General features: G+C 49.0%; 1 protein-coding gene across 1 annotated transcript; it reads left to right on the top strand.

Moving 5' to 3' along the window:
• The first annotated feature begins 23,743 nt into the window (after positions 1-23,743).
• On the top strand, positions 23,744-89,987 carry LOC139278153 (probable G-protein coupled receptor 139). Its single transcript, XM_070896809.1, has 5 exons — positions 23,744-23,813; positions 77,800-78,039; positions 81,557-82,395; positions 84,030-84,065; positions 89,844-89,987. The coding sequence occupies exons 1-5, from the start codon at positions 23,744-23,746 to the stop codon at positions 89,985-89,987; spliced, it is 1,329 nt and encodes a 442-aa protein (XP_070752910.1).
• Positions 89,988-144,179: the final 54,192 nt, after the last annotated feature.

Genomic DNA, 144,179 nt, shown 5'->3' on the forward strand with positions numbered 1-144,179 from the left:
CTACTGAATTATGAACCTAACATTTATCATAAGCCTCCCTTTCTGTTTCATTTTAATCTCTACATTTTTAGTCATCCAGAGAGTTCTAGCTTTGGATGCTCTTCCTATTCCCCTCATGGGAATGTGTTGAGTCTGTACCCAAACTCTCTCTGAACTGAAGGCTTCATTTACAGCTTTCTCTGACAATTTCTGATTCCAAACCACCTGGGCCAGATCCCTTTTCAACTCCCTGAAATTAGCCCTCCTCCAGTCGAGTATTTTCACATTTGATTTATCCTTGTCCTTTTCCATAACCCGCCCTGCTGTATGGCTCAGAGACGTGGACATCTCAAAACACTGGAGGAATACCACCAACGATGTCCCCGCAAGATTCTGCAAATCCTCTGGGAGGACAGATGCACCAACGTTAGTATCCTCGACCAGGCCAACATCCCCAGCATCGAAGCACTGACCACACTCGACCAGCTCTGCTGGGTGGGCCACGTTATTCGCAAGCTTGACACAAGACTCACAAAGCAAACGCTCTACTCAGAACTCCTACACGGAAAGTGAGCCCCCAAGTGGGTAGAGGAAACATCTTAAGCCTCCCTGATAAAGTACAACATCCCCACCGTCACCTGGGAGTCCCTGGCCAAAGACCGCCCTAAGTGGAGGAAGTGCATCCGGGAGGGCGCTGAGCACCTCGAGTCTCGTCGCCATGAGCATGCAGAAAACAATTGCAGGCAGCGGAAGGAGTGTGCGGCAAACCAGGCCTCCTACCCACCCTTTCGTTCAACCACTGTCTGTCCCACCTGTGACAGAGACTGTAATTCCCGTATTGTACTGTTCAGTCACCTGAGAACTCACTTTTAGAGTGGAAGCAAGTCTTCCTCGATTTTAAGGACTGGCTATGATGATGATGGTTTCCTGTGATGTCATGCTTTATTTTCTTTCACCTCACAGCTCAGTTTGAGCTGCTCTGTGCGAACTGTTTTGACCTCCAGCTTCTCTCCCACTCTCGCGCTGTTTGGACCTCCTAATTCACGGTTGTAATGTGCAACAATGTAAATTTGGAGCTCCAGAAACTGGCAGAATGATGAGAGAGCTTGGGAGAAATGGAAATTACAAGCTCCCCACATGGGGGAATGAGGAAAGAGTGCTGAATCGAAAAGAATTAGGAGCTCGAGGAACACGGGAACTGGGAGCTCCAGAAATCGGGGCAATTTATAGCACTGCATACGGTGGAGTAAGAATCCCCAGAAACAAAGCAATGAGAACTCCAGAAGCATGGGGAATTAGGAGACAGCACCAGAAATAGGGGAGTTAGGAGCTTTATAAACAAGGAAATTCGAAACTCCAGAAACAGGTAAATTATGAGTCCTCAAATAGGGAGAATTTCATCATCATCAAAGGCTGTCCCTCGAAATCGAGGAAGATTTGTTTCAACTCTAAAAATGAGTTCTCAAGTATTGTACAGTACAATACGGGAATTACAGTCCCTGTCACAGGTGGGGCAGGGAGTCATTGGAGCAAATGGTGGGTGGGGAGTCTGGTTTGTCGCACGCTACTTCTGCTGCCTGCGTTTGTTTTCTGCATGCTCTCAGAAATGAGATTCGAGGTGCTCAGCGCCCTCCTGGATGCTCTTCATCCACTTAGGACAGTCTTTGGCCAGAGATTCCCTGGTGTCGGTGGGGAAGTTGCACTTTAACAAGGAGGCTTTCAAGGTGTCCTTGAAATGTTTCCTCTGCCCACCTGGGGATTCGTTTGCCGTGTAGGAGTTCCGAGGCGAGCACTTGCTTGAGGAGTTTTGTGCCAGGCATGCGAACAATGTGTCCGCCCAATGGAGCTGGTCACGTGTGGTCAGTGCTTCGATGCTGGGGATGTTGGCCTGATCGAGGACGCTAACGTTGGTGCGTCTATCCTCCCAGTGGATTTGCAGGACCGTTAGTGAATTTTCTGCAGCAGCTTAAGGTGACTACTGTATATGGTCCACTTCTCAGAAGCATACAGGAGGGCGGGTATTACTACAGCCCTTTAGGCAATGAGCTTGGTGCCAGATTTGAGGGCCTGATCTTCGAACACTCTCTTCCTCAAGCGCCCAAAAGCTGCACTGGCGCACTGGAGTCAGTGTTGAACTTCGTTGTCGATGTCTGCCCTTGCTGATAATAGGTTCCCGAGGTATGAAAAGTGGTCCAAGTTGTCAGGGTCGCGCTCTGGATCTTGATGACTGGGGGGCAAAGCTGTGTGGCGGGATTAGGTTGGAGGAGGACCTTTGTCTTATGGATAATTTAGAGAGGGCACCATAAACAGGGGAATTAGGTCTCCAGAAAGAAGGGAATTAATAGCACTAGAAACAGAATGGTTAGGAACAACAGATATATGGTAACTTGGAGTTCCTGAAACAGGGTGAATTTGGAGAGGGCACCAGAATCAGGGGAATTACGAGGGAGCTCCAGAATCAGGAGAATTTGGACAGAGCCCCAGAAACAGCGGAATTAGGAGAGAGATCTCGAAACGGGAATTAAGAGCTCCAGAAACAGGGGAATTGGATCTTCAGAAACAGGGTGAATAAGTAGATTGCATCAGAAGCAGGGGAATTAATAGCGAATTCCAGAAACAGGGGAATTCTGAGAGGGCACCATGAATAGCTGAATTAGGGGAAATTGATGAGGAAGAGGAAAGACATGGACTGCAGGAGGATATCAATCTACTGGTCATGTGGGCAGAGCTGTGGCAACTGGAGTTTAATTCAGAAAAGTAAGATGCACTGCACTTGGGGAGGGCTAATAAGGAAAGGGTATACACGTTAAGCTTAGGCCATTTATAAGTGCAGATGAACAAAGCGACATTGGAGTGCTTGTCCACAGAACTCTTTTGGGAGGAAACTAAAACATTAATCCTTAAATCGTGTCCCCCCGATCTGGGGGGCAAACCAAACATTTCCAAGGCCCTTTTTTTGTGTTTTTTTTTGTGTTTTTGTTTTTTTAAAAGTTTTTTTGGGCACTAAAATCATATATTTTTCCTCCGTGCCCCATATAAAAGTGGAGGGGGACACTAAAAATACCGGCAATTAAAACAAATTAAACTTTAAAACATAAAATCAAATTAAAATTTGGTTGCCGGGCGTGATGATGCACTCCAGTCCCTCCGATGCCCACCTCTCACGAAAGGCCGCGAGCGTACCGGTGGACACTGCATGCTCCATCTCCAAGGACACCCTGGCGTGGATGTACGCGCGGAAGAGAGGCAGGCAGTCAGGCTGAACGACCCCCTCGACCGCCCGCTGCCTGGACCTGCTCATGGCACCCTTGGCTGTGCCCAGGAGCAGTCCTACGAGGAGGCCCTCGGACCTACCCGCGCCCCTCCGCACAGGGTGCCCAAAGATCAGGAGTGTGGGACTGAAGTGCAGCCAGAATTTCAGGAGCAGCCCCTTTAAATAATATAACATGGGCTGCAACCTCGTGCATTCAATAAAAACATGGAACACGGACTCTTCCAGACCGCAGAAATTGCAGGTTGCCTGGGAGCCCGTGAACCGGCTTAAAAATTTATTGCACAGCTCTGCTCCGTGTACCACCCTCCAGGCCAAGTCCCCTATAAATAGTGGGAGGACTCCCGCGTAGAGTGCCCTCCATCGGGGACCCCCGCCTCCTCCGGACGGCAAGATGGTACGCCATGGCGTGTCTGGATGGCAGGCGAGGATGGAAAAGTTGAGAGCGTGCAGTAGCAGCTCAGGAAACCCCTCCCCGCGGAACTGAAAGGCACGGAGGGGATTTCCTCAAGGCGGCTCAAGTTGTGAGGTGCCGGCTCCCGAGGGAGGTTCCGGGGTTTTGGCACCGATGAGGAATTCCGTCCGGACGGGGGTCATTTCGGATGGGATTTCCCCATGTGCTTGAGTCTCCTCGACACACCCAACGGAGTCGGGGCCCAGAGCTGTTTTTAGCGACTCGATGGCATCAGCCGCGCGGCGGACGTTGGCCGAATTTAGGTGCCACGCCAGCGTGTCTGGCGCTATCCAGCCCGCTCCTCCGCCATCGAGCAGGTCCCTGACCCTGGTCACCTCACCAGCCACAACCCTCTCATCCAACCGCCACATAAAACCTCGGTCGTGGAGGTACGGATTCCCGAGCAGCGGCTCCTGCAGGACAGCCGCCACTCCAGCCGGTGGAGAGCTGCGCTTGGTGGAGACTTTGTTCCAGACCCTGGTGAGTTCCTTGTAAAAGACAGGCAGCTCCTGGAAGGCGATCCTGACGCCCCCCAAGCTCACAAACAGGATCTGCGTGTCGTAGTTGAGGCCGTGCTGCTGGCGGAAGAAATACGTCACCAGAGCACGCCACCTAGGAGGGGGCTCGACGTAAAGGTATCTCTGCAAGGTCTGAAGACGGAAAGTCGCGAGCTGGGTGCTGACGCACACCAACGACTGACCGGCCTCCCCAAGCGGGAGACTCAAGACCGCGGCAGAGACCCAGTGCTTCCTGTTGTTCCAGAAAAAGTCCACCAGCTTCTTCTGTATCTTGGTGACAAACGCAGGGGGAGGGGTCAAAGTGACCAGCCGGTACCACAACATGGCGGCCACCAGCTGGTTTATGACTAGCGCTCGACCCCTGTAGGACAGCACTCGGAGCAGTCCTGTCCAGCGCCCAAGGCGAGCGGCGAACTTGGCCTCCAGCTCTTGCCAGTTCGCCGGCCAGGCTTCCTCGTCGGGGCTAAGGTAGACTCCCAGATAGAGGAGATGGCTCGTGCCGCAGGCAAAAGGCCTGAGCTCCTCCGGCAGGGAGTACACCCGCCACTGACCCACCAGGAGTCCGGAACATTTCTCTCAGTTGATCCTGGTAGAGGATGCGGCCGAGTAAATCTCCTGGCACTCACGCATCCTCCGCAGGTCAGCGGGATCCTCTACCACGAGGAGCACATCATCGGCGTAAGCCGAGAGGACGACCTCCACGCCCGGCCCTTGGAGAGCCAGTCCCGTCAACCTCGTCCGCAGGAGGCGCAGGAAAGGCTCCACGCAGTTGGCATATAACTGGCCGGACATGAGGCATCCCTGGCGCACCCGTCTCCCAAAGCAAAGGGGCGCCGTCAAGGACCCGTTAACCTTTATCAGACACTCCGCGGCGGCGTACAAAAGTCGGATCCGGGTGACGAATTGCGTCCCGAACCCGAAAGCGCGCAGAGTTCTGAAGAGATAGTCGTGATCCACCCTGTCGAACGCCTTCTCTTAGTCGAGAGATAGGAAGGCGACCAACAGATGATTGATGAGGTGCCGGACCAGATGGATGTTGTCGTGGATTGTCCGGCCCGGGACCGTGTAGGACTGGTCGGGGTGGATCATGTGGTCCAGCACGGTGCCAAAGCGAGCAGACATCGCCCTGGCGAAGACTTTGTAGTCCGTGCTGAGGAGGGAGACCGGGCGCCAGTTCTTAAGGAGGCGGAGATCGTCCTTCTTAGGAAGCAGGACGATGACTGCCATGCGCCAAAAGAGGGGCATCTCCCCGGTCGCCAGACTTTCCCCCAGGACTCACGCGTAGTCGCCCCCCCCAGGACGTCCCAGAATGCCCTTTGGAACTCCACGGTCAGATCCTCCAGCCCCGGGGCTTTTCCCCTCGAGAGCCGGTCGAGGGCGCTGGTCAGCTCCGCCAGGCTCAGCGGAGCTTCCAGATTTTCGGCGCCCTCCGGGCCGACCTTCGGCAGGTCCTCCCACAAAACTCTACGCGCTTCCTCGCTGGATGGCTCCAGAGAGAACAGAGCCCCGTAATAATCACGGGCCCTGTTGTTGACACCCTCCGGATCCGAGACGAGAGAGCCATCATCGGCCAGCAACGTCAAGAGCTGCTTACGGACACTCTGTCTTTTTTCCAGCGAGTAAAAAAAGGGGGAGCCGCGGTCCAGATCCCGCAGGAGCCGGATTCGCGACCTCATGAATGCGCCTTGGGACCCGACGAGCTGCAGGTCCTTCAGCGCGGCCTTCTTCGCTTCGTACACCATCCGCAGGGCCGGGTCCTCGACGACTTGACCGAGACGGGACTCCAGGTCGAGCACCTCTTTTTCTAGGCGCCCGACCCTGGCCGCCCGCCTCTTGGTCGACCCCCTCGCGTACTCTTGACAGAAGACGCGGACATGAGCCTTGCCCACGTCCCACCATAGCCTCAAGGAGGGGAAGCCTCCCTGCTTCCTTCTCCAGTCGGCCCAGAAACGACGAAACGAGTCCTGGAATCGCACCTCCTCCAGCAGCTGGTTGTTAAAATGCCAGTACGCGGACCCAGTCCTCGTGCGGAGCGAAGCGAGCTCCGCCCACAACAGGTGGTGGTCCGAACACGGCACCGGCCGCATGGAGGCCGCCGGGACGCAGGAAACGTACACCCGAGACACGTAAAGGCGGTCGACTCTGGACCATCCTCCTCCAGGCCTCACCCAAGTAAAGGCGCTGGAGTCGGGATGGAGATTTCGCCAGACGTCCACCAAGACGAAGGACCCGACCAGGTCCCTCAACTTCTCCATCGCCGTCATGCTCTGCGGGGCACCGGAGCGGTCCCTCGCCTCGAGGGTGCAGTTAAAAACCCCCGCGAGGACAGTGCAGTCGCCGACGTCGACGGAGCCAAGAAGAGCGGACACTTCTTCGAAGAAACACGTTTGCTGCAGGCCGGGCTGAGGGGCGTACACGTTCACAAGATGGAGCGGCACGTCCCCCAGGCGAACCGTTACATGCAGCAAGCGGCCTGGCATGGGCTCCTCGACTCCCAAGATCTCCGGCTGAAAATGCGGGGCCAACAAGATGGCCACCCCACAAGAAGTAGTAGTGAGGTGGCTCATGCGGACCTCTCCTTGCCATTCCAGGAGCCACGTGGCTTCGTCTCCCCGAACGGTGTGGGTTTCTTGCAGCAAGCACACCGGATATTTCCCCTCCCGCAGGAGCGAAAAATTGTTAAATCTACGGCGTGCCCCTCTGCCGCCGTTGATGTTGAGGCTGGGTATGGTTATCTTCATGACAAAAGCATAGTGCAACCTCTACCTAACCTATTGTGGCGGGGGAGTGGAGTCGTTTGTTGACCTCCACTCCTTCAGCAGCCCAGTGAGGAACCTTTTGAGCCGGCGCAGCTCAAGGCCTTGCGCCTTTGATAAGGGCCCACCCGCGGCCATGGTTTTAGCGGCGGCACGGACAGACACGACGAGCAGCCCCAGCTCGGACCATCTTTCCAGGGCCAGATGGGCTTGGTTGCGGTGACCCTGGCTCTGGACCAAAAAGTCCCGGAGTTCCTTTGCAGGAATGAGGGGGGACTCAGCAGCGGGCACGAGGAGATCCACCGCCTCACTGGCGATGGACTCAAGATCTTCTCCGTCATCCCCCACCGAGTCCCCGTCCCCCTCCGGGAGGTCGCCGCCAGCAGCTGTCCCGTCGACCGCACGAGGTACGGCAAACGGCCCGGCCGCTCCATCCGGCCCTGGCTCTGCCCCGATCCCACCCCCAGGATCGTCGGCAGAGTGGTCCCCACTGGGCTCTTTTAAAAGCGGTGCTGGGTCAGGAAGCGACAGCGGAAGGGGTTCCTCCTCCGCCCCAGGAGCCGGAGAACACGGAGAGACCCGGCCAAAGAAATTCTCCAGGTCCAAAGTAAGGGGCGAGGGGTGTTGTTCCTCCCCCTCCCTGCCGCCACCCCCCGGCCCAGCGTGTACAGAATCATTAAAAATGTTAACATTCTTTGTTACTTCCGGGTCGAGCGACTCCCGGGGGAAGTTGGTTAATAGCTGGGCGGGCTCAGGTTCGGCCTTTTCGGCCCCGCCCGCCTCAGTCCCCAGGAAGTTCGACCCGAGCCCCTCTGTGATATTGGTCAAGGGCTCGGGCATGGGCTCAGGGGACCCCGCGCTCGCCGGTGACAGGGTTGGGCTGAGCGCGGTGATCAAATTGTCTGGCGCACTGAGGGGACCCGCCTCAAGATGTTTCGCCTTTCTCCACGCCTTCTTTCTGATCGACCGCTCTCCCTTCCCCCCGCCGGAGGCCGTGAAAACAAGGGCCCCCGACGATGCCCGCGCACCCACAGCTCACGGCACGTGGATGCTACTAGGGGAAGGGGTGGCGGTGGCGCCAGCCTTGGCCGCCCTCGGTGGTTTGGCGGCCTTGGAGGCGGGGCAGTTCTTACGAACATGCCCCACCTCCCTGCAGGCATGGCACCGCACGCCGTCCGACGTCCAGAAGACGCGGTAGGCAGTCTCCTCGTGCACCATATTAAATGGTCCCTCCGTCGTGTCCTCCCGCGCCAGCCGGACAAAGAGCTGGCGGCGGAAGGAGAACACGTGGCGCAGGCTGCTCTCCCTGAGGCCGAGCGGTATGGGGCTGATCCCTGACCTTACCTCCCCCAGTTGGTGTTGGTGAGGGAGGAGGAGCTCAGCGGGAACAAAGGGTGGGACGTTTGACACGATGACCCTCTGCGCGGTGGCCTCGAGAGAGTCCACCGGCAGGAACGTCCCGCCCACCGTGAGCCCCTTTTCAAGGGCCAGGGACACCGCCCGCTCTGACCCCAGGAAGAATACAGCCTTCCCAGAAATCTTGGAGGCTGCGACAATGGCCGAGGGGCCGACTACCCCAGCCATCGCCCGCACGCACTCCTCGATGCTCATTGTGGGGTGAGTGTAGCTCTTGACGCCGTGTATTTTGTTTTAAGTCTGAATGGTGGCAGGGCAGCAGGAGACGCAGGAGGCGCTGTGGATGTGGACGCCTGCGTATATGTCTTTACTGGCCCTGCCACCGGCGTGGATGGGGTCGCCATCACGGGGTCCCTTTAAGGGCTACACCCACCCCAAAGTCACAGGCCTTAATGGTCTTAAATGGCTTCATTGGTGTTTGAACAGAGGGAGCTCTAAAGGAGGCACACCTCTCCCCTAGTTGACAATTGGGGAGGGGCCTTGCTCCCTCTGCTCAGTTGTCTTAATTGGTTTTTCAATTAGGAGGAAAGAGGCTCTCAGAGAGAGAGGAGAGAGACAGAGAGAGAGAGAAAGAGAGAGGGAGGTGGGAAAGAGGGAAGCTGTGAGGGCAGGTCTCCCCTCACAGCGATAGGTGGGTGTGGAACTTAGCTCTTCCTGAACATATTTAAAAGGAGAAGGATGGCAAAGTGCCACAGTCTCGCGAGACCTGGACGTACCTTTGCATGAAATGCAAAAGAATAGTATGCAGGTGGCATAGTGTACTGATAGTGGTTGATCAGCTAGCAGTGGCATCAGTGAATATGGTAAAAGCTGGGAATAAGGTTACTTTAAAATTAAGCTCTTTATCTGAATGCACGACGAACTTCGAACAAGGTCGATGAATTACTGGCAGAAATAGCGATAAATGGGTTTGATCGAAAAAATATGATAGAGACGTAGTTGCAAGATGAAGAAGGTTGAGTGTTAAATATTGCTGGGTACTTGACATTTCGAAAAGACAGGCAAAATGAAAGGGGGAGTGGAAGTTGGTGTGGGGTGGGGTGTGGCCCTGATAATGAAGGTTGACATAAGGACAGAAGTGAGAATGGATGTTGGCTCTGAAGATCAGGAAGTAGAATCAGTTTGGGTTGAGATAAGAAATAACAAGGGACAAAAAACACTGGTGAAAGACGTTTCTTGTCCCGCCGCCCCCAAAAGTAGCTCTACCATCGGGCACAGTTCATGGAATGTATTTGAGACAGTTTCAGAGAACACGACACGTTCTTTAGAGACTTGTGTAGTAGCAGTATCTGCACAGCTCGGGGGCCAGCTCGCGATATCTGAAACACAGGACTCAGAGGAGGATCTTGATGGGGAGGCATTTAGAAGAAGGCTGATGGGCCTGCACTCGGAGATGATAGGTGCAATGGCAAGGGTGCCCGAGCGCTTCTCGGCAGTGGTAAGGGGCATGGAGGAGTCCAGCTTCAACATTGCACAGGGTTGTGCACACAACATGGAGTCTGTGGTGTATGTAGCACACAAATCACTGACTCCACACGGTCTGGTGTAAGTCTAACTGCTGTGACCTTCGTCCTTTATTGTTCAGCTCCAGAGTGCCTCCCAGGTGTGGTGGTCAGCCTTATATAGCACCTGTTTCAGGTACTACCAGGGTGTCCCACCGCAGCGCCCTCTGCGGTGTGGCATAGTACTTACAATACATTTAAGGTACTGGGACGATAGACACATCATTACATAACATCACATTCCCCCCTCCACCTGGACGCAGGACAACAATACACACATCATTACATAACATCACACTTGTCCAACGGAAGGCAGGCGGGCATAGACAGTGCGTTAGTATGGTACATTTTATCTGGTACATTATCTGGTTATTGACTGGTAGCGGAACCTTGATGTCCTTGTTAGCCGTTATCATTAATTGTACTTCATCCATTATTTTACACAAATACAGTGGCCATTCAGCATAAAAAAAAGTAATTCTTATTATAAATTCACTATCTCACATTAACATAGCTCATTTTAGACTCGCTCTGCCAAACAGAAGTCCTTTGTGGGGACCACCTCATTGTAAGGCCCTTTTAAGACTCCAGGTGCATTTCCTCTTTAAGGCGCCATCTTTGATGGAGGAGGATTCCACGAGGCTTCTTCTTGGGCGCCGCCATCTTTGATGCTCTGCAGCTCCGACACGACTTGCCGCGTCCCCCGCGGCCTCCGTAGCCCCCGACCTCCAGCTGCTGCTGCCGCCCGACGCTAACAGCTCCTCTGCGGGGCTCTTGCGTTCCGCCAGCCCCTGGATAACTCAGCACCCCGCCCGCAGCGCCCCTGCCGGCTCAACCCTCACCCCCTCTTGGGGCCCCTCTGTGCAGGGCTGCTTGCGTGTGGGGGCTGGAGCTGCGGGATCTCTGGGGCCTGAGGTCAGGGCCTGGGACTTGCCTGTGGGGGCTGAGGCTGCAGGGTCTCTGTGTGAGATCCGGGCCTGGACCTTGCCTGTGGGGATTAAGGCTGCAGGGTCTCTGTGTGAGGTCTGGGCCTGGGACTTGCCTGTGGTTGGATTGAGGCTGCAGCTCCAGCTCGGTCGGCGCTGCTCTCTGGGGACCCGGGGCACGGCAGCACCCCGGGGAGCAGCAGCCTGTGGAGTGATGAAGTCTTCCCAGCTCCCGCGGACCTTCCCCATCCACCTCCGGCCGAGGAGTGTCGGCCCATCGCCTGCAACGACCCACAAAGGTAAAGCATGCGTCTCGTCTCCGTGGGATACCTGCACCATCGCTCGGCCAAGAACAGGCATCAGTTCCCTGGTGTAGGTACGCAGCTTCGCCGTGACCGGGACCAGCTTGGGTCGTGCAGCTGGGTTAATCCACAGTTTATCAAAAGTTCTCCGACTCATCAACGACGGACCTGAGCCCGTGTCCACTTCCATACTCACTGGGACTCCGTTGATTTTTACTTCACTTATCACTGGGGGCGAATCGTCGGTACACGTATACAGTCCAAGCACCTCATCTTCTTCGACCTGCTCCTCGCTGAACAGTGGATCATCCCCCATCTCCTCAGCCACATGGTGAGTCTGATTTCTTTTACACATACGCTAAAGGTGGCCTTTAACATGGCAGGGATTGCACATGTACTCCGCAAACCTGCACCGGTGAGCCCCATGGCTTCCTCCACAGCGCCAGCATGGTGCTGCTTGATTGGCCCCCCTCAGCGGACTCTGAGCTCCAGGATCCCGAGGTCCGTGCTCTCTGCCCCGGATAGAGCCACGTTCTGCAGTTTTGTCCGTGGTGGGCGCTACCTTGTGGACAGTGCATGCCGGGTTCAAGACTGTGTGGATTATTTGCTTGGTGCTGTAAGTCGAGGTCATATATGCCCGGCTGATAGTGATGGTCTTTGTCAGGGTGACTGTGGGTTCCGTGGCCAGCAGCTTGTGAAGGAGGCCCTCGTGGCCAATCCCCATAACGAAAACGTCCCGCAAAGCCTCGTCAAGGTGTGCCCCAAAATCACACGGTGCCGCGAGTCTCCTGAGGCCTGCAGCTTATTTGGTGATATCCTGGTCCTCGGGTCTGCAGTGATGGTAAAATTTGTATCTGGCTGTGAGGATGCTCTCCTTCGGTTTCAACTGGTCACGAATGAGTTCAGTCAGCTCCTCATATGACTTGTCCCTGGCGCTCCCAGGTGCCAGCAAATCCCTGACGAGAGAGTAAACCTCATCTCCACAACTGGAGAGCAATATCGTCTTACGCTTATCTCTCATTGCGTAAGTGTCCTCCGTCAGGTTATTTGCTGTGAAGTAGTACTCGAGCCTTTCCGTAAATGCCTCCTAATCATTGCCCACGGTAAAATCCTTTAGCGAGCCCAGAGTAGCCATGGTTGCGTGGAGTTCGTCCGCTTCCTCGTTGCCAATGTGGTGTATGTAGCACACAAATCACTGACTCCACACGGTCTGGTGTAAGTCTAACTGCTGTGACCTTCGTCCTTTATTGTTCAGCTCCAGAGTGCCTCCCAGGTGTGGTGGTCAGCCTTATATAGCACCTGTTACAGGTACTACCAGGGTTTCCCACCGCAGCGCCCTCTGTGGTGTGGCATAGTACTTACAATACATTTAAGGTACTGGGACGATACACACATCATTACATAACAGAGTCCATCAATCATTCCCAGTCAGCAAAGAATGGTGGTCTCCCACAGAGACCATGGCGACCCAGACATGATGCCGTGGGTGATGGGCGATCGCGCTGCTTCAATTGCAGCACAGGCAGAAGCGACGCAATGTCTTAGTGCTGCAATGCAGTGCATGTTGGTGGCATCAAACGCAGACTGCTCCCATGCTGTCTCAGATTGACACCATGCAAGCTCTGACTGCTGCCATCGTGGCTGGGTTTACCACCGTCGAACGGGGCTTTCACAGTTTTGCAGCAGGCCAGCAATCTGTGCTCCAAGAGATTGCTAGGGATGATGAGCTGCTGCCCCAGGGGAATGGCAGTGGGTCAGTGGAGCAGGAACCTGCTGTCCTCTCTCAGGATGACAGCATTCCTGTTCCCATCACTGCCATTCCGCCATTGCCCTTGTTGCTGCCTGTCATCTGGTTAGGCCAGACTGCTGCCGCTCATGCTGAGGTGGTGCAGTCTACAGCTCGGCCTTCCAGACACGGAGCTGGTCATGGGAATCCTATATGTCCATCTGGGGTCTCCCGCAGGGACACACAACAGTCTTCCACCAACCCTGCTGCAGCCACTGGGCCAACACTTCGTAGCAGCATGAGAGCAGGTAAAGGGACAGTAACCAGAGGCACTAAGGAATTGCACAAGGGTAATAATTCATGTTTTATTTGGAAATATGTGTTCACTGATAATTGATACATTTATTAATTCAGTTTGGATTATTTTATGTTGTGTCTCATTTCAGCTTTGCGCTGTGATATGGTCTGCGACAGGGATAGAATGATGGGGATGTGGTGATCCACGGGGATCTGGACATTAATCCATTGGAAACGCAGTCTGATGAGGTTGTCATGGACTGTCCTTTCTGGAAGACCGACTGAGTGGCTGCCTCTTCCCTTCCTCTTGTTCCTCCTCCTCCTTGTTTGTCCTGATTCTCCTCCTGCTCCTCTTCCTCTTCATCCTCATCCTCCTCATCATCCTCTTTGACTTCCTCTTTGTACTCGTACTGCTTGTTCTGCTCCTTCTCTCCCTCTTCCTCCTCCTGACATGGTCCCACAATCCCGGGTAACAAGGGCTGGCCGATTGTGGAGCATGAGGCAGACCACCAGGAAATGGGCCACCCGCTCAGCTCAGTACTAGCGGGCTCCTCCTGAGTGGTCAAGTTGGCGGAACCGTTGCTTGAGCACCCCGATGGCCTGCTTGATGATGTACCTGGTGGCAGCTTGGCTCTCATTAAATGAGTGCTGGGCAGGGATGTTGGGATTGTGGAGGGGAGCCATGAGCCAGATGGACAGTGGTTAGCCCTTGTCTCTGAGCAACCAGCCATGAGTTGATGTGATTGCTGGAACAGGATGGAAGCATCGTGGTTGCTGCCTGGATAGCGGGCACTGATATTGAGGATTCGTTGTCTCTGGTCGTGCACCAACTGCGCATTACGTGAGTGGTAGCCATTGCGGTTATGGAAGACCACAGGATTTTTATGAACTGCCCATAAAGCCAAATGGGAGCGAAGAATGTCGCTCTGCACCATCGGGAATCCTGCTATTCGGGCAAAGCCACAAGCATGCTGGTCCTGCTTCTCCATGGTGATGGCGAAGTACATGTAGTCCCATCTCCTGCTGTAGAGAGACTACGTGACCTCCCGAATGCAGCAATGGATGGCAAACTGAAATGTTAGCAATGTCTCCTGTTGCAGACTGGAAGGATTCACTGACAAATAAATTGAGGGCGATGATGACCTTGATTGCCACTGAGAGAGCCATGACCTGAGGCTGGAGGTGAGGCTATAGGAGCTGGCAGAGACCTGTGACCACCTCCGTGCTGAAGCGTTGTCATCTAATACACTGCTCCTCGCTTAATTGGAGGTAGGAGAAGTGCCTCGGAATATCGTCGTAGGTTACGATCCCCTATTGAAAGCCCTGATGGCCTTCCTCCTCCCCCTGACCACATGGTCCAGTCTGTCTCGCTGCCTCCTCGCCTTCCACCATGAATCCTGGAGGGTGAGTTCAACTGCCAGTACAGCACCCAAGTCTAGCAGTTTGAGTTTTTGAACAATAAATGCAGATACTTTTTACGTGCTGCAAAACTCCTGATACTGACACGATGGGATGGTGTAAACGTGTCCAGCAACCCGGCATCCAGAACTGAGTGTGGGACTGCACGATGGGGGCCTGCTCGATGCTCGGGCCACCATTATGGGGCCGACCCAAGAGTCAGTCGACAACTAAAGGTGGCGGACCATGGAACTAATGGTCTCCACTTTAAGGGACACCCTGGCAGGTGATGGCCTTCAGCTTCACATCCACCAGCACGTGCCCCATGTCCGCGGGGACATTTCCCCCATGGGGGCGGTTTGGTGTGGGCGAGTGTCAGTGTGGGGGCGGTGTGGGTTTGTGTGGGGTCGGCGTGGGGTCGGTGTGAGGTCAGTGTGGGGGCGGTGTGGGTTTATGTGGGGTCGGTGTGGGGTCGGTGTGGGGTCGGCGTGGGGTCGGCGTGGGGTCGGTGTGGGGTCAGTGTGGGGTCGGCGTGGGGTCAGCGTAGGGCAGTGGGCGGCCAAGGCTCGGGACGATGTTGTCATTCACAGTTGCATGCCGGCCCTGGGCGCTAATCATGGAGTGCGGCACTGCTGGGACAGTGCCCCCCAAACCTCTGGGGCAATTTCCCAGGAAGTGGTTGTGCCCCCCGCCCCCCCCGGTCAAAAATACCATTGTTCTCCATTAACGTGACCCGCAGGCACTAACTGGGCTACAAAATGGACAATTTCGCCCACCGCACCCCGCCCCCTCACCACCCACCCCCCCCGAAGCTCCTTGGCATAACACTGAATCGATGGAGCAATATCGGGTTTAGTCGAAACACAAGTAATGTTATCCACCGCCTTTTTTCACTGCTTAAACCGGAGGTCTTTTGAAGCTGCAGCAGTTCATTAAAGCATTTTTGTGTAACTGCCTCAACAACCATAGAATCATTTAAATTGGTCCGTAGACCTGCAGGTGACCGCACTTCAATTGCACATCGAAGTAATGTTTAAATGTGGTGAGGGTTTCTGCCTCTACCACTCTTTCAGGCACTGAGTTCCAGACCCCCACCACCCTCTGGGTGAAGAAAGACATTTCCCCTCTTATCTCCTCTGAACCTCTTACAAATTACTTTGAATATTTGTCCCCTGGTTGTTGACTCCTCTGCTGTGGGAAATAGATTCTTCCTATTGACACTATCTAGGTCCTTGCCACAAGCCTGCTAGACTATGTGGAGGGAGGTGGCACACCATGTCACGGGCAGTACTGTGGTCCCAGGTCCCACACCCAGGGCAGGAGGAAGTTTAAGGAGCTCACATGGATGGTTATGGTGAGTGAAGGCTTCACCAAATGTTACATACCTCCATCTATGGAGTGGATGATGACAGCCTTCTCATGGCCCACCTGGTTACCTGATCTTTGATCACAACTAACGTCATCTCAAAGGACCTGAATGTGTTGTTAAATCGACCTCCTGATGACAGTAGCAAACTGAATCTCCATCTGGACCACAACCTTCACACACAGCTCAATGTACCACACACCTTTGTGCACAGGAGAACACTGTGATATGCGATGAGACAGGGATTTTATGAGGGAATGTGGTGAGCTATGGGGATCTGGGGCTTCATTCATAGGACTTGGTGTCTGATGGTCTGTTCATGGACAGCCTGTCCAGAAGGCCGATTGTCTCACTGCCTCTGCTCTCCCTCCTGTGCCTCCTCCTCCTCCTCCTCCTCCTCCTCGTCCTCCTCATCCTCCTCCTTCACCACCTCCTCCTTCTTCTCCTGTTCCACCTCTTCCTCCTTCTCCACATCCTCCTGAGGTAATCCCACAATCCCACAGCCCCCATGACTGTGAGGAAGTGAATGCTACAAAGGCATTTAGCAAATAATGGGTGACATCTGCAATTGAATCGACACTCGCTGTTACCAAAAAAAACCTGAGATAACTACAGAGAGTTGTTTCAGTTGCAGGATGCAGCAAAAGGCTTTGCAATTTCAGCCCCCTGTCTTGGTAATGCCGGGCTACGAGGTTACAGATTGTGGTGGAATACAATTCTGCTGCTGCTGATCGCCCACAGCGCCTCATGGATCTCCGTTTTAAGCTCCTGGATCTGTTCTGAATTTATCCCATTGAGCACGGTGATAGTGCCACACAACACGATGGACGGTGTCCTCAATGGAACTTTGTTTTCACACTGACTGTGCCGTGTTCACTGCTACCAATGCTGAAAAGGACAGATGTTTCTATGACAGCTAGATTGGTGAGAACGAGGTGAAATAGGTTTTTCCCAAGTGTTTTTTACTTCACCAACTGTTGCAGGTTCAGTCTGTTCGCTATGTCCTTCAGGACTTGGCCAGCTCGGTCAGTCGTGGTGCTACTGAGCCACGCTTGGTGATGGACATTGACGTCCCCCAATTGTATATATTCTTTGCCATTGATACCTTCAATGCTTCTTCCAAGTGGTGTTCAACATGGAGGAGTAATGATTCATCAGCAGAGGGAGGGCGGTCGGTGGAAATCAGCAGGAGGTTTCCTCGCTCCTGCTAGACCTGAGCTCATTGAGTCTGAAATCATTGTTGAGGATGCCCAGGGCCACTCCCTCCTGACTGTATACCACTGTGCCACCACCCACTGGTGGGTCTGTCCTTACTGTGGGACAGGACATACCCAGGGATGGTGATAGAGGAGTCTGTGACATTGGCTGAAAGGTAAGATTCTGTGGGTATGACTCTGTCAGACTGTTGCTTGACGGGTCTGTGGGACAGCTCTCCCAATTTTGGCACAAGTCCCCGGATGTTAGAGAGGATGCTGCCCAGTGTCGACTGGGCTAGGTGTGTTGTTGTTGTGTCCAAAGCTGGCGCCGAGGTCAATGCCGGAGAGCCTGTTTGGTTTTATTATTAGTGTTTTACCTGATCTCTGATCTGATCCCCTATCTTCCATTGCTGTGTAACCCGGGGTTCCAGCAGCAGTTTATTCTGCTGGTGCTGTCTGCCCATATTGTTAGCTGCTTCAGAGTATCATACAGATCTCTGAGAAACCTATCCTGTGTGACCTCTTTAACTTGCTTTTCTGTCAGGACTGGTACTAGTATATGGGATGGGGTCCTCATAAGTCTCCCTTTCATCAGTGCATGTGTGGAGTGTCCCGTACTCTTAGAGAGACTGGCTCGGTGATTCATCAGTACTCGGGGAAAGATCCCATCCCATTTCTTCAGGGTATTTCAATCTTCTTTCTAAGCCTCTCTTTTAAGGTGGGTTTCTCCTTTCTATTGGACCTGACCGTCGGGGATTATATGCCACATGCCATTTCCCCTGTATTCCGAACAGCTTTAGGGAAGCTTACATTACTACTCTGGTGAAATGACTCAGTTGATCTGATTCCACTATCAGGGGCAGTCCCCATCGAGGAAATACTTCTCGCACCAGAATCTTTGCAGTGACTACTATGGTGGCCGCCCAACAAGGAAAAGCTTCTACCCATTTTGAAAAGACATCGATGAACACCAAGCAATATTTATTGCCTCTGCCTGAGGTGGGCAGTAGCCCTATGAAATCTATCTGTATAGACTGCCACGGCCCCTCTATCCACCTTGTGTGTGCTGAAGGGACGATTAAAGAGTTAAACGCGCTTTCTGCTAGCCAGGCAAAAAAATAAGATGATGCAACAAAAGTATCAGGTGCAACCCAGAACAATGGTGTAAGTTCCTGTTTTTCAGAACTAGGATCATGGGCCTGGGGAGTGGGTTCCTGTTGTTGGCAGGATGCAGGATTCATATGTTCATACTGGAATAATCAGCAAAGTTAAAATTGCACAATCTGTAACAAAGGGAAGATTGTCACATGGTAGAAAGACTAATCAATGATAATGTAAATGATGACTTTGCAAAAAATTCTGGATAAAGGTGCAACTCCGAAAGTGTTTAACGAGAACGTTTGGTAACGCATCCAGTTAAGGAACTAGTGGAGCCGTGTCTCCCTTGATCAAGCAATTCAATAAATCTTTTCTCCAGAACAGACCTGTATTGAGTGTCTTTGTCATTTTCCACATCAAATGGCGTAGTCTGGCAGGACCCACCTGGCGAAAGACAAATGGATGTTTGCAGACCATCACGAGTGAGTATAATTTAAATACCACTCATAAATCCGATGTAATCTGCCATGAAACGTGTCAGTCGCCTGGGGTGCCCGAACTTGTGAGAAAGGTCTGTAATGGTGTAAAAGACTTGTGGGTAGTAAAGAACTCACAATAGTAATTATCAAAGTAGGATCGGCTTCGTAGGTTTGTAATTGCAGACTCCAGGTTCGAGGAAACCAGGTTAAAGGGGACAACGAACCACTAGAGGGGTGGCTGTACCAAACATGGATGTGCCAGATTGCTAGATTAGGGGCTGGGAGGTTCCCTGAGTAGGTATTTTGCCGACGACCAAAAAAAAAGTATATTTCCTATGTTAAGTGACAGGTGGGAACCCAAAGAAGACCCCACAAAACAGAAATTATAGTGGGATACAAAAAAAAATAAAAAGACGACCAAAGCAGGTTTGATGGTGGTCAGTCAATAAGCTTTGTTGAATGAAAATAGTTGTGTGGAAGTCTTCTTGAATGTAGACTATTTGAGGTGGGAATTAATGAATTTTTCATTTGTCTGAAAGCCAGTCTTTTAAAAGAGAAATGGTGTATCTGTATCTTTATTTTAGCTCTATCCACATTTTTCGGGCAGAGAGCTGAATGTTTTTAACACTTTGTAGTGTTGTCCCAGATATGGGAAGTTTAAGAAATGTGAAGAAGTTGAATTGTGTACCTAGAATTGAATGATATTTTATGTTAGAGACACAGATGTGGATGTCTTTTGATGATAAGTTACTGAGCAAGGAAATGCACAAAGGATGGGTTTGTTTAACAAAAGATACAACTTAAATTAAAAATGAATGGTCTCATTTTAAATCAATTAGAATCATCAGAAAGTGTTGTCTTTTCAATTTGGTTATTACACGCCGAGATGCCTAATTACTTGTTTAATAAAATCCACATAATCATTGATTACATTGGGTTGAAAAATAATAAATTTAGTCAAAAAATGAGATAAAGAATGGAGAAGGGAGGGTTTAATGCCTTTTAAAAAAAGCCTGCGTGGGTTTCTCGAGGCTACAGGCTGGGGGAAGCTCCGCCCTCATTTCCCTTTGTGTAGAATCTTATTTTAAATGACTTGAAAACTTCTCGTTCAGTAAAAGAAATTTAAATGTAAAGATCGGCAGTACAGTATTTGAATTGGGATTTTAAGATATTCTCCTTGAAAAGCCTTTTGGTTGTATTGGAAAATCTTGGGTTCGGCAAACTTTTTAAAAGAAATAATACTAAACAGATTAGGGAAAAAAACATACACTAAAAAGTTTGGAAACAATCTAAAAATGCCATTCTCTCTGATAAGAGACAGAAATGCTAGAGGACAGAATAAGACCCATAGCTTACTTTTGAACCCAACAATAACCAGTAGCCACGGGCTTGTCCAGATGCGTGGCTGACCTCGACTGCGCCATATGGGCAGTCAAGGTCAGCGAATCTGTCGTAGTGACAGGCAAAATTGTCCTAGACACCAAACACACTCTGGTCGAAATGTTGAATATTGGAAAGGTCTGGGCCATCTCCAATGTCCGCCGAGCGAAGTGGGAAGCCGTTCTACTGCCCCACGATGAATTAGTAAGGATAGTCAGAGACACTGGGGAAAACCCGGCAGAAGGAATCCTCACTGGAGGGGTGCCTCACGAGTGTAATGCATTAGAATGTAAAGATTCCCCAGGGAATGTGAATGAGGTAGCTCTCGAAAAGCCAGATTTCACCTGGTATGTGGATGGATCCCGACGGTACGTCGATGGCCACCCACGTACGGGATGGGCCGTATTAAACCAGCATTGCGAGGTCGTAATGCAGGGAGCTTTGGACGGAGGCCTTTCGGCCCAAGAAGCAGAATTAACTGCACTGACGTTAGCCTTATTACTGGCAGACGGAAAGACAGTGAATATATATACATACAGAGAGTAGGTATGCCTTTGGGGTGGTACATGACTTTATGGTAGCATGGGGAAGGAGAGAGTTTGTTACCTCTGGCAGCGAGGCCATCAAACACGATGAACGTATAAAATTACTATTAGTAAACCAGCTCAAGCAGCAGTGATAAAGGTAAAGACCCATCAACAAGTAATGGACGAAGCACAGCGTGGAAATGCGGCTGCGGTCAATGCCTCTCGAGAAGCGGCCACATCCGCAGACATAAAGAGATAGTCAGTCTGTAGCATTACCACAGAGGAGGACATAAAGACAGTTAAACTGCACGCAGATATGAACGAGGAAGAAAGAGCAGAATGGGAGAGGAGGGGAGGATCACCTGGTATACACTCCGTGTGGAGAAAGGATAGAAAGGTGTTGGCCCCTTCCTGCTTTCGGCAAATGATCATAGAGTTATACCACAGCATTAACCATGCTGGCCATAACGCCATGATATCCAATATCTCACGGGATTGGTGGTGCCTGGGAATGTGAGCGATATTGCTAAGCATTGTCAGCACTGTGTTACATGCACCCAACATAATCCGGGAAAAGCGATAAAAATAATCATGGCACACCAACCCTGCCCACGGGGACCATGGGAAAACATACAGCTTGATTTTACTGGGCCCCCAATAAACTCCAGGGGAAGGAGGTACTGCTTGGTGATTATTGATCAGTTTACAAGGTGCGTGGAAGCATTCACCACCCATAATTGCACCACAACCACCGGTAGCCTGTATACTAGCGGAAGAGGTAATTCCTAGATATGGGATTCCCATTCAGATAGATTCAGACTAAGGGACTCATTTCACAGGAAAGGTAATGAAGGAAACTTGTAGAATACGGAACATTAAGCAGAAATTCCACACCCCATACCATCCCCAGAGTTCGAGGTCGAAAGAATGAACAGAGCCCTCAAAACCTCCCTGAGTAAAACAATCCAGGGAACCGGACAGGCATGGCCGGAACTCCTGCCCACCATATGGATGAGACTGCGTGCTGCACCGAAATGCACAACAGGACTCACCCTTTGGGAACGAATGACTGGACGACCAATGAAACTCCCTGAGGGAATAGTTACAGGAGGAGCAGTGTTAGGACCTTTATGCGACAGAATTAGGAAGTATGTGATGGAACTGAGTAGACAGTTGAAAGGTATGCAACAGGAAGTGCGAGATAAACAGGAAGAGGAAGACGAGGATAAAGGAACAAAACCCCTGGTGGTAGTACCCGAGGTTGGGGCAAGGGTAATGGTTCGGGTAATCCCTGAATAACCTGGATTCGCGTCTCAATGGAGCGGAACCGATGAGGTACTGATTAGCGGAGACACATATGCATGTGTAAATATGAAAGGTGACGGCCGATGGAAATATTGGTCCGAGCTGAAAGAATATCAGGAATGGAGAAATGCATTGATAGATGGACTTGTTGGGGGACTAGGATTAATATTTGCAATATTGGGGTACTTGCCATAATAAAATGGATCTGGAAAAGGTCACATGCCCCGAGAAACGGTTCAAACAATCCTGTAGAAATAAAAATGGTAAGATTCTAACTAAAAACCTGGAATATCCGGGATGTGTTTTATCAACAAAATGTATATCAACGTGATCACCACGGCCCTTATAATTCAACAAGGACAAGACAGATACTAGTAGCCCATCACACGCCCCAGAGGGAAGTACAAGTTGTGACAATCATACAGGAGAGGGAACAATGTTCCTGTGTAAGAGGAGAACTCCAAGGTGCCCTCACATAACAATGGGGGCCAAAGGGGGGGTTATTAATGAAATACACGAAGAAAAAAATACACTTTGGCATATGCCAGAAGATAATCGCAATATTTCTAAATCTGACTGAGCTAACGATCCCCAGTTTCTGCAGGTAAGAAAAAAATCAGCATGTATAAAAATCTGACACTGCGGGCCTTAGATGGACCTGAGTCTAAGACCCTGAGGTTTATCACATTAAAAGAGAAGGTTAGACGAAAAAGGGAGATATTAGAAATGATGGGCGCGGGATATACGGCGGGAGTAGCAACAGTAAACACTACAGATCTCCAGATGGTCGAAGAGCAGGTTGACACACTCACCCAAACGAGAATTATTACAAGTGGCCCATACACTAAGGGATCATGCCAAGACAATTAACTTAATAAACAAGAAACAAAAGTACTATTTCGAAAATCGACGAAACATCATGGTATGCGTCGGGTATGGAGCATGGATGATAAGTACAGTAGAACATAAGTTAGAACAGCTACAAAATGGGGAGGTCCCAGATTGAGTAAAATCAAACAGACGTCTTTGAAATCAGGCGAAACAGCAAAGCATGGGTTTCTAAAACTACATGTGTAACTGGTCATCAGAATATAATCGGATTTGTACTGTCTATACCACAATATGCTGTGATCAAGGGAAACCTCCTGTATAAAGTTGACAATATAGGAGAAATAAGAAACCAAACATGGGTCAGATACCACAAACTGCACCAATACATTATTAAGAAGGGAGATGATACCAATGGCGTGTGCATTAAAGATTGTTATCAGAATAACCAGGTCGTTTTGTGCCAAGATCATCCCAAATTTGATCAAGATGACTGTGGATACAGCCGCACAGAAGGATGTGTCCTGAGCATAACCCCGCTGATGCTGGATTTCGAGACAACAGCAGCACCACGAAGTAATGGGCAATGGCACTAACTTGACTGTGGGAGGAGTAACGCACTGCCCCATCACTACCACTGACATTTCCTTCACGACCAGAGAAAAGGTTAATATTATGGGGCACATTATATCCCCAGAATTAAAAGAAGAAACTACCAGTGGAAAGGTGGTCGACACTATAAAGGTGGGGTACGAGGGATTCGAAGAGCCTCAAGGAAAACCCATTCCCAAACTAAGAGAGGAGCAGACAGTGTTGGAGAAGAGTTTCCGTGAGCAATGAGAAATATATCATCCTGGTGAAAAAGATTGTTACGCTGCAAAAGGATACCAAGAAAGTGTTGGCCAATGGAATTTTGGACTTAATGTTCATGTAGTCCCTTGGATAAGAATTATATCACATGTATGAGTGATAGTGCAGATGTTGATTGTACTTATGTTACTGTTTGAATGGTGCTTTCGATGTCGGAGGAGAAGTTTGAAAGCACTGGTAAAAGCCACTCAGAAAGACGAAAGGAAGAATTTGCTGAAAGTAAGTAACAGGGCAGACAATCCAAATCAACATGAATACCTGAGATGAGTCGCGAGTGTCCCAATCCTATTGCCTGATCAACAAAATTGGGGCAGTAGACACACGAGTCTAGTAAGGGAACAAAAAAAAGATTGGTCATGGTGGGTTAATTGAATAACCATCTGACCAAAAGCGGGGTGAGGGGAGCAGGATTGAAGAGCCGATTAAAGAGTTAAACGCGCTTTATGCTAGTCAGGCAAAAAAAAAATGATGTCGCAAAATTATCATGTGCAACCCAAAACAATGGTGCAAGTTCCTGTTATTCACAACTAGGATCTTGGGTCTAGGGAGCGGGTTCCTGTTCTTGGAAGGATGCTGGATTCATCTATTCATACAGGAACAATCAGCAAAGTTAAAATTAAACAATCTGTATTAAAGCAAAAATTGTCACAGAGCAGAAAGACTGACCAATGATAATGTAAATGATGACTTTGCAAAGAATTCTGTATAAAAGAGCAACTGCTAAAGTGTTCGACGAGAACGTTTGGTAAGGCATCCAGTTAAGGAACTAGTGTAGCCGTGTCTCCCTTGATCGAGCAATTAAACAATTCTTTTCTCCACAACAGACCTGTGTTGTGTGTCTTTATCAGAATCCAAATCATGTGCCAACAGAGCATTTCTCCGGTGGTTGTCTGGATAGTTTGCGGCACATACCAGACAATTCTGACAATAATCTCTTACATCCCTTCTAAGCCCGGGCCACCATCCCACGGCTTCTACTTTATTCCACGTCATTTCTGGCCCTGGATATCCAGTCCCCGGACCCCCATGCACTAGTTGCAAGAATTATTCCCTGCACTGCCCTGCCACACTCCAACTATCTCCCTTAGAGAACATTGACTGCTTTACTACTATATCTGCAGCTCTCAATGATTCTGCTACAGATTTCCTGTCTATCTTGTCCCAAATCGCTGCTCTAAGATCTGCATCCCGTAGCTGAGTCTGTTTTAATTCCACGGCAATAGTGCTTCTTTGGGCTCTCTCTGCCTGTTACAATCATAATCTCTCCATACTAATATGGATCCCAAGGTGTCCCTTCTCCTGTCTTGTTTTGGCCAGTGTGTCTGCTTTCCTATTCCCTTTCCACTTGGGCTCTGTCTTAGAGTGTGCTTTGAACTCTTGGATGCAGTAATCCTTCTGGTCGCTACCCGTGATGTCCAAGATGACTTTTAACAATGGAGCTGTCACCAACGGTTTCGCGTCTGAGGATTAAACCATCGCCTAGCCCATATGGCTAAATACTCAATCGTGGCCCCCCCGATCTGGGGGACGCAGCAAACATTTACAAAGCCCTTTTTTTGTGTTTTTTCTTTTGTGTTTTTGTTTTTATTTTAAAGTTTTTTTTGGGGCACTAAAATCATATATATATTTTTTTCTCCAAGTGCCCCCTACAAAAGGGGAGGGGGACACTAAAAAAAACACTGGCAATTAAAACAAATTAAACTTTAAAACATAAAATCAAATTAAAATTTGATTGCTGGGCGTGATGATGCACTCCAGTCCCTCCGGTGCCCAGCTCTCGCAGAAGGCCGCGAGCGTAACGGTGGACACCGCGTGCTCCATCTCCAAGGACACCCTGGTGCGGATGTACGCGCGGAAGAGAGGCAGGCAGTCAGGATGAATGACCCCCTCGACCGCCCGCTGCCTGGACCGGCTGATGGCACCCTTGGCCGTGCCCAGGAGCAGTCCTACGAGGAGGCCCTCGGACCTACCCGCTCCCCTCCACACAGGGTGCCCAAAGATCAGGAGTGTGGGACTGAAGTGCAGCCAGAATTTCAGGAGCAGCCCCTTTAAATAATAATACAGGGGCTGCAACCTCGTGCATTCGGTAAAAACATGGAACACGGACTCTTCCAGTCCGTAGAAATTGCAGGCGGCCTGGGAGCCCGTGAACCGGCTTGAAAATTTATTGCACGGCACTGCTCCATGCACCACCCTCCAGGCCAAGTCCCCGATAAATACTGGGAGGAGTCCCGGGTAGAGTGCCCTCCGGACGGCAAGGTGGTACGCCATGGCGTGTCCGGACGGCAGGCGAGGATGGCAAAGTTGAGAGTGTGCAGGAGCAGCCCGTACAGGAAACCCCTCCGCGCGGAACTGAAAGGCATGGAGGGGATTTCCCCGAGGCGGCTCAAGTTGTGAGGCGCCGGCTCCCGAGGGAGGTTCCGGGGTTTGGCACCGATGAGGAATTCCGTCCGGACGGGGGTCAGTTCGGACGGGTTCTCCACACGTGCTTGAGCCTCCTCGATGCACCTAACGGAGTCAGGGCCCAGAGATGTTTAGCGACTCGATAACATCGTCCGCGTGGCGGACGTTGGCAGAATTTAGGTGCCGCGCCAGCGTGTCTGGCGCCATCCAGCCCGCTCCTCTGCCATCGAGCATGTCCCTGACCCTGGTCACCTCACCAGCCACAGCGCTCTCGTCCGACCGCCACCTAAAACCTCGGTCGTGGAGGTACGGATTCGGCTCCTGCAGGACGGCTGCCACTCCAGCCGGTGGAGAGCTGCACTTGGTGGAGACTTTGTTCCAGACCCTGGTGAGTTCCTTGTAAAAGACAGGCAGCTCCTGGAAGGCAGCCCTGACGCCCCCCAAGCTCACAAACAGGAGCTGTGTGTCGTAGTTGAGGCCGTGCTGCTGGCGGAAGAAGTACGTCGCTAGAGCACGCCACCTGGGAGGGGGATCGACGTAAAGGTATCTCTGCAGGGTCTGAAGACGGAAAGTCGCGAGCTGGGTGCTGACGCACACCAACGACTGACCGCCTTCCCCAAGCGGGATACTCAAGACCGCGGCAGAGACCCTGTGCTTCCTGTTGTTCCAGAAGAAGTCCACCAGCTTCTTCTGTATCTTGGTGACAAACGCAGGGGGAGGGGTCAAAGTGACCAGCCGGTACCACAACATGGCAGCCACCAGCTGGTTTATGACTGGCGCTCGACCCCTGTAGGACAGCACTCGGAGCAGTCCTGTCCAGTACCCCAGGCGAGCGGCGACCTTGGCCTCCAGCTCTTGCCAGTTCGCCGGCCAGGCTCCCTCGTCGGGGCTAAGGTAGACTCCCAGATAGAGGAGATGGGTTGTGCTCCAGGCAAAAGGCCTGAGCTCCTCCGGCAGGGAGTCCACCCGCCACTGACTCACCAGGAGTCCGGAACATTTCTCCCAGCTGATCCTGGCGGAGGATGCGGCCGAGTAAATCTCCTGGCACTCACGCATCCTCCGCAGGTCAGCGGGATTCTCTACGGCGAGGAGCACGTCATCGGCGAAAGCCGAGAGGACGACCTCATCACCCGGCCCTTGCAGAGCCAGTCCCGTCAACCTCGTCGCAGGAGGCACAGGAAAGGCTCCACGCAGATGGCATATAACTGGCCGGACATGGGGCATCCCTGGCGCACCCCTCTCCCAAAGCGAAGGTGCGCCGTCAAGGACCCGTTAACCTTAATCAGACATTCCGCAGCGGCATACAAAAGTCGAATCTGGGCGACGAAATGCGTCCCGAACCCGAAAGCGCGCAGAGTTCCGAACAGATAGTCGTGATCCACCCTGTCGAACGCCTTCTCTTCGTCGAGAGATAGGAACGCGACCGACAGACCAGCCTCCTGGGAACAATGGATGAGGTCCCGGACCATGAATGTTATCGTGGATTGTCCGGCCCGGGACCGTGTAGGACTGGTCGGGGTGGATCATGTGGTCCAGCACGGCGCCAAGGCGAGCAGACATCACCCTGGCGAAGATTTTGTATTCCGTGCTGAGGAAGGAGACCGGGCGCCAGTTCTTAAGGAGGCGGAGATCGCCCTTCTTAGGCAGCAGGACGATGACTGCCCTGCATCAAGAGAGGGGCATCTCCCTGGTCGCCAGACTTTCCCCCAGGACCCGTGCGTAGTCGCCCCCCCAGGACGTCCCAGAACGCTCTGTGGAACTCCACGGTCAGCCCGTCCAGCCCCGGGGCTTTTCCCCTCGAGAGCCGGGAGAGGGCGCCGGTCAGCTCTGCCAGGCTTAGCGGAGCTTCCAGCTTTTCGGAGCCCTCCGGGCTGACCTTCGGCAGGTCCTCCCACAAAACTCTGCGCGCTTCCTCGCTGGACGGCTCCGGAGAGAACAGAGCCCCGTAATATTCACGGGCCCTGTTGTTGACGCCCTCCGGATCCGAGATGAGAGAGCCGTCGTCGGCCAGCAGCGTCAAGAGCTGCTTACGGACACTCTGTCTTTTTTCCAGCGAGGAGAAGAAGGGGGAGCCGCGGTCCAGATCCCGCAGGAACCGGATCCGCGACCTCATGAACGTGCCTCGGGACCCGACGAGCTGCAGATCCTTCAGCGCGGCCTTCTTTGCTTCGTACACCATCCGCAGGGCCGGGTCCTCGACGACTTGACCGAGACGGGACTCCAGGTCGAGCACCTCTTTTTCTAGGCATCTGACCCTGGTCGCCCGCCTCTTGTTCGACCCCCTCGTGTGCTCTTGACAGAAGACGCGGACATGAGCCTGGCCCACTTACCACCATAGCCTCAAGGAGGGGAAGCCCCCTGCTTCCTTCTCCAGTCGGCCCAGAAACGACGGAACGAGTCCTGGAACCGCACGTCCTCCAGCAGCCGGTTGTTAAAATGCCAGTACACGGACCCCGTCCTCGCGCGGAGCGAAGCGAGCTCCGCCCACACCAGGTGGCCGCCGGGACGCAGGAAACGTACGCCCGAGACACATAAAGGCGGTTGACTCTTGACCATCCTACTCCAGGCCTCACCCAAGTAAAGGCGCTGGAGTCGGGATGGAGATTTCGCCAGACGTCCACCAAGTCGAAGGACTCGACCAGGTCCCTCAACTTCTCCATCGCCGACATGCTCTGCGGGGCACCGGAGCGGTCCCTCGCCTCGAGGGTGCAGTTAAAATCCCCCCCCGAGGACAATGCAGTCGCCGACGTCGACGGAGCCAAGAAGAGCGGAAACTTCTTCGAAGAAGCGCGTTTGCTGCGGGCCGGGCTGAGGGGCGTACACGTTCACGAGATGGAGCGGCACGTCCCCCAGGCGAACCGTTACGTGCAGCAAGCGGCCTGGCACGGGCTCCTCGACCCCCAAGATCTCCGGCTGGAAATGCGGGGCCAACAAGATGGCCACCCCACAAGAAGTGGTAGTGAGGTGGCTCATGCGGACCTCTCCTTGCCATTCCAGGAGCCACGTGGCTTCATCTCCCGGAACGGTGTGGGTTTCTTGCAGGAAGCACACTGCATATTTCCCCTCCCGCAGGAGCGAAAAATTGTTAAATCTACGGCGTGCCCCTCTGCCGCCGTTGATGTTGAGGCTGGCTCTGGTTATCTTCATGACAAAAGCATAGTGCAACCTCTACCTAACCTATTGTGGGGAGGGAGTGGAGTCGTTTGTTGACCTCCACTCCTTCAGCAGCCCAGCGAGGAACCTTTTGAGCCGGCGCAGCTCAAGGCCTTGCGCCTTTGATAAGGGCCCGCCCGCGGCCATGGTTTTAGTGGCGGCGCGGACGGACGCGATGAGCAGCCCCGGCTCGGACCATTTTTCACGGGCCAGATGGGCTCGGTTGCGGCGACCCTGGCTCTGGGCCAAAAAGTCCCGGAGTTCCTTTACAGGAATGAGGGGGGACTCAGCGGCAGGCACGAGGAGATACACCGCCTCACTGGTGATGGACTCGAGATCTTCTCGATCGTCCCCCACCGAGTCCCCATCCTCCTCCGGGAGGTCGCCGCCAGTAGCCAGCCCGTCGACCGCACGAGTTACGACAAATGGCCCGGCCGCTCCATCTGACCCTGGCTCTGCCCCGATCCCACCCCCAGGATCATCGGCAGAGGAATCCCCACTGGGCTCTTTTAAAAGTGGTGCTGGGTCAGGAAGTGACAGCGGAAGGGGTTCCTCCTCCGCCCCAGGAACCGGGGAACACGGAGAGACCTGGCCAAAGTAATTCTCCAGGTCCTCCAAGTACCCCAGCTCCAAAGTAGGGGGCGAGGGTTGGTGGTCTTCTCCCTCCCCACCGCCACCCCCCAGCCCAGCGTGAACAGAATCGTTAAAATTGTTCATATTTTCCGTTTCTTCCGGGATGAGCGACTCCCGGGGGAAGTTGGTTCATAGCTGGGCGGGCTCAGATTCGGCCTTTTCGGCCCCGCCCGCCTCAGTCCCCGGGACGCTCGACCCGGCGGCAACGCATTCCTCCGCTGGCCCCACGCCCTCCACGACAGGCAGATCTTCCACGCCATCCCCGGGAGACAGAGGCTGGGCAGCCTCGACTGCCTCACCCTCCCCGGGGACAGATTCCTCCTGCCTACGGCACAGTTTGGGGGCACTGTTGAGGGACGCGGGACACGCGGCGGGCACCGACTCCTCCGCGGAGGGATGTTGTTCCCCCTCCACCTCATTGGAGCGGCGCCTCCTTTTGTTCCTGGTAGGGCGCGGAGGCAGGGAGACCTCCATGTATGCCGAGGCCTCCCTCTCCACTCCCCCCTTTTTCTTATCTTGCCCGTGCCCGAACCCCTCTGCGGTATTGGTCAAGGGCTCGGGCACGGGCTCAGGGCACCCCGCGCTCGCTGGTGACGGGGTTGGCTGAGCGCGGTAAACAAATTGTCTGGCGCACTGAGGGGACCCGCCTCGAGATGTTTCGCCTTCTTCCACGCCTTCCTTCCGTTCGTACGCTCTCCTTCCTCCCCGCCGGAGGCCGTGAAAACAAACGCCCCCGACGATGCCTGCGTACCTACGGCTCCTGGAACGCGGACGCTACTAGGGGGAGGGGTGGCGCCGGTGCCAGCCTTGGCCGCCTTCGCTGGTTTGGCGGCCTTGGAGGCGGGGCAGTTCTTGCGAACGTGCCCCACCTCCCTGAAGGCATGGCACCGCACGCCGTCCGACGTCCAAAAGACGCGGTAGACAGTCCCCTCGTGCACCACATTAAAACTTCCCTCCGTCGTCTCCTCCTGCGCCAGCCGGACAAAAAGCTGGCGGCGGAAGGAGAACACGTGGCGCAGGCTGCTCTCCCTGGGGCCGAGCGGTATGGGGTTGATCCCCGACCTTACCTCCTCCAGTTGGTGTAGGTGAGGGAGGAGGAGCCCAGCGGGAACAAAGGGCGGGACATTAGAAATGATGACCCTCTGCGCGATGGCCTCAAGAAGCTCCACCGGCAGGAACGTCCCGCCCACCGTGAGCCCCTTTTCGAGGGACAGGGACACCACCCGCTCTGACCCGAGGAAGAATACAGCCTTCCCAGACATCTTGGAGGCTGCGACAATGGCCGAGGGGCCGATTACCCCAGCCATAGCCCGCACGCACTCCTCGATGCTCATTGTGGGGTGAGTGTAGCTCTTGACCCCGTGTTGTTTTTGTTATGAGTCTGAATGGTGGCAGGGCAGCAGGAGGCACAGGAGGCGCCATGGATGTGGACACCACCTGCGCGTACATCTTAGCTGGCCCTGCCACCGGTGTGGATGGGGTCGCCATCACGGGGTCTCTTTAAGGGCTGCACCCACCCCAAAGTCACAGGCCTTAATGTTCTTTAATTGGCCTCGTTGGTGTTTTGAGCAGAGGGAGCTCTTAATGGGGCACACCTCTCCCCTAGTTAACGAATGGGGAGGGGCCTTGCTCCCTCTGCTCAGTTGTCTTAATTAACTTTAATTTAAGGAGGAAAGGGGCTCTCAGAGAGAGAGGGGAGAGACAGAGAGAGTGACAGAGAGAGAGAGCGGGCGGGTGGGGGGGGGTGGGAAAGAGGGAAGCTGCGAGGGCAGATCTCCCCTCACAGCGATGGGTGGGCATTTTTCTGGGGTGCACTCCCCAGATGATGGAAAAAAAACAAGACATAGTCCTTGGTGATGGTCTTCGGGTGGGGGGAGAAGATGTCTTCACCTGGGGTAGCTGGAGCCACCCAGGCACACACTCCCAACGATGTTTAATAGGGTAATTAATGATTCTTCAGCCAGGTAGCTCCAGCTATCCCAGGCTAGGCAATGGGGGAGGGGTGCTTCAGTGGTGTGTGGGGCCTAGCTGAAAGCAAGACCCCCACACACACTTCCACACACACACACCCCCGCGATGTTCCGGCCCTCGAGATGGTCTTCATTCCTCCCCCCACCGATACAACAAAGTCTTTCGGGGAATGCACCAAAACACACCCACCTGTTGAAGATTGTAGAAATGGCTCTCCCTCCTTCCACACTGGATGGTGGTTTCTCAGGTTGTTCTTTTCCCCCTCTCTCCAACTCTCTGCAGTAGTAATAAGTTGATAAATTTTCTGCTCTCCTCCTCGCCCTCTGGACGTAGTAAGCCAGCCCCCTCCTCCTCTTCCTGCGCTGGTCTCAGGGATCATTCTAGGCCTTCCAGGGAGGAGCAAAGCAGGGAGTTCCTTCTCTCACAGCAGCACAGCTCCAACTGAATAGGCCATGCCTCCAAAGCTTCACAATTGGTCCACAGAACTCTTTTGGGAGGAACCAAAACATTAATTCTAATATCGTGTCCCCCCGATCTGGGGGGAACACCAAACATTTACAAGGCCCTTTTTTTGGTGTTTTTTTTAAAAGTTTTTTTGGGCAGTAAAATCATATATTTTTCCTCCAAGTGCCCCCTATAAAAGGGGAGGGAGACACTAAAAACACCGGCAATTAAAACAAATTAAAGTTTAAAACATAAAATCAAATTAAAATTTGTTTGCCGGGCGTGATGATGCACTCCAGTCCCTCCGGTGCCCACCTCTCACGGAAGGCCGCGAGCGTACCGGTGAACACCGCGTGCTCCATCTCCAAGGACACCCTGGCGCGGATGTACGCGCGGAAGAGAGGCAGGCAGTCAGGTTGAACGACCCCCTCGACCGCCCGCTGCCTGGACCAGCTGATGGCACCCTTGGCCGTGCCCAGGAGCAGTCCTACGAGGAGGCCCTCGGACCTACCCGGATCCCTCCGCACAGGGTGCCCAAAGATCAGGAGTGTGGGACTGAAGTGCAGCCAGAATTTCAGGAGCAGTCCCTTTAAATAGTAAAACACGGGCTGCAACCTCGTGCATTGAATAAAAACATGGAACACGGACTCTTCCAGACCGCAGAAATTGCAGGCGGCCTGGGAGCCCGTGAACCGGCTTAACAATTTATTGCACGGCACTGCTCCGTGCACCACCCTCCAGGCCAAGTCCCTGATAAATACTGGGAGGATTCCCGCGTAGAATGCCCTCCATCGGGGACCTCTGCCTCCTCCGGATGGCAAGATGGTACGCCATGACGTGTCCGGGCGGCAGGCGAGTATGGCAAAGTTGAGAGTGTGCAGGAGCAACCCGTACAGGAAACCCCTCCGCGCGGAACTGAAAAGCACGGAGGGATTTCCTCGAGGCGGCTCAAGTTGTGAGGCGCCGGCTCCCGAGGGAGGAGCCTAGGTTTGGCGCCGATGAGGAATTCCGTCCGGACGGGGGTCAGTTCGGACGGGATTTCCCCACGTGCTTGAGCCTCCTTGATGCACCTAACGGAGTTGGGGCCCAGAGCTGTTTTTAGCAACTCGATGTCATCGGCCGCGCGGCGGACGTTGGCAGAATTTAGGCGCCGCGCCAGCATGTCTGGCGCCATCCAGCCCGCTCCTCCACCATCGAGCAGGTCCCTGACCCTGGTCACCTCACCAGCCACAGCCCTCTCGTCCGACCACCACCTAAAACCTTGGTCGTGGAGGTACGGATTCCCGAGCAGCGGCTCCTGCAGGACAGCCGCCACTCCAGCCGGTGAAGAGCTGCGCTTGGTGGAGACTTTGTTCCAGACCCTGGTGAGTTCCTTGTAAAAGACAGGCAACTCCTGGAAGGTGGTCCTGATGCCCCCTAAGCTCACAAACAGGAGCTGCGTGTCAGAGTTGAGGCCATGCTGCTGGCGGAAGAAGTACGTCGCCAGAGCACGCCACCTGGGAGGGGGCTCGACGTAAAGGTATCTCTGCAGAGTCTGAAGAGAGAAGGTCGCGAGCTGGGTGCTGACGCACACCAACGACTGACCGCCCTCCCCAAGCGGGAAACTCAAGACCGCGGCAGAGACCCAGTGCTTCCTGTTGTTCCAGAAGAAGTCCACCAGCTTCTTCTGTATCTTGGTGACAAACGCAGGGGGAGGGGTCAAAGTGACCAGCCGGTACCACAACATGGCGGCCACCAGCTGGTTTATGACTAGCGCTCGACCCCTGTAGGACAGCACTCGGAGCAGTCCTGTCCAGCGCCCTAGGCGAGCGGTGACCTTGGCCTCCAGCTCTTGCCAGTTCGCCGGCCAGGCTTCCTCGTCGGGGCTAAGGTAGACTCCCAGATAGAGGAGATGGGTTGTGCTCCAGGCAAAAGGCCTGAGCTCCTCCAGCAGGGAGTCCACCCGCCACTGACCCACCCGGAGTCCGGAATATTTCTCCCAGTTGATCCTGGCGGAGGATGCGGCTGAGTAAATCTCCTGGCACTCACGCATCCTCCGCAGGTCAGCAGGATCCTCTACTGCGAGGAGCACGTCATCGGCGTAAGCCGAGAGGATGACCTCCACGCCCGGCCCTTGCAGAGCCAGTCCCGTCAACCTCGTCTGCAGGAGGCGCAGGAAAGGCTCCATGCAGATGGCATATAACTAGCCGGACATGGGGCATCCCTGGCGCACCCCTCTCTCAAAGCGAAGGGGCGCCGTCAAGGATCCGTTAACCTTTATCAGACACTCCGCGGCAGCATACAAAAGTCGGATCCGGGCGACGAAATGCGTCCCGAACCCGAAAGCGCGCAGAGTTCCGAACAGATCGTCGTGATCCACCCTGTCGAACGCCTTCTCTTGGTCAAGAGATAGGAAGGCGACTGACAGACCAGCCTCCTGGGAATGATGGATGAGGTCCCGGACCAGATGGATGTTATCGTGGATTGTCCGACCCGGGACCGTGTAGGACTGGTCGGGGTGGATCATGTGGTCCAGCACGGCACCAAGGCGAGCAGACATCGCCCTGGCGAAGATTTTGTAGTCCGTGCTGAGGAGGGTGACCGGGCGCCAGTTCTTAAGGAGGCGGAGATCGCCCTTCTTAGGCAGCAGGACGATGACTGCCCTGCGCCAAGAGAGGGGCATCTCCCCGGTCGCAGACTTTCCCCCAGGACCCGCGCATAGTCGCCCCCCAGGACGTCCCAGAACGCCCTGTGGAACTCCACGGTCAGCCCATCCAGCCCTGAGGTTTTTCCCCTCGAGAGCCGGGCGAGGGCGCCGGTCAGCTCTGCCAGGCTTCGCGGAGCATCCAGATTTTCGGCGCCCTCCATGCCAACCCTCGGCAGGTCCTCCATCAAAACTCTAAGCGCTTCCTCGCTGGATGGCTCCGGAGAGAACAGAGCCCCGTAATATTCACGGGCTCTTTTGTTGACGCCCTCCGGATCCGAGACGAGAGAGCCATCGTCTGCCAGCAGCGTCAAGAGCTGCTCACGGACACTCTGTCTTTTTTCCAGCGAGTAGAAGAAGGGGGAGCCGCGGTCCAGATCCCGCAGGAACCGGATCCGCGACCTCACGAATGCGCCTCGGGACCCAACGAGCTGCAGGTCGTTCAGCGCGGCCTTCTTCGCTTCGTACACCTTCCGCAGGGCCGGGTCCTCGACTACTTGACTGAGACGGGACTCTAGGTCGAGCACCTCTTTTTCTCGGCACCCGACCCTGGTCGCCCGCCTCTTGGTCGACCCCCAAGCGTATTCTTGACAGTAGACACGGATGTGAGCCTTGCCCTCGTCCCACCATAGCCTCAAGGAGGGGAAGTCCCCCTGCTTCCTTCTCCAGTCGGCCCAGAAACGACGGAACGAGTCCTAGAGCCGCACGTCCTCCAGCAGCTGGTTGTTAAAATGCCAGTACGCGGACCCCGTCCTCGCGCGGAGCGAAGTGAGCTCCACCCACACCAGGTGGTGGTCTGAACATGGCACCGGTCGCATGGAGGCCGCCGGGACGCAGGAAACGTACGCCCCAGACACGTAAAGGCGGTCGACTCTGGACCATCCTACTCCAGGCCTCACCCAAGTAAAGGCGCTGGAGTCGGGGTGGAGATTTCGCCAGACGTCCACCAAGTCAAAAGACCCGACCAGGTCCCTCAACTTCTCGATCGCCATCATGCTCTGCGGGGCACAGGAGCAGTCCCTCGCCTCGAGGGTGCAGTTAAAATCCCCCCCGAGGACAATGCAGTCGCCGACGTCGACGGAGCCAAGAAGAGCGGACACTTCTTCGAAGAAGCGCGTTTGCTGCGGGCCGGGCTGAGGGGCGTACACGTTCACGCGATGGAGCGGCACGTCCCACAGGCGAACCGTGACGTGCAGCAAGCGGCCTGGCACGGGCTCCTCGACCCCCAAGATCTCCAGCTGAAAATGCGGGGCCAACAAGATGGCCACCCCACAAGAAGTGGCAGTGAGGTGGCTCATGCGGACCTCTCCTTGCCATTCCAGGAGCCACGTGGCTTCATCTCCCGGAATGGTGTAGGTTTCTTGCAGGAAGCACACCGCATATTTCCCCTCCCGCAGGAGCGAAAAATTGTTAAATCTACGGCGTATCTCTCTGCCGCCATTGATGTTGAGGCTGGCTCTGGTTATCTTCATGACAAAAGCATAGTGCAACCTCTACCTAACCCATTGTTGGTGGGGGGAGTGGAGTCGTTTTTTGACCTTCACTCCCTCAGCAGCCCAGCGAGGAACCCTGTGAGCCGGCGCAGCTCAAGGCTTTGCGCCTTTGATAAGGGTCCGCCCGCGACCATGGTTTTAGCGGCGGTGCGGACGGACGCGATGAGCAGCCCTGGCTCGGACCATTTTTCCCAGGCCAGATGGGCTCGGTTGCGGCGACGCTGGCTCTGGGCCAAAAAGTCCCGGAGTTCCTTCACAGGAATGAGGGGGGACTCAGCGGCGGGCGCGAGGAGATCCACCGCCTCACTGGCGATGGACTCTAGATCTTCTCCCTCGTCCCCCACCGAGTCCCTGTCCCCCTCCGGGAGGTCGCCGCCACCAGCCGGCCGTCGACCACACAAGGTACGGCAAACAGCCCGGCCGCTCCATCCGACCCTGGCTCTGCCCCGATCCCACCCCCAGGATCGTCGACAGAGGAGTCCCCACTGGGCTCATTTAAAAGCGGTGCTGGGTCAGGAAGCGACAGTGGAAGGGGTTTCTCCTCCGCCCCAGGAACCGGGGAAACCGGAGAGACCCGGTCAAAGAAATGTTCCAGGTCCTCCAATTCCCCCAGCTCCAAAGTACGGGGCGAGGGTTGGTGTTCTTCCCCCTCCCAGCCACCACCCCCCGGCCCAGCGTGTACAGAATCATTAAAATTGTTGACACTTTGTCATTCTTCCGTGTCGAGCGACTCCCGGGGGAAGTTGGTTAATGACTGGGCGTGCTCAGGTTCGGCCTTTTCGGCCCCGCCCACCTCAGTCCCCGGGACGCTCGACCCAACGGCAATTCATTCCTCCACTGGCCCCACGCACCCCACGACAGGCAGATGTTCCATGCCATCCCCAGGATACAGAGGCTGGGCAGCCTCGACTGCCCCACCCTCCCAGGGGACAGATTCCTCTCGCCTACGGCGCAGTTTGAGGGTGCTGGTGGGGGACGTGGGACACGCGGCGGGCACCGACTCCTCCGCGGAGGGATGTTGTTCCCCCTGCGCCTCATGGGAGCGGCGCCACCTTTTGTTCCTGGGGGCACGCGGAGGCAGGGAGACCTACATGTCTGCTGAGGCCTCCCGCTCCACTCCCCCCTTTTTCTTTTCTTGCCCCCTCTGCGGTAATGGTCAAGGGCTCGGGCACGGGCTCAGGGCACCCCGCGCTCGCCGGTGACAGGGCTGGGCTGAGCGTGGTGATCAGACTGTCTGGCGCACTGAGGGGACCCGCCCCGAGATGTTTCGGCTTCCTCCACGCCTTCTTTCCGGCCGGACGCTCTCCCTCCCCCCCGCCGGAGGCCGTGAAAACAAAGGCCTTCGACGATGCTCGCGAACCTATGGCTACCGGTACGCAGGCGCAACTAGGGGGAGGGGCGGCGGCGGCGCCAGCCTTGGCCGCCTTCGGTGGTTTGGCGGCCTTGGAGGCGGGGCAGTTTTTGCGAACGTGCCCCACCTCCCTGCAGGCATGGCACCACATGCCATCCGACGTCCAGAAGACGCGGTAAGCAGTCCCCTCATGCACCACATTAAATGATCCCTCCGTCGTCTCCTCCCGCGCCAGTCGGACAAAAAGCTGGCGGCGGAAGGAGAACACGTGGCGCAGGCTGTTCTCCCTGAGGCTGAGCGGTATGGGGTTAATCCCTGACCTTACCTCCCCCAGTTGGTGTCGGTGAGGGAGGAGGAGCTCAGCGGGAACAAAGGGCGGGACGTTGGAAAGGATGACCCTCTGCGTGGTGGCCTCGAGAGGGTCCACCGGCAGGAATGTCCCACCCACCGTGAGCCCATTTTCAAGGTTAGGGACATCGCCCGCTCCGACCCCAGGAAGAACACTGCCCTCCCAGACACTCATTGTGGGGTGAGTGTAGCTCTTGATCCCTTGTTTCTTTGTTATCAGTCTGAATGGTGGCAGGGCAGCAGGAGGCGCAGGAGGCGCCGTGGATGTGGGCGCCGCCTGCGCATATGTCTTTGCTGGCCCTGCCACCGGCGTGGATGGGGTCGCCATCACGGGGTCCCTTTAAGGGCTACACCCACCCCAAAGTCACAGGCCTTAATGGTCTTAAATGGCCTCGTTGGTGTTTGAACAGTGGGAGCTCTGAAAGAGGCACACTTCTCCCCTAGTTGACGATTGGGGAGGGGCCTTGCTTCCTCTGCTCAGTTGTCTTGAAATTGATTTTTCCAATTCGGAGAAAGGAGCTCTCAGAGAGAGAGGGGTGAGACAGAGAGAGTGACAGAGAAAGAGTGAGGTGGGGGGGGTGGGAAAGAGGGAAGCTGTGAGGGCAGGTCTCCCCTCACAGTGATGGGTGGGTGCATCCCCAGATGGTAAGCAAAAAACAAAGATTTTGGGATGGTCTTCGGGTGGGGGGAGAAGATGTCTTCACCTGGGGCAGCTGGAGCCACCCAGGCACAGCACTCCCAACGATGTTAATTGGGGCCTCAATGAGTCTTCGGCCAGGTAGCTCCAGCTATCCCTTCTAGGCAATGGGGGAGGGGTGCTTCAGTTGTGTGTGGGGCCGAGTTGTGGGCAAGACGCCCACATACACTTTCACACACACACGATGTTCCGGCCTCGAAATGGTCTTCCTTCCTCCCCCCACCGATACAACAAAGTCTTTAGGGGAATGGACCAAAATACACCCACCTTTTGATGATGAAGTCTTTCCCTCCTTCCACACTGGATCGTTGTTGTTCTTTTCCCCCTCTCTCCAACTCTCTGCAGCAGTAATAATGATGTTGAATTTTCTGCTCTCCTCCTCTCCCTCTGCATGAATTGGCATTGTAGTAAGCCCATTCCTCCTCTTCCTGGGCTGTTTCACAGGGCTCACAAAGGTCTTCCAGGCAGGAGCAACAGCAGGGAGCTCCTTCTCTCACTGCAGCACAGCTCTAAGTGAACAGGCCGCGCCTCCAACAGCTCCACCCTTTCCCACAGAACTCTTTTTGGGAGGAAACTAAAACATTAAATCGTGTCCCCCCGATCTGGGCGCACACCAAACATTTTCAAGCACTTTTTTTTGTGTTTTTTTTGTTTTGTTATTTTGTGGGGTTTTTTTGTTTTTTTTTGTGCACTAAAATCATATTTTTTTTCCTCCAAGTGCCCCCTATAAAATGGGAGGGGGACACTAAAAAAACCGGCAATTAAAACAAATTAAACTTTGGTTGCCGGGCGTTATGATGCACTCCAGGCCCTCTGGTACCCACTTCTCGCGGAAGACCGCGAGCGTACCGGTGGACACCGCATGCTCCATCTCCAAGGACGCCCTGGTGCTGATGTATGCGCGGAAAAGAGGCAGGCAGTCAGGCTGAACGACCCCCTCGACCGCCCGCTGCCTGGACCAGCTGATGGCACCCTTGGCCGTGCCCAAGAGCAGTCCTACGAGGAGGCCCTCGGACCTACCCGCTCCCCTCCGCACAGGGTGCCCAAAGATCAGGAGTGTGGGACTGAAGTGCAGCCAGAATTTCAAGAGCAGCCCCTTTAAATAATAAAACAGGGGCTGCAACCTCGTGCATTCGATAAAAACATGGAACACGGACTCTTCCAGACCGCAGAAATTGCAGGCGGCCTGGGAGCCCGTGAACCGGCTTAAAAATTTATTGCACGGCACTGCTCCGTGCACCACCCTCCAGGCCAAGTCCCCAATAAATAGTGGGAGGACTCCCGCATAGAGTGCCCTCCATCGGAGACCCCCGCCTCCTCCGGACGGCAAGATGGTACGCCATGGCGTGTCCGGACGGCAGCCGAGGATGGCAAAGTTGAGAGTGTGCTGGAGCAGCCCGTACAGGAAACCCCTCCGCGCGGAACTGAAGGACACGGAGGGTATTTCCTCGAGGCGGCTCACGTTGTGAGGCGCCGGTTCCCGAGGGAGGTTCTGGGATTTGGCGCCGATGAGGAATTCCGTCCGGATGGGGGTCAGTTCGGACGGGATCTCCCCATGTGCTTGAGCCTCCTCGATGCACGTAACGGAGTCAGGGCTCAGAGCTGTTTTTAGCGACTCGATGGCATCGGCCGCGTGGCGGACGTCGAACGAATTTAGGCGCCGCGCCAGCGTGTCTGGCGCCATCCATCCCGCTCCTCCACCATCGAGCTGGTCCCTGACCCTGGTCACCTAACCAGCCACAGCCCTCTCGTCCGACTGCCACCTAAAACCTCGGTCGTGGAGGTACGGATTCCCAAGCAGCAGCTCCTGCAGGACAGCCGCCACTCCAGCCGGTGGAGAGCTGCACTTGGTGGAGACTTTGTTCCAGACCCTGGTGAGTTCCTTGTAAAAGACAGGCAGCTCCCGGAGGGCGGTTCTGACTCCCCCCACACTCACAAACAGGAGCTGTGTGTCGTAGTTAAGGCCGTGCTGCTTGCTGAAGAAATACGTCGCCAGAGCACGCCACCTAGGATGGGGCTCGACGTAAAGGTATCTGTGCAGGGTCTGAAGACGGAAAGTCACGAGCTGGGCGCTGACGCACACCAATGACTGACCGCCCTCCCCAAGCGGGAGACTCAAGACCGCGGCAGAAACCCAGTGCTTCCTGTTGTTCCAGAAGAAGTCCACCAGCTTCTGTTTGGTGACAAACGCAGGGGGAGGGGTCAAAGTGACCAGCTGGTACCACAGCATGGCAGCCACCAGCTGGTTTATGATTAGCGCTCGACCCCTGTAGGACAGCACTCGGAGCAGTCCTGTCCAGCGCCCTAGGCGAGCGGCGACCTTGGCCTCCAGCTCTTGCCAGTTCGCCGGGCAGGCTTCCTCGTCGGGGCTAAGGTAGACTCACAGATAGAGGAGATGGGTCATGCTCCAGGCAAAAGGCCTGAGCTCCTCCGGCAGGGAGTCCACCCGCCACTGACCCACCAAGAGTCCGGAACATTTTTCCCAGTTGATCCTGGCGGAGGATATGGCCGAGTAAATCTCCTGGCACTCACGCATCCTCCGCAGGTCAGCGGGATCCTCTACCACGAGGAGCACGTCATCGGCGTAAGCCGAGAGGACGACCTCCATGTCCGGCCCTTGCAGAGCCAGTCCCGTCAACCTCGTCCGCAGGAGGTGCAGGAAAGGCTCCACGCAGATGGCATATAACTTGCCGGACATGGGGCATCCGTGGCGCATCCCTCTCCCAAAGCGAAGGGGCGCCGTCAAGGACCCGTTGATCTTAATCAGACACTCCGCGGTGGCGTACAAAAGTCGGATCTGGGCGACGAAATGTGTCCCGAACCCAAAAGCGCACAGAGTCCTGAACAGATAGTCGTGATCCACCCTGTCGAACGCCTTCTCTTGGTCGAGCGATAGGAAGGCGATCGACAGACCAGCCTCCTGGGAATGATGGATGAGGTCCCGGACCAGATGGATGTTATCGTGGATTGTCCGGCCCAGGACTGTGTAGGACTGGTCGGGTTGGATCATGTGGTCCAGCACGGCGCCAAGGCGAGCAGACATCGCCCTGGCGAAGATTTTGTAGTCCGTGCTGAGGAGGGAGACCGGGCGCCAGTTCTTAATGAGGCAGAGATCGCCCTTCTTAGGCAGCAGGACGATGACTGCCCTGCGCCAAGAGAGGGGCATCTCCCCGGTCGCCAGACTTTCCCCCAGGACCCGCGAGTAGTCACCCCCCCAGAACACCCTGTGGAACTCCACGGTCAGCCCGTCCAGCCCCGGGGATTTTCCGCTCGAGAGCCAGGCGAGGGCACCGGTCAGCTCCGCCAGGCTTAGCGGAGCTTCCAGATTTTCGGCGCCCTCCGGGCTGACCTTCAGCAGGTCCTCCCACAAAACTCTGCGTGCTTCCTCGCTGGACGGCTCCAGAGAGAACAGAGCCCTGTAATATTCACGGGCCCTGTTGTTGACGCACTCCGGATCCGAGACAAGAGAGCCGTCGTCGGCCAGCAGCGTCAAGAGCTGCTTACGGACACTTTGTCTTTTTTCCAGCGAGTAGAAGAAGGGGGAGCCACGGTCCAGATCCCGCAGGAGCCGGATCCGCGACATCACGAAAGTGCCTCGGGACCCGACGAGCTGCAGGTCCTTCAGCGCGGCCTTCTTCGCTTTGTACACCGTCCGCAGGGCTGGGTCCTCGACGACTTGACCGAGACGGGACGCCAGGTCGAGCACCTCTTTTTCTAGGCGCCCGACTCTGGCCGCCCGCCTCTTGGTCGACCCCCTCGCGTACTCTTGACAGAAGACGCGGACGTGAGCCTTGCCCACGTCCCACCATAGCCTCAAGGAGGGGAAGCCCTCCTGCTTCTTTCTCCAGTCGGCCCAGAAACGACGGAATGAGTCCTGGAACCGCCCGTCCTCCAGCAGCTGGTTGTTAAAATGCCAGTACGCGGACCCCGTCCTCGCGCGGAGCGAAGCGAGCTCCGCCCACACCAGGTGGTGGTCCAAATACGGGCACCGGCCGCATGGAGGCCGCCGGGAAGCAGGAAACGTATGCTCGAGACACGTAAAGGCGGTCGATTCTGACCATCCTACTCCAGGCCTCACCCAAGTAAAAGTGCGGGAGTCGGGGTGGAGATTTCGCCAGACGTCCACCAAGTCTAAGGAACCTGACCAGGTCCCTCAACTTCTCGATCGCCTTCATGCTCTGCGGGGCACCGGAGCGGTCCCTCGCCTCGAGGGTGCAGTTAAAATCCCCCCCGATGACAATGCAGTCGCCGACGTCGACGGAGCCAAGAAGAGCGGAGACTTCTTCAAAGAAGCGCGCTTGCTTCGGGCCGGGCTGAGGGGCGTACACATACACGAGATGGTCTTCACGAGATGGAGCGGCATGTCCCCCAGGCAAACCATGACGTGCAGCAAGCAGCCTGGCACAGGCTCCTCGACTCCCAAGATCTCCGGCTGAAAATGCGGAGCCAGCAAGATGGCCACCCCACAAGAAGTGGCGGTGAGGTGACTCATGCGGACCTCTAGTTGCCATTCCAGGAGCCATGTGGCTTCGTCTCCCAGAACGGTGTGGGTTTCTTGCAGGAAGCACACCGCATATTTCCCCTCCCGCAGGAGCGAAAAATTGTTAAATCAACGGTGTGCCTCTCTGCCGCCGTTGATGTTGAGGCTGGCTATGGTTATCTTCATGACAAAAGCATAGTGCAACCTCTACCTAAACTATTGTGGGGGGGTAGTGGAGTCGTTTGTTGACCTCCACTCCATCAGCAGCCCAGCGAGGAACCCTTTGAGCCGGAGCAGCTCAAGGCCTTGCGCCTTTGATAAAGGCCCGCTCGCGGCCATGGTTTTAGCGGCGGCCCGGATGGACGCGATGAGCAGCCCCGGCTCGGACCATTTGTCCCGGGCCAGATGGGCTCGGTTGCAGCAACCCTGGCTCTGGGCCAAAATGTCCCGGAGTTCCTTTACAGGAATAAGGGGGGACTCAGCAGCGGGCTCGAAGAGATCCACCGCCTCACTGGCGATGGACTCTAGATCTTCTCGCTCGTCCCCCACCGAGTCCCCGTCTCACTCCGGGAGGTCGCGGCCAGCAGCCGGCCCGTCGACCGCACGAGGTATGGCAAACGGCCCGGCCGCTCCATCCGACCCTGGCTCTGCCCTGATCCCACCCCCAGGATCGTCGGCAGAGGGGTCCCCACTGGGCTCTTTTCAAAGCGGTGCTGGGTCAGGAAGCAAGAGCGGAAGGGGTTCCTCCTCCGCCCCAGGAACCGGGGAAATCGGAGAGACCCGGTCAAACAAATGTTCCAGGTCCTCCAATTCCCCCAGCTCCAAAGTAGGGGGTGAGGGTTGGTGTTCTTCCCCCTCCCCGCCACCACCCTCCGGCCCAGCGTGTGGATGTATATTACATTTTTTTCAATTTCATTTTCTTCCGAGTCATGCAAGTCCCGGGGTAAGTTGGTTAATAGCTGGGCGGGCTCAGATTTGGCCTTTTCGGCCCCGCCCGCCTCAGTCCCCGGGAAGCTCGACCCGGCAGCTACGCATTCCTCCGCTGGCCCCACGCCCCCCACGACAGGCAGATCTTCCACGCCAATCCCCGGAAGGCAGAGGTTGGGCAGCCTCGACTGCCCCACCCTCCCCGGGGACAGAATCCTCTCGCCTACGGCGCAGTTTGGGGGCGCTGGTGGGGGACGTGGGACATGCAGCGGGCACCAATTCCTCCGCGGAGGGATGTTGTTCCCCTTCCGCCTCATTGGAGCGGCGCCTCCTTTTGTTGCTGGGGGCCCGCGGAGGCAGGGAGACCTCCTTGTCTGCCGAGGCCTCCAGCTCCACTCCCCCTTTTTTCTTTTCTTGCCCGCGCCCAAGCCCCTCTGCGGTAATGGTCAAGGGCTCGGGCACGGGCTCAGGGCACCCCGCGCTCGCCGGTGACAGGGTTGGGCTGAGCGCGGTGATCAGACTGTCTGGCGCACTGATGGGACCCGCCTCGAGATGTTTCGCCTTCCTCCGCGCCTTCTTTCCGGCCGGACGCTCTCCCACCCCCCGCCGGAGGCAGTACAAACAAAGGCCTCCGACGATGACCGCGCACCCACGGCTCCCGGTACGCGGACGCAACAGGGGGGGGTGGCAGCGGCGGCGCCAGCCTTGGCCGCCTTCGGTGGTTTGGCGGCCTTGGAGGCGGGTCAGTTCTTGCGAACGTGCCCCACCTCCCTACAGGCATGGCACCGCACGCCGTCCAATGTCCAGAAGACGCGGTAGGCAGTCCCCTCGTGCACCACATTAAATGATGCCTCCATCGTCTCCTCCCGCGCCAGCCGGACAAAGAGCTGGCGGCGGACGGACAACACCTGGCGCAGGCTGTACTCCCTGAGGCCGAGCGGTATGGGGTTTATCACTGACTTTACCTCCCCCAGTTGGTGTCGGTGAGGGAGGAGGAGCTCAGCGGGAACAAAGGGCGGGACGTTGGAAAGGATGACCCTCTGCGCAGTGGCCTCGAGAGGGTCCACCGGCAGGAACGTCCCGCCCACCATGAGCCCCTTTTCAAGTGCCAGGGACACCGCCCGCTCCGGCCTCAGGAAGAACACCGCCTTCCCAGACATCTTGGAGGCTATGACAATGGCCGAGGGGCTGACTACCCCAGCCATCGCCGGCACGCACTCCTCAATGCTCATTGTGGGGTGAGTGTAGCTCATGACCCCGTGTTTCTTTGTTATTAGTCTGAAAGGTGGCAGGGCAGCAGGAGGCGCAGGAGGTGCCGTGGATGTGGATGCCACCTGCGCGTACGTCTTAGCTGGCCCTGCCACCGGCGTGGATGGGGTCGCCATCACGGCGTCCCTTTAAGGGCTACACCCACCCCAAAGTCACTTGCCTTAATGGTCTTAAATGGCCTAGTTGGTGTTTGAACAGAGAGAACTCTGAAAGAGACACACCTCTCCCCTAGTTGACGATTGGGGAGGGGCCTTGCTCCCTCTGCTCAGTTGTCTTGTAATTGATTTTTCCAATTAGGAGAAAGGGGCTCTCAGAGAGACATGGGAGAGACAGAGAGAGTGACAGAGAGCGAGAGAGGGGAGTGGGAAAGAGAGAAGCTGTGAGGGCAGATCTCCCCTCACAGCGATGGGTGGGTGTCTTTCTGGGATGCCCTCCCCAGATGATGGAAAAAAACAAGACAAAGTCTAAAAGGATGGTCTTCGGGTGGGGGGAGAAGATGTCTTCAGCTAAGGCAGCTGGAGCCACCCAGGCACACACTGCCAAGTATGTTAAATAGGGTGATTAATATTTCTTCAGCGAAGTAGCTCCAGCTATCCCAGGCTAGGCAATGGGGGAGGGGTGTTTCAGTGGTGTGTGGGGCCTAGCTGTAAGCAAGACCCCCACACACACTTCCACACACACACACCCCCGCGACGTTCTAGCCCTCGAAATGGTCTTCTTTCCTACCCCCACCGATACAACAAAGTCTTTCAGGGAATGCACCAAAATACACCCACCTTTTGATGATGAAGTCTTTACCTCCTTCCACACTGGATAGTTGTTGTTCTTTTCCCCCTCTCTCCAACTCTCTGCAGCAGTAATAATGATGTTGAACTTTCTGCTCTCCTCCTCTCCCTCTGGATGAATTGGAATTGTAGTAAGCCCCTTCCTCCTCTTCCTGGGCTGTTTCACAGGGCTCACAAAGGCCTTCCAGGCAGGAGCAACAGCAGGGAGCTCCTTCTCTCACTGCAGCACAGCTCCAAGTGAATAGGTCACGCCTCCAACAGCTCCAACCTTGTCCACATAACTCTTTCTGGGAGGAAACTAAAACATTAAATCATGTCCCCCCGATCTGGGGGACACACCAAACATTTTCAAGGCCCTTTTTTTGGGTTTTTTTTGGGCACTAAAATCGGATATTTTTTTTCTCCAAGTGCCCCCTATAAAAGGGGAGGGGGACACTAAAAACACTGGCAATTAAAACAAATTAAACTTTAAAACATAAAATCAAATTAAAATTTGGTTGCCGGGCGTGATGATGCACTCCAGTCCCTCCGGTTCCCACCTCTCACGAAAGGCCGCGAGCGTACCGGTGGACACTGCATGCTCCATCTCCAAGGACACCCTGGCTTGGATGTACGCGCGGAAGAGAGGCAGGCAGTCAGGCTGAACGACCCCCTCGACCGCCCGCTGCCTGGACCGGCTTATGGAACCCTTGGCCGTGCCCAGGAGCAGTCCTAAGAGGAGGCCCTCGGACCTACCCGCTCCCCTCCGCACAGGGTGCCCAAAGATCAGGAGTGTGGGACTGAAGTGCAGCCAGAATTTCAGGAGCAGCCCCTTTAAATAATAAAACAGGGGCTGCAACCTCGTGCATTCGATAAAAACATGGAACACGGACTCTTCCAGACCACAGAAATTGCAGGCGGCCTGGAAGCCCGTGAACCGGCTTAAAAATTTATTGCACGGCACTGCTCCGTGCACCATCCTCCTGGCCAAGACCCCGATAAATAGTGGGAGGACTCCCGCGTAGAGTGCCCTCCATCGGGGAACCCCGCCTCCTCCAGTCACCAAGATGGTACGCCATGGCGTGTCCGGACGGCAGGCGAGGATGGCAAAGTTGAGAGTGTGCAAGAGCAGCCCATACAGGAAACCCCTCCTCGTGGAACTGAAAGACACGGAGATGATTGCCCCGAGGTGGCTCAAGTTGTGAGGCGCCGGCTCCCGAGGGAGGTTCCGGGACTTGGCGCCGATGAGGAATTCCATCCGGATGAGGGTCAGTTCGGACGGGATCTCCCCACGTGCTTGAGCTTCCTCGATGCACCTAACGGAGTCAGGGCCCAGAGCTATTTTTAGTGACTCGATGGCATCGGCCGCACGTCGGACATGGGCCGAATTTAGGCGCCGCGCCAGCGTGTCTGGTGCCATCCAGCCCGCTCCTCCGCCATCGGTCAGCTCCCTGGTCACCTCACCAGCCACAGCCCTCTCGTCCGACTGCCACCTAAAACCTCGGTCGTGGAGGTACGGATTCCCGAGCAGCGGCTCCTGCAGGATGGCCACCACTGCAGCCGGTGGAGAGTTGCGCTTGGTGGAGACGTTGTTCCAGACCCTGGTGAGTTCCTTGTAAAAGACAGGCAGCTCCCGGAGGGCGGTCCTGACGCCCCCCATGCTCACAAACAGGAGCTGCGTGCCGTAGTTGAGGCCGTGCTGCTGACGGAAGAAATACGTCGCCAGAGCGCGCCACCTAGGAGGGGGCTCAACGTAAAGGTATCTCTGCAGGGTCTGAAGACAGAAAGTCGCGAGCTGGGTGCTGACACACACCAACGACTGACCGCCCTCCCCAAGCAGGAGACTCAAGACCGTGGCACAGACCCAGTGCTTCCTGTTGTTCCAAAAGAAGTCCACCAGCTTCTTCTGTATCTTGGTGACAAACGCAGGGGGAGGGGTCAAAGTGACCAGCCGGTACCACAGCATGGCGGCCACCAGCTGGTTTATGACTACCGCTCGACCCCTGTAGGACAGCACTCGGAGCAGTCCTGTCCAGCGCCCTAGGCGAGCGGCGACCTTGGCCTTCAGCTCTTGCCAGTTCGCCGGCCAGGCTTCCTCGTCAGGGCTAAGGTAGACTCCCAGATAGAAGAGATGGGTCATGCTCCATGCAAAAGGCCTGAGCTCCTCCGGCAGGGAGTCCACCCGCCACTGACCCACCAGGATTCCGGAACATTTCTCCCAGTTGATCCTGGCGGAGGATGCGGCCGAGTAAATCTCCTGGCACTCACGCATCCTCCGCAGGTCAGCGGGATCCTCTACCGTGAGGTGCACATAATCGGCGTAAGCCGAGAGGACGACTTCCAAGCCCGGCCCTTGCAGAGCCAGTCCCGTCAACCTCGTCCGCAGGAGGCGCAGGAAAGGCTCCACGCAGATGGCATATAACTGGCCGGACATGGGGCATCCCTGGCGCACCCCTCTCCCAAAGCGAAGGGGCGCCGTCAAGGACTCGTTGACGTTAATCAGACACTCCGCGGTGGCATACAAAAGTCAGATCTGGGCGACGAAATGTGTCCCGAACCCGAAAACGCGCAGAGTCCCGAACAGATAGTCGTGATCCACCCTGTCGAACACCTTCTCTTGGTCGAGCGATAGGAAGGCGATCGACAGACCAGCCTCCTGGGAATGATTGATGAGGTCCCGGACCAGATGGATGTTATCGTGGATTGTCCGGCCCAGGACCGTGTAGGACTGGTCGGGGTGGATCATGTGGTCCAGCATGGCGCCAAGTCGAGCAGACATCACCCTGGCAAAGATTTTGTAGTCCGTGCTGAGGAGGGAGACCGGGCGCCAGTTCTTAATGAGGCAGAGATCGCCCTTCTTAGGCAGCAGGACGATGACTGCCCTGCGTCAAGAGAGGGGCATCTCCCCGGTCGCCAGACTTTCCCCCAGGACCCACGCATAGTCGCCCCCCAGGACGTCCCAGAACACTCTGTGGAACTCCACGGTCAGCCCGTCCAGCCCCGGGGCTTTTCCCCTCGAGAGCCGGTCGAGGGCACCGGTCAGCTCCGCCAGGCTTAGCGGAGCTTCCAGATTTTCGGCGCCTTCTGAGCTGACCTTCGGCAGGTCCTCCCACAAAACTCTACGCGCTTCCTCGCTTGATGGCTCTGGAAAGAACAGAGCCCCGTAATATTCACGGGCCCTGTTGTTGACGCCCTCCGGATCCGAGACGAGAGCGCCGTTGTCAGCCAGCAGCGTCAGGAGCTGCTTACGGACACTTTGTCTTTTTTCCAGCGACTAGAAAAAGGGGGAGCCGCGGTCCAGATCCCGCAGGAATCGGATCCGCGACCTCACGAACGCACCTCGGGACCCGACGAGCTGCAGGTCCTTCAGCATGGCCTTCTTCGCTTCGTACACCGTCCGCAGGGCCAGGTCCTCGACGACTTGACAGAGACGGGACTCCAGGTCGAGCACCTCTTTTTCTAGGCGCGACCCTGGCCGCCCACCTCTTGGTCGACCCCCTCGCGTACTCTTGACAGAAGACGCGAACGTGAGCCTTGCCCACGTCCCACCATAGCCTCAAGGAGGGGAAGTCCCCCTGCTTCCTTCTCCAGTCGGCCCAGAAACGACGGAACGAGTCCTGGAACCGCACCTCCTCCAGCAGCTGGTTGTTAAAATGCCAGTACGTGGACCCCGTCCTTGCGCGGAGCGAAGCGAACTCCGCCCACACCAGATGGTGGTCCGAACATGGCACCGGCCACATGGAGGCCGCCGGGACGCAGGAAATGTACGCCTGAGACACGTAAAGGCGGTCGATTCTGGACCATCCTACTCCAGGCCTCACCCAAGTAAAGACGCTGGAGTCGGGGTGGAGATTTCGCCAGACGTCCACCAAGTCGAAGGACCCGACCAGTTCCCTCAACTTCTCAATCACCGTCATGCTCTGTGGGGCACCGGAGCGGTCCCTCGCCTCGAGGGTGCAGTTAAAATCCCCCCCGAGGACAATGCAGTCGCCGACGTCGACGGAGCCAAGAAGAGCGGACACTCCTTTGAAGAAGCGCGCTTGCTGCGGGCCGGGCTGAGGAGCGTACACGTTCATGAGCTGGAGCGGCACATCCCCCAGGCGAACCGTGACTTGCAGCCAACGGCCTGGCACGGGCTCCTCGACCCCCAAGATCTCCGGCTGAAAATGCGGGGCCAGCAAGATGGCCACCCCACGAGAAGTGGTGGTGAGGTGGCTCATGCGGACCTCTCCTTGCCATTCCAGGAGCCACGTGGCTTTGTCTCCCGGAAGGGTATGGGTTTCTTGCAGGAAGCACACTGCATATTTCCCCTCCTGCAGGAGCGAAAATTTTTTAAATCTATGGCGTGCCTCTCTGCCGCCGTTGATGTTGAGGCTGGCTCTGGTTATCTTCATGACAAAAGCATAGTGCAACCTCTACCTAACCTATTGTGGCGGGGGATTGGAGTCATTTTTTGACCTCCACTCATTCAGCAGCCCAGCGAGGAACCCTTTGAGCCGGCGCAGCTCAAGGCTTTGCACCATTGGTAAGGGCCCGCCCGCGGCCATGGTTTTAGCGGCGGCGTGGACGGACGCGATAAGTAGCCCCGGCTCGGATCATTTTTCCTGGGACAGATGGGCTCGGTTGCGGCGACCCTGGCTCTGGGCCAAAAAGTACCGGAGTTCCTTTACAGGAATGAGGGGGGACTCAGCGGCGGGCACGAGGAGATCCTCCGCCTCACTGGCGATGGAGTCTAGATCTTCTCCCTCGTCCCCCACCGAGTCCCCGTCCCCCCCCGGCAGATTACCGCCAGCAGCCGGCCCGTCGACCGCACGAGGTACGGCAAATGGCACGGCCGCTCCATCCGACCCTGGCTCTGCCACGATCCCACTCCCAGGATCGTCAGCAGAGGAGTCCCCACTGGGCTCTTTTAAATGCGGTGCTGGGTCAGGAAGCGACAGCAGAAGGGGTTCCTCCTCCGCCCCAGGAACCGGGGAAACTGGAGACACCTGGTCAAACAAATGTTCCAGGTCCTCCAATTACCCCAGCTCCAAAGTAAGGGGCTAGGGTTGGTGTTCTTCCCCCTCCCCGCCGCCACCTCCCGGCCCAGCGTGTGGATGTATATTAAAATTTTTTAAATCTTCATTTTCTGCCGAGTCGTGCAAGTCCCGGGGGAAGTTGGTTAATAGCTGGGCGGGCTCAGGTTCGGCCTTTTCGGCCCCGCCCGCCTCAGTCCCCGGGACGCTCGACACGGCGGCAACGCATTCCTCCGCTGGCCCCACACCCCCATGACAGGCAGATCTTCCACGCCATCCCCAGGAGGCAGAGGCTGGGCAGCCTCGACTGCCCCACCCTCCCCGGGGACAGATTCCTCTCACCTACAGCGCAGTTTGGGGGCGCTGCTCGGGGACACGGGACACGCGGCAGGCACCGACTCCTCCACGGAGTGGTGTTGTTCCCCCTCCGCCTCATTGGAGTGGCGCCTCCTTTTGTTCCTGGGGGGGCATGGAGGCAGGGAGACCTCCATGTCTGCCGAGGCATCCCGCTCCACTCCCCCCTTTTTCTTTTCTTGCCCGCGCCCGAGCCACTCTGCGGTAGTGGTCAAGGGCTCAGGCAGGGCTCAGGGCACCCCACGCTCGCCGGTGACAGGGTTGGGCTGAGCGCGGTGATCAGACTGTCTGGCGCACTGAGGGGACCCGCCTCGAGATGTTTCGCCTTCCTCCGCGCCTTCTTTCCGGCCGGACGCTCTCCCTCCCCCCCGCCGGAGGCCGTGAAAACAAAGGCCTCCAATGATGCCCGCGCACCCACAGATCCCGGTACGCGGACGCAATTAGGAGGAGGGGTGGCAGCGGCGCCAGCCTTAGTCGCCTTCGGTGGTTTGGCGGCCTTGGAGGTGGGGCAGTTCTTGCGAACGTGCCCCACCTCCCTACAGGCTTGGCAACGCACGCCGTCCGACGTCCAAAAGATGCGGTAGGCAGTCCCCTCGTGCACCACATTAAATGATCCCTCCGTCGTCTCCTCCCGCGCCAGTCGGACAAAGAGCTGGTGGTGGAAGGAGAACACGCGGCGCAAGCTGTTCTCCCTGAGGCCGAGCGGTATGGGGTTAATCCCTGACCTTACCTCCCCCAGTTGGTGTAGGTGAGGGAGGAGGAGCACAGCGGGAACAAAGGGCGGGACATTGGAAAGGATGACTCTCTGCACGGTGGCCTCGAGAGGGTCCACCGGCAGGAACGTCCCGCCCACCGTAAGCCCCTTTTCAAGGGCCAGGGACACCGCCCGCTCCCACCCCAGGAAGAACACTGCCTTCCCAGACATCTTGGAGGCTGCGACAATGGCCGAGGGGCCAACTACCCCAGCCATCGCCCGCACGCACTCCTCAATGCTCATTGTCGGGTGAGTGTAGCTCCTGACCCCGTGTTTCTTTGTTATTAGTCTGAAAGGTGGCAGGGCAGCAGGAGGCGCAGGAGGCACCATGGATGTGGACGCCGCCTGCGCATATGTCTTTGCTGGCCCTGCCACCGGCGTGGATGGGGTCGCCATCACGGGGTCCTTTTAAGGGCTACACCCACCCCAAAGTCACAGGCCTTAATGGTCTTAAATGGCCTCGTTGGTGTTTGAACAGAGGGAGCTCTGAAAGAGGCACACCTCTCCCCTAGTTGACGATTGGGGAGGGGCCTTGCTCCCTCTGCTCAGTTGTCTTGTAATTGATTTTTCCAATGAGGAGAAAGGGGCTCTCAGAGAGAGAGGGGTGAGACAGAGAGAGTGACAGAAAGAGAGAGGGAGGGTGGGAAAGAGGGGAGCTGTGAGGGCAGGTCTCCCCTCACAGTGATGGGTGGGTGCACCCCACAGATGGTAAGCAAAAAACAAAGTCTTTGGGATGGTCTTCGGGTGGGGGCAGAAGATGTTTTCACTTGGGGTAGCTGGAGCCACCCAGGCACAGCACTCCCAACGATGTTAATTGGGGCATCAATGAGTCTTCGGCCAGGTAGCTCCAGTTATCCCAGGCTCGGCAATGGGGGAGGGGTGCTTCAGTGGTGTGTGAGGCCTAGTTGTGGGCAAGACCCTCACAAACACCTCCACACACACACACCCCCCGCGATGTTCAGGCCCTCGAAATGCCGTCTTTCCTCCCCCCACCAATACAACAAAGTCTTTAGGGGAATGCACCAAAATACACCCACCTTTTGATGATGAAGTCTTTTCCTCCTTCCACACTGGATAGTTGTTGTTCTTTTCCCCCTCTCTCCAACTCTCTGCAGCAGTAATAATGATGTTGAATTTTCTGCTCTCCTCCACTCCCTCTGGATGAATTGGAATTGTAGTAAGCCCCTTCCTCCTCTTCCTGGGCTTTTTCACAGGGCTCACAAAGGCCTTCCAGGCAGGAGCAACAGCAGGGAGCTCCTTCTCTCACTGCAGCACAGCTCCAAGTGAATAGGCCACGCCTCCAACAGCTCCACCCTTTTCCACAGATCCCTGAAAGTTGCAGGCCAGGTGGATAAGATGGTTAAGAAGGCATACCGAATGTTTGCCTTTGTTGGCCGATGCATAGAATTCAAGAGCAAGGAGTTTATGTTAAATTGTATAATACTTTAGTTAGGCCACCGCTGGAGTAATGCGTACATTTCTCGTCGCCGTATTATAGGAAAAATGTGACTGCACTAGAGAGGGTGCAGAGAAGATTTACTGGGATGCTGCCTAGAATGGAGAATCTTAGTTATGAGGAAATGTGGACAGGCTGGGTTTGTTCTTACTGGAACAGAGGAAGTTGAGAGGAGACCACATTGAGGTGTACAAAATATTGAGGGGCCTAGACATAGTAGATAGTAAGGGTCTATTTCCATTGGTGGAGGGAGCTAATACGAGGGGGCATAGTCTTAAGGTGGTTGGTGGAAGGTTTAGAGGGGATTTGAGGGGGTGGGGTGTTCTTTAAGCAGAGGTATGGAATTCACTGCCTAAATGAATGGTTGATGCAGAAATCATCACCACTTTTAAGATGGGCACTTTAAGTGTCGTACCCTGCAGGATTACAGACCTAAAGCTGGTAATTGGGATTGTATTCGATAATCTTTTGTTGGCCGGTGCAGATATAATGGAAAGTAATGAAGGGACTAGAATAAGGCCAGGGTGATCTCCTGGACTAAATTCGTTCGGCTGGTTGGGTCGGAGAGGATTTTTCCCAGATTTTTAATCCCAAAATTGGTCTGGGTTTTTATCTGGTTTTTGCCTCTCCCAGGAGATCACATGGCTCCGGTTGGCGTGGAGTGTAGAAGAATTCAGTATAAGTGGTGTCGCAGTTATGTGGGCGGATTGGTTGGGTTGGGTGCTCTTTGCCTTTCTACCATTGTTGATTGATCGTAGGTTTATATGTAACATGCTGACCGAGGGCTGTGCGACTCTTTATCATGGGCATGTAAACGATGGGCCGAAATGCACTTCTTCTGCACTGTAAATGTCTATTTTTCTATGTTTCTAATGATGAAATTGGCAGTTAATTGAGTTAGGTGCTTCCCTGAATGTACAGGGTTGTCATGGTGTGGAGTCATTAACAGCAATTGTACAACTGCATTTCGCAATTTTGCCCACCTGTTGCACAGCCATTTAAACATGATTTTATATGACACCCCTGACACCACTTTCCAATCTGCTGTGTACAACTGACTGTAAGTAATATGAAGTGTGATGCAACCTTCTCCGCCCACTCCACGTCTCACGGGGGCTTTCCTCCTCTCTAGAAATAGGAGCTCCCATTACAGCATCGCTGGAGAGGGGCATGGAGTGGGACTGAGACTGGCACTGGGTGTGGAACTGAGACTGGCACTGGGTGTGGGACTGAGACTGGCACTGGTTGTGGGACTGAGACTGGCACTGGGTGTGGGACTGAGACTGGCACTGGTTGTGGGACTGAGCCTGGCACTGGGTGTGGGACTGAGACTGGCACTGGGTGTGGGACTGAGCCTGGCACTGGGTGTGGGACTGAATCTGGCACTGGGTGTATAGGACTGAGATTGGCACTGCGTGTGGGACTGCGAGGGAAAGGATGTTGCACCACCTGCTTGATAATGTGGACCTTTATGATATTCAAAGGATTTTCTATCCCATTCTCGCCGCGGTTGCGATCCCAAGTAAGTGCCTGCGTGTTGCCGCTGTTCCTGATAGTGTCAGCGTGTTGCCGTCACCCGTGTGTCACAGTGTACTGTTAGTGACATCACTTTAACAAATGTCACATTCCCCATTTTCACTCGACTCCCTTACACAAACGATACTAATGTGAATGTGTAATATAAGTGATGCCGCCCCATGGATCTGTCTGACAATCTCTGACACAGATCGAGCACTGGCTCCGGATGACAGCTTTATGACAAGCTGTGAGATCCGCTCTGATTGCAGCTGTCTGATCCTGAGCGACACACTGTGTATTCAGTCTGTGCTGCTCACTGTGGATCCACCTGTTCCCCTTTAGCACATCCTGATATCCCCGCTCTGTACTAGTTTAATGGGATTACTGCAATCCACAGGCAATACAGACTGCAATAATACCCAGTCACATTCGGTATGTTCCCAGTCATGTTGATACTGTATAATGTGGTGAGTGCCTGGCGCTGTCCCGGTCATGCTGTGCAATAGATTCGCTGAGTTTCTCCCATCCCCGTCTCTGACTCGCTCTCTCTGTCTCTCTCACTCTCTGTCTCTCTCTCCGTCTCTCGCTCTGTCTTTTTCTCTCTCGTTATCTCTGTGCATCTCTGTATCTCTGCATCATTCTATCTTTCTCTTTCTCTGTCTCCCTCTCTGATTATAACTCTCTCGCTTTCTGCCCCTCATTATCGCTGGCTCTCTCGGTGTCTGTGTGTCTCTCTTTATCTCTCTCTCTCTCGCTGTATCACTCTCTCTTCCTCTGTCTCTCTCGGTCTCTCTCTAAATCTCTCTCGCTCGTTGTTTCTTTCTTTCTCTCGCTCACTCTGTCTGTTTCTCTCCCTCTCTCTCTTTCTCTCTCTCTGTCTCTCTCTCTCTGTATATCTCCCTCTCTCTGTATCTCTCGGTCTCACTCTATCTAACTCTCTCTCTCTCTTTGTCTCTCTCTCTCTGCTTCTCTATCGTTGTCTGTTTCTTTCAAATTTCTCTCGCGGTCGATCTGCATATATCTCTGTTCATGTATCCCTCTATGTGTCTCTGTATATCTTTCTGTATCCCTGTCTCTCCTGTCTGTCCATTTTCTATCCATCTCTCTGTCTGTCTCTCCCACTCTCTGCATCCGTCTGTCTGTCTCTGTATGTCTCTCTCCCCCTCTCTCTCTATTGAGCTGGTATATTGTTGGTTTGGGCTGTGTCTAAATCCCTGCTCCTATTTTATCGCACTGTCTATCTCACAACCCACAGTGTCCCTGGAGATGATGGACAACAGGTTTCACTGTGATGCTCAGATCTCAGAGACTGCATTTTAACTGCTTTTATCGCCTATTCCGGTTGGGCGCTGCTTTCTAACAGTTATTTGTGATATCTCTGTCAGTCCATTGGATCCCCGGTGGGAATCCTACAGTGAAGTAACCCTAACCCGACTCAATCTATGTAGAAACAGCTGAGTCCAACGGCGGGGCTTCATGAAGTGACAGCTCTGTAGAAATACTGTCACTTTAGCATTTTTGTCCCGATCTGTGTGCAAGTCACGAGGCCCCTTGACAATGGAGATTGAAATGTCGGGACCCAAATAGTTGTTTCGAGACGAGTTGCTGAAAAACCGAAAGCTTCACTGACGGACCTCGGGTAGAAATATCTGGGATTCACTTTGTGTGCCCAGAGTGTAACGTTTGATGTGACATTCACTTAACTGTAGTTCCGCCACAGTAACCTACCGCAATCGGTTCCAGGGTTTCTGTAAACATGTGTTGAATATAGAATCCAGGATCCCTTGTACCGTTGGTATTTTGTCCTCTTCCCCCTCTCAGGATACAAGCTCCTCATTTAACAAGCCTGCCATTTCCTCATTCATTGAAGTCACCCCTCCATCTGTCTTCAATATATACCCACAGCCTGCCTTGCCGCTCTCATTCTCTTCATATAATTATAAAACCGTTTGCCGTTTGTTTTGATACCAATTCCAACTTTCTTCATTCTCTTTCTGCATCTCTCATTGCTTCCATTTTGCCCCTTTGTTGTGTTTTATAGCTCTCCCCGTCTGTTGAATTTTCGATTTTCCTTGCATCTATATAAGCCTTTGAGCTTGATAGAGCCGATTGGTTAATTAGTTGCAGCGAATGTTAACGACACAAGTCGCGATTTTTAATTTTAGTTCATGTGCTGGTTTTGTGTTGTAAGATTCCCTCTGGGAATCCTTGCCGGTGTGTGTCTGTCGGTTTACCCATTGACAGCTCAGTCCAGTTTACTGTGGATACTTTGCTCATCCCGTTAAAGTCATCCCTTGTCATCAGATTATAGACTACTAGGCAGTCCCTCGTAACGAGGATGATGCTCTTCTCACAAAAAACAAATCTGCTCACAGGTGTTTCAGTGAGTTACATCTTAAAGGGTGGAAGATGCCTGGGCATGGCATTTTTAACGTGTGCTGACCGTTGCACATCAGCCGCACGCGGGCTTGACAGAGCCAGCTCTTGGTTGAGTGGCGAGGATTGACCAAGGCGACTGGAGACAAGGATCTGATGTGCCTCTCCCGAGCCCTGAACCGCTGCTGTTATATGCTGCACAAGATCACATTATTATTAGAGAGATAACATCCATAGGCACTTTCCTGCTAGTGCCCTCCTCAAACAAATCACCTGGATTAGTCAGATATGAGCTTCCCTTCACAAATCCAAGCTGACTCTCTTTCTGATCAGCTCTTACTTCTCCAAGTGCTCAGGCACTCCGTGTTTGATGATAGTATTCAGAAACTACCCCAAAACTGATGTTAAACTGACAGGTCTGAGGTTTCCTGGTTTCTCTCTCTCCTTCCTTGTAGACTATTTCAGGCTCATTATCCATCAGTACATCCAGTTTCCTGTTTGATCTGTTTGCCTGCCAGCTGTAAAATATAATTGAGTATAATCATACAGCACAGATGGAGAGCATTTGTCCCATTGTACATGTATTGTCTCTATAAGTGAGTTATCCAAATAGTCCCACCACTCCCCTGCTCTATTACCAGAATAAGGAGAATAACACAAGGCTCTCCAGTATCTCCACATATCTGTATTCCCTTATCACTGGCACCATTCTGGTAAATCTCCTCTGCACTCCTCAGTGCGGCACCCAGAATTGGAAACAATACTCTAATGGGGCTGAAGCAGTGATTTAAAAAGTGTTACCATATCTTCATTGCTCTATGCTTCTATTTATAAAGCGTCATCATCATCATCATCATCATCATCATCTTCCTCATAGGCAGTCCCTCGAAACGAGGATGACTTGCTTCCACACCAAAAAAAAGGATGAGTTAGTTCACAGGTATTTTGAATGAAGAACCCGAACTACATCCGCAAGGGTGGAAGATGCCTGTGTGTGGATTTTTTTAACATGTTGTGGCCGACAGGTGCTTGACAGAGCTAGGTCTTGGTCCAGTGTCAAGGATTACCCAAGACAACTGGAGACTGTTTTAGGTCGATAATAATAGGCCCAGGATCGGGATCTGGATGAATGTTAAATAAGAGACAAGACAACTGAAGTAAAGATAAAGCACCATTTACTGAGAGAAAAGAAACATAATACAGTTTACGAAGAAAAGAGCAGTATGATAAGATGCAACAAAGGTCACAGCCTTCGGCCCGTCGGGAACTTCACAACGACGGCTGGTCAGGAGCCTTGGGGGTCGCAGCACCGCTCGTGAATCATGGTCCAAGGTGAAGTTCAAAGAGCTACTGGACAGTTCCGTTCCTTTATACTATTGAACAAACATGGGTGCATGTGGTTTATGGCCAACTCCTAATCTGTAAGGCCCCAGCTGTTCTTCCACAAAGCATGAGACCACAAGGCGCCGATCATCCCATAAACAAGATGGTGTGTGCATCAAGGTCTCTCTCTCTCTCTCTCTCTCTCGCTGCATCAACAACATTCCATGAGGCATGAAGCAGAAAACACACTGTAAATGTCGGAATATCATAATTAACCCTATGTGATTAACACTATACAATATAATCCACCCTTGATATTTAAACATTCGAAGTAATATAATCGAGTTGAAGGCGTAATGCATCAGTTACACGTTGAGTATGCGTAAGCAACGCCTGCAATCTTCACCAAAGAATACATACGAGCAGTAATATCAGTAATAACGCGATGAGTAAAACAACGATAGGATGTATTAACAGCTTCAAAGCGGCGGATGTTTTTGGGGACCATCCGTAAAAGATGTCCCACCAATGGTGTACTGTAAGGTCGGTGACCATTGCCACAACTCTGACCAAGGCACCTTCACTGTAACTCATAGCAACTTGCAGAGTATGAAGATTACGCCCTCGTTTGTTCAATTCATCAGCGACCTTTTGTTTATCCTTTAGAAATTGAGCTAAACGAGTTAGGTCTACAGCGGGAGGAAGGTTAGTAATGCCAAGGACAGTGCGATGGCGCACAACATTTTTCCATCATCCCAATCGTTATGACCTATTAGAATGAAGGTAATATATGGTATACACATCTTTAAAGCAAGCATTTAGAGGAGGATCATTACGGGCACCGTCAAGATAAATGGGATAGACACTAGTAATACAAACATGATTCTGTCCAATTTCATGTAAAATGTTATCATTGTATGGTACAAGTGCCCAAATATATGTTCCCGCTTAGGGCTACTTCACGTATTAAAGGGGAGTAGAAGTTACCATTCAATTGCCAACAATAGAGGGCAGCCTTTTCTTTGTTACCCTCCCTTTTCTCTTCTTCAATCCCATTAAAGAACTGATGGATTTTATTTGGAGGGAGCTCCATGAACATTCCTTCCTTTGTGCAATAAATTGTGGCTCCTAGTTTGCACAAAGTCTGTCTTCCCAATAAAGGGAGAGGTGTTGTTTTAGAGACTATCAAAGTCTCATTATTAACTTGTTGTCTTTATAGGTGAACAGTCCCTCCATATCCGTATTGGCCAGTACTGTAATTGTCTCTTTCCAACCTTTTCCTTGCCAGTCCAAAATCTTTATCTTGTATGTTCTGGCTTGTTGTGGCAACATACAATTTATCAAGGTTTGTACTGCCAAAGGTAGGGAACATGGTTCAAACACAGGTGTGTGCAAAGGATACACCATATCGAAAAGCCATATTTGACAATCTTGAGATTGGTGAGTTCTATTGCTAGCATCAATCCATCCATCCTTGAACTCGGGTACCCACAGATTTCGGCCATACAGGTGAAGAAGCACTATAAACTGGCACCAAATGTTGGTTTTTGTGATATCTTTTTGCCACTTGATTGATGACATGATGTTGGCCCCCGTGCTTACTGTTAATAGGACCTGTCCTGGGCCTCCCCAGTACCCGCATGCATCACAGGTGACGCTCTAGTGTCCTACAGTGCAGGCTTGCCCGGAAGGACAGGTAAATTTGTCTTCTGTACGATCAATGTTAGTTAACCGCCACCCTATACGGCCATCCCATGCTGTGTTTGAGGATGGAAGTAGCACAGTCACAGATAACGAGACACAGAGACTTGCCAGCACAAGTTGGTAAGTCGCCATTTTTGGCTGAATTCCTGTGGGAGGAAGCATAAGTATATTAATTTCAGCCTCGTTTAGTCAATTTAACCTTGTCAACACATCGAGGAATATCTTTACCAGTCAGGAGCACCCAATAAGTGTTTCCTTCTCCTTTCGCTAAAATTTCCCCTGCTTGTAAGGGTTTCTGGGGGTACTGTACCCACACTTTTCCTCCTTCACAAACTGTGTCCTGAGTCTGATTTTCTTTTTCAATAGTAGGGACACTAACTTTGCCTAACATGTGGCTTATGGGAGATCCCCCCCCGCCCCGCTCGCAATGGTCGGTGACTCAGATTGCGCACTGCTTGTGGTAAGACCTTTAACCTCCCTTGCAATGTGTTATTGGGAGTTAATATTTTAATCTGTTGCTTAAGTAGTCCATTCATGCGTTCTATTAACCCTGCGGCTTGCGGATAGTAAGCTATGTGAAACATCCAATAGATCCCACTGTTGCACTGTTTGACCTGTGAAGTGCGACCCATTATCGGACTATACTTCTGCTGGCTCACCATAGTATGTGATTAAATTCTCCAGTCCTTTAATCATACTTTGTTGATACGCTTTAGTCACTGGATAAGCTATCAAAATATAGGATAGGTATCAACAGCAGTGAGCAAATATTGGAACCTTTGTTGCAATGGGAAAGGTCCTATCAACTTGCCATATTTCTGCTGGTTGAGTCCATCTATTAATATGGGCACCGGGTTGTCGTTGTAGGGGAAAATGCTTCACCTTTTGACAAATTTCACAGGTGTTTATGATCTGTTTAACACCGTCCGTAGTCAAATGTAACCCCCTATTTCGTGTCCATTGTATCGTACCCTGAATGCCCAAATGTCCAGATTTGTGGTTGGCCCATTTATCTATCCATATTCTTCCTCTTCCGCCTCATTGACAGCCTGTACCTGTGCTATATTATCAACGGTGTTATGTTCAGAAGTCTTTGAAGTGTTTTTCATGTTAGCGTCCACATGATATACAGTTATTTTCATCTTCTGGGCTTTGGACCATATTTGTTCCCATAGGTGCTTTCCCCGCAAGTCTTTCCCAGTTATTTGCCAGTCATGTTCATGCCAGTTTCGCATCCAGCTCGCCATGCCATTGGCTACTGCCCATGAGTCAATATATATGTGAACTTGTTGCTGTTTCTCTTCTAACGCAAGGACTACAGCTGCTAGTTCTGCTAGCTGGCTGGAGCCTCCCACGCCCTCATCATGCACAATTGTCTGAGTTTTTGGACGAAGGCCGTTTCGCCAGACCGCTGAGCCTTCTGTCAACCAGGCATGGCTACGTTCCTCAGGTGTAAACTGTTCAAAAGACACGCCCCAGGAGATCGGTGACTCTTTGGTTAAACTGACAGACAACTGCCTAAGCTCACTCTCAGCTGTTTGTGGGTATTCAGCCACATGCTCATGTAGTCAGGTGATTCCTTCTTTTCCCTTACTTGCTCTGTCTACGATATGACTTTTGTCAGGCTTCTGCACAGGCCAAACAGGGCTATTGTAGGGGAACACGCATGTCGAATGATACCCGCCTCCAAGAGCCCTTGTATGGTTTCCCCTATTTCTTTGTGTCCCCCCAGGTATTCAGTACTGTTTCATAGTCACTATATGCGATGGCCGTGGTATTACCACGGTTTCCCAGTTTGCTTCCCCTGCAATCACAGTGATCGCCAGTATCCCGAATGAGAATCACCCGAACGAGGTGTTGTGTGTGTGGTTCCCTTCAAAAGGTCCATTCCAAAAATATGTACCTTTACTGCCAATATTAAGACCGTTACCCAGCGCGGAGGCCCATTTCCCAATGCCATTCTGATAGCTGTTCGGACAGTGGGCGTTTCTGCCCCTCCGAACCCATTAATCATCATACGGATCCCTGTTTGTTTCCCAGAATGTCCATGAACAAGAGTAACTTCTGCCCCTGTGTCTAGTAAAGCAAAATCTCTTTGTATGTTCCCCACACCCCCCCCCCCCCACCGCCCCCCCCTGTCAATGTATCGTAATCAGAATGTGTGGCCTCAGGTCCCCGGGAGCTTGGGTTGATGGAGTTCGAATGGGGAGTACTCCCGGATCCTGCCCACACCCTTAGTTGACGGGAGTACTAGCCTTCCACAGCTCTTCTACGTTGTGGTATTGGCTAGCGGGTGGTGGTTTCTCCGCATCCGCAGACTTATCGCTATCCGACTTAGTCTCCCTTACCTCCACCCTTTCACCCTTCCCTGTTCCCGGGACACAGTGTTGCTTCCACATAGAATACATCGCTCCTGTTGGGATTCCAACAATTTTTTCCTTGGGGACCCCTGCCTTCAGTAAAGCAGTGAACATGTCCCTCCGCGTAATTCTTTTTTTTTGTCTTTCCTGATCCTGTACCTTTCCCAGAGGTCAAACCTTGTCGCTGGTCCCGATCCCCCTCTACCTTAGCCGTTCTCGACTCTCGCACACTATCTTCTACATCCTCCAACTGTCCTAACAATAGGCAAGTGTACCACACCCGCTGCCCTTGGGCTGGTTCCAACAATGCGAGCAGCACACCCTCATCATAGGAGGGCCACTCTTCATCAGCCTGCTCCGCATACCTGCCGTAAAGAGCTCCTGAGCTGGCCCCCCATATGGTTGGTGATATAATCCTCCCTGTGTTGCCATATTGCGCAACTATATCGCACCCTCCACCATAGTATTCCAAGGTTTTATCTCCACTTCCCAATCAATGGCAGAGTGATATTTTTGCAGGACCCCTATAGTAACCATGTCCTATAGCGAAAGTATGCCCTGGACATTCTGTAGCACTGCTGTGATATGGTGGTCCATGGTCATAGTCCCCATTTTTGTTAACTCTTCGGGGTTAAGTATTATGCCTGATGCTCCCTGGTGCCAAATCCGGTTTAGCCATTCTGACAATGACTCCCCGGGTTTTTGGCGAAATCGCGACCCTATTTCTTGAAACTCAGTAGTGCTGAAATCACACACCCCTCTAGTGGTTACCGGCGGTTCCCCATCTTGCTTTTTCGTCTTATTTGTCATAAGGGGTCTAGCTTCCGTGCTCAGAGCGTATGGGGGAGTGACTTTACTTTCCTCCCGTTCCCCCCTCTCATCTGTCCACTCATATTTTGAGTCAAAGGAGTAGCAGATGTCTCCGTCCCAATGAGCCGGATCCAAAGTGGGTCCAGCTACCAATGCACGTACCTTTGGCCGATCTATCTGTAATTTCCGTCATATTTTGCACTGTCACCAGACGGCATATTAAAGTTTCTGATTGTTCATTGACTTTATGCGCCCGTTCTTGTGCAGTGCGGACCGCTTCAGTCAGGGTCGAGTTTTGACTTTCCAAAAGCTTAAAAGCTGTTTTTAACTGTAGGTTTTCTGCCTCACTTTCCTTAAGTTGTTTACACATCGCCTTTAATGCTGTCAACAAAATCCATCCCATTTGTGGCGGACTAATGTTCTCCTGTGGGAAGCCCACTTCCTCCAGGAGCGACAGTATCGCGTGGGGTACGGTTCTATCTTTGCTCTGTTCCAATAACGGCGTTTCCCCATGTTACGGGGGTCCAAACTGAGCTAGCACATTGGCAAGAGAGCCAAAACCCTCATCCCTCGTGCTCCACCCTGGTATTCTATACTTCTCTCCCACAAGAGGAGACTGCTTCTTGTCTTTTCTCTTAAACATTTTACCAGATCCTGCCGACTACGCCAAAATGTTTTGGATCGATAATAATAGACCCAGGTTCGGGATCTGGATGAATGTTAAATAAGGGACAAGATAAATGAAGTAAAGATAAAACACCATTTACTGAGAGAAAAGAAACATAATACAGTTTACGAAGAAAAGCGAAGTATGATAAGATGCAACAAAGGTCACAGCCTTCGGCCCGTCGGGAACTCCGCAACCATGGCTGGTCAGGAGCCTTGGGGGTCCCGGCACCACTTGCGAATCACGGTCCAAGGTGAAGTTGAAAGAGCTACTGGACAGTTCCATTCCTTTATACTATTGAACAAACATGGGTGCATGTGCCTTATGGCCAACTCCTAATCTGTAAGGCCCCAGCATGAGACCTCGAGGCACTGATCGTCCCATAAACAAGATGGTGTGCATATCAAGGTCTCTCTCTCTCTCTCCCTCTTCATCAACAACATTCCACGAGGCATGAAGAAGGAAACACACTGTAAATGTCGGAATATCATAATTAACTCTATGTGATTTACCCTATACAATACAGAGATGTGCTTTTCTGCATGGATCTAGTGTGCATTCGTATCGGCAGTGTGGACTGGCCCATGCTACACCTGGGCCCCTGGCCCCCAACTCGCGCCTCCCCTGGGCCCTGGTCACATCCCTCCTTTATAATGCACAGGATCACAAATACCTTATCAACAGACTCAACAACTTGTTCTATACCTTCAAAGATTGGTGTACAACATCCCCACGTCCTCCTGTTCCTGCACCCCTTTAATATTGTAGCATTAATTTTGCAGTGCTTCTCCTAATCCTCCTGAACAAAATGCTTCACTTCACACTGCTTTGCATTAAATGTTTTCTGCCATGCATGTGCCCATTTGACCAGTCTCTCTGTGTCTGCCTGAAGTCTGTTGCTATCCTCCTCACTGTTACTACATTCCAAGCTTTGTGTCATCTGTAAATTTTGAAATTATACTCCCTACACCCAACTAGACATACATGAAAAATAACAGTGGCCCTAATACCAACTCCATGGGGACATCACTGTAGACTTATCATTGCATGTTAATCTATGAACGTGGTTAGTGTAAACAATTGGAGAATGCTTTATCGACCTGATCAGTGCTTACAATTGCAGAATGATCTATAGATCCGGTTAGTGATAACAATTGGAGAATGATATATAGACCTGCTTAGTGTTAATAATTGGTGAATATTATATGGACCTTGCTCGTGCTAAGAATTGGAGAATGATCTACATAACTGGTTACTGCTACCCATTGGAGAATGATATATGTACCCGGTAAGTGTTAACAATTGGAGATCTATTGACCCATATTAGGGATATGAAATGGAGTTTCATCTTCAGACTTGGACACTGGCTATAAAATGGAGACTTATTCATGGACCTGAGTATTGCAATAAAATTGAATCATATTGAGTGATAAACAAAATAGCGAATTATCGCCAAACAGAAAGCTGTCTCCTGAAGACAGTGACTGAATACAGAGTCAAATGAAGGGTGGGACCGATTAGGGATCAACACTGAATCGTCTTGTGGAATCTGAGACCAGGGCTGAGGTACAAAATTAAACTTTGCATCGGTGTTCCCTTTAAGAAAGGAATGCTGCCAATGTAACAGGAAAGGAGGAGAGGTAGAGACATTGGATAGCATATAAATAAAGAGGAGATACTTATATGGTTGTCCAATTGTTAGCCTTTACCGGTCCATAGAATAATCTCCAATTATGAGCACCTACCAGGGCTTTAGCTCAAACCCCAATTTTTAACTTTAGCCAGCTCCATATATCCTTCTTCAATTGTTAACACCAACCAAGTCCAAACTTCATTCTACAATTGTTATCAATAACCAGGTTCATAGAACATTGTCCAATTATTAGCAGTAAACAGGTCCACAGATCATTCTCTAATTGTTTGCAGTAACCAGGTCTAAGGTTCATTCTACAATTGTTAGCATTAAACACGTTTATAGATCATGCTCCAATAATTATCACGAACCAGGTCTCGAAATCATTCTCCAATTGTTCGCACTAACCAGGTCCATAGATAATTCACCAAATGTTAACACTAGCCAGGAACATAGAGCATTCTCCAAATATAAGTTATTTCCAGGTCTATAGATAATTCTCCAGTTGTTAGCACTAACCCGTTCGATACAACTTTCTTCAATTGTAATTTGCTTAAAACTATCCCGGTTATTAGATCATTCTCAAATTGTTAGACCTAACCAGTTACATAGATCGTTTTCCAATTGTTAGCTCGAAACAGGTCCATAGTTCAATCTCCAATTTATTAGCACTAACCAGGTCTGTAGATCATTCTCCAATTGGTAACACTACCAGGTCCACAGAATATTCTACAATGGTTAACAGTAACCATGTTGATAGATGTTTCCCTAATTGTTAGCACATAGCAGGTCTATAAATCTTTGTAGATTTGTTAGCACCAACAAGGTACTTAGATCATTCTTCAATTATTATCACGACCCGGGTCCACAGAATATTCTCCAATGCTTAACATTAACCAGGGCCATAGACCGTTCTCCAATTGTTAACATTGCCAGGTCTATCGACAATTCTCCAATTGTTAGCACTAACCAGAACTATAGATCATTCTCCAATTGTTAACTTGAACCGGATCTATAGATCATGCTCAAATTGTTAGCTTGGACAAGGTCTGTTGATAATTCTCCAATTGTTACCACTAACCAGTTCCACAGATCATTCTCCAATTGTCAGCACTAAACACATATAAAGTTTGTGCTACAATTGTTAGCAGAACCAGGTTTATAGATCATTTTCCAATAGTTATCACGAACCAGGTCTATTAATCATTCTCCAATTATTCGCACTAACCTGATCCATAGATAATTCATCAAATATTAAGAATAACGAGTGCAGTAGATCATTCTCTAATTATTAATAATAACCATATCCTGAGAATATTCTCCAATGTTTAGCACTTACCAGGTCGACAGACCATTTTCCGATTGTCAGCAGTAACCAGATTGACACATCATTCTTCAATTGCTTGAACTTACCATGTCCATTGATCATTTTCTAATTGTTAACCTAACCAGCTCTATAGATCATGCTACAATTGATAACATTTACCAATTCTATAGCTCATTCTCCAAATGTTAACACTAACCTCATCTATACATAATTCTCCAGTTATTATCAATAACAAGATCCATAGATCATTCTACAATGGTTAACACTTAGCAGTTGCTTAGATAATTCTCCAATAGTCAACACAAGGTAAATAGATCATTCTCTAATTGTTAACACTCAGCAGGTCCATAATTCATTCTCCAATTGTTAGCTCTAAACAGCTCTAAATCATTCTCCAATTGTCTGTAATAACCAGGCCCATGGATGATTCTCCAATTGTGAGCACTGACCAAGTTTATCGTTCATTCTGCAATTGTTTGCAATGACCAGGTCTTTCGATCATTCTCCAATTGTTAGCACAAACCAGGTCTATTGATCATTCTGCAATTGTTAACAGTAAGCAGATCCTTTATCATTCTCCAATTGGTCACACGAACAAGGTTCCTAGATCAGTCTACAATTCATATCTCTATGCAGGTCGATATAATATTCCCCAATTGTTAACACTAACCAGATCTGTAGATCATTGACCAATTGTTAGCACTAACCAGGTTCTTAGATCATTCTCCAATTGTTAACAGTAAACAGGTCTATAGAATGTTCTTCAATTGTTAAATATATCCAGTTTCTTCAATCATTCTCCAATTGTTAGCACTAACCACGTTCCTGGATCATTCTCCAATTATTAGAAATTGCCAGTTGCATAGATCATTCTCCAATTGTTAATAATAACCAGTTCTATAGGTCAGTATGCAATAATTGACACTAAGCAGGTCGATAGATCAATCTCCAATTTAAAAAAAAAATATTGGATCGGCGAATGTGGGTGTCGCTGGCAAGGCCACTATTTATTGCCCTTGAGATGGTTGTGGAGAGCCACCTTCTTGAATCGCTGCAGTCCGTGTTGTTATTTTACTCTCATACTGCTATTCAGGAGGATGTTACAGGTTTTTGATCCAGCAACGGTGAAGGAACGGCAATATGCTTCCAAATCAGGATTGTTAGTGACTTGGAGAGTAACGTGGAGGTGGTGGAGTCCCCATGTTCTTGTTACCCACGTCCTCCTAGGTGGTATAAGTCTTGCATTTGGGAGCTGCTGCTGAAGATGCCTCGGTGAGTTGCTGCAGTGCATCTTGAAGATAGTGCACACTGCAGCCACGGTAATTCAGTGATGGAGGGAGTGGAAGGTTAAGGTGTTGCATGGGGTGCCAATCAATCGGGCTGCTTTGTCCAGGATGATGTCGAACTTCTTGAGTGTTGTTGGAGCTGCACTCCTCCAGGGAAGTGGAAACTATTTCATCATACTCCTGACTTGTGCCTTGAAGATGGTAGAAAGTCCTTGGGGAGTCAGGAGGTGAGCGACTCAGCACAGAATACCCAGCCTCTGACCGGCTCTTGTTGTCACAGTATCTTTGTGGCTGGTCCAGTTAAGTTTCTGGACAATGATGACCCCAGGAAGTTGATGGTGGGGGATTCAGCAATGGTAATGACATTGAATGTTAAGGGGCAGTGGTTAGACTGTCACTTGTTGGAGACATCATTGCCTCGCACTTCTGTGTCACGAATGATATTTGCCACTTTTCAGCCCAAGCCTGAATGTTTCCAGGTCTTGCTGCATGCTCCATTATCTGAGGAGTTACGAATGGAACTGAACACTGTGACATCATCAGCGAACATCCTCACTTATCATGGAGGGAAGTTCATTGATGAAGCAACATTAAATGGTTGGGCCTATGACATTGCCCTGAGCAACTCTGCAGCGATGTCCTGGGGCTGCGATGATTGACCTCCAACCACTACAACCACCTTCCTTTGTGCTAGGTATGACTCCAGCCAGTGGAGGTTTTCCCTCTGATTCCCATTGAATTCAGTTTTACAAGGGCTCCTTGCTTCTACAATCAGTCAAATGCTGCCTTGATGTCAATTGCAGTCACTCTCACCTCGCCTCTAGAATTCAGCTGTATTGTCCATGTTTGGACTAATGCTATAACAGTTCTGGAGCTGAGTGGTCCTGGCGGATCTCAAACTGGGCATCAGTGAGCAGGTTAATGGTGAGTAAGTGCTGCTTGATAGCACTGTTGATGAAACCTTCCATTACTTTGCTGATGATTGAGAGTAGACTGATGGGGCAGTAATTCGCTGGTTTTTGTGGACAGACCATACCTGGGCAGTTTTCCACATTGTCGCAAAGATATCAGTATTCTATCTGTATTGGAACAGCTTGGCTAGAGGCATGGCTAGTTGTGGAGCACAAGTCTTTAGCACTACAGCCGGAATGTTGTTGGGGCCCATAGCCTTTTATTTTTCCAGTGCTTATGTCTCTTGATATCATGTGGAGTGAATCGAATTGGTTGAAGACGGGCTTCCTTGAGGGTGGGGACATCAGGAGGAGGCTGATATCCATTCGGCATTTCTGGCTGAAGATGGTTGTGAACACTTCAGCCTTTTCTTTTGCATTCACATGCCGTGCTCTGCCATCATTGAGGATGGGGATATTCATGGAGCCTCCTCCTCCCGTTAAATGTTTAATGGTCCACCACCATTAATGACTGGATGTGGCAGGACTACAGCACATTAATCTGAGCTGTTGGTTGTGGGACCGCTTAGCCTTGTCGATAGTATGCTGCTACCACTGTTTAGCATGCATGTAGTCCTGTGTTGCAGCTTCCTCAGATTGGCACCTCATTTTCAGGTTTGCCTTGTGCTGCTCCTGGCATGCTCTTCTACTTTCTTCATTGAACCAGGGTTGGTCCCCTGGCTTGATGGTAATGGTAGAGTGAGGGATATGCCGGGCATGAGGTTACAGGTTGTGGTGGAATACAAATCTGCTGCTGCTGATGGCCCACAGCGCCTCATGGATGCCCAGTTTTGAGCTGCTAGGTCAGTTCTGAAACTGTCCCATTTATCACGGTGGTAGTGCCACAGAGCATGATGGATGGTGTCCCCCATGTGAAGACGGGACTTCATCTCCACAGTGACTGTGTGCTGTTTACTGCTACCAATGATCTCATGGACAGATGCATCTGCGACAGGTAGATTGGTGAGGACAAGGTCGATTGGTGAGGACAAGGTCAAGTAGGTTTTTCGTGTTGGTTCTTTCACCACCTGCTGCAGGCCCAGTCTGGCAGCTATATCCTTCAGGTCTCGGCCAGCTTCGTCAGTAGTGGTGCTACCAAGTCACTCTTGGTGATGGATATTGAAGTCCTCCACTCAGAGTACATTCTGTGCCCTTGCTACTCTCAGTGCTTCTTCCAAGTGGTATTCAACATGGAGGATTACTGAATCATCAGCTGTGTGAGGGCGGTAGCTTGTAATCTGCAGGTTTCCTTGCCGATTCGTGACTTGAAGCCTTGAGACTTCATGCTGTCAAGAGTCAATGCTAAGGTCTCCAAAGGCCACTCCCTCCCGACTGTGTACCACTGTGCCGCCACCCCGTGTGTGTCTGTTCTGCTGGTGGGACAGGACATACAGAGGAATGGTGATGGAAGATTATGGGACATTGACTGAAAGGTACGATACTGTGAGTATGACTGTGTCAGGTTGTTGCTTGACAGGTCTGTGGGACAGCTCTCCAAATTTTGGTACAAGTCCCCAGATGTTGGTGAGAAGGACTTTGCAGTGTCGATTGTGCTGGGTGTGATGTTGCCGAAGTCGATGCCAGGGAGTCCATCTGGATTTATGCTCACTATTGTTTTTCTTAGCGGTTGTGTACAACTGAGTGGCTTGCTAGGCCAGTTCAGAGGGCAGTTAAGAGTCAATCACGTTGCAGTGTGTTTCGAGTCACATATAAGCCGGACCTGGTAAGGACGGCAGTTCGCTGGAGAATATTATTGAAACAGATGGGTTTTTATGACAATGCGGTATTTTCATGGTCACTATTACCAACAAAAGCTTTTTTAATATTCCATAATCATTAATTAACTGAAGATAAGCTCCCCAGCTGCCGTGGTCGGATTTGAACTCGTGTCTCTCGATCATTAGTCCAGTCATCTTGATTATCAGTCCGGCGATTTTATAACTACGCTCCCGTTACCAGGTCCACAGTTCATCCTCCAATTGTTAGCACTAACCGGGTCCATAGATCATTCTCCAATGGCTAACACTAACCAGGTCAATAGATCATTCTTCACTTCTTGATACAAACCAGGTTCATCGATCATTCTCCAATTGCTTGCACTAAGCAGGTCGAGAGATCATTGTCCAATTGTTAACGCAAACAAGATTCATCGATCATTCTCCAATTGTTAACACAAACCAGATCCATAGATCATTCTGCAATTTTTCACACTGACAACGTTCCTAGATCAGTGTACAATTCTTATCCCTAGCCAGGTCCATAATGTATTCCCCAATTGTTAACACTAACCAGGTCCATAGATCATTCTCCAATGGTTAACACTAATCTGGTTCTTAGAAACTTCTGCAATTCTCAACACCAGCTAAATAGATTATTCTCCAATTGTTAGCATTAACCACATTCTTAAATCATTGTCCCATTGTTCGCACTAACCAGATCTACAGATCATTTTCCAATTGTTAAATTGAACCAGGTCTATAGATCATGCACCAATTGATAACACTTACCACATCTATAGATCATTCTCCAATTGTTAGCACTAACCATGTCCATAGATGTTTCCCCAATTGTTAGCACAGAGCAGGTCGATAAAGCTTTCTCAAATTCTAGCATGAACAAGGATCTTAGATCATTCTTCAATTGTTATCACTACCCTGGTCCACGCAATGTTCGCACTAACCAGGTCTATATATAATTCCCAAATTATTCCCACTAACCAGTTCCATAGATCACTCTCCAATTGAAAACAAGTTCTCTAGACAATTCTCCAATTGCTAGCTCTAACCAGGTCTATGGACCATACTGAAAATGTGAGCACTAACTATGTATTTAGATCATTTGCAATTGTTAGCACATACCAAGTCCACATATCATTCTCCAATTATTAACAGTAACCAGGTCCATAGATCATTCTCAAATTTAAACACGAACCAGATCCAAACATCATTCTCCAATTGCTAACACTAACCAGGTCCTTTGAATAATCTACGATGGTTAACACTTACCAGTTCTAGAGATGATTCTCCGTTTGTTAGCAGTTACCAGGTTAACACAACATTCTTCAATTTTAAGCACTAAACAGCTCCATGGATCATTATCCAATAGTTAGCACCAACCAGTTTCTTAGATCATTCTCCAATAGTTAGCACTAACCAGTTTCTTAGATCATTCTTTAATAGTTAGCTCTAACCAGTAACTGAGATCATTCTCCAATAGTTAGCACTAACCAGTTTCTTAGCTCATTCTTCAGTTGTTAGAACAAACCAGTTACATAGATCGTTCTCCAATAGTTAGCACTAACCATGTTCTTAGACCAGTCTACAATTATTAGTACTATCAAGTTACATAGATCATTCGCCAATTCTTAACACTAACTAGGTCTATAGATAATTCTCCAATTGTTAACACTACCCAGGTCCACAGAATATTCCACAGTGGTTAACACGAACCAGGTCTATAGTTCATTCTCTAATAGTTTGCACTAACTAGATTCCTACATCATTCTCCAATTGTTTACACTAACCAGCTCCATAGCTATTTCTACAATTGTCAGCACTAACCAGAGCCATAGATCATTGTCCAACTGTTCACACTAACAAGATCTAAAGAGTGTTCTAAAATTGTTAGCATTAACCAGGTTTATAGACCATTCTGTAATTATTCACACTACAAGGATCAGAAGTCATTCTCCAATTCTTAACAAGAAAAACCTCTGTAGATCAATCTATTATTTTTACCATTGACCAGGCCCATAATTCATTCTCCAATTGTTATCAATAACCAAGTCAATAGTTCATTCTACAATTGTTAGCACTAACCTGGTCTAAAGATAATTCCCCAATTGTCTGCACTAACCAGGTCCGTAGTTCATTCTCCAATTGTTAGAACTAACCAGGTCTATAGTTCATTATTCAATTTTTCACACTCACCTAGTCTCTATATAATTCGCCAATTGTTAGCATTTACCAGCTGCATAGATAACTCTCTATTTGTTAACATTAACCAGGTACATAAAATATTCTCAATTTCTTTGCACTAACCAGGCCCCTTGAGCATTTTCCAATTATTAGCATTAACCACTTCTATAGAATTTCCCCAATTGTTAACTCTAAGCAGCTCTGTTGATTAATTCCAATCATTGGCTCAAAGCAGGTCTATAGATCATTGTCCAATTGATGGCAGTAACCAGGCATAAATAATGTTCTGCAATTGTTGGCAGTAACCAAGTTCATGGACCATTCTGCAATTGTTCACATGAACCATGTTCATAATTCATTCTCCAATTGTTGTCATTAACCAGGTCAAAAGAACATCCTCCAATTGTTAGCATTAACCACTTTTATAGAACTTTTTCCAATTGTTAACTCTAACCAGTTGTACAGATCATTCTGCAATACTTAGCTCAAAACAGGTCTATAGATAATTCTCTAATTGTTATAACTAACCAGGTCCATAGAAAATTCTACAATTGTTAACAAGAACGTGGACCATAGACCATTCACCATAGATCATTCTCCAAGTATTTACACTCTCCAGGTCTACAGATCATTCTCCATTTGTAAGCACTAACCAGGTCCATACTTCATTCTCCAATTGTTAGGTGTAACCTAGTCCTTAGACCATTCGCCAATTGTTAGCAATAACCTGGTCCAAAGATCAATCTCCAATTGTCAACAATAACCAGGTCCACAGATAATTCTCCCAATGTCAGCACTAACCAGTTCCATACTTTATTCTCCAATTGTTAGCACAAACCTAGTCCATAGATATTCACCAATTGTTAGCAATAACCAGGTCCATAGATTAATCTCCAATGATCAACAATAACCAGATCCACAGATAATTCTCCAATTGTCAGCACTAACCAGGTCTATAGAATATTTACCGATCGCTATCATTATCCAGGCCCATAGATCATCTTCCAATTTTCTGCAAGAACAGGTCCATAGATCATTCTACAATCGTTAGCACTTACCAGGGCTACAGATCATTCTCCAAGTGTTCGCACGAACCAGGTACGTAGATCATTCTCCAATTGTTAACAGGAGCAGGTTCATAGACCATTCTACATTGTTAAAACTTACCAGTTCCATAATTCATTCAACAATTTTTAGCACTAACCAGGTCAAAAGATCATTCTCCAATTGCCAGCACAAACCAGGTTCATAATTTACTCTCCAATTGTTAGCACTAAAGAAATTCACAGATCATTTTCCACTTGATAGTACTGACCAGGTCTATAGATCATGCTCCAATTGTTAATGCTAATGAGGTCTATAGACCATTCTCAATTGTTAGCATTAAGCACATCCATAGAACTTTTCCCAATTGTTAACTCTAACCAGTTCTACACATCATTCTCCAATATTTAGCTCAAACCAGGTTCATAGATTACACTCTAATTGTTAACACTAACCAGGTCTATCGTTCATTGCCTAATTGTTAGCACTGATCATGTCTATAGATAATTCATTAATTGTTAGCACTAACCAGGTCTATAGATCATGCTGCAATTGTTTGCACTGATCATGTCTATAGCTCATCGTCCATTGTTGGCACTAACTGGGCTGTAGATCGTGCTCTAATAGTTAGCACTAACGAGGTCTGAAGATCGTTCTACAATTTTTCTGGTGCATATTTCATTCTCCAACTGTTCACACTTATCAGTCCCACAGATCATTCTCCAATTTTTAGCACTATCCATTTCGATAGAACAGTTTCCAATTGTTAGCACAAACCAGGTCCGTAGAATATTCACCAATGATTAGAAGTAACCACGTACATAGATCTTTCTGCAATTGGTAACACTAACCAGACCAAAAATTCATTATCAAATTTATAACACTATGCGGGTCTATAGCTCATTCTCCAAGTGTTAAAACTAACCATGTCTGTAGATTATTCTCCATTTTTTTTTGCACTAAGCAGGTAAAAAGGGCTGGGGCATCGTGGTATTGATTAAATAAACTGTTAAAGCAGTGAGAAGGGATAATATGTTAGAGGGATCATCAAATGAGGCCATATGGATCAAACTGAAAAATAAAAAAGGGGCGATCACACAGCTGGGCATGTATTATAGAGTCCCAAACAGTGGGAGGGAGATAGAGGAGCAAATATGTAGGCAAATTGCTGTGATGTCCAAGAACCATAGGGCAGTAATAGTAAGGCATTTTAACTATGCTAATATTGATTGGGACAAATATAGTGTGAAGGGTATAAAGCATGCAGAATTTTTAAAATGCATTCAAGAGAACATTTTTAATCAGTATGTAACAAACCCAACATGAGAGGAGGCGGTTGTGGGTTTAATTTTAGGGAATGAAGCTGGGCAGGTTGAAGGGGTATTAGTCGGAGAGCACGTGGCTGCCAATGACCATAATTCAGCCATATTCAAGTTAGTTATGGATAGGGACAAGGATAGGCCTGGAATGAAAGGCACAAAATGGGAAAAAGCTAATTTTGCTAAGTTGAGGATTGATTTGGCCACATTCGACAGGAAACAGTTTGGCTGTATTGAGAGGAGACCTCATTGAGAAGTACAAAATTTTGAGGGGCCTGGATATAGTGGATAGCAAGAGCTTATTTCCATTGGTGCAGGTGTCAATTATGAGGACCATAGCTTTACGGTGGTTGGTGGAAGTTTTAGGGGTGATTTGAGGTGGGGCTTCTTCACGCAGAGGGTGTTGGGGGTCTGGAACTCACTGCCTGGAAGGGTTGTGAATGCAGAAACCTTTACCTCATTTAAAGTGTCCTTGGATGGGCACTTAAAGTGCTGTAACCTGCAGGTTTCCAACTTAGAACTGGTAATTGGGATTAGACTGGATAACCTCTTGTTGCCTGCGCAGATATAGCCAAGGTGATCTCTTGGACTAGTTTCAATCATCTGGATGGGCCGGAGAAGAATTTTCCCAGATTTTATTTAAGCCAATTGGCCTGGATTTTTATCTGGTTTTTGCCACTCCCAGAAGATCACGTGGCTCTAATTGGGGTGGAGTGTAGAATGTTTTTGAGCAAGGAGTGTCGCAGTTGTGTGCGGTGGACTAGTTGGGCTGGTTGGTCTTCACGTTTCCGCCATTGTTCACTGTTCATAGGTTTATATGTAATCTTCAGAGCTGCTGACCAAGGGCCGTGTGGCTCTTTTTTGGCGGGCGCAGACACGATGGGACGAAATGGCCTCCTTCTGCACTGTAGATTTCTATGTTTCTGAAGATCATTCTCGAACTGTTTGCACTAACCATGTCGATAAATCATTCTGCAATTGCTAAAACAGGCCAGTTCTATAAATCATTCTCCCATTGTTAATACAGGTCAGGTCTATAGATCATTCTCCCATTGTTAACACTAAACATATCCATAGAGCATTACCCATTTGTAAGTGTGAACCACTTCTATCGAACGTTCTCCAATTGTTAGATTTGATCAGGTCTACAGCTCATTCTTCAATCGTTCGCCGAAACCAAGTCTAGATCATTCTCCAATTGTTAGCACTAACCAGGTCCACAGACCATTAACTGTTTGCACTAACGACATCTATAGACCATTATTAGCATTAACCAGTTCTACAGATCATTCTCCAATATTTAGCTCGAACCAAGTTGAGACCGGTGACAAGTCCCATTGCGGTAATTACAGAGGAGTCTCATTGCTGTCTGCCACAATGAAAGTCATCACAAGAATGTTTCTCAATCGCTTTCAACCAGTGACTGAAGAGCTCCTCCCAGATTCACTATGCGAATTCCACCCAGTAAGGGGCACAATGAACAGGGCAGTCACCGTGTGTCAAATTTAAAGACAATGCAGGGAGCAGTGTCAATCTCTGTACATGGCCTTCTTTGACCTCACAAAGGCCTTTGACACTGTTAAACTCGAAAGATTATGGAGTGTCTCCATAAATTCGGCTGCGCTCAAAAGTCCATCATGATCCTCCGCCTGCTCCACCATGACATGCTAGCCATGATCCTGAACAATGGATTCACCAGAGACCCAATACACGTGCGGTCCGGGGACAAGCATGGTTGTATCATTTCACCAACCCTCTTCTCGATTTTCCTTGCAGCAATGCTCCATCTCACCCTTAATAAGCTCCCTGCTGGAGTGAAGCTTATCTATAGAACGAACGGGAAACTGTTCAACCTCTGTCACATACAGTCCAGATCCAAGGTCGCCCCATCCTCTGTCATTGAATTACGGTATGCAGATGACGTTTGCGTTTGCGCACACTCGGAGGTCGAACTCCAGACCGTCGTCAATACCTTCATCAAAGTGTCCGAGAGTATGGGCATGGCACTAAACACCCGTAATACAAAGGTGCTATACAAAACTGTCCCTGCCTCGCAGCACTGCCCCGATTATCATGATCCATGATGAGGCCTTGCACAATGTGAAACATTTAACATAGCTTGGGAGCCTACTGTCACCAAGGGCAGACATCGATGACGAAGTCCAACACAGCCTTCAGTGTGTCAGTGCAGCCTTCCGTCGGCTGAGGAAGGGTGTATTTGAAGACCAGGACCTCAAACCCGTAACGAAGCTCATGGTCTACAGGGCAGTAGTGATACCCACCCTCCTATAAGCTTCAAAGGCATGGATTATGTACAGCAGACCCCTTAAACCACTGGAGAAGTATCACCAACGCTGCCTCCACAAGATCCTGCAAAATCATTGGCAGGATGGGCACATATCGCTCAAGCCAACATCCCCAGCATCGAAGCATTGACCGCACTCGATCAGCTCCTATGGACGGGCCATATCGTCTGCATTCCGGATGCAAGACTCCTAAAACAAGTGCTCTACTCAGAGCTCTGATACAGCAAGTGAGCCCCAGGTGGGCAGAGGAAACACTTCATGGACACCCACAAAGACTCCTTGAAAAAGTACAACATCCCCACTGCCACCAAGGGATCCCTTGCCCAAGTCCGCTCAAAGTGGAGGAGAAGCATCCGGGAAGGCATTGAACACGTCAAGTCTCTTTGCTGGGAGCTCGTGCAAGCCAATCGCACACAGCGTAAGGAGGGCATGCAGCCCTTCCAACCACCTTCACTAAGGAAGACACAAATAACCTTCTGTAAATACTAGGGGACCGAGGGTCTAGCGAGAAGGAGCAACTTATGGAACTCCTTATTAGTCAGCAAATTGTGATCGGGAAATTGATGGCATTAAAATCCGATAAATCACCAGGGCCTGATAGTCTGCATCCCAGTGTACTTAAGGAAGTGGTCCTAGAAATAGTGGATGCATTGGTGGTCATTTTCCAACAGTGCGTTGAATCTGGATCAGTACCTATGGCCTGGAGGGTAGCTAATGTAACGCCACTTTTAAAAAAAGGAGGGAGAGTGAAAACAGGGAATTATAGAGCAGTTAGCCTGACATCGGTTTGCGGAAAATGTTGGAATCAATTATTACAGAAGTAATAGCAGCACATTTGGAAAGCAGTGACAGGATCGGTCCAAGTCAACATGAAAGGGAAATCATGCTTCATAAATCTTCTAGAGTTATAAATAGTAGAGTGGACAAGGGAGAACCAGTGGATGTGGCATATTTGGACTTTCAAAAGGCTTTTGACAAGGTCCCACACAAGAGATTAGTGAGCAAATTTAAAGCACATGGTATTGGGGGCAATGTATTGACGTGGATAGAGAACTGGTTGGCAGACAGCAAGCAAAGAGTCGGAATAAACGTGTCCTTTTCAGAATGGCAGGCAGTGACTAGTGGGATACTGCAAGGTTCAGTGTTGGGCCCACAGCTATTTACAATATACATTAATGATTTGTACGAAGGAATTGAACGTGATATCTCCAAATTTGAAGATGACACTAAGCTGGGTGGCAGTGTGAGCTGTGAGGAGGATGCTAAGAGGCTGCCATGTGACTTGGACAGGTTAGGTGAGTGGGCAAATGCATGGCAGATGCAGTATAATGTAGATAAATGTGAGGTAATCAACTTTGGTGGCAATAACAGGAAGACAGAATGTTATCTGAATGGTGAAAGATTAGGAAAAGGGGAGGTGTCATGAGACCTGGATGTCAAGGTACATCAGTCATTGAAAGTTGGCATGCAAGTACAGCAGGCAGTGAAGAAGGCAAATAGCATGTTGGCCTTCGTAGCGAGAGGATTTGAGTATAGGAGCAGGGGGGTCGTAATGCAGTTGTACAGGGCCTTGTTGAGGCCACACCTTGAACATTGTTTTGTTCTCCCAATCTGAGGAAGGACATTCTTGCTATTGAGGGAGTGCAGCGAAGGTTCACCACACTGATTCCCAGATGGCAGGACTGACATATGAAGAAAGACTGGATCGACTAGGCTTATATTCACTGGAATTTAGAAGAATGAGAGGGGATCTCATGGAAACGTAAAAGATTCTGACGGGAGTGGACAGGTTAGATGCAGGATGCTGGGGAAGTCCAGAACCAGGGGTCAATGACTATTGATAAGGGGTAAGCCATTTAGGACCGAGATGAGGAGAAACTTCTTCAGTCAGAGAATTGTGAACCTGTGGAATTCTCTACCACAGTACGCTGTTGAGGCCAGTTTGTTAGATATATTCAAAAGGGAGTTAGATTTGGCCTTATGGCTAAAGGGATCAAGGGGTATGGAGAAAAAGCAGGAATGAGGTTCTGAGGTGAATGATCAGCCATGCTCATATTGAATGGTGGTGCAGGCTCGAAGGGCCGAATGGCCTACTCCCGCACCTATTGTTCTATCCCTCCAACCACCGTCTGCCAAAACCTTGAGAGAGACTTTCGGTCCCGCATTGGACTCAGCAGTCACCTGATCATCCTCGACTCCGTGGGATTGCTCATGAAGAGAAGACCATACTCCCATTGTCACCACTAACCGATTATTTTCCAATTGTTATCAGTAAACAGGTCTGGAGATCATTCTCCAATTGTTCAAACTAACCAGGAGCATTGATACTGCTCCAATTTTTAACACTAAACTGTCCAATTGTTCACACTAACCAGATCAACAGATCAATCCACAATTGTTGGTAATAACCAGGTCTAAAGATCACTCTCTAACTATTTACCCTTACCAGGTCTGAAAATCATTATACAATTGTTAGCACTAACCAGGTCTATAGATCATTCTCTAATCCATAGTACTTGGATATGTCTCCATTTGAAAGCACTGTATCAGTCGATGGTCAGTCTACAGTTGCTCAGAATGCCTACATCAGGAGATCAGATTCCACTCCTTAGCACTCTCTAGTTCTACAGATCAGTTTGTATTTCAAAGCACAGCCCAAGTCCAGAGATCGTTCACAATTTGACAAAAGTGCCTATATTTGGGTATCAGTCTCTAGTTGCTAGCACTGCCCAGGTCCAGAGATCGGTTGCAATTTCATAGCAGTTGTCAATTCCGTGCATCATTCTCTTTCTGATAACAGTGTCCAGGAACAGAGGTCAGTCTCCATTTGATAGAACTGTCGATTTCTGGGATAAAACATCATTTATTTGCACGGACTAGGCCCAGATATAAGTTCTCATTTGAGTGCACTGTCCAGTTCCCCAGCTCAATCCACGTTTGAGAGCACTGCCCAAGTCGATAGATCTTTCACCATAAGACAGCAGTGCCCCAGTCTGGTATCAGTCTCCAATGGGTAGCACTGTTCATGTCCAGAGATCACCCTCCACTTGAAAACACTGTCCAGTTCCATTGATCAGTCTCCATTTAATAGCACTCTCCAGGTCTGGGGATCAATCTCTATTTGCTGAATGCAGTAAGAACACTAGAAATCCCACTCAAAATCATGTCCAATCTGTGTTGCCAGTTTGATGAGTATTATCTGCTACTTTTTTTGTGATTTCTCACAGTTAACCTGCTGGTGATCCTGATCTTGTCCCGAGGAAGGTGTGGTCTATTCGGATGTATCACCTGTTACCTGGTGGCGATGGCGTCAGCCGATCTAAGTGTTATTCTCACTGACGTGCTGCTGAAGCAGATTATCCCCCTTTATTCCACGGAACCATTCACGAACAACATTACCCTGTGTGGTCTCATTGACTGCCTCACTCATGCAGCCACAGATTGTTCTGTCTGGTTCACAGTCGCTTTCACCTGTGATCGATTTGTGGCCATTTGTTGCCAGAAGCTGAAAAGTAAATATTGCACTTGGAGAACTGCGTTGGTGGTAATCACAACAGTGTGTGTGCTGAGCTCTTTAAAGAACATCCCTTGGTATTTTCGATATGAAGCTGTGTATTTCTTCAGCACACCGTGGTTCTGCATGGTGAAGTTCAGCTACTATACCTCACCCCTGTGGAAAGCATTTGACTTCTTACATCGAGTGACAACCCCACTGCTCCCGTTCGTTCTGATTCTGCTCCTCAATGGCCTGACTGTCAGATATATTTTATTGACGAGTAGAGCCCGCAGGATACTGCGGAGGAACAGTGATCAGGAGAATCACAAGGATACAGAGATGAAGAATCGCAGGAAGTCGATCATCCTGCTCTTCAGTATATCTGCAAGCTTCATACTGCTGTGGGGGACACAAGTTGTGTACACCCTCCACGAACGAATTATATTAAGTCAGTTCCTTCATATCTTTCACAAAGACCGTCTTCCGTACTTCATTAGATACATCGCGTCAATGCTACAACTCCTCAGTTCCTGCAGCAACACTTGCATTTACGTTGTGACCCAGAGCAAAGTCAGAGAGGAGTTAAAGAATGTGGTGACTTCCCCCTTTGTTCTGATTGTCCAGTTAGTTACCTAACAGTGAGAGCTGACCACTTTCCTGAACTCAAATTCAATTTGTTTCACATTATATCCCATTAATCCCATCCCGGCTCGTTACCGAGATCACAAAACATCATTGAAACTGTCATGTATGTAGACCATGTGTACCAACTGTATAGTCATGTAAGGTGGGCCGCCAGAGGGCACTGCGGTGGGAGACCTGAGGGTGACCTGCATATGTATGCAGGGCCCAGTATAAAAGGCTGCCCACCATGCTTGTGCCTCACTCTGGAGTTACAATAAATGGGACGAAGGTCACAACAGCTCAAGTACAACACTGGACCTCGTGGAGTCATTCATAAGAGTATTAAAGGCATAACAACTGGCGACGAGATTATGAACTTTCACAACAGAATGACATATTTGGTGCATTAGAAAAGGTCTAGAGGATGAAGATTGGGAAGCCTTTACGGTTTTGCTCGACCAATATTTCGTAGCAAACGACCTGGTAGACGATGATCCGGCCACGCTGGCAGATAAACGCAGAGCTATCCCGTTGACCAGTTGTGAGCCCACAGTCCACGGCCTCATCAGGGAATTGCCTGCACCAGAGAAAACAACGACCAATTAATACGAGGAGCCGCAGGTGCTAATTTGGGACCAACTCAAACCGAAGGAGAGCAGCCTCATGGCCAGGCATCGATTTTATACACACCGCCGCCCCGAGAGCCAGGAAATCGCGAAGTACGCTACCGAACTCAGGAGGCTGGCAGGGCCATGTAAATTCGGTGCATCCCTCGCTGATGCATTGCGGGACGTCTTCGTAATTGGCATCAGTCATGAGGCCATTCTTCACAGGCTACTGTCTGCCGAAACCACCGTCACTCTGCAGAAGGCAATCAGCATCAGCCAGGCGTTCATGTCCTCAATCTGCAGCTCCAAGCAGATGATGACTCACTCTCAGGACTCAAATCGGCAAATACTCCAAATAGAATGGCGCCTTTCACAGGCAGAACTGTTGAACATGAATCTGCCCAGGGCAGAACGTACAGGCCCCTGAGTTCTTTAAATCAGAGTCCACCGAGGGGTGCAAACGTAAGTCGAGTAGCACCATGCTGGCGTTGCAGAGGTAATCACAGGGCTCATCAGTGTCGGTTCAGAGACTATGTCTGCAAAGGCTGCAGAATAAAGGGCCACCTCCAGCGAATGTGCAAAAGAGCTGTGACTCACCACGTGGAAGAGGAGTCAGCAGATGGCTGTGAATCCAGCGCGGATTACGAGGAGATGGCTAGAGAGGCAACTCAGTCCCGGGACGAAGTGTATGGAGTTTATACCTGCACCACAAATTGTCCTCCAATGATAATGGAAGTCGAGATAAATGGCGTTCCAGTCTTCATGCAATTGGACACGGGGGCGAGTCAGTCTGTAATGAGCCAGGATGCCTTTGAGCGGCTATGGAACGATCAAGCTGAACAACCCAAGCTGCTCCCGGTTCAGGCAAAGCTGCGCACCTACACAAAGCAACTGATATCAGTTGTTGGTAGTGTGGATGTAAGTGTATCCCATGATGGCGCTGTGATAATTTACCATTATGGATTGTTTCAGGTGATGGACCAACGCGACTTGGAAGAAAATGGAAGGGTAAGATTCATTGGAACAGGGAAAACTTCATCCCTCCAGCGATCGACGTCCTCCGTGCTCAGAGGCAAAGCAAGCCCCTACCTTCGGTTGGACTAGGCACCAGAGAGCAGATACGCGCAGCCTCCGAGGCACAGACTTCTCATCACGACTGCGTGGTGATGATCCGGCTGAGACAACCCGAATGCACCTTCCCGGTTTCAGTGGCAGGACTCCTGGGGAGGAAAATTTGTGCTGCCTGCTTCTTGCCATGATTGCAACACTGAGCCCAGGGAGAAACGTGTTGGTCGGCTCAGAGCTCAACAGGATTCCCAATACCGTGTGGAATCTGCCGTCTATTTAAAGGATACATGCAGGGTGAAAGGCTGACTGCACTTCTGAAAGGGGAGGTGCTTGTTTACCAAAGTACCTCATCGTGGCTGGAGCTGGAACAATATCTCAACAGGAGAGGGAAAGGGCACCATGTTCACTGCTGGCGAACTCTAGGCCTTGGTCTACAGGAGGAGACAGGCCCTCTACCTGCAGGAGGCAGGATGCCATTCAAACAGACTCTGTGAAGGCAGTGGGAGGACATTGCAGAGCCATCAGTGCCAACAGTGTTGCCCCCTGGACAAGTTAGCAGTGCCAAAAGAAGTTAAATGACCTGATTGGAGTGGCCAAGGTAAATGAATACATCTTGCAATGCCATATCCCACCAACTGCAGCACTAGCCTCATACACTGCCCAATGCAGCACACCTCATCACTCACCTACCAACAGTCTAGCAATGACGACTCAGACCTCACAATCATAGCTTCACCTCACCCTCACAAACTTACCACCACTAAATATCACACCAACTTCCCACAGTATGTACACAATGCCAGCTATTCAACCATGATTATCACATCATCCAAACGCATTGCAGCACACTCACTGACATACTTCCCTTTCTCTTGCAGGCCAAGATGGCACACCATTGGTGCAAGCTGGAACAAACAGGTTGAGTGGCAAGCACGGCTGGAGATCTGTGTAGGAGATCACTGGAGGGGCTGTCACTGAGACCGTGGTGAGCTGCGAGGCTGAAAGTATTCATGATACATTGCTTAATCCTTCTTCTCATATCCAACTTCTCCCTCTATCCACAATCTCTTCTTACTAACAAGGTGCTGAGGGTGTAAGCATGTATATCTTGATCCTCCACCCTACCCCTCAACACAACCCGACCCTTGTGCCTGTCTCCTTTTGGATACTTAGGAACTGCCAGCTGCCCAGACTGGTCAGCAAAGTACAGGAGGAGAGTGATGGAGAAGAAGAGACACCTTTACTCGATCTGACTCTCCAAGGCACCATCTTAGAAAATAGCAATGCACGAACTTTGGAGGGTAGTATAGAGGCGGGACATGCATGTGGTGAGCCACGGGGCATGATTGCGCTGCTGCCAGGCCAAGGAGACAGGGTAGTGCAGATGTCAGCCCCCTAGAGGGTGAGATCGCACACGTTCTGCTGCAAAGGACTCAGATGAGAACTTTGATTGGACGGCATTCAGAAAAAAGATGATGGGCATGCACACAGAAATGCTTGGTGCAGTGCTATGCCTGCCAGAGAGACGCTTGTCATTGTCAAGGTGCATCGAGGGGTCCGTGTCCAACATTACCTGGGGCTTTGCACAATGCATGGAGCCCATGGTTTCCATGATAGAAGTGATAGGCAACTCCACGTGTGTGTTTAGGCGAGGCCCTCGGTTTAAACGGTGACCCCCAAGTGGCAGCGTCAAATCAGTGTCGCATGCTGACTAATGTCACGATCTGCCTGCTTTATATACTGCCGTCACACACATGTTGCTGTAGCAAGATTTTGCTGCTTTTTATACTCCATCCTCTTTGCAATAAAGGCCAAAATACCATTGGCCTTCCTGATCACATGTGCTACCTGCATACTATCCTTTGGTGTTTCATGCAAAGGTATGTCTAGGTCTCGCTATACTGGGGCACTTTGCATTCCTTCTTCATTTCAATAATAACTCCAATATGTTCAGGAGGAGCTGAGTGCCGTGCCACAAACGTTTCAATGATCTCATGAGATCAGGAAACATTTGTACAAAACCACACTCACCTTCAAATGCTGTGCCTCCCATCATATCCCCATCACTCTGCCTTCCCAACCCTCCTCACATATCCTTACTTACACCAATTTACCTTGCACGTCCTCCCATCCCTCCCTCATCTGTCCTCATCATATTATTCGCCCCTCAAACTCTCACACATCCTAATGCAATCTTATCAACTCACAGCACGCAAGTAGCCACCCCACTCCATCATAGTCTGTCTCTCATGATGAAACCTGACCACTCATTACATTAAATAGATCACTTTCACTCAAACTTCCCTTCTTTGCCTCCTAGCAGGAGAAGAAAATGCACAATAAGAGAGAGAGAGGAAACTGTAGGTTGGCTTCCATCATTTGCCACCTGCACAAAAGTAGAGGAGGCTGCGTTAGAAGTCTCGGGAGTGTCTGAACAGCTGGAAGCAGAAGACCGAGAGAGCAGACATTTTAGCAACCTAGCGATAGAATTACATATCATACAGCTAAAGGGCATACTATCAGTCACTCATATCACCTTCACCAAGTTGGTGTCCCACATGGTCCGCACCAGAAGTGGGCGGCCGCCATTTTTTTATTAAACCATCCTTGACTGCCGGCACTGAGTTTCTGAATTTCTTGGCCCTTGTATTCTCGGTCCACAGATATATGGATGTGGTCATCCATGGGAGTGAGCGCTGGGCATGGGGCAACAAAGGATGTGACAGGTTTCTGTACCTGGGCGTGTCGGGTAGTGTGGTCAGCATGGCAGGTCACGACCCCGTTACTGCTTCCATCCCGCTGCAGACAAAGACTTTCTGATAATGGGCCCATTATACCCGCCAGCCCTATTAAATGTTGTTGGTCAGGTGACGTCATCCATGTCACGTTTTCACGTGGTTCATTAAAAGGAGCCAGGGCCACCTTGGATTTGATGCTTTATCTGGGAATGTGCAGGCAGCACACTGGAGGTTCGCATTGCCCCAAAGACTTGGAGAGATGGCTGCAGAGAGGCAGAGAGCTGCTTTCAAGTTCTCCGATGATTCCCTCCATATCCTTATGGATGGTGTCAGAGCACACAGGGAGGCCCTCTTCCATTACAATGGGCGGAAGAGACATCCGCAGGAGTCAAAAAGAGCCTGGCTGCAAATTGCAGAGGAGACAAACAGCCGGGATATAAGAACATAAGAAATAGGAGCAGGAGTAGGCCACACGACCCCTCGAGCCTGTTCCGCCTTTCAATAAGATCATGGCTGATCCGATCATGGACTCAGCTCCACTTCCCTGCCCGCTCCCCATAACCACTTATCACTTTATCGTTTAAGAAACTGTCTATTTCTGTATTAAATTTTTTCAATGTCCCAGCTTCCACAGCTCTCTGAGGCAGCGCATTCCACAAATCCACAACCCTCTGAGAGAAGAAATTTCTCCTCATCTCTGTTTTAAATGGCCAGCCCCTTATTCTAAGTTCATGCCCTCTCGTTCTAGTCCCCTCTTCCACCCCATCAGTGGAAACATCCTCTCTGCATCCACCTTGTCAAGCCCCCTCATAATCTTATACGTTTCAATAAGATCACCTCTCATTCTTTTGAATTCCAATGAGTAGAGGCCCAACCTGCTCAACCTTTCCCTCATAAATCAACCCCCTCATCCCCAGAATCAGCCTAGTGAACGTTCTCTGAACTGCCTCCAAAGCAAGTATAGCCTTTCTTAAATATGGAAACCAAAACTGCACACAGTATTCCAGGTGTGGCCTCACCAAAACCTTATATAGCTGTAGCAAGATTTCGCTGCTTTTTATACTCCATCCTCTTTGCAATAAAGGCCAAAATACCATTGGCCTTCCTGATCACATGTGCTACCTGCATACTATCCTTTGGTGTTTCATGCAAAGGTACATCTAGGTCTCGCTATACTGGGGCACTTTGCATTCCTTCTTCATTTCAATAATAACTCCAATATGTTCAGGAGGAGCTGAGTGCCGTGCCACAAACGTTTTAATGATCTCATGAGATCAGGAAACATTTGTACAAAACCACACTCACCTTCAAATGCTGTGCCTCCCATCATATCCCCATCACTCTGCCTTCCCAACCCTCCTCACATATCCTTAATTACACCAATTTACCTTGCACGTCCTCCCATCCCTCCCTCATCTGTCCTCATCATATTATTTGCCCCTCAAACTCTCACACATCCTAATGCAATCTTATCAACTCACAGCACGCAAGTAGCCACCCCACTCCATCATAGTCTGTCTCTCATGATGAAACCTGACCACTCATTACATTAATAGATCACTTTCACTCAAACTTCCCTTCTTTGCCTCCTAGCAGGAGAAGAAAATGCACAATAAGAGAGAGAGAGGAAACTGTAGGTTGGCTTCCATCATTTGCCACCTGCACAAAAGTAGAGGAGGCTGCGTTAGAAGTCTTGGGAGTGTCTGAACAGCTGGAAGCAGAAGACCGAGAGAGCAGACATTTTAGCAACCTAGCGATAGAATTACATATCATACAGCTAAAGGGCATACATCAGTCACTCATATCGGGACTCATGGCATCAGTCACAGAATGGTCATCATGTGCATCATAATATGTGCACACATTATTTATTCTCCCGCAGGACTATCAAGGGTACCCCCTCTGCCTACTTTCCAGGATGTAGAGGTAGGACACTGAGAAGTGTAGAGGAACAAAGGGACAATGGAGTGCATGTCTACAGATCCCTGAAGGTAGCAGACCAGGTAGATCAGTTGGTTAAGAAGGCAGACAGAATACTTGCCTTTAGTAGCCGAGGCATAGAATACAAGAGCAGGGAGGTTATACTTGAACTGTATCAAACACTAGTTTGGACAAAGCTAGAGTACTGCATGCAGTTCTGGTCACCCCATTACAGGCCATATGCCATTGCACTAGAGAGTGTACAGAGGAGATTTACGAGGATGTTGCCTGGACTGGTAAATTTTAGCTACGAGGAAAGATTGGATCGGCTGGGGTTGTTTTCTTTGGAATGGAGGAGGCTTAGGGCAGACCTTATTGAATGTATAAAATTATGATGGGCGTAGGTAGAGTGGATAGGACGGACCTATTTCCATTAGCTGAGGTGTCAACAACCAGGGGACATAAAATTAACTTAATTGCTGTAACATTTAGAGGAGATTAGATCAAAAATGTCTTCACCCAGATGATAGTGGGGTCTGGAGCTCACTGCCTGAAAGGGTGGTAGAGGCAGAAACCTTCTTACATTTAAAAAATACTTGGATGTGCACTTGAAGAGCCATAACCTACAAGGCTACGGAAAGTGGGATTTGGATGGATAGCTCTAGGCAGGCTCGGCCAAAATGGCATCCTTCCGTGCTGTAACTTTCTATGATTCTACATTTCTATGAAGAGCAAGACGACTCCTTAGAGGAGCCTCCAGCTCTGAGGGTGCACCGTCACCAGACATAAGCGCACCCTGCACCAGCACAGAGATGCACACTCCTGTAAGTCCAATGCGAGATAGAATGGTGTGTCAGCTGGTGTGTCACAAGTGAGCAAGAGCACATGGTGCAGACAGGGACAGCAGTATAGTCTCCTTGCTGGAGGACGCAGGACTGTCCCAGCTCTGCTCAGCTGCAGGCAGACACTGAGCCTCAGGAAGTGGCTGATTCTGGAGGTGCAGGAAGAAGTGCAGGGAGCTCTGACCGGTTTTGTGAGCACGATGTCTGCAAATGTTCAGAGAATGCAGGAGTCCATCTCCAACAGGAGCATCACCATGTCACAGGCCATGGTGAGAGTCGGTCCTTCCATGGATATGGTGCCCATCTGCACAGAGCAGCTAATGCACTACCCACAGGAGCACATGGTGTTGATGGAGAACTGATGAATACTTATGGAGCATAGATGGCAGAGGCTGACAGACCTCCTGTCGAGGAGAGATGTCAGCGTAGTCGTGGGTACTCATGGTCCCAGTTGTTATGTATGTATGTAAACCTTAGCAAAATATTAGACTTGCCACTAGTGGGCACACCTGTGGGAGAACTAAGGGTCACCTGTGCACCCTGGGGCAAGCAGGTATAAAAGGTGACTCACCATGCTGCTTCCTCACTCTTGAGTCTGAATAAAGAGACCAAGGTCACAACAGTTTGAGCTTGTGATATAATCCTGTGGATTGATTCTGAACATAACAAATTGGCAACGAGTAACAGATATCGAACTTTCACGTGGTAATGGCTGCCGTTGGTATTCTTGAGAGATTTGTTGAGGGTGATTATTGGGAAGCCTTAGTTGAGCACCTTGACCAGTAGCCAACGAATTGGACATGGCTGAACAGAGATCAAGCGCAGGGCGATTCTCCTCACCCTATTTGGATCATCCGTAGATGGCCTCCTTAAACATTTGCTGGCATCGGTCAAACTAACGGACAAATCTTACGCAGAGTTGTGTACACTGGCTGGGGAACACCTCAAGCCAAAGGAGAGCATCCTGATGGCCAGGTACCGCTTTTACATGCACCGTCGCTCCGAAGGCCAGAACGTGACGAGCTTTGTCGCCAACAAAAGTCGCCTTGTGGGGCAATGTGAATTTGCAGCATCCTTGGGAAAAATGTTGCGGGACTTTTTCATGCTTAGTATTGGACACAAGGTAATTCTTTGCAAACTGCTGTCTGCCGAATCCCTAGATCAGAGCAAGGCCATCACGACAGCCCAAGCCTTCATATCCACGAGCGACAACACGAAAAAGATATCTTCACAGAATCGAAGCTCACCAGCTAGCACCGTGCGCAAACTAATGTTTTCAGCAGGCAGAACAGCACAGGGCAGGGCCCACACGATTGCAGAGGCCAGACCTAGGCCTTGAGTGACTCAGAGTCCACCGTGGGGCGTGAATGTATATCCATGAGCACCATGTTGCTGCTGTGGGGGCAGCCATCGAGCTCATCAATGTCGATTCAAGCCCTATGTGTGCAAGAGCCGTGGAACAATGGTGCACCTCCAGCGAATGTGCAAACGACCTGAGACTCACCACATGGCAGAGTCAGGAGAGGACATCTGATCCAGCGAGGATCAGGATGAACGAACACGAGAGGCAACTCAAACTGAGAATAAAGTGGAACAATATGGGATACACACCTTCTCCACCAAAAGCCCTGCGATAATGTTAAAAGTTGAACTTAACGGCACTCCAGTCTCCGTGGAACTAGACACGGGGGCGAGTCAATCAGTTATGAGCCAGAAAGCATTCAACGAAGCACAGCGACCCAAGCTGATCCCGATTCAGGCAAAGCTGTGCACCTACACCAAGGAACTGATACCAGTTATTGGTCGTGCGGATATAAGAGTATTGCATGAGAGAGCAGTATACGATTTACCACTGTGGATTGTATCTGGTGATATGTCAACGCTGCTTGGCAGGTGGTGGATGGGGAAGATTCAATGGAACTGGGAAGACCTCTGCATACCTTGTCCGGTGAACGAGGTCTCCCCTTCCCAAAGGCTGAGCAAGCCCCCACCTTCAGCTGAACCAGGCATGGAAGTGCAGATCCATTTGCAGATTCCCGAGGCAGAGGTCGCTCATCCCAACCACAAGGAGGTAAAGTTGAAGCGAGCAGTGGTACAGGAGCGATACCCACCACCCAAAGCCGACGACTTAATCGCGATGATGGAAGAGGCTCCAGATCGACCATGCGGAGTGGGACTCCGGCCGAAACGATCCGAATACATCTTCCCAATGCCAGAGGCAAAATACCTAGCCAGGAAGATCACGGCAGTCGGCATCACAGACACGGACAAGAGGGCATCCAGACCACGGGATGAGAGTGCGTTCAGAGAACGGGACAAGAGTGCATCTTGACCATGGACAAAGGTGCGTCCAGACCATGGGACAAGTGTGCATCCAGACAATGGGACAAAGGTGCGTCCAGGCCATGGGACAAGAGTGCATCCAGACCATGGGACGAGAGAGCATCCAGGCTATGGGACGAGAGAGCGTCCAGACCACGGGACGAGGGAGCGTCCAGACTACGGGATTTCGCTGCAACGGAACGGAGGAATGTACCTTACAACAAGCCAAAGTAGCGGTGAACACCAACCGGTTGTATATGTATCTGACAAAGTACTTGTAACAAGTGATGCGTTATCACATGGGGTCGGGTGTGTTGTACAGCAAGCCAAGTAGCGGGCACACCCAATCGAGTTGTATATGTATCTAACAAAGTATTCATAGCAAGTGAGATGTTACCGCACGGTGTCGGGAGTGTTGTGCAGCAGTCTAAAGTCGCGGGCGAGCCCCAAACGATTGAACATGTATCCAATAAGTTAAACAAAGCAGCAGCCTGTGTTCACGGGACTAAAGAGACATACCAAAGAATGTCCCAATATGTGCTCGAGTCAGACAAGCTGCCCATCCCACAAGTTTGGGAGAGCAGAGGCAGCATTATCGATGCGTTGTTTCGAGAATGTCTAACACTGTCTGTGCACTGTAACATGATCCGCCACGGGCCAGGCACTGAGAGCAACACTAATGCTCTCAGTTGGCTACCGTTGCCCACCACCAGGGTGGAAACGGCGCAGCCCGCAGACCCACTCGCGATCGGGAAGTGCTAGAAAGTGATGGGTCAACCATAAGGGCCTCCCAGCTTAGGAGCTGGACCAGCCAAGATCCCACGTTACCGCCTGCCAAAGGTGAACTGCTAGACGGGATGTGGCTACCTATCTGTCGCAGAGACGAAAGACCCATCCCAACGTTGCAAAGTAAGGTAGGGCGGCGACATACAGTTGGTGGTCCAGGGCTCCCATACTGCGGCCCAAGGTCCACGGGGACCACTAGGTCTCCTGCCACTACAAAATGTCTCAAGTCCATTGCGGCCATCCTGGGCTTGTCAGACCTCAGGGTCAGCAAGCCCAAATCACAAAACCTAGCACCACTTGTTTCATGGTCGACTCCCTGCAGACCCGGCTATCCTGGGTGCTAAGCAGTCACCAGACAGAATCACTCACAACCGAGCCGTCCATATGCAATCAGCAGAGAGTGTGCCATAATTGCATGGCCCCTCCACGCGACAGCAGAATAAGTGATGTAGACCATGTTCAGGGTCCCAGTTGGGCCGCTGGTTACGCATTAGCCAAGGGAGGGGAATGGAGTGTATCTACTGAAAACGGAGCATTTGATGGTGACACCATGTACCGTGCTAACGAGTAAAGCAGTGGGACCAGACCAAACTGCGAACTACAGATAACCAGGAACCACTGTGAAAGTTCCTGGCCCCCAGCGACCCACTAACACAATCAACTACGCCATCAACCACGAGGATGAACCCACCATGTCAGGACTTCAACCAAGGCAATTGACCCGGGTACACAAGGCAACAGATCGCCTCAATTAGCAAATAACTTGCACATATGACTTTGCGGGCAGTGATGTTATATATGTATGTAAACCTTACCAAAATGTAAGACTTGCCACTAGGGGGCACACCTGTGGGAGACCTAAGGTTCACCTGTGCACCCTGGGGCAAGCAGGTATAAAAGGTGACTCACCATGCTGCTTCCTCACTGTGGAGTCCGAATAAAGAGACCAAGGTCACAACAGTTTGAGCTTGCGATATAGTCCTGTGGTTTTCTTCTGAACATAATACCAGTGATGTGCAGCAAGGTGCTCTCCAGCTGCTTGCGAACAAAGGGGTGTTGCTAGCCCATGAGAACGATGATGTGAGAGTGGGGAGGGTAGTATGTGGTCCCCGCAAAGTGTTTACGCTTCTCCACCTTTGCCTCCCCCTCAGTCAGAGCCCTAAGTCGGCCCTCTCATCATGACGGCCGAATCTGCCCCTGCTCAGTCGCCAGAGGAGCAGATATTGCTGGGGCCTGCATAGGCTCCAAAACCCAGAGCTCGTATCCCAAGATTATCTAAGCATTCACAACACGGGAGTGAGCAGCCTGCCCCTACCTCTGCTGAAGCCACAGGGGTAGCACCTCGTAGAAGTGTGCATAAGGGAAATCTGGCACACAGGTAGATTCACAATGGTAGCAACTAGGATATTTTAGTCAATGTTAATGGCAAGTTTGCGTTAATGTATTGTTAACCATTAAAATCTTTATTTACGCCACTTTACCGTCTTGGACTCATTTGTGTGCCCCTTTGGAAGTGGTGTAGTGAGTTGCAGTGACCCGTAAGACATAACAGAACGTCCAGCAATGGTGGTCAGTGTGGAAGGAGTGGCTTGGTTACTGTTGGCATTCTTTATGGTGTTGCTGTGGGATGGTGCCAACCTGGCACAGCATGTGGCAGTCGTATTGTGGTGCACCGCAAAGTTAAGTAAATCTGGCCATCCATGGCCTCCCGGGCAGTAATATGCTTGTGTGCTGATACCCTCTGTCCTGTGCAGCATCAGCTGGTTGTGGAGAAGTTTGGCGGTGTTGTTGTTGGTGCTGCTGGTGTGTCTGGTGCTGCTGGTCTTGGGGTTCATCGTGGTCCCATTCTGAGCACCATGGTGACACAGCAGAAACGTCACTCACTGATTGAACAGATGGAAGGTCAACTGGAGTTGAGAGAAGCAATCTGTCAATGGTGAGAGAGGTTCTTCCAATGAGGTGACACTGGAGACTTTGCTAGACACACTTACAGCCTGCAGAAAGTTTAATCTGTGCTGCCAATGTCGTCAGGAACATATTCTGCCTGAGGAAAGTGATTAGCTGTGAGTTGCGAGTTTTAGTACCATTTTGGATGCTGTCAATTAATCAGCTGGAGGAATGGCCACTGAACTCCTGCCTCAGGCTGATAGAAGTAGTTCACAAGCTGCGTGAATCCAGTAGCCGTGTGAGGAAATTTGAAATGTGTCGACAAAAAGGCGTTCACATGTCTGACAAGAAGCTTAAAATAATCTCAATTAGGTCCCCGCCTCTTCGGGTTGTGTTGCTGCCGCACCAGCAAATGCTCCAGAGGGAAAGGCGTGCAGCGGCAGGATGAAGTCAGGGTCCTCACAGACTCCGGCTTTTATCGAATTTCTCACATGACCCACCTCAAATCGCACCTGCACAGACCACAGAACATTGTGGTCTGGGTGTGGGCTCTGAATTAAATAATAGCTGACCTCTCTCTGCGGAGTTCCTTGCCACAAAACTAGACGCTGCCGGCTTACCCACCCAATCACCCAGCCACTGATCAGGCTCAACACTGCCAGAGGAACCTCACAATGTCAGCACGAGGAGCCAGTGGGATCTGGAGCAGAACGGAGAAACAGGATTGGAGTAGGTAACTGCAGCTGTAGAGACAGGAGCAGACACGATAGGCTGAATGGCCTTTGTAGGTTTTTTCATTCAGCTCTGTAAGTTGACTTTTTCTGTTTTCCTTCTCTCTCATTCCATTAACATTCAAATTGGTTCAGAGACAGAATTGTGAGGGTTGAAATTACTCAGATAAACTGATCCACTGGCTGAAACTGATATGAAACCACTGGAACTAACCTCCTCTAACAGTTGTGAATGATTAGCAGCTATCGAGACTCAGTTAAATGTATCGATACTATTCCTTTCAATCACTCGCTGTGATAGCGAGTTCTACATTCTTGCCACTCTTTGGGGAAAAAGTTTCTTCTCAATTCCCGATTAGATTCCTTGCTGACTGTCTTATATTGATAGCCTTTACTCATGCTCTTCCCCACAAGTGAAAACATTCTCTCTGTATCTACTCTGTAAAAACATTTCATAATTTTAAAGACCTCTATTAGAGCACCGTAATGTTTTCAAGAGAAAAGAGGCCCAACCTGTTCATCCTTTCCTGATATGCATCCCCTCGCATTTCTGGTATCTTCCTTGTAAATCTTCTCTTCACCCTCTCCCAGTGCCTCGATATCCTTTTTGTAATATGGCGACCAGAACAGTACACAGTACTCTGTGTGGTCTCACCAAGGATCTGATACAGGTTTAGCATAACTTCCCTACATTACAATTCTGTACCTCCAGAAATAAACCCTAGTGCTGGGTTTGCTTTTTTATGACTTTGTGTCGCAACATTTAGTGATTAGTATGTTTGTTCTCCAAGATTCCTTTGTTCCTCTGCATCACTCAGACTCACAACCTCCAAGAGAAACGGACGTTCGCAGATCATCACGAGTGAGTATATATTTTAAATATCACTCATAAATCCGATGTAATCTGCCGTGAAACGTATCGGTCGCCTGGGGTGTCCGAACTTGTGAGAAAGGTCTGCAATAGTGTAAAAGAATTGAGGGTAGTTAAGAGGTCACAATAGTAATTATCAAAGTAGAATTGGCATCGTAGGTTTGTAATTGCAGATCCTAGGTTCGAGGAACCCAGGTTAAAGGGGACAACGAGCTGATAGAGGGGTAGAGGTACCAAACATATAACACAAAGATATGCTAGATTAGGGGGCCGGGAGGTTCACTGAGAAGGTATTTTGCCGATGACCATAGAAAATTGATAGTTACTATGTTAAGTGACGGATGGGATCCCAAAGAAGACGCTGCAAAAGAAAAATTATGCTGGGAGAAACAAAAAAACAAAAAGACAGCCAAAGCGGGTTTGATGGAGGTCAGTCAATGTTTCTAATATAAGACCATGGCCAGGCTTCAGCTAGAAGTATTACATAGGTTAAGGGTAGAAGTAAGTAGTTTAAAACAGCAGATGGAGGGACACTTTGGGCCCCTACGCAATGACCAAGACGACGAGATAGACAGTAAGACAAATTACATGCCCCCACCCTATGAGAAAGTAGTCCCAACTGCCCCAAAGATGGACAGTAGCGACAACGAAGACAAAACCTCCATCGCACCAGTGACAGTGACAGTAGGAGGTCCCAATGCAGGGGCACACAAATTTAGGGCCTTCATCCCCCTGGAAAAACAGGACATACTTAAGAATTTGGGTGTAATAAAACCCCGCAACAGAAACTTAGAGTTTTGGACGTCACTGCAAGAAATGTATGACATTCATGATATGCATGAACAGGACGTTCATCAACGAGTCAGGGCAACATGCCCATGTGACAAATAAAATAACCTGGCACAAAATTTTAGGGATGGGACCTGGATTACTAACGTAAATGCCACCCGAGCCATAAAGCAGGCTACATATGACGGATTCAAAACCACTGTGCAGAATGTCTTGGGACCATCACAGCCCAATTGGGGCCTTATAATGTTGGTAAAACTAAAGAAAAATGAGAACAATAATGAATATGGAGAGCGTTTATGGACAGCATATCAGGAGTCGTCAGGCCAGGCCAACCTAGACCGGAACGATATCCGCTACTGTAAAATGTTTAAAGATTGTTTTTTGGCAGAGCATCAGAAAATTCTCAAAATGGGGATAATAGCAGCCAATATGTACGATGGATTGGTACAATGGGCATGTCAGGTAGATAGCGAGACAACAAAACAGATAAAGACCGAGGTGGCGGCCATGAGAGTGGGGAATAGTCAGGAGTGTTATAATTGTGGAAAGATGGGACATCGAAAAAGTGAGTGTAGATCATCGCGAAAGAAATGCCGGAACTGCGACAGAACTGTACACCCCAAGGACCGTTGCTGGGTAAATGCGGGGAGGAGGTGGAAGGGACCAATTCAACTGCCAAATTAAGAGAGGTTGTATTATTGGAATCTTACTACTGGTCCAATTTTACGTAATGACCAACAATGAGGGTACGATTCGAGGATTAGTTTTATTGGATCAATTAGGGGCGCTGGTGGAACCCCGGGGAAAGAAGGTAATTTGGGTAAAGGCCAATGGTCAGAAGATGAGTGTGTCAGGGAGGCAAGATAGGGTCGATGGACATTCTGAAGTCGGAAGTGCCCGGATCATAACAAGGGATTGGGATGCACGAGGACAGTGGGGGGCCGTCTGCCAGCACGTCAGTGGAGTTTGGGCAATGTCCAAGCAAGACTGTGGGTTGGTAGGGGGTGACTCTGTCGTGATCCCAGGACCCGAACATACCTCACATAAACAATATCCCATTAAACCAGAGGCAATGACCGCCGTAAAACAAATCATAAAGGAGTTATTAAATAATGGGGTACTTAGAGAAGCGGAAGGAGCTACCAACTCCACGGTATGTTCAGTAAAGAAGCAAGACGGGGTCATACAGGCTGACCATTGACTGCACAGCTTTGAATAAGGTAACTCGAAGATGGCACCCCATTGTGGCAAGCCCCACGACCATATTTAATGCGTTGAAGCCTGAACACCAGGTGTTCACGGTACTCGACATAGCCAACGGCTTTTGGTCCATACCCCTAGCAAAGGAATCCCCAGGATGAATTCGCCTTTATGGTTGGTGACCACCAGTGTACCTGGATGCGGGTCCCACAAGGATTCCACAATAGTCTGGCAATAGTTCATGGAGCCATGAGCCGGGCCATAGAAAAAGTGGACCTGACACCATACAGAAGTATGATGCTGCAGTAGGTAGACGACCTGTTGATAGACTCAGAAGATGAAAGGGGGCACACAGGCACACTTATAGAGGTCCTAGAAGCATTACGAGAAGCGGGGTTTAAGGTAAACCCCAAAAAGGCACAGATTGGACAATCCACAGTGCAGTACTAGGGACACGAGATTTCCCAAGGCACTCGGACAATGTCCAAGGATAGGAAATGAGCCAAAAACAGTCCGAGGAGCGAGCAAGGTATTGGGACTCGTTAACTACTGCAGGGATTTTATACACAACTTTGCAGCAATTGTGGAACCCGTGCAGAGGTTGGTAAAAGGGGGAGAACCGTCTCTAGAGACGACAGAATGGGGTCCCGAGCAAGTGACAGCATATGGAAGTCTGAAGGAGGCCCTAATGTCTGCCCCAGGATTGGGACACCCGAATGTGGACCTCCCTTTCCACGTTTATTGTGAGAACCAAGAAGGCTTTTATGGAGCCGTGGTGACACAAATGCACGTGGACAGAATGTGCCTGCAGCTTACTATTCAACCCAACAATCACCAGTAGCCGCGGGTTTGTCCAAATGCATGGCTGCACGAAACCGTGCCACATGGGCAGTCAAGGTCAGCAAACCTGTCGTGATGACAGGCAAAATTGTCCTACACAAAACACACCCTGGTAGAAATGTTTAATACTGGAAAGCACCGCGCTATCTCCAAAGTCCACCGAGCGAAGTGGGAAGCTGTTTTATTGCCCCATGATGAATCAGTAAAGATAGTTAGAGACACCGGGGAAACCCGGCAGAAGGAATTCTCACTGGGGGCGAGCCCCATGAATGTAATGCATTAGAATGAGCAGCTACCCCAGTGAATGTGAGTGAGATAGCTCTCGAAAACCCTGACCTCACATGGTATGTGGACGGATCCGGACGGTAAATTGATGGCCACACACGTACATGATGGGCGGTATTAAACCAGGATCTTGAGGTAGTGATGTAGGGAGCTCTGGACAGAGGCCTTTCAGCCCGATTAGCAGAATTAACTGCACTGACGGAAGCCTTATTACAAGCAGAGGGAAAGACAGTGAACATATATACAGAGAGTAGGTGTGCCTTTGGGGTAGTACATGACTATATGGTACGTGGGGAAGGAGAGGGTTTGTTACCTCTTGCGGTGAGGCCATCAAACACGATGAACATATAAAATTACTATTAGAAGCAGCCAGCAAACCAGCTGAAGCAGCAGTGATAAAGGTAAAGACCCATCAACAAGTAGTGGATGAAACACAGCGTGAAAATGAGGCTGCGAGCAATGCTGGTCGAGAAGCGACCACATCCGCAGACATAAAGGTATAGTCAGTCTGTAGCATTACCGCAGAGGAAGTCATAAACATAGTTAAACTGCACGCAGATACGAACGAGGAAGAAAGAGCAGAATGGGAGAGGAGGGGAGGATCACCTGATATAGACTCCGTGTGGAGAAAGGACAGAAAGGTGTTGGCCCCTTCCTGCATTCGGCAAATGATCATGGAACTGCACCACGGCATTGACCATGCCGGGCATAACGCCATGATATCCAATATCTCACGAGATTGGTGGTGCCCGGGAATGTTGCTAAACATTGTCAGCACTGTGTTACGTACACCCAACATAATCCGGGAAAAGCGATAAAAATAAACATGGCACACCAACCCCGCCCACGGGGACCATGGGAAAACATACAGCTTGATTTTACTGGGCCCCTAATAAACACCAGGGGAAGGAGGTACTGCTTGGTGATTATTGAGCAGTTTACAAGGTGGGTGGAAGCATTCACCACCCACAATTGCACCAGAACCACGGTATACTAGCAGGAGAGGTAATTCCTAGATGGGGGATTTCCATTCAGATAGATTCGGACCAAGGGACTCATTTCACAAGAAAGGTAATGAAGGAAACTTGTAAAATACTGAACATTAAGCAGAAATTCCACACCCCATGCCATCCCCAGAGTTCGGGAATGGTCGAAAGAATTAATAGAACCCTCAAAACCTCCCTGAGTAAAACAATCCAGGAACCGGACAGGCATGGCCGGAACTCCTGCCCACCATATTGATGAGATTGCGTGCTACACCGAAATGCACAACGGGACTCACCCCTTAGGAACTAATGACTGGACGAGCAATGAAACTCCCTGAGGGAATAGTTGGAGGAGGAGTAGAGTAAGGACCTTTACGCGATAGAATTAGGAAGTATGTGATGTAACTGAGTAGGTAGTTGAAATGTATGTGACAGGAAGTGCGAGATAAACAGGGAGAGGAAGACGAGGATAAAGGAACAGAACCCCTCGGCGGTAGTACCCGAGGTGGGGGCAAGGGTAATGGTTACGGTGTTACCAGAAAAACCTGGATTCACCCCTCGATGGAGCGGTCCCTATGAGGTACTGATTAGCAGAGACACATGTGTATGTTGTAGAGAGTAGAAAGATATATATAGACTTAGGCATTAGGCACCTGCTGGATATTTAAAACTCACATAAGCTTAAATGGACACACACATAAAATGGCTGCCCAGGCATGATGGGAAACCAGGTAGTCAAACTGTGAACTGTTGAACGTTCACTGACCGAGCAATAACCCTGTGAGGCCCACTGTAGGAATGCCTGGGAAGACAGAGATAAGAAGGAAACCATCTCCTGTGAACAAGGTCATAAACCAATTAATTCCCCAGGAAGAAAGATAAGAGGGAAGCCATTTGCTATAAACAAGGCTACAAACCAATTATTTCTCCCAGATGAAAGAACTAGGGAGAGAACATATAAAGTCATCGATCAGCCCAAGTTGACAATGGTTCCCTGGATACTAGGAGAATTCTATTGGGTTAAAAGAACCTATATGTAATCTATAATCGTTGTGATTGGCTTGTGTCCAGCCGTGATGGGCTGTGTAACTGTAGTAAACTGTTTTGTAACTGTTGTGAAACATATAAAGGTACATGTAACTCTTTGTTCTGTGAAGAGAAACCTGGATACGGTCCTGAGTTTTTCCTTCCCGCTGAGCGTAATAAAAGCTGCTTCAGCATTGGAACCGACCCTGAGTGTTGAGTGATTCTTCTAAGAAAACACTAACGCTAACAATGGCGTAGTCGACGGGATTTCCCGGAGTCGCTGGACGCCCTTGGAAAAAACCCGGGTGAGTATAAAAAACAATTTTTAAGTATAAAGGGTGCGGAAGGTGGAAGCTGGTTGATCGACATGAGGAGACGGTCTAATATCTCAAACGCCTAGCCTGAGCCTGAATTAAGAGGACTTTTGTCCCACGTGACGGCCAGGAACCAAGTAGGCGTAGGGAACACACTTAGACCGTGGGATCGTGATACCGAGAGACATCTTCCGGACCCAGTAGTGTAATTTGAAATACCCCGGGATAGAACCAAGCGGTGTACAGCAGCTAACGGAATCCAAACCTGTGAACAGGGTCGGACCAACGGGCTGAGCGGTGGTAGGTAGTCGTTAAGGATACGTAGAGCACTGCGGGAATTGCTTAAACGCGTTTTTAAGAATTGTATAAGTTTGTGTAACAGCAGAACTTGTGACCTGACAGTAGCCAAGAGACAGTTTACTACAAGTCGCGCTAGAAAGAAAGCGGACCTCTGAGAGTAGATTCCTAACGGTACTAGTCCTACCCAGGAATGGCCATGAAAACAAGTAAACTCGAGTGGAGACCAGAAGGGTCGCTTACCCGCCACCTGGCGGAAAAACAAAAGAAGCTAATTGAAAAAATGATTAAAGCAGGGTGGAATCCTCAGGAATAAAACTACGAATTCCCTGAAAGGTCATGGATCCAAAAATAGAGCCGGCCAAAACAAGAAGAGAGATTGTTGTAAATCGTTGAGTGAGAAGTGTCTGTGTGATTTTTGACTGCAGAATGAATTTTTTTATGTTTTCATGTTCCGAAAGCCTGGTTGGAAGAGGAATGCAAGTGTCTGTTTACTTTAGAAACAGAGTGAAAGTCTTTTTTTAAACCCTTTGTAATGTTGTCCTGTATGTGGGAAGTTTTAAGACATTTAAGTTAGAAACGCAGGTGTGGATTTATTCGGATGATAAGTTACGGAGCTAGGAAAATAAACAAATAAAGAATAGGTTTGTTAAGCAAAATATTTATTTGACATGCTCACTTACTTGCCGAAAGAAAACATGCAATGATTGATTGGGTTGAAAGACATAAATTTGGTCTCGGAATGAGATAAAGAATGCTTAAAAAAAAAAGAGAGCTTCTAAAAAAAAAAGTTTTAAATAAAGATTGAAATTACAAAGTTTGAATTGGGATTTTGAGATATTCAGAGAAGGCACAGGAAATACTGAGGTGGATTTAAAAAAAAAAGAAAAAGATTAAATTAAATCTGATCAGGTCAAACTCCTGGGCAAGTGGCGAGCTATCTGCGAAGGTGTAAAAGGAACTTTTGGAAAATGTTAAAAAACAGCAAGCTTTAGTAACGACTTTGAAACTGGAGCATTTTGAGATAACGAAAGGCAGCACTCAAACTCTCAAAGCTGGTCTCCATTCCAGTTATGGAGAAAAAGAAAAAGATAAAGACGCCACTTTGAAAGTAAACAAATGATTTTAAATTAACAACTTTATGGAGTTACGAACCCTCCGTGTAAAATACAAAACCTAATTTGAAGAAAGGAAAAAAAAAGATGTAACGGACTAAATGAAAAAAGACATAACTTACTAAATACTAGTTGATGTTTGCTGTGAAAAAGATATTGGTTTAATTAGAAGAGAAAAAAAAATTGGAATAAGTAAAAAACACTCTACATGGATTCGAATTTTCAATTATGAAAAAGTTTCAATGCAGTTTGAAAAGATTTCCAAAATGGACAGTGTTTATCAAAAATGTCCCGAACAGTCTAAACAAGCAGGAGGGTTTTGAAGATAATGAGGAGAAAGAGAGAAATAAAAAAAAACAGAATTGAATTTCAGTAAACAAAATTGCTATTGTATGTGTGGTCTTGTTTTAAAACAATTAAAAAAAAATTCTTTGGCAAGTACTTGAATTAGAAGTTAAGAAAACATTGGAGTTTACTCTAATGATTTATGCTGTTTTTAACGGATTCCTAATTTCGAAGCCAGTTTTGAAGGCACAAAGACTTTTTTTTTCAGATGATTACGTGAAGTCACGTAATGACATCAGGTCTTCTTACAAACCTGGAAAGGAGTTAACCCTTTCCATTGACAGCCGTTTTATACTGAACATTATTAATTTGGATTTCTTAATAGAAAAAAAAAGACTCACCTAACAGAGGAAACAAAAATAAAAACAGAACTAGCTTATGTAATAATACTTGCCTGATACAATAAAGAAATAGATATTCAATAAAACAAATTGAAGAGTTAAAAGCGAAGATAAACAGGCTGGAAGAGATAACGGGACTAGACGGATAGTGCAGTGCGCAGCCATAGCACCGTCACCTCTGGCAATAGAGCCAATGTACCCCACGGTGGGTAGGTGTAGTCCACAAACCCAACCTAATGGTAAAGCAGACAGCGATGTTTGGAGGAATAGCTTTGGCCTTGGTCATAGGAGTTTGGGTAATATTTAAGTGAGTAAAGACACGGGCGCACGCCCTACAGATTCAGCTCGAAATGGTTCGATTATAACCTTGTGCTTCTGATTTTGCAGGGTGACAGGGACTCTCGTAGAGCAAAAAACTTAACCCCTGGTGACGACCAGGCCGTCTGTTTAAAATTACAGATAATACTTACCGGAATGGGAATACGAACGGCGCTACTCGTAATCTGGATAGCCCTGCGACATGCACGTACCCTGGGCAACACCGACGGACAGCAGAGCACGCTGGAAATAAACAACTATATGAACTATGGAGTCTTGTTTAATTTAACGGCCGGAATGTGCATCCCAGCAGCCAAGGACTGGAGCAAGGACAGGACTTATTTTAATGCATGGTTACAAGTGAATCCTAATAAGAATCCTAATAAGAATAAGAGTATGTGTACAGTGCTCCACGGGTATAAGGAGCAGATGCATTAAACGGAGGGATGTCAAAGGGCCTGATGAATGTACTTTCGGCATAATTTGCGCGCCTCCGGGACAATCCCAGCAATCAGTCATCCGCAAGAAGGGAGTGGGGCTGTGTGGGTATTACGAGGAGGCGGGGGCGACTGCAATATCATTGTATGTATGTTTCTCACCCCCTCCGACACCGCGCCCCATAAGAATCACTACATTGCCCGAGGAACTGCCTTGCCCCATAACTACGAAGGGATCAGAGAATGGGATTGTAATGTACAGCGAGGGGGAACTGTTGTATGATAATGTTAGACATGAAATTGTGCCTGTTCTGATCAATATTTCAGGCATCCAGATGCTGGAATACTGTACAGAACAGTCAAGGAAGATGTACAATGTATTAAGTAAAGTTGTAATGCAGCAGGCTGCCGATGCCATGGGTGCCAGTAAGTTCCGGGGACAGGGGTTAGCCCCCAGGATGAAGAGGGAAATAGTTAATGATGTTGCTACCGTTTTCAATACAGAGACCTCCATAGTGAACTCGATAGACATACAAGAATTAAATGAGAGGGTGGAACAGCTTAGAGGGGTGATGAAGGGGTTATTGGAGAGGGTGGAGCAAAACCAGGAAGACCAAGCCAACCTAGGAAAGGAGGGTGCCAAAATCCAGCTGGATGGCATCTCAGTCATGGAAGCTCACGCCAGAACCATCAATCACCTCATTGATAGAGAACAGGAAGATTTAGCTCAGTTGGCTAACCAAAGGGGGACACTGGATAATTGTACTCTGAAGGGACTGACCAGAGTATACCCAGCAATTCCAGATTGCCAGATGGGTAGGACTACCGGGATAGGGACAGTCCTGATGATCCCTATAGTCACGCCGGACTCAGGGCCGTTCCCCCTATACCAACGAGAGAATATCGGAGTAATACGGGAAAATGTCTCCATACGCTACTACCTAACCACCACCTCTGCCGTTCGTCGAAACAACATACTTACTGGGATTTCCCTAGCAGATTGCAAGCAAAGGGGGGAAATCACAGTATGCCCTCACCCGGTGGGCCGAGGGGAACTAGACGAGTGCGGGTTTAACCGAACCAACGGGTGTGTACTAGAAATAGTGCCCGCACACATGCACTTCGCGAGGGCAGGCTACGGAGGGAGGGGAAGATACTGCGTCTCTACCACAGAGCGTTCATACCAGTATAATGACCTGCAGTGCCCTATACCGCAGCCAAACTTTTGCTTTACACCACTACGACCTGTCGCGATCGGGCAAGCGCATATCACCCAGGTTAGGCGCCGGAAGTCCGAAGTTATCGAGGTAACCGATCAGCTCCATGATCATTTACAGGATTATGACGAGCCAGAGCAGGTCCCTATCCCACATCTAACCGAGGTATTACGGGAGTTAAGGCTCAGAGTGGGGCAATCCGTAAAAATCTATCACCAGCTACAAACTAAAATCAAAGAACTGGAAGAAGATACCGAGGTAGACTTACAAAGTCAGAGTTGGTGGAGAAAGGTCTGGGACTGGGGAATAAATGTGAACATCCACCCATGGATCCGAATTATTTCACACACACTGGTCGGTATACAATTAATCTTAGCACTAACATGGGGCGTGATGGCCTGCCAGGTATGCAGGCGCCACAAATGGCGGAAACGGACTAATCACCGTTCCCTGGATATTAAACAAGCCTGTTTGAAAAGGGGACGGGAGGAGCTAGCCTTTGTTAATTTGATTTAAGCAACCGGAACTCCTGAAACCGCGTGACTGGCCAGCACGTTGAGGCAAGGAATACCGGGCCGTGCACAAATATCAGATAAAGGCAGTATTTCGGTTAAAAGGGGACTAGGACTAGTCCCTTTACCGAAAGGGGGAATTGTTGCAGAGAGTAGAAACATATATATAGACTTAGGCATTAGGCACCTGCTGGATATTTAAAACTCACATAAGCTTAAATGGACACACACATAAAATGGCTGCCCAGGCATGATGGGAAACCAGGTAGTCAAACTGTGAACTGTTGAACGTTCACTGACCGAGCAATAACCCTGTGAGGCCCACTGTAGGAATGCCTGGGAAGACAGAGATAAGAAGGAAACCATCTCCTGTGAACAAGGTCATAAACCAATTAATTCCCCAGGAAGAAAGATAAGAGGGAAGCCATTTGCTGTAAACAAGGCTACAAACCAATTATTTCTCCCAGATGAAAGAACTAGGGAGAGAACATATAAAGTCATCGATCAGCCCAAGTTGACAATGGTTCCCTGGATACTAGGAGAATTCTATTGGGTTAAAAGAACCTATATGTAATCTATAATCGTTGTGATTGGCTTGTGTCCAGCCGTGATGGGCTGTGTAACTGTAGTAAACTGTTTTGTAACTGTTGTGAAACATATAAAGGTACATGTAACTCTTTGTTCTGTGAAGAGAAACCTGGATACGGTCCTGAGTTTTTCCTTCCCGCTGAGCGTAATAAAAGCTGCTTCAGCATTGGAACCGACCCTGAGTGTTGAGTGATTCTTCTAAGAAAACACTAACGCTAACAGTGTAAATATGAAATGTGGCGGCCGATGGAAACATTGGTCCGAGCTGAAAGTATATAAGGAATGGAGGAATGCATTGATAGATGCACTTTTCTGGGGATTGGCAATACTAGGGGTACTTGACATAATTAAATGGATCTGGGAAAGGTCACATTCCCAGAGAAATGGTGCAAACAAGCTGGTAGAAGTAGAAATGTTAAGAATCTAACAAAAAACCGAGAATATCCAGGATCTGTTTTATCCACAGAATGTATATCAACGTGATCACCACCAACCTTATAATTCTACAAGGACAAGGAAGGAACTAGTAGCCCATCACCCACCCCACAGGGAAGTACAAGTCGTGACAATCATACAGGAGGGGGAAGAGGAGAACTCCAAGTTGCCCTCACATAACAAAAGGGGCCAAAGGGAGAGTAGTAATGAAATATACAAATGAAAAAATACACTTTGGAATACGCCAGAAGATAATCACAATATTTCTAAATCTGACCGAGCTAATGATCCCCAGATTTTACAGGTCAAAAACAATAAGCATGTATAAAAATCTGACACGGCGGGCCTTAGATGGACCAGAGTCTAAAACCCAGAGGTTTATAAAATGATAGGCATGGGTTATGCGGCGGGAGTAGCGATGGTAAACAGTATAGATCTCCAGGCGGTAGAAAAGCACATTGACACACTCACCCTAACCCGAACAGGGATGCTGGAGAGGGGAGACAATTACTGGAAGATGCAGGCCCAATTGGGAGATGGGGCTGATAGAGAATTGTTACAAGTGACCCACACACTAAGGGATCATGCCAAGACAATTAACTTCAGAAACGTGTACCAAAAATACAAAAGCGAAAGCGGATGAAATGCTGAGGTATGTGCCAGGTATGGAGCATGAATGATAACTACAGTCGAACATAACTTAGAATAGCTGCAAAATAGGGAGGTCCCACATTAGATAATCAATGATGTATTGAGAAAAAGGGAAACAGACGCCTATGGAATCAGGCTTCTAAAACTAAATGTGTAAATAGTCATCAGAATATAGTCGGATTTGTACTGTCAATACCACAATATGATGTGACCAAGGGAAACCTCCTGTATACAGTTGACAATATAGGAGAAATAAGAAACCACACATGGGTCAGATACCACAAACTGCACCAATACGTTATTAAGAAGAGAGATGATACCAAGGGTGTGTGCATTAAAGATTGTTATAAGAATAACCAGGTTGTTTTGTGCCGAGAACAACCCAAATTCGATCAAGATGACTGTGGATAAAGCTGCACAGAATGATGTGTCATCAGCATAATCCCGCTGATGTTGGATTCCGAGACAACAGCAGCACCACGAAGTAACGTGCAATGGTGTTCAGCACCACAGCCACTAACTTGACTGTGGGAGGAGTAACGCACTGCCCCATCACTAACACCGACTTTTGCTTCACCACCAGAGAAGAATTTAATATTTAGGGACATATTACATACCCACAATTAAAAGAAGAAACTATCAGTGGAATGGTGGTAGACACTATAAAGGTGCAGTACAAGGGATTCGCAGAGCGTCAGGGAAAACCCATTTGCAAACTAAGTGAAGAACAGATAGTGTTGGAGAAAAGTATCTGTGATCAATGACAAAAATATACGACGATAGAATTTTGGAACTAATGTTCATATACATCCTTGGATAAGAATTATATCACATGTATTAGTGATAGTGCAGATGTTGATTGTACTTATGTTATTGTTTGAATGGTGCTTTCAATGTCGGAGGAGAGGATGAAAGTGGTGGTAAAAGCCGCTCAGAAATATGAAAGGAATCCTTTGCTGAAAGTAGGTAACAAGAAAGACGAACCAAACCAACACGAATGCCTCATATGAGTCGTGAGTGTCCCAATCCTATCGCCTAATCAACGAAATCGGTTCAGGAAACACACGAGTCTAGTGAGGTAACAAAAAAAATGGTCACACTGGGTTAATTGAATAACCATATGACCAAAGGGAGGATTGACGGGGGAATTAAACGCGCTTTATGCTGGAAAGGCAAAAACGAAATTCTGCTTATGTGGCAAATTATCAGGTGCAACTGCAGAGCAATGAGTAGAGGTCCAACCTATTCAACTTTTCCTCATAATCAACTCCCTCATCTCTGGAATCAACCTAGTGAACTGTCTCTGACTGCCTCCAAAGCAAGCATATCTGAAGGGGGAATTAACGAGTTAAACACATTTTAGATTGGGATGGCAAAAACACAATTTGCTGATGTGGCAAAATTAGCAGGTGCAACAGTAGGACAATGGTTTAAATTCCCGTTGTTCAGAACTAAGGTCTGAGGCCTAGTGAATAAGTTCCTGTTATTGGCAGGCTGTAGCATGTATCTGTTCATACTGAAACAATCAGCAATTAACAAGCTGAAGTGAAGATTGCCACGCGGTAGAGAGACTGACCAATGGTGATGTAAATGATGACTTTGCAAAGAAGTCTGTACAAAGGTGCAGCTCCGAACATATTTGAACGAGAACGGTTGGGAAGGCACCCAGTTAAGGAACTGTTGTAAACCGTGTTTCCCTTGATCAAGCAATTAAACAATTATTTTCTCCACAAAAGACCAATGTTGAGTGTCTTTGTCATAATCCACATCAAGAGAAAGAGAGAGAGATGGAGAGATACACATATATACATATAGAGGGCAATAAATATATATATATATATAGATATGTATATCCATATCTATAACTATATATCGAAATATATATTATATATTATATATAATATATATATATACACACACATATATATATATATATAGAGAGAGAGAGATATATGAATGAAGTGACTAACCATGAGTGAAATATAGGGAGTGGAACGAACAAGAGAATGAAGATAGGCCCTTACTATCCACTCTGTCCAGGCGCCACAATATTTTGTATGCGTCAATGAGGTCTCCTCTCAACTTCCTCTGTTCCAAGGTGAACAAACCCAACCTATCCAATCTGTTTTCATAGCTAAGATTCTCCATACCAGGCAGCATCCAAATAAATCTCTGTACCCTCTCTAATGCAATGACGTCCTTCCGATAATACAGCGACCAGAACTGCACGCAATACTCCAGCTGTGGCCTAACCAAAGTATGATAAAATTTAAGCATAATCTCCCTGCTCTTGTATTCTATGCCTCGGCCAATAAAGGCAAGCATTCCGTATGCCTTTTTAACCACCTTATTCACCTGGCCTGCTACTTTCAGGGATCTGTGGACAAGCACTCCAATGTTGCTTTGTTCATCGACACTATTAAATGGCCTACTGCTTAATGTGTATATCTTTTCCTTATTAGCCCTCCCCAAGTGCATTACATCATACTTTTCTGAATTAAACTCCAGTTGCCACTGCTCTGCCCACCTGACCAGTAGATTGATATCCTCCTGCAGTCCATGTCTTTCCTCTTCCTCATCAATTTCTCCTTTTCTCGAGTTCCTAATTCCCAAGTTTCTGGAACTCTCCCCTAATTCAGCTATTCATGGTGCCCTCTCAGAATCCCCCTGTTTCTGGAATTCGCTCTTAATTCCCCTGCTTCTGATGCGATAAATTTATTCACCCTGTTTCTGAAGACAAATTCCCCTATTTCTCGAGCTCTTAATTCCCGTTTCTAGATCTCTCTCCTAATTCCGCTGTTTCTGGGGCTCTGTCCGAATTCCCCTGATCCTGGAGCTCCCTCATATATCCCCTGATTCTGGTGCCCTCTCCAAATTCACCCTGTTTCAGGAACTCCAAGTTACCATATATCTGTTGTTCCTAACCACTCTGTTTCTAGTGCTATTAATTTCCTTCTTTCTGGAGACATAATTCCCCTGGTTATGGAGCCCTCTCTAAATTATCCGTAAGACAAAGGTCCTCCTCCAACCTAATCTCGCCAAACAGCTTTGCCCCCCAGATATCAAGATCCACAGCGCCACCCTGACAACTTGGATCACTTTTCATATCTCGGGAACCTATTATCAGCAAGGGCAGACATCGAGAACGAGGTTCAACACTGACTCCAGTGCGCCAGCGCAGCTTTCGGGTGCCTGAGGAAGAGAGTGTTCGAAGATCAGGTCCTCAAACCTGGCACCAAGCTCATTATCTACAGGGCTGTAGTAATACCCACCCTCCTGTATGATTCTGAGACGTGGACCATATACAGTGGTCACCTTAAATAGCTGGAGAAAATTCACCAACGATCCTGCATATCCCCTAGGAGGATAGACGCACCAACGTTAGTGTCCTCGATCAGCCCATCCCCAGCATCGAAGCACTGACCACACTCGACCAGCTCCGTTGGGCGGGCCACATTGTTCGCATGCCTGACACAAGACTCCTAAAGCAAGTGCTCTACTCGGAGCTCCTACACGGCAAGCGAGTCCCCAGGTGGGCAGAGGAAACGCTTCAAAGCCTCCTTGATAAAGTGAAACATCCCCACCGACCACCTAAGTGTCCCTGGCCAAAGAATGTCCTAAGTGAAGGAAGAGCATCCGGGAGGGTACTGAGCATCTCGAGTCTCATCGCCAAGAGCATGCAGAAAGCAAACGCTAGCAGTGGAAGAAGCGTGCGACAAACCAGACTCCCCATCCACCCTTTCCTCGAATGACTCCCTGCCCCACCTGTGACAGGGACTGTAATTCTCGCATTGTACTGTACAGTACTTGAGAAGTCATTTTTAGAGTGGAAACAAATCTTCCTCGATTTCGAGGAACAGCCTTTGATGATGATGAAATTCTCCCTGTTTGAGCAGCTCGTAATTTTCCTGTTTCTGGAGTTTCGAATTCCCTTGTTTATAAAGCTCCTAACTCCCCTATTTCTGGTGCTGTCTCCTAATTCTCCCTGCTTCTGGAGTCCTCATCCCTTTGTTTCTGGGGATTCTTACTCCACCGTATGCAGTGATATAAATTGCCCCAATTTCTGAAGCTCCCAGTTCCCGTGTTCCTAGAGCTCCTAATTCTTTTCTATCCAGCACTCTCTCCTCATTCCCCCGTGTGTGGAGCTTGTAATTTCCATTTCTCCGAAGCTCTCTCCTCATTCTGCCAGTTTCTGGAGCTCCAAATTTACGTTGTTGCACATTACAGCCCGAGAGCGGGAGAGAAGTCAGAGGTCAAAACAGTTCGCACAGAGTAGCCCAAACTGAGCTGTGAGGTGAAAAAAAAACAAAGCATGATGTCACAGGAAACCATCATCATCATAGGCAGTCACTCAAAATCGAGGAATTCTTGCTTCCACTCTAAAAGTGAATTCTCAGGTGACTGAACAGTCCAATACGGGAATTACAGTCTCTGTCACAGGTGGGACAGACAGTGGTTGAAGGAAAGGGTGGGTAGGAAGGCTGGTTTGCCGCATGCTCCTTCCGCTGTCTGCGCTTGATTTCTGCATGCTCTGGGCGACGAGACTCAAGGTGCTCAATGCCATCACGGATGCTCTTCCTTCACTGAAGGCAGTCTTTGGCAGGGACTCCCAGGTGTTGGTGGGGATGTTGCACTTTATCAGGGAGGCTTTGAGGGTGTCCTTGAGATGTTTCCTCTACCCACATGAGGGCTCGCTTGCCGTGTAGGAGTTCCGAGTAGAGCGCTTGTTTTGGGAGTCTTGTGTCGGGCATGCGGACAACGTGGCCCACCCAGCAGAGCTGGTCGAGTGTGGTCAATGCTTCGATGCTGGGGATGTTGGCCTGGTCGAGGACACTAACGTTGGTGCATCTGTCCTTCCAGGTGGTTTGCAGGATCTTGCGGGGACTCCGTTGATGGTATTTCTCCAGCGATTTGAGGTGTCTACTCTATATGGTCCATGTCTCAGAGCCATACAGGAAGGCGGTTGATGCAAAAGGACAAGGATAAATCAAATGTGAAAATACTCGACTGGAGTTGGGCTAATTTCAGGGAGCTGAAAAGGGATCTGGCCCAGGTGGTTTGAAATCAAAAATTGTCAGAGAAAGCTGTAAAGGAAGCCTTCAGTTCAGAGAGAGTTTGGGTACAGACTTGGCACAGTCCCATGAGGGGGATAGGAAGAGCATCCAAAGCTAGAACTCTCTGGGTGACTAAAAATGTAGAGATTAAAATGAAATAGAAAGGGAGGCTTATGATAAATGTTAGGTTCATAATTCAGTAGAGAATCAAGCTGAATACAGAAAGTGCAGAGGAGAACGGGAAAAGGAAATAAGCGGGTCAAAGAAGTTGTATGAGAACACATTAGCGGGTAACATAAATAGGAACCCAAAAGTATTTTATAAACATATAAATAGCACAAGGGTAGTGAAAGGAAGGGTGGGGTGGATTAAGGACCAAATAACATCTTCCTGTGGAGGCAGAGGGCATGCTGAGGTACTAAATGAGTACTTTTTGTTTGTCTTCACTAAATAAGAGGATGCCGCCATTGTCACAGTAAAGGAGGAGATAGTGGAGCAATTGGATAGGATAAAAATAGATAAAGATGAGATAGTTAAAAGATTGGTAGCGCTCAAAGTACAACGGTCACCCGATCTGGATGGGGTGTATCCTCGATTGGTGAGGGAAGGTAGGGTGCAAATTGCATTAGTTATAGGCCACAATCTTCCAATCCTCCTCAGATATGGAGTGTGCCAGAGGGCTGGAGGGTTGCAAATGTGACACTCTGTTAGCAGTCAACCGCCATCCTTCTCTGGTTCACAACACCTTTGGAGTAAGCACAAGGAACTTCATGGTGGAGTACATGGAATAGACATCATTGATGTTTAGTTTGCGTGATCAGCTCAACTAAACACAGAGAGTGCAGCTTGACAGTTTCTGTATCTTTCGAGCCCTCTGAAACCTTGTTGACAATCATGCTGCTTTGTACACCGTATTCTGTCAACATCAAGGTTACATGTCACAGATAAGACCACCTGATGTATCTATTCCCAAATTCTTTGAAGACAGACTATTCGTGTAAACAGTTGTAGATGTTTACCCCAAAACTACTTCCCTGAACTAAGACATCCTGACCTAACTGTTCTTAACTTCTTTGAAGAGTAGCAATAACTTCTCTATTAACTGTTATTTTTCTATGTTATAGTTAATGGATCCCTCGAGCTATGTTTATTACCCCAGCCACTAAACCCATCTGCTTCAGCTCCAAATGTCTGCAAGTTATCTCCCTGATCCAAAAGTAAGACTCTGACATGGCTTGGAGTTAAGAAGGTGTTTTATTCTATCGGAGATTCTTTGCACTCACCTCAGTTTGTCTGTCACCCAGAAGACATGAGAGGTAAGGAGGAGTGCAATAGGCCCCTATTATTCTGACATGGAGGTGATGCCTTCATTGACCTTGGTGAGGTAATTAAACCTCTTCTTGCTCCATGCGGCAGTTTGTGGGGTGGAGGAAGTTGCACGCACAGCCTCTGTCACCTCGTCCATTAAACTTCAACAACCTGGTTTTGGGGATTCTCCATCTCTGAGCCCTCCTCGTCTTAAACTTGTTTCTCCTAGTAGGACATTCATTGAAGTATCTGTAATCCTGGGTGCCATTCCTTCTGCCTTTACATTGTTCTGCTACCCTTCGAATCAGCGGCAGAACCACTGAAATTCCCTCCCTCCCAGCGATGGTAAACCAATGAGCAGTAGTTTACCTTCTTTAAAGCCAACTCCGAATAACTAATGAGGACCAGGTTAGGAAACTTCTGTGGGTTCGTAGTGAGATCATGTGAGTAGGTGGAAGTCCTGCTATTGAAAGGGAAATCCAGCCCAAAATGTTGGATATGAAACCTGGGCGGTTTCCATAACGGGCTGACGATCCAACATGACAATTTTACATCCAGCGGGTGTGTTGAAAATCTACCTCAGAGTCTCATGAAAATTCTCCTTCCTCCACAGCATAAATTACAAAAACATTAAAAAGATAAAACAATTGAACTTACCCTAGGATGCATTAGTTCCCCCTCCGCTGTTGCTATAAGTTTCTCACCCACTTTTCCAGGCGTTCACTGTCGGGGCATACGTGTCGAGCAGCAGTCTAAAAGCACGTCGGTGTCACAACCAGGGACAGTTCTTGTGGGTGGTTCCGCTCTGCGCCGTCGAAAAACCAGCCGCGAAAACACTTGCGGGGCGCTGGAGGTTGACTGCCACCATTGCCGCCGATCCGGGCGAACAACAGCGCACAAAGGAGCAGAAAATCCGCCCGCATTCTATAATGGGAAATAACTAAGAAAGGATGACCCTTCATTACAGGTTGCTCTCTTGGTGTCTGGAGTTTGTGGAAGAGGAAGGAGAATTTTCAGGAGACTCTGAGGTAGATTTTCACTGTCAAACCATTTAATGTGTATTCCCTTGCCTTGTTAGACCTCCCCAAAATGCATTACCTCACACTCATCTGGATTGAATATCATTTGCCAATGTTCCGTCCACCTGACCAGTTCATTGATATCTTCCTTTTGAATATATCCAACGAACTGGACTCAACAGCTTTCTGTGGTAGAGAATTCCATAGGTTCCCAATTCTCTGGGTGAAAAAGTTTATCCTCATCTCGGTCCTCCTAATCTGAGGAAGGACATTCTTGCTATTGAGGGAGTGCAGCGAAGGTTCACCAGACTGATTCCCGGGATGGCAGGACTGACATATGAAGAAAGACTGGATCGACTAGACTTATATTCACTGGAATTTAGAGGAATGAGAGGGGATCTCAGAGAAGCATATAAAATTCTGACGGGATTGGACAGGTTAGATGCAGGAAAAATGTTCCCGATATTGGGGAAAGTCCAGAACCAGGGTTCACAGTCTAAGGAGAAGGGGTAAGCCATCTAGGATGGAGATGAGGAGAAACTTTTTCACTCAGAGATTTTTGAACCTATGGAATTCTCTACCACAGAAATTGTTGAGTCCAGTCATTGGATATATTCAAAAGGGATTTAGATGTGGGCCTTATGGCTAAAGGGATCAGGGAGTATGGAAAGAAGACAAGAGTGGGGTACTGAAGTTGCATGATCAGCCATGATCATAGTGAATGGTGGGGCAGGCTTGAAGGGCCGAATGGCCTGCTCCTGCACCTATTTTCTCTGTTCCTATTTTTCCTGCAATTTGCAGATCTCTTCTTCATTATCAATCACACAGCCGATTTTAGTGTCATCTGCAAACTTCTTAATCATACCCCCAACATTCAAGTCCATGTCATTGATATATACCACAAAAAGCAAGGACCTAGTACTGACCCCTGCGGATCCCCACTGGATACAGCCTTCCAGTCACAAACACACCCATCAACCATTACCCTTTGCTTCCTGCCTCTGAGCCACTTTTGAATCCAACTTACCACTTTCCCATGGATATCATGGGATTTTACATCCGTGACCAGTCTGCCAAGCCTTATCAAAAGCTTTGCTAAAATCCATATACACTACATCATACGCCCTGCCCTCATCGACCCCCTCCTGGTTACCTCCTTGAAAAATTCAATCACGTTCATCAGGCACGACCTTCCCTTAACAAATCCATGCTGACTGTCCTTGATTAATTCATGTCCTTCCAAATTAAGATTTATCCTATCCTTCAGGACTTTTTCCAATAATTGTCCCACCACTGAGGTTCGACTGACTGGCCTGTAATTACTCGGTCTATCCCTTTCTCCCTTATTAAACAAAGGTACCACATTAGCAGTCCTCCAGTCCTCTGGCACTTCACCTGTAGCCAGAGAGGATTGCAAAATGATGGTCGGAACCTCTGCTATTTCCTCTTTTGCTGCTCTTTACAGATACATTTCATCCGGGCCTGGGAATTTATCCACTTTCAAAGCAGCTAAGCCTCTTAATACTTCCTCTCTCACTATGTTTATCTCATCTAATATTTCACACTCCTCATTGCATAGTCTGCATCGCCCCTCTCTTTTGTGAAAACAGATGCAAAGTATTCATTATGAATCATACCCACATCTGCCTCAACACACAAATTACCTTTATGGTCTCGAAAAGGTCCCACTCTTTCTCTAATTATCCTCTTGCTCTTAATGTATTTATGAAACATCTTTGGTTTTTTCCTGATTTTAGTTGTCAACATTCTTTCATGCTCTATCTTTGCTTTCCTGATATCTTTTTTTAATTGCACCCCAACACATCTTATACTCCTCTAGAGTCTCTGCAGTATTGAGTTCCCGGTATCTGTCTTAAGCTTCCCTTTTTTTCTTTCTCTTACCCTGTAAGTCCCTTGACATCCAGGGGCTCCAGATTTGTTAGCCTCACCCTTTTTTTTAAGGGAACATACTTGCTCAGTACCCTAAGGATCTCCTCCTTGAATGCCTCCCACTGCTCTGACACTGATTTACTATCAAGTAGCTGTTTCCAGTCCACTTTTTGTCCTTCAATTTTGTGTCCTTCGAATATGTATCCAATGCCCTTTTGAAGGCTAATATTGAGTCTGTATGCACCGCCCTATCAGGCAGTGTATTCAAAATCCTAACCACTCGTTGTGTAAAAAGGTTGAACCTGTGTGGCCTCTGGTTCTTTTGCCAATCACATTAAATCTGTGACCTCTGGTTATCAGCTCTTCAGCCATGGGAAACTGTTTCTCTTTATTTCCTCTATTAAACCCTTCATGATTTTAATCACCTCTACCACATCTCCTCTTAGCCTTCTCTGTTCTCTGCTCTCCCCAGTCTCTCCACCTAACTGCATTCCCTCATCCCTGGAACCATTCTACTAAATCTCTTCTGCACCCTCTCCAAAGCCTTCATGTTCTTCCTAAAATGTGGTGCTTAGACTTTAACACAGTACTCCAGCTGAGGACGAAGCAGTGTTTTATATCGGGATAGCATAACTTCCTGGATTTTGTGTACTATGCCTCTATCTAAAAAGCACAGGATTCCATCGGCTTTATACACTGCGTTGTTAACCTGTCCCGCCACCTTCAAAGATTGGTGCACAAACACCCCCAGGTCTCTCTGTTCTTGCACCCTTTAAAATTGTACCATTTAGCTAGTTTTGTCTCTCCTCATCCTTCCTACCAAAATGTAACATCTCACACTTATCTGCGTTGAATTTCATCTGTCTTGTGTCCTCTCTTTCCACCAGCCTATCTCTGTCTTCTTGAAGTCTGTTGCTATCTTCCTCACTTTTTACTGCACTTCCAAGTTTTGTGTCATTTGCAAATTTTGAAATTGTACCCTGTACCTGCAAGTCCCAGTCATTAACAAATATCAAAAACAGCCGTGATCCTGGTACTGAACCTGGGGAACTCCACTGTATACCTCCCTCCAGTCTGAACAAACAGCTCTTCACCACAACTCTGTTTTCTAGTCATGCTGCTACTGCCCCTTCTAGCTTCAATTTTGCTAACAAGCCTAACATGTGATATTTTATCAAACGCCTTCATTCACCCTCTGTTACCTCATCAAAAAACTCAAGCAAGTTAGTCAAACACAATTTTCCCTCAAAAAATCATTGCTAGCTCTTCTTTATTAGTCCAAACTTGTTCAAGTGGCTGTGAAGTTTCCCTTGGCTTTCTTCTGTACCCAGCACTGAGGTTAAACTGACTGGTCTGTATTGGTCAGGTTTATTCTTCTCCCCTGTTTTGAACAAGGGTATAACATTTGAAAACCTCCAGTCCAGGTTGGAAGATTGTGGCCAGCACTTCTGCAATTTCTGCCCTGACTTTCCTCAGCAACCGAGGATTCTCCGATCCACGCCGGGTGAACTATCTACTTAAGTACTGCCAGCCTTTCTAGTAATAATAAAAAGAATATATTTTATTTACACAGTGCCATTAACAGTGTAAAACATCCCACGGTGTTTCACAGCAGTGTTAGAAGACAAAACAGATAAGTTTGACACCAAGCCACAAAAGAAGCAATTAAGGCAGACCTCCAAAAGCTGCTTAAACAGGTAAGAACATAAGAACATAAGAACATAAGAAATAGGAGCAGGAGTAGGCCATTCGGCCCCTCGAACCTGCTCCGCCATTCAATAAGATCATGGCTGATCTGATCATGGACTCAGCTCCACTTCCCTGCCCGCTCCCCATAACCCTTTACTCCCTTATCTCTCAAAAATCTGTCTGTCTCCGCCTTAATTTTATTCAATGACCTAGCCTCCACAGCTCTCTGGGCAGAGAATTACATTGATTTACAACACTCGAAGAGAAGAAATTTCTCTTCACTCAGTTTTAAATGGGCGGCCCCTTATTCTAAGATTATGGGCTAGATTTTTCATTATTTTGGCATGCATAATGCCCACTTAATGGCCATTTTAGCGCTGAAATCAGGTGTAATTTCTAGATATCACCCATTTAGCAACAAAATGGAAACTGATGCCCAGTTTTCGCTGAGCGTTACTTTCGCTATGTGCATAACGCCGGGAAAAAATAATACCGCCTGCCCACTTTTTTTGGGCAGAATCATCAGAATGGCGAAACCAAAGCACATACTATAGCCCAATGTTACTTTCGTCACGTAATTAATGCCAAGATTTAACAATACCGCTTCCCACTGTTTTTTGTCATAAAGATCACATTTGCAAAAACTAACGCCCAGTATATCGCCCATCCTTCATTTCGGTACCTCGCACACATCTCGCCGACAATATCACTCGCCGAAAAAACTGCTGGGAAAAAGTTGAACTAACTGGAACTACTCACAGCGGTATGGACGCCATGTTCTAAATTGCAGGTCGCATCATTTAAAAGGCTGCTCTGCTTCAACCTCGGGGGAGATCAGATGTACTCTGGAGGTATTTTGAGGTGATGTGAATATCTGAACAAACATCTTTTCATACTGTGGATGATTGGAATTTACTTGGTGTCTCAGTGGGGACATTCATTCTTTGTGAACAATTGTTGGAAAGCAGATAGCTGTTGGAATGGGGCCTGTCATTTCTCACCCTCTCTTGATGACCACTCACATGCTGCAGATTCGAGACGGCAGAAGTTACACTCGACAGCATCATGTGCCCAATGTAAGACGTGACAGACTGATGAGGAGGACCAGTCGGTACACCCCCCGGAAATACAGGGAGAAGCAGTCTTAACTCAACTTGTGCGACACCACCTGCTTTAGGAGACTGCGCTTCCACAATGGGGTTACCAGTGAGATATGCCAGCCTGCCAGCACCATCAGGACTGCACTGTCCGTAGAGGTCAAGATCACCGCGGCACTGTTGTTCTACACATCGGGTTCCTTTCAGGCCTCAGCTGGCGACATTTGCGGTATATTGCTGCATTCGACAGGTCACTGAAGCACTATACATATGCAGGAGGGACTTTATCAGCTTCCCCATGACCAGGGAGGTTCAGACTGAGAGGGCTCTAGGAATCTACTGAATTGCAAACTTCCTCAAAGTGCAGGGAGCAATAGATTGTACGCACATCGCGATGCAGGCAACTTTTCAGGATGCAGGGCTTTTCGGGAACCACAAGGGATTCCACTCCCTGGATGTCCAACTGGTTGTCGACCACCAGCAAATTATTATGGCAGTGAATGCTCAAAATCCAGACAGCATCCATGATGCTCACATCCTGCGTGAGATCACTGTATCTGACTTGTTTACCAATCACCCACAAGGTCGATGCTGGATGCTTGGTGACAAAGGTAATGGCCACGTCATCTGGCTGATGACTCCCCTGCTTGACACCCACACCGAAGCCAAGTAGCGATACAACGAGAGCCATAGAGCCACTCACAATATCGTCGAGAAAACAATTGGAGTGCTGAAGCAGCGCTTTAGATGCCTGGACCACTCAGGAGGCGAACTCCAATACCACCATGAGCAAGTAGCTCAATTCATGGTGGTGTGCTGCATGCTGCACAACTGGGCTATCAGAAGGGGCATGAATTGCTATAAGTGTCTGACGGTCCATCTCAGGGGAGAGAGGAAGAGGAGGACGAGGAGATGTACATTGACATCAGGCCAGACAATCAGGCTGACGCTGAAGCCATGCCCCCGCCCCCCTGTAGACTAGAGGAAAGGGCCTGTGGTGGCTATATAGCTGCAAGACTCTTACGTCAGGAGCTCAGCAATGAGCGCTTTGCTTGAAAGAACATTGGTGATATTTACAAAACTGACACACTGCTGGGTGTGCAGGTCTTACATCAATGGTGGGCATCATCTTGCTGACAGTTAAAGTTTAAGTTGATTCACCGTGAGAGTAATTATACCCTTTCATGTTAGCGAATCACTAGTGTGAAATGGTGCAGCCATCTGAGACAATGTTAAATAAAAAACATTTAACCTGACCATTTGTCTGAAATGATAAGTATATCTGTGAAAACCTCCCCAGCCCACAACAAATTTATCACATTTACATCATTACAATGGTCCCAATTTGCAGCAAAACAGAACACAAATGCAAAACAACAAGGTAGCCCCCTCGCCCCTTGTCCCGACCCTCCAACCACAATAGCAGCAACAATCTAAAAATGACGTGGCCTTGCTTTGGGAGTCTTGTGTTGGGCATGCGAACAATGTGGCCCGCTCAATGGAGCTGGTTGAGTGAGGTCAGTGCTTCTATGCTGGGGATGTTGGCCTGAGCAAGGATGCTGATGTTGGTGCATCTGTCCTCCCAGGGGATTTGCAGGATCTTGTGGAGACATCATTGGTGGTATTTCTCCAAGACTCAAAAAGCAAGCGCTCTACTCGGAACTCCTACATGGCAAGCGAGCCCCAGGTGGGCAGAGGAAAAGCTTCACGGACACCCTTAACGCCTCTTTGATAAAATGCATCATCCCCATCAACACCTTTGAGTCGCTGGCCAAAGATCGCCCTAAGTGGAGAAAGAGCATCCGGGAGGGCGCTGAGCACCTCGAGTCTCGTCGCCAAGAGAATGCAGAAATCAATCACAGGGAACGGAAGGAGCATGCGGCAAACCTGTCCCACCCATCCTTTCCTTCAACCACTGTCTGTCCCACATGAGACAGAGATTGTAATTTCCGTATTGGACTGTTCAACCACCTGAGAACTCACTTTTAGAGTGGAAGCAAGTCTTCCTCGATTTCCAGACAATGCCTATGATGATGATGATGATGATGATGATGATGATGATGATGATGTTTCCTGCCCGGTGCCAGGGTTAAGGACTGATCAGCCATGAGCTTATTGAATGGCAGTGCAGGCTCGAAGGGCCGAATGTTTCCCCCGGGCTTGAGAGGAACATGGAGTTGGAGGGGGAAGATCCAGTTGTCGTGGTCCACTTCGTTATCAACATAGAAACACAGAAACATAGAAAATAGGTGCAGGAGTGGGCCATTCGGCCCTTCGAGCCTGCACCGCCATTCAATAACATCATGGCTGATCAATCACCTCAGTACCCCATTCCTGCTTTCTCTCCATACTCCTTGATCCCTTTAGCCATAAGAGTCACATCTAACTCCCTTTTGAATATATCTAATGAACTGGCCTCAACAACTTTCTGTGGTAGAGACTTCCACAGGTTCACAATTCTCTGAGTGACGAAGTTTCTCATCACCTCGGTCATAAATGGCTTGCGCCTTATCCTTAGACTGTGACCTCATTTCTGGGTTTCCCCAACATCGGGAACATTTTTCCTGCATCTAACCTGTCAAATCCCGTCAGAATTTTATATGTTTCTATGAGATGCCTTCTCATTCTTCTAAATTCCAGTGAATATAAGCCTGGTCGATCCCATCTTTCTTCATATGTCAGTCCTGCCAATCCGGAAATCAGTCTGGAGAACATTCACTGCATACCCTCAATAGGATGAATGTCCTTCCTCAGATTAGGAGACCAAAACTGTACACAATATTCAAGGTGTGGCCGCACCAAGGTCCTGTACAACTGCAGGAAAATCTCTCTACTCCTGTACTCAAATTCTCTCGCTATGAAGCCATTTGCCTTCTTCATCGCCTGCTGTACCTGCATGCCAACTTTCAATGACTGATGTACCATGACATCAAGGTCTCATTGCACCTCCCCTTTTCCAAATCTTTCACCATTCAGATAATATTCTGCCTTCCGGTTTTGCCGCCAAAGTGGATAAACTCATATTATACTGCATCTGCCATTCATTTTCCCACTCACCAAACCTGTCCAAGTCATCCTGCAGCCTCTTAGCATCCTCCTCACAGCTCACACTGCCACCCAGCTTCGTGCCATCTGCAATCTTGGAGATATTACATTCAATTCCTTCAACTAAATCATGAATGTATGTTGTAAATAGCTGGGGTCCCAGCACTGAACCTTGCGGTACCCCACTTGTCAATGCCTGCCATTCTGAAAAGGACCCGTTTATTCCTACTCTTTGCTTCCTGTCTGCCAACCAGTTCTCTATCCACGTCAATACATTACCCCCAATATCATGTGCTTTAATTTTGCGCACCAATCTCGAGTGTGGGACCTTGTCAAAAGTCTTTTGAAAGTCCAAATACATCCACTGGATCCCCCTTGTCCACTCTACTAGTTACATCCTCAAACAATTCGAGAAGATTTGTCAAGCATGATTTCCCTTTCATAAATCCATGCTGACTTGGACCAATCCTGTCACTGCTTTCCAAATCCATTGCTATTACATCTTAAATAACTGATTCTAACATTCTCGCCACTACTGATGTCAGGCTATAAATCCCTGTTTTCTCTCTCCCTCCTTTTTAAAAAGTGGATTACATTACCCACCCTCCAGTCCATAGGAACTGATCCAGAGTCTATAGAATGTTGGAAAATGATCACCAATGCATCCACTATTTCTAGGGCCATTTCCTTAAGTACGCTGGGATGCAGACTATCAGGACCTGAGGATTTATCGGCCTTCAATCCCATCAATTTCCCGAACACAATTTCCAGACAAATAAGAATTTCCTTCAGTTCCCCCAGCTCACTAGACCCTCGGTCCCCTACTATTTTCGTGAGGTTGTTCGTGTCTTCCTCAGTGAAGACAGAACCAACGTATTTGTTCAATTGGTCTGCCATTTCCTTGTTCCCCATTATGTATTCACCTGATTCTGACTGCAAGGGACCTACATTAGTCTTCATTAAACTTTTTCTCTTGACATATCTATAGAAGCTTTTGCATTCAGTGTTTTTGTTCCCGGCAAGCTTACTCTGGTACTCTATTTCCCCGCTCACAATTAAATCCTTCGTCCTCCTCTTCTGGATTCTAAATTTCTCCCAGACCTCAGGTTTGCTGCTTTTTCAGGCCAATTTATATGCCTCTTCCTTGGATTGAACACTATCCCTAATTTCCTTTGTTATCCACGGTTGAGCCACCTTCCACTATTTATTTTTATGCCAGACTGGACTTACCATTGTTGTAGTTCATCCATGTGATCTTTAAATGTTTGCCGTTGCCTATCCACTGTCAGCCCTTTAAGTATCATTCCCCAGTCTATCCTAGCCAATTCATGTCTCATACCACCGAAGTTACCTTTCTTTAAGTTCAGGACCCATATGTCTGAATTAACTGTGTCAAAATCCATCTTAATGAAGAATTCTGCCATATTATGGTTACTCTTCCCCAAGGGGCTTCCCACTACCAGATTGTTAATTAATCTTCTCTCATTACACAAGACCCAGTCTAGGATGGCCTACTCTCTAGTTGGTTCCTCGACATATTGGTCTCGAAAACCATCCCTTTTACACTCTGGGAACTCCTTCTCCACAGTACTGCTACCAGTTTGGTTAGCCCAAGCTATATGTAGATTAAAGTCACCCATGATAATTGCTGTTCCATAATTGCACACATCCCTAATTTCCTGTTTGATGCCATCCCCAACCTCCCTACTACTGTTTGTTGGTCTGTACACAATTCCCACTAATGATTTCTGCCCTTTGGTGTTTCACAGCTCTACCCATATAGAATCCACATCATCCAAGCTAATGTCCTTCCTTACTATTGCGTTAATCTCCACTTTAACCAATAACGCTATCCCACCTCCTTTTCCTTCCTGTCTATCCTTCCTGAATAATGAATACCCCTGGATGTTGAGTTCCCAGCCTTGGTTAACATGGAGCCATATCTCCATAATCCCAATTACATCATATCCATTAACAGCTATCTGCACATTTAATTCATACACCTTATTACGAATTCTCCTCGCATTGGTCGGACATTGGTAGGACAAAGTAAGAGGTACTGCTGAGGTTGTATGAGCAGCTAGCGTCTAATTTGAAAAGCAGAACCACAAAGGTAATAACCTCTGGATTACTACGATCAAATTGGCACAGGGTCAATAAGATCAGAGTGATGCATGTGTGTCTCCAAGATTGGCATGGGAGAAATGGGTTCCGATTCATGGGGCACTGGCACCAGTTTTGAAATAAGAGGGAGCTATTCTGTCGGGACAGGTTTCACTTGAACCAGGCTGGGTCCAGAGTCCTGGCGAATCGAATAACTAGAACTGTAGAGATGGCTTTAAACTAAATATTGGGAGGTGGGGTACAGGTAAGGGGACATTTAAATAGTCAAATTGAAAGGTTAAGGCAACAGTGGAGGATAGTGATAGGGGTAATGATAACCAGAGTGTGACAGGAAAGGACACAATGTATACACATAAGAGTGCATCAGAAAGTAGTCAGAGTAGGGAAAATGGAAAAAGACAAAATTAGAAGCTCTATATCTGGACCTCGCAGCATTCGTAACAAGGTAGATGAGTTGATGGCACAAATAGAAATACGTGGGTCTGATCTGATTACCATTACAGAGACGTGGTTGCAAGTGACCAAGGATGGGAACTGAATATTCAGTGAGATTTGATATTTCAGAAGGATATGCAGAAAGGAAAAGGAGGTGGGTTAGCTCTGTTAAGAGACGAGATCAGTGCTGTAGTGAGGAAAGCTATTGGCTCAGAAGATCAAGATGTAAATCAATTTCGCTAGAGATAAGAAATAGTATGAGTAGAGAGTCACTGGTTGGAGTAGTCTCTGGGCCCCCAAACAGTAGCCACACTGCAGGACAGAATATAAATCAAGAAATAATAGAGGCTTGTAAGAAAGGTACGGCAATAATCATGGGGAATTTTACTCTTCATATTAATTCGACAAATCAAATTGACAAAGGTAGCCTGGAGGCAGAGTTCATAGAGTGTATGCAGGCTGGTTTCTTGGAACAATACAGTGTGGAACCAACTAGGGTGCAGCATATTCTAGATCTACTAATGTGTAACGAGGCTGGAGTAGTTAATGATCTCATTGTGAAGGAACCTCGGGGGAAGAGTGATCAAATTGAGTTTGAGGGTGAGAAACTAGTGTCTCAAACTAGTGTCCTGAACTTAAATAAAGGTAATTACAGAGGTATGAAGGCAGAGTTGGTTAAAGTGGACTCGGATAATATATTAAAAGGTAAGAGTGCAGAAAAGCAGTGGCAAACGTTTAAATAGATATTTAATAACTCTCAGGAAAGATATATTCCAGTGAGAAAGAAAGACTCTAAGAGAAGGATGAACCATCGTGGCCAACTAAGGAAGTAAAGGATGGTATCAAATTGAAAACAAAGGCATACAATGTTGTGAAGTACAGTGGAAGGGCAGAGGATTGGGAAATGTTTAGAACCCAGCAAAGGACGACTAAAAAATTGATAGAGTGAAGATAGCTGATGAGAGTAAACAAGCAACAAAAATTAACACAGACAGTAAGAACTTCTACAGGTATATAAAAAGCAGGCGGGTAGCTAAAGTAAACATTGATCTCTTAGAGGATGAGGCTGGGGAATTAATAATGGGGAACAGGTAAATGGCAGAAACTGCGAACAAATATTCTGTGTCGGTCTTCACGGTAGAAGACACGGAAAGCATTCCAATAATTGATAATCAAGGGGAAATTGGGGATGGGGCGGAACTTAACACAATCACTATCACTGGCGAAAATGTATTAGGTAAAATAATGGAACTAAAGGTCGACAAATCTCCTGGACCTGATGGCCTACATCCTAGGGTCTTAAAAGAGGTGACTGCAGAGATAATGGATGCATTGGTTGTAATCTACCAACAACGCTGGATTTTGGAGAGCTCCCAGTTGACTGGAAAACTGTAAATGTAACATCCCTATTTAAGAGAGGAGGGAGACATAAAGCAGAAAATTATCGGCCAGATAGCCTTACATCTGTCATTTTCAGATTGGCAAATACTTAGTGGGGTGCCACAAGAATCAGTGCTAGGGCCTCAATTATTTACAATTGATATTAATGACTTGGATGAAGGGACCAAGTGTAATGTAGACGAATTTGCTGATGAAAAAAAGATAAGTTGGAAAGCAAGTTGTGAGTAGGACGCAAAGAATCTGCAAAGGGATATAGACAGGCTCAGTGAGGTGCAAAAACTTAGCAGATGGAGTATAACGTGGGAACATGTGAGTTTATCCACTTTGATAGGAAAAATAAAAAAGCAAAGTATTATTTAAATGTGGAGAGATTACATAATGCGGTGGTACAGAGGGATCTGGGGGTCCTTGTACACGCAACACAAAAAATTAGCATGCAGATTGAGCAAGTAATTAGCAAGGCAAATGGAATATTGGCCTTTATTGCAAGGTGGATGGAGTATAAAATCAGAGAAGTCCTGCTACAACTGTATAGGATGTTAGTAAGATCACACCTGGAGTTCTGCATTCAGTTTTGGTCTCCTTATTTAAGAAAGGATATACTTGCACTCGAGACAGTTCAGAGAAAGTACTCGAGGTTGATTCTTGAGATGAAGGAGTTGTCATATGAAGAAAGATTGAGCAGGTTTGGCCTATACTCATTGGAGTTTAGAAGAATGAGAGGTGATCTTATTGAAACATACAAGATTCCGAGGAGGGCTTGACAGGGTAGAAGCAGAGAGGATGCTTCCCCTCGTGGGGGAATCTAGAATTAGGGGGCATGTGTTTCAGAGTAAAGGGTTTCCCATTTAAAACGGAAATGAGGAGGTAATTCTTCGCTCAGAGTGTCGGTAATCTTTGGAATTCACTGCCCCAGGGAGCTGTTGGGGCTGGGTGATTGAACACCACTAGATTTCATGCAGTACACCATCAGGAACAATAAAATAATCCCCGAACAATCAGATAAAGCAGCAATAAAGATAAATTACTTTTAACTGTTATTCTGGAGGGGTCACAGTAACAGAGGTCTAATTTCACCCAGTGGTGGAAAACGGTAAGAAAAATACGTTGACTTTGAGATGTCAGAAAGTGTCTCAGACCATCACACTTATGGTCCAGTGGATTGGAAGGGAGAACATGTAACACTGCTATTCACAAAAAGAATTAGAGAGAAAACAGGGATCTGCAGGCCAGTCAGCCTGACATCAGTCATCGGGAAAATGCTGGAATCCATTGTTCAGCAAGTGGTATCACAGCAATTAGACAATCAAAAAACTGCTCTGAAAATTGATACATGTTCTCAACAACCTGTTCTCAAAAATCTGTTCTCAAAAATCTGTTCTCATAAATTGAGACTTGTTCTCAGAAAAACCTGTTCTCAACAACCTATTCTTAAAAATTTGTTCTCAAAGAACTGTTCTCAAAAATCTGTTCTTATGAATTGATACCTGTTCTCAAAAAACTGTTCTTAAAAACCTGTTCTCAAAAGCCTGTTCTTAAAAACCAGTTGTCAAAAATCTGTTCACAAAATTCTGTTCTCAGAAATCTTTTCTCAAAATGAAGTTTTTAAAAACCTGTTCTCAAAAATCGATGTCTGTTCTCCAAAATCTGTTCTAAAAAATTAATAACTTCGCTGAAAAACCTGTTCTCAACAATCTATTCATGAAAATTAATTCTCAAAAATCTATTCTCAAAAATATGTTCACATAAATCAATACCTGTTCACAAAAATCTCTTCCCCAAAATCTGTTCTCAAAAATTGATGCGCATTCTCAAAAATTTGTTCTTAAAAACCTGTTTTCAAAAACCTGTTCTCAAAAATCTGTTCTCAAAAATCTCTTGTCCAAAAATCCTTTCTAAAAAATTAATACCTGTTCTCAAAAATCTGTTCTCAAAAATTTATGGGCGAGATTTCCACTTTTTTTTGCATGCTTAACGCCCACTAAACGTCCATTTTACCGCTGAAATGACATATAATACCCATTGATCGCTCATTTAGCCACAATCTGGAAACTGACAGGAATTTTTCAGAAACTTATCGAGCGTTAACACCAGGAAAAAATAATACTGCCCGCCCACTTTTTTAGGGTGGAATCATCAGAATGGGTGAAATCAACGCCCAAAATATCGGCCAGCATTAGCTTCCGCACGTAGCATCAAGGACATGTACGGGAGAATATGGATGTATTTGCCACGCACAAGCATAATTGCCGGAGAGTAACTGGGGTAGAGGTGAAGATAGACTGGGATCCGATGACACGGCCCCAGAAACAGTATAATTTTCCCCAGGAAGCAGAAATGGATTTTGAAACGGCTATAAATTCCCTGGTGGATCAAGGTGTGTTGAGGACCATTGCCACACATATGAACTCACCCCTGTAGCCAGTAAAGAAGTCCGATAACTCACGGAGGGCCACGGTGGATCTCTGAATCCTGAATAAAGATATTCCAGCCAGTGCACCCACGGTAGCGGTGGTAGCAGATTCGACAGGAAGTAACCCCGCAGCCGCTACAACTTTTACCGTGCTAGACATTTCAAACGGGTTTTGATCCATTCTCCTGAGACGGGAGGACCAGTATAAATTTGCCTTTACCCTTAAGAGTCAGCAGTATACGTGGACATGTCATCCATGAGGGTTTCACAATAGTTCCTCGATTATTCACCAAAGTATGGCTGAGGCATCAGCCGGATCGGTTGGTCCAATACGTCGATGACCTATTGTTATTCTCCGAATGTGCGGAGGACCACGGGCCATTATTGAGTGAGTTATTGAATTTGTTGAAGGAAGCAGGTATTAAAGTAAATCCTAAGAAAGCTCAAATCGGCAAAGAGGAGGTGCAGTTTCTAGGTTTGACCATTAGGGCAGGAGAGAGAGCCATAGATGTCGCTGAGAGAAATACAGTGCAGGAACTGCCTGTTCCTAAGGTCGTGTCTGGAGTAAGGTCAAGGAATAATGGGATACTGCAGGGAATTCATAGAGGGATACGCAGCCATGGCAGCTCCTTTGTTGACGCTTCTTAGGAAAGGAGTAGAGTGGGAATGGAGTGAGAATTGTGAAGAAACATTTGTTCGATTCAAAGAGGTGTTACAGACAGCACCAGCATTGGGAGCAGTAAATGTGGACCAGGACCTTGGTCTGGAGGTAGCAATGACTGGGGACAGTTTGAGTACAATGTTATTCCAGGAGCGACACGGCAAGCTGAGACCAGTGGCTTGCACCTCCCGGGTTGACACCGAAGTAGAAAAGAGCTTTTTAAACTGCGAACGACATCTGTTAGAAACTTTTTGGGCAGTAAAGTATTCTTGCTCCTCACAGGTTTAGCTACAATAACTTTACTGACCTGTCACACCCCGACACAAATGTTACTTGACGGTAGAATGAAAGATGAGACAGTGAGCAGTAACAGGATTGCTCGCTGGCCATTTTTCAGTTAGACCTGAAGGTGGAGAAGCTAGCGGAACCAAAGCTAGCCCCAAACCTGCTTTATCCGGGTGCAGCTCATGTGTGTTCAGTGGAAGGAGTTAGCGATGTAGATATGGGATTCAAAGCAGGAGAACACCCAACAGGCAGGGACATCTATGTAGATGGGTCTAGTTCATTCATAAAAGGACAGAGAAAAACAGGCTGTGGGATTTACAATCCTGAAGCAGAGATAGAGCAAGCCAGAAAACTCCCCAACACTTTAATGTGCAGCAACGGTAGCGAACGTCGTCACACACCCAAGCGAAGCCCCAACTCCCTATATGATATGTTCTGACTCCATGTTCACTTGTAAATCCTGTATGGAGTATTTAGCCATATGGGCTAGGCGATGGTTTAATCCTCAGATGCAAAACCGTTGGTAACGGCTCCATTGTTAAAAGTCATCTTGGACATCATGGGTAGGGACCAGAAGGATTACTGCATCCAAAAGGTCAAAGCACATTCTAAGACATAGCCCAAGTGGAAAGGGAATAGGAAAGCAGACACACTGGCCAAAACAAGACAGGAGAAGGGACACCTTGGGATTCATATTAGTATGGAGAGATTATGACTCTAACAGGCAGAGAGGAGCCGAAAAGAAGTACCATTGCCGCGGAATTAAAACAGACTCAGCTACAGGATGCAGAACTTAGAGCAGCGATTTGGGACAAGATAGACGGGAAGTCTGTAGCAGAATCATTGAGAGCTGCAGATATAGTAGTAAATCAGTCAATGTTCTCTAAGGGAGATAGTTAGATCGTGACAGGGCAGTGCACCGAAGAATTCTTGCAATTAGTGCATGGGGGGCCGGGGACTGAATATCCAGGGCCAGAAATGATGTGGAATAAAGTAGAAGCCGTGGTGATGGTGGCCCGGGCTTAGCAGGGATGTAAGGGATTATTGTCAGAATTCTCTGGTATGTGCCGCAAACTATCCAGACAACCACCGGAGAAATGCTCCATACGTACATGATTTGGAGTATGATAAAGACACTCAACACAGGTCGGTTGTGGAGAAAATAATTGTTTAATTGCTTGATCAAGGGAGACACGGCTATACTTGTTCCTCAACTGGGTGCCTAACGAACCGTTCTCGTCGAACACTTTAGCAGTTCCTCCTTTATACAGAATTCTTTGCAAAGTCATAATTTACATTATCATTGGTCAGTCTTTCTACTGTGTGACAATCTTCGCTTTGTTACAGATTGTGTAATTTTAACTTTGCTGATTGTTCCAGTATGAACAGATGAATCCTGCATCCTGCCAAGAACAGGAACCCACTCCCTAGGCCCAAGACCCGAGAACTTGCACCATTGTTTTGGGTTGCACATGATAATTTTGCTACATCATCTTATTTTTTTATCTGGCTAGTATAAAGCGTGTTTAACTCTTTAATCGGCTCTTCAATCCTGCCCCCTCACCCCGCCTTTGGTCAGATGATTATTCTATTAACCCACCGTGACCATTCTTTTTTTTTGTTACTTCACTAAACTCGTGTGTCTCCCGCCACGATTTCGTTGATCAGGCAATAGGATTGGGACACTCACAACTCATCTTAGGTATTCATGTTAATTTGGATCGTCTCACCTGTTACTTACTTTCAACAAGTCTTTCTTTCATATTTCTGAGCGGCTTTTAACAGTGCTTTCATACTTCTCCTCCGACATCGAAAGTATCATTCAAACAGTAACATAAGTACAATCAACATCTGCACTATCACTAATACATGTGATATAATTCTTATCCAAGGGACTACATGAATATTAAGTCCAAAATTCCATTGGCCAACACTTTCTTTGTATCCTTTTGCAGCTTAACAAACTTTTTCATCAGGATGATGTATTTTGTCGTTGCTCACGGAAACTCTTCTCCAATGCTGTCTGTTCCTCACTTAGTTTGCGAATGGGTTTTCCCATTCGAATATGCTTCGAATCCCTCATACCCGACCTTCATAGTGTCGACCACCTTTCCACTGATAGTTTCTTCTTTTAATTGTGGGTATGTAATATGTCCCTAAATATTAACCTCTTCTCTGGTCGTGAAGCAAAAGTCGGGGGTAGTGATGGGGCAGTGCGTTACTCTTCCCACAGTCAACTTAGTGGCTGTGGTGCTGACACACCATTGCCTGTTACTTCGTGGTGCTGCTGTTGTCTCGGAATCCAACATCAGCAGGATTATGCTTAGGACGTATCCTTCTGCGTGGCAGTATCCACAGTCACCTTGATCGAATTTGGGATGTTCTTGGCACAAAACAACCTGGTTATTCTTATAACAATCTTTAATGCACACACTCTTGGTATCATCTCACTTCTTAATAACGTATTGGTGCAGTTTGTGGTATCTGACCCATGTTTGGTTTCTTATTTCTCCTATATTGTCAACTTTATATGGGAGGTTTCCATTGGTCACATCATATTGTGGTATTGACAGTACAAATCCGACTATATTCTGATGACCAGTCACACATTTAGTTTTAGAAACCCATGCATGGCTGTTTCGCCTGATTCCACAGGCGTCTGTTTCCATTTTTTGCAATACATCATTGGTTATCCAATCTGGAAACTCGCCAGTTTGTAGCTGTTCGTTATATTATACTGTACTTAACATCCATGCTCCATACCCGGCGCATACCGCAGCGTTTCATCCGCTTTCGCTATTGTACTTTTGTTTCTTGTTTATTAAGTTAATTGTCTTGGCATGATCCCTTAGTGTATGGGCCACTTCTAACAATTCTCATTCAGCCCCATTTCCTAATTGGGCCTGCATCTTCTCATTATCATTTCCCCTCTCCAGCAACCCTCTTAGGGTTTGGCTGAGTGTGCCAAACTGCTCTTCGACCATCTGGAGATCTGTAGTGTTTACCATTGGTACGTCCGTCGTATATCCCATGCCCATCACTTCTAATATCTCCCTTTTTCGTCTAACCTTCCCTTTTAATGTGATAAACCTCAGGGTCTTAGACTTGGGTACATCTAAGGCCCTCAGTGTCAGATTTTTATACATTGTTTTCTTACCTGCAGAAACTGGGGATCATTAGATCGGTCAGATTTAGAAATATCGTGATTATCTTCTGGCGTATTCCAAAGTTTATTTTTTCCATCATGTATTTCATTATTAACCCCCCCTTTGGCCCCCTTTGTTATGTGAGGGCACCTTGGAGTTCTCCTCTGAAACAGGAACATTGTTCCCTCTCCTGTATGATTGTCACAACTTGTACTTCCCTCTGGGGCTTCTAGTTTCTGTCTTGCCCTTGTTGAATTATAAGGGCAGTGGAGATCACGTTGATATGCATTTTGTTGAGAAAACACATCCTGGATATTCCAGGTTTTTAATTAGAATCTTACCATTTTTATTTTGACCAGACTGTTGGCACCGTTTCTCCGGGCATGTGACCTTTCCCAGATCACTTTTATTCTGGCAAGTACCCCTAATATTACAAATAATAACCCTAGTCCCCCGAAAAGTCCATTTATCAATGCATTCCTCCATTCCTTATATTCTTTCAGCTCGGACCAATGTTTCCATCGGTCGCCACCTTTCATATTTACACATACACATGTGTCTCCACTAATCAGTACCTCATAGGGACCGCTCCATCGAGGGGCGAATTCAGGTATTTCAGGTCATACCCGAACCATGAACCTTGCCGCAACCTCGGGTACAACCGCTGGTAAGTTTGTTCCTTTATCCTCGTCTTCCTCTTCCTGTTTATCTCGCACTTCCTGTCACGTATCTTTCAACTGCCTACTCAGTTCCATCACATACTTCCTAATTCTATCGCGTAAAGGTCCTAACTCTACTCCTCGTGTAACGATTCCCTCAGGGAGTTTCATTGCTCGTCCAGTCATTAGTTCCTAAGGGGTGAGTCCCGTTGTGCATTTCGGTGTACCATGCAGTCTCATCAATATGGTGGGCAGGAGTTCCGGCCATGCCTGTCCGGTTCCCTGGATTGTTTTACTCAGGGAGGTTTTGAGGGCTCTGTTCATTCTTTCGACCATTCCCGAACTCTAGAGATGGTATGGGGTGTGGAATTTCTGCTTAATGTTCAGTATTCTACAAGTTTCCTTCATTACCTTTCCTGTGAAATGAGTCCCTTGGTCCGAATCTATCTGAATGGGAATCCCTCATCTCGGAATTACCTTTTCAGCTAGTATACGGGCTACCGTGGTTGTGGTGCAATTGTGGGTGGCGAATGCTTCCACCCACCTTGTAAACTGGTCAATAATCACCAAGCAGTACCTCCCTCCCCTGGAGTTTATTAGGGGCCCAGTAAAATCAATCTGTATGTTTTCCCATGGTCCCCATGGGCGGGATTGGTGTGCCATGCTTATTTTTATCGCTTTTCCCGGATTATGTTGGGTGCCGGAACACAGTGCTGACAATGTTTAGCAACGTCACGCCCATTCTCGGGCACCAACAATCCTGTGAGATATTGGATATCATGGCGTTATGCCCGGCATGGTTAATGCCGTGGTGTAACTCCATGATCATTTGCTGAAAGCAGGAAGGGCCAACACCTTTCTGTCCTTTCTCCATACCAGGTGATACTCCCCTCCTCTCCCATTCTGATCTTTCTTCCTCGTTCATACCTGCGTGCAGTTTAACTGTGTTTATGTCCTCCTCCGTGGTAATGCTACTGACTGACTATCACTTTATGTCTGCGGATGTGGCCACTTCTCGAGAGGCATTGTTCGCAGCCGCATTTCCATGCTTTGCTTCATCCATTACTCGTTGATGGGTCTTTACCTTTATCACTGCTGCTTGAGTTGGTTTACTAATAGTAATTTTATACGTTCATCGTGTTTGATGACCTCGCTGCCAGAGATAACAAACCCTCTCCTTCCCCATGCTGCCGTATAGTCATGTACTACCCCAAAGGCATACCTACTCTCTGTATATATATATATATATTCACTGTCTTTCCATCTGCCAGTAATAAGGCTAATGACAGTGTGGTTAATTCTGCTTCTTGGGCGGCTGCGGACAATGCCTCTCGAGAAGTGGCCACATCCGCATACATAAAGATAGAGTCAGTTTGTAGCATTACCAATGCTCTCTGCATCACTACCTCAAGATGCTGGTTTAATACCGCCCATCCCATATGTGGGTGGCCATCGATGTACCACATACCATGTAAAGTCTGTGTTTTCGAGAGCTGCCTCATTCACATTCGCTGCAGAATCTTCCCATTCTCATGCATTACACTCGTGAGACACCCCTCCAGTGAGGATTACTTCTGCCGGGTTTTCCCCGGTGTCTCTGACTATCCTTCCTAATTCATTTTGGACCAGAAAAATGGCTTCCCACTTCGCTCGGCAGACATTGGAGATGGCCCGGACCTTTCCAGTATTCAACATTTCGACCAGAGTGTGTTTGGTGTCTAGGACAATTTCGCCTGTCACTACGACAGTTTTGCTGACCTTGACTGCCCATGTGGTGCAGTCTAGTGCAGCCACGCATCTAGACAAGCCCGTGTCTACTGGTGATTGTTGGGTTCAAAAGTAAGCTATGGGTCTTATTCTGTCCCGTGCATTTCTGTATCTCATCAGAGAAAATGGCATTTTTAGATTGTTTCCAAACTTTTTAGTGCATATTTTTTTCATAAACTGTTTCGTATTATTTCTTTTAAAAAGGTTTCCGAACCCAAGATTTTCCAATATAACCAAAATGTTTATCAAGGAGATTATCTTAAAATCCCAATTCAAATACCGTACTGCCAATCTTTTCATTTAAATCTCTTTTACTGAACTAAAAGTTTTCACGTCATTTAAAATAAGATTCTACACAAAGGAAAATGAGGGCGGAGCTTCCCCCAGCCTGTAGCCTCAAGAAACCCACGCAGGCTTTTTTTAAAAGGCATTACACTCTCCCTTCTCCATTCTTTATTTCATTCATAGACTAAATTTATTATTTTTCAACCCAATGTAATCAATGATTATGTGTTTTTTTTTTAAACAAATAATTGGGCATCTCGGCGTGAAATAACCAAATTGAAAAGACAACACTTTGTTACGATTCTAATTGATTTAAAATGAGACCATGCATTTTTAATTTAAGTTTTATCTTTTGTTGAACAAACCCATCCTTTGTGCATTTCCTTGCTCAGTAACTTAACATCAAAAGACATCCACATCTGTGTCTCTAACATAAAATGTCATTCAATTCTAGGTACACAATTCAACTTCTTCACATTTCTTAAACTTCCCACATCTGGGACAACACTACAAAGTGTTAAAAACATTCAGCTCTCTGCCCGAAAAATGTGGATAGAGCTAAAATAAAGATACAGATACACCATTTCTCTTTTTTAAAAATGGCTTTCAGACAAATGAAAAATTCATTAATTCCCACCTCAAATAGTCTACAGTCAAAAAGACTTCCACACAACTACTTTCATTCAACAACGCTTATTGACTGACCACAATCAAACCTGCTTTGGTCGTCTTTTTATTTTTTTTTGTAACCCACTTTAATTTCTGTTTTGCGGGGTCTTCTTTGGGTTCCCATCATAGGAAATATAAATTTTTTTGGGTCGTCGGCAAAATACCTGCTCAGGGAACCTCCCAGCCCCTAATCTAGCAATCTGGCACATCCATGTTTGGTACAGCCACCCCTCTAGTGGTTCGTTGTCCCCTTTAATCTAGAGTCTGCAATTACAAACATACGAAGCCGATCCTACTTTGCTAATTACTATTGTGAGCTCTTTACTACCCTCAAGTCCTTTACACCATTACAGACCTTTCTCACAAATTCGGGCACCCCAGGCGACTGACGCGTTTCACGGCAGATTACATCGGATTTATGAGTGGTATTTAAATTATACTCACTCCTGATTGTCTGCAAACCATCTGTCTTTCACCAGGTGTGTCCTACCAGACTACGCCATTTGATGTGGAATGTGACAAAGGCACTCAACACAGGTCTGTTGTGGAGAAAAGATTTATTGAATTGCTTGATCAAGGGAGACATGGCTATGCTAGTTTCTTAACTGGATGCATTACGAAACGTTCTCGTTGAACACTTTAGGAGTTGCTCCTTTATTCAGAATTCTTTGCAAAGTCATAATTTACATTATCATTGATTAGTCTTTCTACCATGTGACAATCTTCCCTTTGTTACAGATTGTGCAATTTTAACTTTGCTGATTATTCCAGTATGAACATATGAATCCTGCATCCTGCCAACAACAGGAACCCACTCCCCAGGCCCAAGATCCTAGTTCTGAAAAACAGGAACTTACACCATTGTTCTGGGTTGCACCTGATACTTTGGCTACATCATCTTAATTTTTTGCCTGGCTAGCATAAAGCGCGTTTAACTTTTTAATCGCCCCTTCAGCACACACAAGGTGGATCGACAGGCCGTGGCAGTCTATACAGATAGATTTCATAGGTCCACTGCCCACCTCAGGCAGAGGCAATAAATATTGCTTGGTGTTCATAGATGTTTTTTCCAAATGGGTAGAAACTTTTCCTTGTAGGGCGGCCACCACAGTGGTCACTGCAAAGATTCTGGTACGAGAAGTATTTTCTCGATGGGGACTGCCCCTGATAGTGGCATCAGATCAACTGAGACATTTCACCAGATTAGTAATGCAAGCTGTTAGGGATACAGGGGAAATGGCATGTGGCATATAATTCCCAACAGTCAGGTCCAATAGAAAGGAGAAGCTGACCTTAAAAAAGAGGCTTAGAAAGGCGATAGGAAATACCCTGAAGAAATGGGATGGGATCTTTCCCCGAGTACTGATGAATCACCGAGCCAGTCTCTCTAAGAGTACGGGACACTCCACATATGCACTGATGAAAGGGAGACTTATGAGGACCCCAACCCATATACTAGTACCAGTCCTGACAGAAAAGCAAGTTAAAGAGGTCACACGGGATAGGTTTGTCAGAGATCTGTATGATACTCTGAAGGGGCTGCATTGGGAAGCAGCTAACAATATGGGCAGACAGCACCAGCAGAATAAACTGCTGCTGGAACCCCGGGTTACACAGCAATGGAAGATAGGGGATCAGATCAGAGATCAGGTAAAACACTAATAATAAAACCAAACAGGCTCTCCGGCATTGACCTCGGCGCCGGCTTTGGACACAACAACAGCACACCCAGCCCAGTCGACACTGGGAAGCATCCTCTCTAACATCCGGGGACTTGTGCCAAAATTGGGAGAGCTGTCCCACAGACCCATCAAGCAACAGTCTGACATAGTCATACTCACAGAATCATACCTTTCAGCCAATGTCACTCCTCCATCACCTTCCCTGTGTATGCCCTGTCCCACAACAAGGACAGGCCCACCAGTGGGTGGTGGCACAGTGGTATACAGTCAGGAGTGAGTGGCTCTGGGCGTGCTCAACAATGATTCCCAGACCCCATGAGCTCAGGTCAAGCAGGGGCGAGGAAACCTCCTACTGATTACCACCTACCGCCCTCCCTCTGCTGATGAATCATTACTCCTCCATGTCGAACACCACTTGGAAGAAGCATTAAAAATATCAATGGCAAAGAATATACAAAATTGGGGGACTTCAATGTCCATCACCAAGCGTGGTTCAGTAGCTAGCCAAGTCCTGAAGGACATTGCTATCAGACTGGACCTGCAACAGGTGGTGAAGGATAAAACACTTGGGAAAAATCTATTTCACCTCGTTATCACCAATCTAGCTGTCGTAGATATAATCTGTCCATGACAGCATTGGTAGCAATGACCACGGCACAGTCAGTGTGAAAACAAAGTTCCACTGAGGACACTGTCCATCGTGTTGTGTGGCACTACCACCGTGCTCAATGGGATAAATTCAGAACAGATTCAGGAGCTTAAAACGGAGATCCATGAGGCGCTGTGGGCCATCAGCAGCAGCAGAATTGTATTCACCACAATCTGTAACCTCGTGGCCCGGCATTACCATGACAGGGGGCTGAAATTCCAAAGCCTTTTGCTGCCTCCTGCTACTGAAACAGCTCTCTGTAGTTATCTCAGGTTTTTTTTGGTAACAGCGAGTGTTGATTCAATTGCAGATGTCACTGATTCATTTGCTAAATGCCTCTGTAGCATTCACTTCCTCACAGTCATGGGGGCTATGGGATTGTGGGATTACCTCAGGAGGACGTGGAGGAGGAGGAGTATGAGGAGAAGGAGGAAGAGGTGGAACAGGAGGAGAAGAAGGAGGAGGTGGTGAAGGAGGAGGATGAGGAGGTCGAGGAGCAGGAGGAGGAGGACGAGGAGGAGGAGGAAAAGGAGAAGGAGGAGGAGGAGGAGGAGAAGGAAGAGGAGGAGGAAAAGGAGGAGGAGGAGGAAGAGGAGGAGGAAAAGGAGGAGGAGGAGGCACAGGAGGGAGTGCAGAGGCAGTGAGACAATCGGCCTTCTGGACAGGCTGTCCATGACCAGATTATCAGACATCAATTCCTATGAATGAAAACCCAGATCCCCGTAGCTCACCACATCCCCTCATACAATCCCTGTCTCATGGCGTATCACAGTGTCCTCCTGGGCACAAAGGAGTGTGGTACATTGAGCTGTGTGTGAAGGTTGTGGTCCAGATGGAGGTTCAGTTTGCTACTGTCACCGGGAGGTCGATTTAACAACACATTCAGGTCCTTTGAGATGACGTTAATTGTGATCGAAGATCAGGTAATTGGGTGGGCCACGAGAAGGCTGTCATCATCCAGTCCACAGATGGAGGTATGTAACATTTGGTGAAGCCTTCACTCACCCTAACCACCCATGTGAGCTCGTTAAACTTCCTCCTGCCCTGGGTGTGGGACCTGGGATCACAGTACTGCCCGTGACATGGTGTGTCACCTCCCTCCACATATTCCGGCAGGCTTGTGGCAAGGACCTAGATAATGTCAATAGAAAGAATCTATTTCCCATAGCAAAGGAGTCAACAACCAGGGGGCAAAGATTCAAAGTAATTCGTAAGAGGTTTAGAGGAGATAAGAGGGGAAATGTCTTTCTTCGCCCAGAGGGTGGTGGGGTCTGGAACTCACTGCCTGAAAGAGTGGTAGAGGCAGAAACCCTCACCACATTTAAACATTACTTGGATGTGCAATTGAAGTGCAGTCACCTATCGGGCTAAGGACCAATTTCTATGATTCTATCGTGGTTGAGGCAGTTACACAACAATGCTGAGAATGAACTGCTGCAGCTTCAAAGGACCTCCGGTTTAAACAGTGAAAAAAGGCGGTGGATAACATTAATTGAGTTAAGACTAAACCCGATATTGCTCCATCAATGCAGTGTAACGCCAAGGAGCTTTGGGGGGGGGGGGGAGAGGCGGGGTGGCGGTGGGTGAAATTGCCCATTTTTTAGCCCGGTTAGTGCCTGCGGGGGGCGTTAATGGAGAATAATGGTATTTTTGACGAGTGGAGGGGGGGCACTACCACTTCCTGGGAAATTGCCCCAAAGGTTTGGGGGGGGTGCTGTCCCAGCAGTGCCGCACCCCACGATTAGCGCCCTGGGCCGGCATGCAACTGTGAATGACAACATCATCCTGAGCCTCGACCCAATACCACCCCACTCCGACCCCACACTAACCCCACTCCGACCCACGCCGACCCCACACTGACCCCACACTGACCCCACACTGACCCCATACTGACCCCATACTGACCCACACTGACCCACACTGACCCCGCACTGACCCCACACTGACGTCACACCAACCCACACTGACCTCACACTGACCCCACACCGACCCACACTGACCCCACACTGACCCCACACTGACCCACACTGACCCCACACTGACCCCACACCGACCCACGCTGACCCCACACCGACCCCACACCAACCCACACTGACCCACGCTGACCCCACACCGACCCACACTGACCCCACACTGACCCCACACCGACCCCACACCGACCCACACTGACCCACACCGACGCACGCTGACCCCACACCGACCAACACTGACCCACACCGACCCACGCCGACCCCACACCGACCCCACACCGACCTACACCGACCCCACACTGACCCCACACTGACCCCACACCGACCCCACACTGCCCCCATGGGGGTAATGTCACCTCGAGTCACGGGGCTCGTGCGGGTGGATGTGAAGCTGGAGGACATCACCTGCCAGGGCGTCCCTTAAAGTGGAGACCATTAGTTCCATGTACCGTCACATTTAGTTGTCGGCTGACTCTTGGGTCAGCCCCATAATAGGGGCCCGAGCGTCGAGCAGGCCCCCATCATGCAGTCCCACACTCAGTTCTGGATGCCGGGCTGCTGGTCCCGTTTAAACCATCCCAGTGTCAGTAACAGGAGTGTTGTAGCACATAAAAAGTATCTGCATTTATTGTTTAAAAACTCAAACTGCTAGACTTGGGTGTTGTACTGGCAGTTGAACTCACCCTCCAGGATCCATGGTGGAGGAAGAGGAGTCAGCGAGACAGGCTGGACCATGTGGTCAGGGGGAGGAGGATGGCCATCAGGGCTTTCAATAGGGGACCGTACCCTACGACGATATTCCGAGGCACTTCTCCTACCTCCGAGGAGCAGTATATTAGATGTCACCGCTTAACCACGGAGATGGTCACAGGTCTCTGCCAGCTCCTGTAACTTCACCTCCAGCCTCAGATCAGGTTGACCATGGCTCTCTCAGTGGCAATCAAGGTCATCATCGCCCTCAATTTATTTGCCAGTGAATCCTTCCAGTCTGCAACAGGAGACATAGCTAACATTTCAATTTGCCGTCCATTGCTGCATCCAGGAGGTCACGTAGTCTCTCTACAGCAGGAGATGGGACTACATGTACTTCGCCATCACCAGAGGGAAGCAGGACCAGCATGCTTGTGGCTTTGCCCGAATAGCAGGATTCCCGATGGTGCAGAGCGACATTCTCTGCACCCATGTGGCTTTATGGGCAGCTCATAACAAACCTGTGGTCTTCCGTAACCACAATGTCTACCACTCACGTAATGCGCAGTTGGTGCACGACCAGAGACAACGAATCCTCAATATCAATGCCCGCTATCCAGGCAGCGACCACGATGCTTCCATCCTGTTCCAGCAATCACATCAACTCATGGCTGGTTGGTCAGAGACAAGGGCTACCCACTATCCACCTGGCTCATGGCTCCTCTCCACAATCCCAACATTCCTGCCCAGCACTCATTTAACGAGAGCCATTCTGCCACCAGGAACATCATCGAGCAGGCTCAAGCAACGGTTCCGCCAACTTGACCACTCGGGAGGAGCCCCCCAGCACTGAGCTGAGCGGGTGGCCCATTTCATGGTGGTCTGCCTCATGCTCCACAATCGACCCAGCCCTTGTTACCCGGGATTGTGGGACCAGGAGGAGGAAGAGGGATAGAAGGAGCAGAACAAGCAGCACGAGTACAAAGAGGAAGGTGAAGAGGATGATGAGGAGGATGAGGATGAAGAGGAAGAGGAGCAGGAGGAGAATCAGGACAAACAAGGAGAAGGAGGAACAAGAGTGAGGGAAGAGGCAGCCACTCAATTGGTCTTCCAGAAAGGACAGTCCATGACAACCTCATCAGACTGTGTTTCGAATGAATTAATGTCCAGATCCCCGTGGATCACCACATCCCCATCATTCCATCCCTGTCGCAGACCATATCACAGCGCAAAGCTGAAATGAGACACAACACAAAATAATTCAAACTGAATAAATAAATGTATTAATTATCAGTGAACACATATTTCCAAATAAAACATGAATTATTACCCTTGTGCAGTCCCTTAGTGCCTCTGGTTACTGTCCCTTTACCTGCTCTCGTGCTGCTACGAAGTGTTGCCCAGTGGCTGCAGCAGGGCTGGTGGAAGGATGCTGTGTGTCCCTGCGGGAGACCCCAAATGGCCATCTAGGATCCCCATGACCAGCTCCAGGACTGGAAGGCCGAGCTGCACACTGCACCACCTCAGCATGAGCGGCAGCAGTCTGGCCTGATCAGATGACAGTCAACAACAAGGGCAATGGCGGAATGGCAGTGTTGGGAACAGGAATGCTGTCATCTCGAGAGAGGACAGCAGTTTCCTGCTCCACTGACCCACTGCGAATCCCCCGGGGCAACAGCTCATCATCCCTAGCAATCTCTTGGAGCAAAGATTGCTGGCCTGCTGCAACACCGTGAAAGCCCCGTTCGACGGTGGTAAACCCAGCCACGATGGCAGCAATCAGAGCTTGCATGGTGTCAATCTGAGACTGCATGGGAGCAGTCTGCGTTTGATGCCACCAAGCATGGACTGTATTACAGCATTAAGACATTGCGTCGCTTCTGCCTGTGCTGCAATTGAAGCTGCGCGATCACCCATCACCCACGGCATCATGTCTGGGTCGCCACGGTCTCTGTGGGAGACCACCGTTCTTTGCTGACTGGAAATGATGGCCTCCATGTTGTGTGCACAACCCTGTGCAATGTTGAAGCTGGACTCCTCTATGCTCCTTACCACTGCCGAGAGAAGCTCGGGCACCCTTACCATTGCATCTATCATCTCCGAGTGCAGGCCCATCACTTCTTCTAAATTTCTTCTAAATGCCTCCCCATCGAAAGCCTCCTCTGAGTCCTGTGTTTTAGATATCGCGAGCTGGCCAGGACACTGATCTTAGCCTGGTTTCAGACAGAGAGAGAGACAGTGAGGGAGAGTGCAACAGAGTGAGAGAGCGAGAGAGTGAGGAAGAGAGTGAGAGCATGAGAGAGATTGAGGGAGAGAGTGA

Source organism: Pristiophorus japonicus, chromosome 13 (genome assembly GCF_044704955.1).
Source record: "Pristiophorus japonicus isolate sPriJap1 chromosome 13, sPriJap1.hap1, whole genome shotgun sequence".
NCBI lineage: Eukaryota > Metazoa > Chordata > Chondrichthyes > Pristiophoridae > Pristiophorus > Pristiophorus japonicus.

Coding starts and splice junctions, on each gene's coding strand:
- LOC139278153 (XM_070896809.1), top strand. CDS start 23,744: ATGTCGGAGGAGAAGTTTGAAAGCACTGGTAAAAGCCACTCAGAAAGA. Junction 23,814..77,799: donor AAAGGAAGAATTTGCTGAAA/GTAAGTAACAGG, acceptor TTTTCCTTGCAG/CAATGCTCCATCTCACCCTT. Junction 84,066..89,843: donor ACTTGGAAGAAAATGGAAGG/GTAAGATTCATT, acceptor GCAAATGTTCAG/AGAATGCAGGAGTCCATCTC.